This window comes from Cordyceps javanica, chromosome 2 (assembly GCF_051103115.1).
Source record: "Cordyceps javanica chromosome 2, complete sequence".
Taxonomy (NCBI): Eukaryota; Fungi; Ascomycota; class Sordariomycetes; order Hypocreales; family Cordycipitaceae; genus Cordyceps; species Cordyceps javanica.
Window position 1 is genome coordinate 4,686,432 of NC_139296.1, and position 117,295 is coordinate 4,803,726.

The 117,295-nt window shown below is 53.1% G+C and overlaps 31 protein-coding genes across 31 annotated transcripts; 12 read left to right on the plus strand and 19 right to left on the minus strand.

The window, feature by feature from the left end:
* Positions 1–644: 644 nt before the first annotated feature.
* On the minus strand, positions 645–2,426 carry V2A60_003895 (uncharacterized protein; the record flags this gene model as incomplete). Its single annotated transcript, XM_083255220.1, has 1 exon — positions 645–2,426. One exon carries the CDS (start codon positions 2,424–2,426, stop codon positions 645–647), a length of 1,782 nt encoding a protein of 593 aa, XP_083111346.1.
* Positions 2,427–3,013: 587 nt separating this feature from the next.
* Positions 3,014–4,767, minus strand: V2A60_003896 (tryptophan RNA-binding attenuator protein-like domain-containing protein; the record flags this gene model as incomplete). Its single annotated transcript, XM_083255221.1, has 5 exons — positions 3,014–3,061; positions 3,111–3,284; positions 3,342–4,558; positions 4,642–4,659; positions 4,737–4,767. 5 exons carry the CDS (start codon positions 4,765–4,767, stop codon positions 3,014–3,016), a joined length of 1,488 nt encoding a protein of 495 aa, XP_083111347.1.
* A 4,029-nt stretch (positions 4,768–8,796) lies between these two features.
* Positions 8,797–10,032, plus strand: V2A60_003897 (uncharacterized protein; the record flags this gene model as incomplete). The annotated part of the gene is made up of 1 exon (XM_083255222.1): positions 8,797–10,032. One exon carries the CDS (start codon positions 8,797–8,799, stop codon positions 10,030–10,032), a length of 1,236 nt encoding a protein of 411 aa, XP_083111348.1.
* Positions 10,033–17,632: 7,600 nt separating this feature from the next.
* V2A60_003898 (uncharacterized protein) lies at positions 17,633–19,702 on the plus strand (the record flags this gene model as incomplete). Its single annotated transcript, XM_083255223.1, has 1 exon — positions 17,633–19,702. One exon carries the CDS (start codon positions 17,633–17,635, stop codon positions 19,700–19,702), a length of 2,070 nt encoding a protein of 689 aa, XP_083111349.1.
* A 2,185-nt stretch (positions 19,703–21,887) lies between these two features.
* On the minus strand, positions 21,888–23,566 carry V2A60_003899 (Zn(II)2Cys6 transcription factor; the record flags this gene model as incomplete). Its single annotated transcript, XM_083255224.1, has 4 exons — positions 21,888–22,605; positions 22,680–23,124; positions 23,205–23,401; positions 23,484–23,566. The coding sequence occupies 4 exons, from the start codon at positions 23,564–23,566 to the stop codon at positions 21,888–21,890; spliced, it is 1,443 nt and encodes a 480-aa protein (XP_083111350.1).
* A 2,978-nt stretch (positions 23,567–26,544) lies between these two features.
* Positions 26,545–28,044, plus strand: V2A60_003900 (flavin-containing monooxygenase; the record flags this gene model as incomplete). The annotated part of the gene is made up of 1 exon (XM_083255225.1): positions 26,545–28,044. The coding sequence occupies one exon, from the start codon at positions 26,545–26,547 to the stop codon at positions 28,042–28,044; it is 1,500 nt and encodes a 499-aa protein (XP_083111351.1).
* Positions 28,045–28,704: 660 nt separating this feature from the next.
* Positions 28,705–31,167, minus strand: V2A60_003901 (uncharacterized protein; the record flags this gene model as incomplete). Its single annotated transcript, XM_083255226.1, has 2 exons — positions 28,705–28,738; positions 28,790–31,167. 2 exons carry the CDS (start codon positions 31,165–31,167, stop codon positions 28,705–28,707), a joined length of 2,412 nt encoding a protein of 803 aa, XP_083111352.1.
* A 3,101-nt stretch (positions 31,168–34,268) lies between these two features.
* V2A60_003902 (DUF3433 domain-containing protein) lies at positions 34,269–36,953 on the minus strand (the record flags this gene model as incomplete). The annotated part of the gene is made up of 1 exon (XM_083255227.1): positions 34,269–36,953. The coding sequence occupies one exon, from the start codon at positions 36,951–36,953 to the stop codon at positions 34,269–34,271; it is 2,685 nt and encodes an 894-aa protein (XP_083111353.1).
* Positions 36,954–38,028: 1,075 nt separating this feature from the next.
* On the minus strand, positions 38,029–39,285 carry V2A60_003903 (PLC-like phosphodiesterase; the record flags this gene model as incomplete). Its single annotated transcript, XM_083255228.1, has 1 exon — positions 38,029–39,285. One exon carries the CDS (start codon positions 39,283–39,285, stop codon positions 38,029–38,031), a length of 1,257 nt encoding a protein of 418 aa, XP_083111354.1.
* Positions 39,286–41,744: 2,459 nt separating this feature from the next.
* V2A60_003904 (SUR7/PalI family-domain-containing protein) lies at positions 41,745–42,666 on the plus strand (the record flags this gene model as incomplete). Its single annotated transcript, XM_083255229.1, has 2 exons — positions 41,745–42,013; positions 42,078–42,666. 2 exons carry the CDS (start codon positions 41,745–41,747, stop codon positions 42,664–42,666), a joined length of 858 nt encoding a protein of 285 aa, XP_083111355.1.
* A 763-nt stretch (positions 42,667–43,429) lies between these two features.
* Positions 43,430–45,518, minus strand: V2A60_003905 (uncharacterized protein; the record flags this gene model as incomplete). The annotated part of the gene is made up of 2 exons (XM_083255230.1): positions 43,430–45,141; positions 45,221–45,518. 2 exons carry the CDS (start codon positions 45,516–45,518, stop codon positions 43,430–43,432), a joined length of 2,010 nt encoding a protein of 669 aa, XP_083111356.1.
* An 823-nt stretch (positions 45,519–46,341) lies between these two features.
* V2A60_003906 (uncharacterized protein) lies at positions 46,342–47,943 on the minus strand (the record flags this gene model as incomplete). Its single annotated transcript, XM_083255231.1, has 3 exons — positions 46,342–47,454; positions 47,506–47,715; positions 47,782–47,943. 3 exons carry the CDS (start codon positions 47,941–47,943, stop codon positions 46,342–46,344), a joined length of 1,485 nt encoding a protein of 494 aa, XP_083111357.1.
* A 511-nt stretch (positions 47,944–48,454) lies between these two features.
* V2A60_003907 (uncharacterized protein) lies at positions 48,455–48,811 on the minus strand (the record flags this gene model as incomplete). The annotated part of the gene is made up of 1 exon (XM_083255232.1): positions 48,455–48,811. One exon carries the CDS (start codon positions 48,809–48,811, stop codon positions 48,455–48,457), a length of 357 nt encoding a protein of 118 aa, XP_083111358.1.
* Positions 48,812–50,174: 1,363 nt separating this feature from the next.
* V2A60_003908 (uncharacterized protein) lies at positions 50,175–55,588 on the minus strand (the record flags this gene model as incomplete). Its single annotated transcript, XM_083255233.1, has 5 exons — positions 50,175–50,644; positions 50,749–50,878; positions 50,928–52,550; positions 52,601–54,553; positions 54,830–55,588. The coding sequence occupies 5 exons, from the start codon at positions 55,586–55,588 to the stop codon at positions 50,175–50,177; spliced, it is 4,935 nt and encodes a 1,644-aa protein (XP_083111359.1).
* Positions 55,589–56,204: 616 nt separating this feature from the next.
* On the plus strand, positions 56,205–57,803 carry V2A60_003909 (TrmH family RNA methyltransferase; the record flags this gene model as incomplete). The annotated part of the gene is made up of 1 exon (XM_083255234.1): positions 56,205–57,803. The coding sequence occupies one exon, from the start codon at positions 56,205–56,207 to the stop codon at positions 57,801–57,803; it is 1,599 nt and encodes a 532-aa protein (XP_083111360.1).
* Positions 57,804–58,519: 716 nt separating this feature from the next.
* On the plus strand, positions 58,520–59,811 carry V2A60_003910 (uncharacterized protein; the record flags this gene model as incomplete). The annotated part of the gene is made up of 2 exons (XM_083255235.1): positions 58,520–59,619; positions 59,703–59,811. 2 exons carry the CDS (start codon positions 58,520–58,522, stop codon positions 59,809–59,811), a joined length of 1,209 nt encoding a protein of 402 aa, XP_083111361.1.
* Positions 59,812–60,158: 347 nt separating this feature from the next.
* Positions 60,159–60,833, minus strand: V2A60_003911 (uncharacterized protein; the record flags this gene model as incomplete). Its single annotated transcript, XM_083255236.1, has 1 exon — positions 60,159–60,833. The coding sequence occupies one exon, from the start codon at positions 60,831–60,833 to the stop codon at positions 60,159–60,161; it is 675 nt and encodes a 224-aa protein (XP_083111362.1).
* Positions 60,834–61,470: 637 nt separating this feature from the next.
* V2A60_003912 (uncharacterized protein) lies at positions 61,471–64,484 on the minus strand (the record flags this gene model as incomplete). The annotated part of the gene is made up of 3 exons (XM_083255237.1): positions 61,471–62,526; positions 62,577–62,708; positions 62,760–64,484. The coding sequence occupies 3 exons, from the start codon at positions 64,482–64,484 to the stop codon at positions 61,471–61,473; spliced, it is 2,913 nt and encodes a 970-aa protein (XP_083111363.1).
* An 8,930-nt stretch (positions 64,485–73,414) lies between these two features.
* V2A60_003913 (choline-phosphate cytidylyltransferase) lies at positions 73,415–74,733 on the minus strand (the record flags this gene model as incomplete). The annotated part of the gene is made up of 3 exons (XM_083255238.1): positions 73,415–74,258; positions 74,316–74,457; positions 74,541–74,733. The coding sequence occupies 3 exons, from the start codon at positions 74,731–74,733 to the stop codon at positions 73,415–73,417; spliced, it is 1,179 nt and encodes a 392-aa protein (XP_083111364.1).
* Positions 74,734–78,507: 3,774 nt separating this feature from the next.
* On the plus strand, positions 78,508–82,000 carry V2A60_003914 (phosphatidylserine decarboxylase-domain-containing protein; the record flags this gene model as incomplete). The annotated part of the gene is made up of 5 exons (XM_083255239.1): positions 78,508–78,588; positions 78,671–78,715; positions 78,817–80,935; positions 80,983–81,734; positions 81,782–82,000. The coding sequence occupies 5 exons, from the start codon at positions 78,508–78,510 to the stop codon at positions 81,998–82,000; spliced, it is 3,216 nt and encodes a 1,071-aa protein (XP_083111365.1).
* Positions 82,001–83,908: 1,908 nt separating this feature from the next.
* V2A60_003915 (protein phosphatase regulator GIP3) lies at positions 83,909–87,653 on the minus strand (the record flags this gene model as incomplete). The annotated part of the gene is made up of 3 exons (XM_083255240.1): positions 83,909–85,301; positions 85,353–87,465; positions 87,599–87,653. 3 exons carry the CDS (start codon positions 87,651–87,653, stop codon positions 83,909–83,911), a joined length of 3,561 nt encoding a protein of 1,186 aa, XP_083111366.1.
* A 1,619-nt stretch (positions 87,654–89,272) lies between these two features.
* On the minus strand, positions 89,273–90,448 carry V2A60_003916 (60S ribosomal protein uL18; the record flags this gene model as incomplete). The annotated part of the gene is made up of 3 exons (XM_083255241.1): positions 89,273–90,140; positions 90,206–90,243; positions 90,446–90,448. 3 exons carry the CDS (start codon positions 90,446–90,448, stop codon positions 89,273–89,275), a joined length of 909 nt encoding a protein of 302 aa, XP_083111367.1.
* A 236-nt stretch (positions 90,449–90,684) lies between these two features.
* Positions 90,685–91,851, plus strand: V2A60_003917 (HAD-like domain-containing protein; the record flags this gene model as incomplete). The annotated part of the gene is made up of 3 exons (XM_083255242.1): positions 90,685–90,788; positions 90,843–90,981; positions 91,045–91,851. The coding sequence occupies 3 exons, from the start codon at positions 90,685–90,687 to the stop codon at positions 91,849–91,851; spliced, it is 1,050 nt and encodes a 349-aa protein (XP_083111368.1).
* Positions 91,852–93,457: 1,606 nt separating this feature from the next.
* On the plus strand, positions 93,458–93,859 carry V2A60_003918 (GNAT family N-acetyltransferase; the record flags this gene model as incomplete). The annotated part of the gene is made up of 1 exon (XM_083255243.1): positions 93,458–93,859. One exon carries the CDS (start codon positions 93,458–93,460, stop codon positions 93,857–93,859), a length of 402 nt encoding a protein of 133 aa, XP_083111369.1.
* A 1,704-nt stretch (positions 93,860–95,563) lies between these two features.
* V2A60_003919 (uncharacterized protein) lies at positions 95,564–95,950 on the plus strand (the record flags this gene model as incomplete). The annotated part of the gene is made up of 2 exons (XM_083255244.1): positions 95,564–95,761; positions 95,819–95,950. 2 exons carry the CDS (start codon positions 95,564–95,566, stop codon positions 95,948–95,950), a joined length of 330 nt encoding a protein of 109 aa, XP_083111370.1.
* Positions 95,951–97,608: 1,658 nt separating this feature from the next.
* V2A60_003920 (uncharacterized protein) lies at positions 97,609–99,773 on the minus strand (the record flags this gene model as incomplete). Its single annotated transcript, XM_083255245.1, has 5 exons — positions 97,609–98,635; positions 98,728–98,907; positions 98,958–99,515; positions 99,582–99,645; positions 99,710–99,773. The coding sequence occupies 5 exons, from the start codon at positions 99,771–99,773 to the stop codon at positions 97,609–97,611; spliced, it is 1,893 nt and encodes a 630-aa protein (XP_083111371.1).
* Positions 99,774–100,368: 595 nt separating this feature from the next.
* V2A60_003921 (uncharacterized protein) lies at positions 100,369–102,882 on the minus strand (the record flags this gene model as incomplete). Its single annotated transcript, XM_083255246.1, has 2 exons — positions 100,369–101,927; positions 101,976–102,882. 2 exons carry the CDS (start codon positions 102,880–102,882, stop codon positions 100,369–100,371), a joined length of 2,466 nt encoding a protein of 821 aa, XP_083111372.1.
* A 2,381-nt stretch (positions 102,883–105,263) lies between these two features.
* On the plus strand, positions 105,264–108,196 carry V2A60_003922 (uncharacterized protein; the record flags this gene model as incomplete). Its single annotated transcript, XM_083255247.1, has 3 exons — positions 105,264–105,339; positions 105,405–105,548; positions 105,597–108,196. The coding sequence occupies 3 exons, from the start codon at positions 105,264–105,266 to the stop codon at positions 108,194–108,196; spliced, it is 2,820 nt and encodes a 939-aa protein (XP_083111373.1).
* An 871-nt stretch (positions 108,197–109,067) lies between these two features.
* V2A60_003923 (uncharacterized protein) lies at positions 109,068–112,433 on the minus strand (the record flags this gene model as incomplete). Its single annotated transcript, XM_083255248.1, has 1 exon — positions 109,068–112,433. The coding sequence occupies one exon, from the start codon at positions 112,431–112,433 to the stop codon at positions 109,068–109,070; it is 3,366 nt and encodes a 1,121-aa protein (XP_083111374.1).
* A 1,478-nt stretch (positions 112,434–113,911) lies between these two features.
* V2A60_003924 (uncharacterized protein) lies at positions 113,912–114,589 on the plus strand (the record flags this gene model as incomplete). Its single annotated transcript, XM_083255249.1, has 1 exon — positions 113,912–114,589. One exon carries the CDS (start codon positions 113,912–113,914, stop codon positions 114,587–114,589), a length of 678 nt encoding a protein of 225 aa, XP_083111375.1.
* Positions 114,590–114,709: 120 nt separating this feature from the next.
* On the minus strand, positions 114,710–116,112 carry V2A60_003925 (putative sulfate/molybdate transporter; the record flags this gene model as incomplete). Its single annotated transcript, XM_083255250.1, has 2 exons — positions 114,710–115,813; positions 115,873–116,112. The coding sequence occupies 2 exons, from the start codon at positions 116,110–116,112 to the stop codon at positions 114,710–114,712; spliced, it is 1,344 nt and encodes a 447-aa protein (XP_083111376.1).
* Between the last annotated feature and the right edge of the window lie 1,183 nt (positions 116,113–117,295).

Here is a 117,295-nt window from a genome sequence, read left to right on the forward strand (position 1 = left end):
CCTGCGACCGTGCACCGTCAGCTGAGGCGTTCTACCTATGCCTTTGCTTGACGTCCGGTGGGAGGGCAAGGGGCGTCGGGGTTTCTCGCTTGTTGCTCGGGTATGAGGGGCATTACAAGGCACCGAAACAGAGCCCGAAGGATTCGAGCACGTTTTTCGGTTTCATTTTTGGCGTCGGGGGCTGGGGCGATGAGAGGACCCGAAGGGCGGTAGTTGGATCCAGGGATTGCATGGATGGGCTCTTACTCACCCAACAAACGGCATCCTTCCGTAACCTTGGCTGCCCAAAAACAGAAAAGGGGACATCTCGCCACCGGTAGGCTGACTTGAATATTATCTTTTAATTTCTTAAAAAAACGGCCCCTAAGAACACTATATAATGTTCGAGGCAACATTGATAATCCAATTGGTAATGTCTGTGCTATCAGATACATTCACACCCTTATTTCACTTTCCCCATAAAATCAACCAAGAAGACTATTCATATCATGCATAAGAGGAGGCATAGGTAACGCAATATACCGTTCGTCTAGACTAACAGGGTGCACCCGCTCAAATGCACAAATGCACCTGGGAGATGGTGGTGCCAGAACCGTCAACGTTCACACGCAGACGAACGCCCCCAGTGGCAGAGTATATATAGATTATGCAGCAGCCACTGCCCTGGCTGGTGCGACGGACTCTGCGGGCTTATCGCCGCCACCGTCTTTAGGACCCTTGCTTCTTTGCGATCTCCGTTGCTGTCGGGCCTTGCATTCCACGGCATACCCCGGCTCATGAGCTTTTCGCCATTCAATCCATTCTTCATATGCCAGCTGAGCACCGGCATTAGGTAAAGTAGGCTTGGGGACGGGAGGCCTGCGACTATTGGCTGCAAATTGAGGCTTCTCCAGTCCGTTCAAGAGCGGGAGAGGGCCGAGCGATGCGAGCGAGGCTAGGTATGGGATAGCTGCAATTTGCTGTGCGGCGAGTTGCTGTGCGGCGAGTTGCTGTGCGGCGAGTTGATGCGCTGCCAGGTTTCCGAAGGGCATCATTGGAGCTTGAACACCAGGTAGCGGTGGAACTGCAAAGAATGGTGGCTGTGGAGCCGCGTTGCCAGGAAGATATTGAGAAGTACCAAAAGTCTCCGAGCCAAGTGCAAGGTTGAAGCCTGGGCTTAGTGGCACAACTTGTGGATTGAATGAACAAGTGGGAATAGAAGCTTGGTCTTGAGGAGGTAGGTAGGGGTTCAAAGAGAGTGTGTTGTCTTTCAGCCAGGCTGCGGTGGTAGGTTGGGGCAATGAATTGAGATTGTGTGAAACCTTCTCTGGCATAACCGGAACACTAGTATCCCATGGAAGTGGACGTCGAGGGTTCTGTTGATGTCCTAAGGATAAGAATTCTCTCGCTTTCGGGTTCCACGCGTTTTGCTTGGTCAGAGCCTGGACGGCATTCTCGGAGCCTTCGCAACTGTTTATACTGGACTGACTTTTGCCCCAATAGTCCACCTTGAAGTCGGATATAGTTTGGTTTCGTCGACCTTGACCTGCCACTGGCCTTCGAAAAGATTCCATCGACTTATTTATGGCTTCAGGCCCAGGCGGTTTATGTCTAGTCTGATTCTTCAGTGGAGATTGCGGTGCCCGGGTTACGGCGGAGTGATTATCACGGTTGAGACGTTGGATCAATCTTCGAAAGGCTTGATCGCGGCTATGACGAATAGCCGTCTGAGGAGACTGTGTTTCATCAACCTGTAGCCGATCTTGAACAACCGGGACAGTTTGTTCAACTGGGTTGCTGGAATCTTTATCTCTCTCGTAGATGCTACGCGATTCGTGCAGCGGGGTGTGCGCTGAATTGGAAGATGACGACTGGCGACAGAGTCTGTCTAAAGTCACGACCTGGAACAGGTCAGGCGTGTGTGCTTTCCCAGAGTTTGCCGAAGGCTCGCTCACTTCTGAGGCTGAGCTAGAGTCTCGTTGATGACTTGATGAATTTCGAGAGACTTTGACATACCGGCGATCGTCGCCTGCAATGGTAGGAGTGGGGGTCTCTTGGTGTATGTCGAGTTCGAAAATGCTCATTTTTCGGCCTTGTATGGGCTTCAGATCGATCTTTTTGACTATCTTGACAAAGTTCTCGGAAGTTGATGACGACTCAGAAGAAGATCTGTCCAGGAGTGAAAATTCAGAGCTGCTTCGGTCGTGTTGGGATGTATGATTGCTCTGGAATTCAGCAGCCTGCGGGTAGATTTTGCTGTTGAAGTGCTCCGCAGGCGGCATGATATTCTCAATGTCTGTCGAGGATCCCGTGTCTTGACGAGTCCTCCAGTTGGGGTCCTTCATTGCTTTTGGAGTGGTGGCATCAGACGGTGTGCGGTCCTGGCAAATGCGTTTTGGTCCACTGACCGTCTTCAGAGAGCCGGTCTTGGTCTTTGCAGTACGCATTGTGCATGGCTTTGCAATGATTGGAACGATCATGATGCTCTTTAATATGAAACACCTGGTGATGCTATGTATTTTTCAGCTGACAATGGTTTCGGGTTAGTCGTGGGCAATGAGACGATAAACCCCTTTGTGTTCGTTTCGCTATTGGGCAGCTCTTGTACTGCTTGCGCTAGAATTGATAGATTGAAGTAGAAAGCTATCCGGTGCGCCAAAGGATCAGGGAAATTATATCGAGCTTGATTCTAGAAATCGCTGAACTGGAAAAGTGTGGACGCAGGCTGGGGTGTTTGGTTGATGGTCAAGTGAAGAGCATTTGGGGAAGAGGAAATTCCTATGGCAAATTTGTTTTCATTCGGTAGGGGGGGTTTCCTGCTCAGCAACGGAAGGGCGAAAGTGCAAGGCGGTTGTTACATCAAATGAAGGAAGGCACGACATGTACATCGCATGACATTGTCACTGCGTAGTCTCAGAGGGAAAACAAAAGCGGCTCATATTCAATGCAACGCTCGGAATTGTTTGATATGCTATACCCAAAAATGACGGAACAAAACGATTGACTAAAGACCAACCGGCAACGATCTTGGCGGCTAGACACCGGAGTACGATTGACCACCCATAAAGGCAGAAAAAGCGCGCTAATGAGATCAGAAATGAGCAATCGACAGAGTTGCAAAGAGTACTTACTCCGTTTCGTGTTTGCATGTATACGGTGCCTGGACCGGTAAACTTGCACACAAGTCCTTCTGCGGAGGCAAGGTTGGAAATGATACCACCTGAGGCAACTCTCTCCAGAATGTACTTTGTGTTCCAGGCGACCAGATGACCGTTATCAATGATGTACTTTTCGCCATCCGCAAGCTAATCCGTGTTGTTAGTAGTTGACATGAGAGGCAGGCGGGGTGGGGGCAAACTCGCATCTTTGCGGATAATAGCGCCAAAGCTGGAAACCCAGAGGATACCGGTGCCGCTCATCTTGTAAACGAAGAGGCCCTCTCCGCTAAACATGGCCTTGCCGAGACCCTGGCGCTTGTGGTCCTTGGTGACGCCCTGGGTGGAGGCAAGGTAGGCGTCGTGGCCGCAGGTCCACTGGGCGCTGCCGTCGAGACGGATGGTGGTGATGTCGCCGAGCATGGGAGGCGCGAGCAGCAGCTCGCCGGGGCCTATGTAGTGGGACTGGCCGAGCTCGGCGCCGGCAATCATCTTCTTGACGCTGAACTTGAACTCGCCGCGCAAGGTCATGGTGGGCGACATGGCGATCATGGCACCGGGCTTGGCACCGAGCGGGCAGCCCATGGCCAGCTGGATGGTCAGGATGGTGTTGCAGTCGCGGTGGCTGATGCGGTAGCTGCCGCCATTGAAAGTGCCAACATCGTCGCTGGTGGCCACGGCGCCGACAAAGGCCGAGGACGGGCCAGCCGAGGCAGCAGCCTGCGCCGACGCGGCCGTCTGGCTAGACAGCTGGCTGACCGGGCGGTTACCGGCCTGCTGGTAGTGCTGCTGCTGCTGCTGGGCAACCGCTGCCGTCTTCTCAGCGGGATATCCGGCGTCCGGGTTCGGATAAGTGGGAGGAGCAGCAAACTGGGGCTGCTGCGGCTGAGGTTGTCGGAGCTGGTGGGCGTCGGCCTTTTCAGGTGGGTAGGAGGCGCTGGGGCTGGAAAAAGCAGGCGGGGGCTCGGCGTACTGTTGCGAGTTGTGAGGTGAATGGTGTGCCTGGCCGGTGCCGGCTCTCATGGCGAGGTTGGCATACTGAGGCGGCGGCTGCTGCTGTTGCTGCTGCTGCTGCTGTTCATGAGAAGGCGGGCTGGATGGCGGCGGCGCATAGTGAGGGGAGGGTGTCTGTTGCGGGGGAGGGGCATACTGCTTGGCAGGACCGGTCGACGAGGGCGGCGGAGGATAAAATTGCGCCTGGCCGCTGGGAGTCGCGGATGGCGGAGCGGGATACTGTTGAATGGGCGGCGAAGAGGTCGGGGGCGGTGCGTATTGCTGGTGGGATGGTGTCGACGAGGCAGGCGGGGGTGCGTACTGGCTTGTTGGTGGTGACGATGTTGGAGGCGGCGCGTAATGTTGGGCTGGAGGGGAGGTGGTGGGAGGCGGCGAGTAGATTCGCTGCTTGTCGGGCGTTTGCTGCGAAGCTATGCAGTATGCGATGTTAGAAAAGAAATCAAAACGACGATATATAGCTCTTGCTGTGAAGGCTGGACGGGGGCAAACGTACGAGCGGCACCTGGAGGAGCTGTGCGCGTGGTGGTTGCGGTGGTTAGCGTAATGACCGACGGGTGGATGAGGTGACACTGGACGGGGGGTTCTCACGCGGATAGTAATTCTGAGGTTGTGCAGACATGTTGAGAGTATTCGCAAGATGCAGTAGTCAGGTCTTTTGAAAGGGGCACAGAGTCCAGCTGCGAAATGGGAAGATGGGGGATATTGCGCTGTTGAGCGTTTGCTGCGTGATTCCCCGCTTCGGGGCTGCGCTGCACGAAGCGGTGCAGCTCGGTACCTATAGGATAGGGTTGTCACAATGGATAGAATCTATAGTCCTGATGGAGGCATTCAAACAGGCAGAGCAGTTGCGTTCGAATACTGATATGACTTGAATATAAAAAGGGAAAGTGAAAAACAGAAGCCTGTGAGCGAACGCAGAAAAAAAAGGACAAGTTGGAGAATAGCTAGCTACGTGTCTGTCTGCAGCGAGGCCACCCAGCCTGGGTCGGTACTATTAACATGTTGGAGAAGCTCCCCCCCCCCGCCAAGACAGTTCGATCAAACCAGCGAGCTTCAGCCAATCATTATCACGGGCCTGGTTTGCAGAGAGCAGATTGGCCAATGGTTCCTGGAGGAGGAGTGAGTTAGCGCCCGCGTGGAGATGGCTGAGGGGACGGGCGCTTACAGAAGAGACGGGAGTGGACAGGTGCGGCGGTGCAGCGCCGGCAGGCTGGGATGGATGGTTTATTGGGCGTCATGTTTAGAAAACGCCATCTCATAAAAGAGGAGGGAGGAGAGGAGGAGGCGAATATAGGAAGCGGGAAATGCAGATCTCGAGAGGTGTTTATGAGGCGGCGCTGGAGGGCGCATTGCGAATGTGCATATGATGAAGCTTTTGCCAAGAGTGATGGGCAGATATAGACGGCAGCGTTGCAAATTGTGGACTTGCTTGTCGCTTTATTTTTTTCCTTCTTTTCTAGCCAGCCATGGTTCAGAAAAAAAAAATAGAATGCATGTCATCACGAAAGCGTCTCGGCAACGCATCAATCACCGCTGGTCTCTGCTCACTGCGGCCTGTGCCGTGTTGCCTACTCAGTACTTACCATGCCAAAGTTTTGACATGCCAAGACCGGGGGACCCACGTCACTTGGCTGTAATGTACCAGTATGGGGTCCTTCCTCAGAACCTCGCCGCAGGTTCGTCGATCGCAGGGGTTTGAGAGAGGGGGAAAAAAGGACGAAAGAAACCTGTTTGGGATCGGGCCAAGTTCTGCAGCTTGGTGGCGGGCCGTGTCGGATATGGAGGTCGGCGACGTCGTTTCCCTTCAGCCTCGGCGGTGCCCACTTGATGTTGCGGATAGAGGTGAACCGGTATTGATTCGTTGAGGACGGGCGATTCGGAGACGGAGACGGAGAGCGAAAATCTCTGGTCCGCAGTAATGATTTGCTGCTCTGCTGGGTATGAATGAGAAGTCGGGACAAGACATTGATTGGTTGGGCGAGTTGTGCTGTGTGTGTGTATGACGGATAGATAGGTGGCATGCCGCTGCTGGTGGGCGGGTTTACATAACAGCCAACCAAGGTGGTGGCAAGGTAGGAACGCCTTGGCTGTGAGCCTCGTCATGTACGGAGTACGTATGAGACGGAAAGAGGCGAGAACATGCAGGCGGCCATTGATGTATTGATGTGGTGTCATGGTGAGCAGTGCACACGGCAGGTCGATTAGGTTTGAAAAATGGGACAGGCATGCATTGATTAAACGGCTTGCTGGAGGTACTTACTGGTACAAAGCTTATTGTTGTCCGGCTCCGTAACAATATCAAAGTGGTCGCTCTACTGGGCAATAAATTAATTAATAGAGAAATGACGGACGGGACAGGGGGCTTGGCGACAGGTTGGGAGTTGGGGGCTGTTCGTTGACCTGCTGCCCTTGCTGATACAAAGCATCGAGTCCAACTAATAACAACGGATCTAGGTACTCCGGACTTGGACAGCAGCTTGGATTGTACCAGTAACTTGGTCAAGTACCAAGTACGGAGTATTAGTACGGATAGATCGTTCATAATTGACCTGGAGGGGGGCGGCGCAGAGCCGGCATGGTATTCTTGCCCGTCGTCGATCGGGCTGGTTGGTGCAAGCGCCCGTCGAGGCGGGACCCCAGGATGCAGTGTGACGGAGAAGGGGGGGTGGACAGAAGCAGATGACGTGTGGGAGGGAGGAGGAACAAACGTCGGTAGCAGAATGTGAAGAATAAGCAGTCATCCGCTGACCCAGAGGGAAAAGGAAAGAAAACCACTTGAGACAGTACAGCTAACCAGTACGCCAACCTCGAACCCGAGTCAAAACCTCACTCACTCTGTCACTCACTTACTTACTCACTCACTCACCCACTCACTCAACTCACAGTCCTGAAAACCCACACCAAACCCGCCCGCGCGCATCAAGGCGAAAGGCCAAGGTCCTGAACCCCTGCAAGCCACTGAAAAATGGTTGATGGGCTTGCCCCCCAGTTGCCAGCGAGCCGGTACCACGCACCGGGAAGTCGGGCCAGCCACAGCCATACCCAAACATCCAAAACACCCCTCTCAAATTTCATCACGTCTCTGGTCTGGTCATCTCGGACAACTGGAGTTGCCGGGCTCACCAGAAAGATCCTGTCCACTCACCCTCATCCCACCAGAATTTTTCTGTTTTCTTTTTCCTTTTTTTTTTCACTGTAATATGTTGGGCAAGGGGCCTCTTTTCGTTGCTCATCCCTCTCCTTGGATCACTTGACTACTTGACAGGACTTTGCAAACCCAGTGGTCACTCGAAGGAGGGACAAGGAAAAGAAAAAAAAAAAGGCAAACCGCGCAAAACGCCTTGCATATGCGCAGTATCTGCACTTACCATGGACCATGTGCAGCGTGTTCTCTGCACCTCTTTGTCGCAGACTGGACTTGGAGTTGAGACTGGGTGTGCTCTGCGCATCCGCCTCGGACCCTTGTCTGCCGTGTGGTCCTCTGCTGGCCCCGCGAGGTAATATCGGTAAGTACCCGGGGTACTTATTTCTAGTATCTGTTTGGGTACGTAACCAAGGTACTTGGGCAATCGGTAAGTAGAGCTAGGTGCCTATCAGTACATAGATATTGAGCCCCTTGCACCTTGCTGGTTCCCTTCCTCTTTTCTCCTACCCGTTGCCAGCTCGGGATAATTCACTATTTCACACTCAAAATGAAAGAAACCTACCCGGTCTTTGCACCCGTCGATGCTTGCTTCCGAACGAGAAAAGATGATGATGATGACGAAAAGTGGAAAAGAAGAGAGAAGAACAGAATGCAAAGACAAATATGTGATGCGAACCCCGCGACCTGGCATGTCTCCTTCCCCTTTCATTACATCCTGCAGCATGGCCCAACCCGTCGGGCTCTGCGCCACGCCACGCGTGACGATCCCCATTCTCAACTGCGGCGCTACTTATCCATGGAGAAAGGCAAGAGAAAAAAAACAAAAAAATTATTAATAAAGGAAAACAAAAAGCAAACCACACTAAAAAATTGACTACTGGGATCCCATTGCTTTTTTTTCCCCTTCTTCTTCTTTCCTGCAGCCATTCCTTACTTACTACCAGTACAAATTAGGTACCTAATAGATGACCCTGGGCCGGGGCTGAACCTCGTAGCCCCCTGCTCGTCGGCCCTTGGTGGGTTTCCAGTGTGGGTTGTCCTTCCCTGCCTGTCAAATGCCCCCGCTGCCCACCCAGCGACCACTGAACCACTATACCGGGTTGACCAGGCCCCGAATAATCTCGTCTCCCACGTTTTCCTCTTCTGATCTCTTTTCTTTTTTTCTCCTCCTCTCCGACGTTTTATCGTATTTCTTTGTTTTCCAACTCTCTTTCGTTGTTTCTCCCATAAATCTTCAACACATACCAAAAAAAACAAAAAGGAAACGTGACTTGTATCGTCACTCGGTGGCACGTCTTGGTCGATTAATCGCAGCTTCGTTGACGGCACTGCATCGCTCAAACTTTCCTGCTCGACAAGGGAACTCAACCCCCCCTCCCCTCCAAACTACGACATCTTCACCCATGCGTTGCACAGCCTTGGACTCCATGTATCATCCTGTACGCTGTCGATAATAGCAGATTTGGGTGACCCCAGTTTCCCCAGCGCTGGGCGAGGATCATTATGGCGTCCGATCCTGGTGGCCGTGGTGCCGACGCCCGTCCGCAGCCTGCCGCCGGCCTGCCCGAAGACGTCGCACGCACGCCGCATCCGCCTCATCAGCATCATGCGGCGGGTGCCGGATCGAACACAAGTCGCCCCACGGTCGCGGAGCCTCGACTTTTGCCTGCCGCTCCTTTGCCCCGGATATCGAGCGGCGACACGATGCTTGCGCCGCGCTCAAGGCCTGGAGAGCTGACCCGTCGCCGTAGCCAGATCCTGCAGCCGGGAACTGGCGGCGAGCCACCCGCCCGGGGCACAGGCGTACAAAAGTCAACGTCCCGCCCCTCGGAGCAGGCGGCCGCGATGCGAAGACATGGCAACGGCGGCAACGGCGGCGGCGGCAGCGGAAGCGGCCCGGCAGGCCCGTACCGGCCTGGGGCAACGGCGGCGGCGACACGAGAGAGGATGCTCCGGATGCTGGAAGCAACTGCCAGCGCAGAAGACTTGGCCACGTTGTCCGCGCCGCCTTCTCGTACCGATGAGGATGATGCGCCAATAAAACCCATGTCGACAGCCCGACCAATAGCAGTACCGCGGACACGGCGTACTGTTGATGTGGACATGCTCGACGCCAGCATGCCGCCTCCGCCTCTACCAGCGCCAGCGCCAGCGCCTCTGCAACCACCGGGACCGAACAGGGCGACGGATCCCGGCATGGGGGCAGGCGGCATGGGTATCCTGTCCAGCAGCCTGCCACTCCAAGCGCGCGACGACCCAGTCACGGCGAGTAGCAGCGCGAACGGTGGTGGCGTCGGCGTCGGCGGCGGCGGCGGCCTCGATGGCGGCCGCGGCAGTCTGAAGCGCAGCGCGAGCAGCGGCAGCAACAGCTCTCACACGGTGACAATCATCGAATGCCCGATCCTCGAAGTGGACGAACGGTGCGGCAACGGGGACGAGGACCTGTCGTGGCTCAGCAACGACCGGGAGCTGGAGCAGATGCTGGCCATGACAGCGGCGGCGCCGACCTCGTCGTCGTCGGCGTCGTCGTCGTCGCACGTGCGGCCGGGGCGGTCCAGCCTGACGTTTCGGCGGTCGCAGGAGGCGGCCATGCAGTGCTCCCAGGTGGTGCGCAACGTGCCGCGGATGCGCAAGCGACGAGGCAGGAAGCTGGACCGCCGGAGGCAGTCTCTGACCTTGTCGGAGAGCACCATTTGCTTGTCGGCGTCGCCCTCGCCGACGGCCACGCCCGTGAGATGAAATGATGCCCCAGTATATAAACATGGATATACATACATACATTTCTGTGCATGTCAATTTTGCACGGTGTCGGTGGCAGACGCATCCACAGATGCGCCATTGTATATTTTCACCGTGTCGGGGGGGTTTTGTCTTTCCTTTCTTTTTTTTGTTCCTTTTTCTCTTCTGCCTAGAATGGGTGTTTTTGCTTTTCGACATGACGGCACGGCGTTTTCTTGCCTTTCACGAGAAACGGACGAAACGGGAAAGACCGGCATGACAGAGCCGATGGGAAGAAGAATACGGATATACCCTCTCTCCTGTACTCATTTTTTTTTCCGATTGCTTTGTTTCATTTTCTTCCCTTTTGGCCGGGTAATGATCTAACCAGCCTCAAGGTTGGGAGTCGGTGTACTCTTTTTACGATCTATGGAATTTGGCAAAAAAAGCTCCAATTTTCTATTATTTTTATTATTTTTTGTCTATTTGTTCTTTACCTGCTCATAGACTTTTATTTCCATCGCCAAGTAGGGAGGGTAAGAAGGGGAAAACTGGGCGGGGTATATTATTACCATGATACCACACTATGAGCATTTTGCAAAGACGTTTTTTCATTTTTTTTTTTTCTTTTTTCAATGCCCTCTTTTTGCCTCTCCTCTTTCATGCAGTGACATGGTCGACCGTTTTACGTTTTACGGATCTAGTGGTTTTGCTGCACCTCTCTCCCAGCTGATTGGTACTGGTAAAGGTTTATTTTTAAAGGCCGCGCAGAAATTGCATGCAGGCGCGCGTGCCCTTGCAGGATAGATCTGGCGTCCGGCGGCACGCTAGGACACTGACTACTTAGGGGGGGGGGGACCAAGGAGACGGGATGGATCTTGGGAGCAACGAGAGCGGAGACTACCAGTATGGTGACCTCGGAGGAGGAGCAGGCGGGAGCAGGAGGAGCCGCAGCAGCATCGGCAGGCTCCGATGCGACGGGTGACGGATGCCATCCCTCTCCTTTGTCCGCGATTTTGGTTCGTTGACTGTTTGTTCTAGCATCGAGGCTGACAGAAAACGAAGCAGAAAGGCAAGGCGGGAAAAGAGAAAAGCAAAAAAAAAAAAAAAAAAAAAAAGAAAAAGAAAAAAAAAGAACGAGGAGGAGGAAAGAGCGCGAAAAAGAGGAGCGCTGAAAGCTGAGCCTGCAAAACCTGTCACCTGGCTACGCAAGCGAAGTGGTGTGGTGTGCACTGTATGTAGGAAAACTGGGTAAACTCGGCAGCCTTGTTCTTTTCCCTCCGTTGAGGAGTGTTTGGGGTAGGGACGCAACTTGACCCCAGAGATGTAATGCCGAGCTTTTTGTTGCATCGCGTGATGTTGGGATGGAGAATCATGCAGCATGGGAAGGGGGCTTGGCGATGGTAGCCCTGTCGATTTGCTTTTTTGCCGCTCGAGTTTTGAAACGGTTCGATGACGATCGGGTAGAAGAGGGAGTTGGTTCAGAGGATAAGTACCGATTGGAGGGCTGCTACTCTCCCCTCCTGCTTCCGTTTGTTGTTATTTTACGTTATTTTACTCTTGACTTGTCGTCACTTGCATAAATCTTCTTTTCTGGGTTTTCCTTAGATTTACCGGTGGCAAATTTCCTGTTTCTTTGTGCGTCTGATGTCCGACGGTGACGGCGACGGGAGGGAGTATAGTATTCATCCTTGGATCATAAGAGGCAGAGAGGAACGAGGAAGAGGAAAGGAGGGATAGCGCGAGGTAGAGAAGAGGCGGAGGCGGAGCAAAAAGGAGGGGGGAAATGACCAGAAAATCGAAAGTGCAAAACCAAAATTCACCAATGGATTCGAGTTCCCAGGCCGGTGAAAGAGGTGACAGGCAATTTGGAGTCTGGTGAGGGGGGAAGGCTCCTCTTTCTGCAATATAATCGGAGCAGCACCCGTCGGCCCCACGGCCGGCTGTTGATGCGATGGGAGGGGAAAGGATGTGATGGCCTACTGCGGGGGGCGAGAGAGCGAGAGAGCGAGAGAGCGAGAGAGAAAGACAGGGAGAGAGAGAGGGAGGGAGCGTCGCATCGAGGACGGAGTCTTGCGCAGAGCTAGCTCATTGGTGGGTGATCTGCCTCTTTTAGGTCTGCCTACGACGAATAGATCGATAGGTCGCTGGGCGTTTTTGCCGTCTTTTTTTTTTTCATTTTAGGACCGAATATCGTTTTTGTGGTGCAGCAAAAAAGTGATGAAGAAGAATAGAGTTTACAATCACCGTCGAGCACCGTGGAACTTGTCCCGAACGGATCTAGCAGCAGAGGGCTGGGGAGGTAATGATCGCTGGGGCGAGGGCCGAGACGGCTCGGCCGGCTAAAGGAGGGCTTTCAATCATGCGATGGATGGATGGGGATGCCGCAAAAAGTGTGCAGTACTGCGAGGTCAAGCGGTGGCTTTTTTTTTTCGTTCTCTCATCGTCCGTGTGCTACTAATAAAGGATTGACAGACGTCAGCCGAACCAGGGTCACTCGCCCCCCCCCGTAGTTGATCACGACCGACCAATACCACACACACTTGGAAGTTTGTAATGCTGGGCGGGAGCGTGAGCGGGGTTGGCGTAACCTCTGCATTGGTTCCAGGCCAAAGGTCATGGTTTGAAAGGAAGAGATGGGAGGGAGGGGAAACGGGGGAATTAAGAGGAAGAAGTATTTAAGGAGAATCTGAAGAAGAATTCGACGGGACAAAAACAAATACATGGTGGTTGACTTGGCAATAGGGTGTGGAAAATGCCAACGGGCAGCAGGGGGGGGATCAGGATGTCTCACATTTGATGCGAGAAATGGTGGATGGGTCGCAAGCCACCATTTCGACGGAGTATGTATCAGTAAGACTGACATGGATGGAGAGGACGAGTGCGTGAGAAAGGGACTGTGAAAGAGGGCGTGAGAGAGAGAGAGTGGGAGAGAGTGTGTGGGAGAGAGCGAGAAAGAGAGCGAGAAAGCCAGAAACAGAATAGTAGGGAGAGGCTGTAAACGAGAAAACGACCGAGACGGGATAGAGGCAAAGAGCAGAAGCCGATGGAGAAAGACGATAGACGGACAAAGAGAAGAGACAGAAGACGGATTGACAGAGTAATAAGTGAATGAGTGGCATGACGGAGAGACAAAGTGATAGATTGACACACAGACCACAGACACAGACCGGGACAAGCGGCTCAGCCCAACTGGTTGTGTGGCTTGCGGATGGGACCTGAGAGTGATGGAGTTGTACTCGAATCGAGAAGAGCAGAGAGAGAGAGAGAGAGAGAAACTATTAATATACTTATCCCTTGTACGAGGTGGGTAGTGGGGGGGCGTTGATGGATGAACTGATGGAGGTTGATGAACTTGACAGTTTTGAACTGGTGGGATTGCTTGATTGGTTCGACGGCCGTTCTTGACGCCCATATGCACAGACGAGGAGGAGAGAGCTTGTCCAGCACACAAGCCAAAGGAAGAAAAGGCTGGAATTGAGTGGGGGTCGGCTAGGAGTGGTGGAATAGGATAGGAAAAGGTCCGTGATAAGTATGGCGTTGCTCGGAACCAGGTGGCTTTGGCTGTTGGTATGTGTGTGCTGTGTCTCTGTCCATCTGTCTATCCTGTTCCACAAGTAGGTACCAATCACCAAACAAGCCAAGGTTATAATTGTCTGCTAGCTGTAAACTGCTTCCTTGGCTTCCTTCTACTCCGTGCACAGAGGACCGTTTTTGTGCTTCCTTTTTTTAAGTTCCGTCTTGCTCTTCCGCTCCTTGTATCAGACACGTTGTTGATGATACGTTGCGGCTCGGAGAAAATACATGGGGGCTCTCTCTCTCGCAAGATTCTTTGTAGGGTAACTTAATCCTTGTGAACCTTGTCAGCTCTTCTTTGTGAGCTGGAATATAGTGGGTTCCGGCGGGCGACAGCGACGGCCCCCCCCCCCCCCCCCCCCCGCCCATACTTGGACCAAGTACCTTGTCCTGGCCGACTTGTCGGGATTGGATCTCGTTGCATGTCTCAACGTCTCCACGTTTGAACGTCTGAATGTCTGGTTGTCTAGATGCCTGTATGTCTGGATGCCTGTATGTCTGGCCGTCTGGCCGACTGCTGGTGGTCTTGTTTGGTAGCCTAGCTTTGCTCGCCCAGGTGCCCAGCTGGGCCGGTACTCACTACTTACTTGGGTGGCCATGATGGTGGGTGGAGGAGCGAGTATATTGGCTTGGCTTTTGGCTCAACCATCCGCTACTGGTAGTTACCCACTGCAAGCCTACCTATTACACCAAAAGACTGATGAGTGACTGGTCAGTGACTGGTCAGTGGTGACTGGCAAGGCGACCTATAAGCTACTTATTACTATACCTACAACTACTAATTTGGTATCTTACGCCTTACTATTAGTACGCCGCCGTCTCGGTACCCACACACAGAACCGTCTCTTTACCATCCGTTGCGGCTGCGCCACTAGTTGGTGTTTTTTTTTTTGGTTCCTTTGAAAAGAATTGTGACGGAGACTTTTCCTCGTACCCATTTATGCTTTTCTTTGACTCGGTTTGGTGACCTTTTCTTTCTGGTACGGTTCCCCCCTCTCGCCTTGGCCCTGAGGAAACCGCCGCCCCCCCACCACTGACCGGCGGCGCGCCGAGAAGCGTCGTCTCCGGGTCCAGGGTGCCGGGTGTGCCGGGCGCTCTTCTCTGTACCTTGTTACATCGGCAAGGCCAAGGGGCAGACAAGGAGAAAGGCATGCTGGAAACGGGCAAATAAAAAAAAAACATGCAAGGGACAATGACTCGCTTTTTGCGGTATACTCAGTACCATGGGCAAAGGAAAAAGGGGAGAGAAATTCGAGAAATCCATCAAGACAAACATTTTACGAGTCGCATTACGAAAAGGAAAAGGCGTAGGGGGAAAAGAAAAAAGAGGCGTTTCTCATCACAGTTACATTGTCTTGACTGGCTGTCATCTAATCAGAGGCGCAGGCGCGCCCGTTGCCATTATCCACGGCAACCCGGCTATCCATACCAGCCCCAGAGACACCAGATGACTACTGAGTAGAAGTGAGAGAGAGGGAGAGTGAGAGAGGAAGTGACAGGTCTGCCGGCTTTATCGCCTTTGCTATTGTTCCCGTGCGGAAGAAAAGCAACCGTGACGGCCTGTATACAGCAAACCTAGTGGCATTAGTACACCCAATACCGATTACATCAACCGCAACTACTTACTACGCCAGCACACATGCGTGACACCCCAAATTACATCCCACCAGTCACTGGCCAGAATCTGACCTCCCGTGATTTTTAGTCCTCGTAAATTAATCAATTCTCCTTGTTTCTCTCTCCTCTTTCTTTGACACGAACAAAATATTCCCCCTTTGCTATACGGATACCGGCGTGATCATGGTGGCGAGGCCAGCCAATCGGCATCAACGCCAATATTCTCCCCCCCCTCCCCTCCCCCTCTCCACTTCCAACGTAGCATCATGGCTTTTTGCTTGTTTCCCGATCACTGCCTGCCTGCCTGCCTGCCCATCCATCCATCCATCCATCCACAGACCATCATCCATCATGAAGAAGAGAAGGAAAATCAACCCATGCGGGGGGCCGACGCCAAGCTTGTCTTTGCTCGCAACATGGCGTGGTCTGCCCCCCGTAATGCCCCGCCGTCGAACCTGCTGCAGCACAAAGAAGGACGAAATGGGAAGAAGGGGAAAAGAAAAAAGAAGAAAAAAAAAGAAGTAAAAGAGAGAAGAAAATGATTCGACGGAAGGACGACATCACGCAAGTCGCCGCAAATCGAGCTGTCAGTTTTGGCTTCATCTAGTTGCAATTCCCTTTTGTAGTTTAGTTTTGTTACTTTATCTTTCGGATTCTTCTTTTACTACTCTCTCTCTCTGCGCCCCCCCCCTCCCTCTCCCCGGTTCTGATCGGGAAAAAAAGTGTCCAGAAAAAAAAAATGCACACCTTTTGCCTCCTTCCCCAGTCTTTAAGATTTCATTGCCTTTCTCTACTATACCAATCCAGTCCATGTCGACTTCTTATCCCGCCACCCAAACCGCCAAAACGGGCTTTATACTTTGTTACTTTTTTTTTTCTTTTTCCATTTTCTTCATCTGTGCCCGTTCACCAAAGGGAGATGACATGCTCTTGGTCACCTACTAGAGAGACTTGCTTGTTCCATCTCTTCTTTGCCCCTCCCCTCTCCTCTCTCTCCCCACCATCAAAGCCCATCACAAGTTACAACCACACAACTCATACACACTCACTCACACTCACTCACTTCACACACACACACACACACACACGACACACTCTCACCACCTCTCCACAACTACAACCACCTCCGCCGCCGCCGCCACCACTACCACCGCCCAAAAAAGACACCATCTTATTCCTTCCCCCCCCCCCTCGACTCTTTCAGGTTCTAGCCCCGGCGGGGCCCCCATCTTATCGAAGCTCGCTCGTCGCCCCTACAGCCTATCCAGCAGAAACTACCAAAAACGTGAGGCCATCCATCTCGCCCAAACAAGTCAAGCTTGGTTGTCGATATCGGCAGATAGTGGAGCACTTTGACAGAAACCTGTCGATTCGGCTCTATTTCGTTGCTTTCTTTACCCTCTTTTTCTCCTCTCTCTCTCTCTCTCTCTCTCTCGTTTCGCTCTCTCTCTACTCAGTATACTCTGTCCCTCTCCTTCTCTCTGCCTTCTTGGCTTTTACCACTAGTGTGGTCATTCCCATGCCCACCAGGGCCACCACACACGGACACAAACACACTGCTGGAATGCATCTCCATTTCCCGTGCCTAGCATTCCTCCCCCCATTGTCTGCTTTGCCTCCCTCAACCCTGCCAGTCTCCCATAGTAAAATAAGTAAAACAAGGAAAAAAAAAAAAAAAACCTCGAGCTACCTCTAATGGTAAAACCCATAGAAATTTAATGCCCCGTTGCCGGGGGTGACCGAGAAAAAACCGCAACCGACTCTGGTCCACCTCAAACCCGACGTGACATGCTTTGAACGGTTCAGGTCCTGCGCTATACAACCATCTCGCGATTTCCAATTGGGAAGAGGGAGGGGAGGGGAGGGGGGCCGGCCACAGGAACTTGTATCAATTCGTCGTTCGCTGCCCCAGCTACCGCCCGCTCACCCGTCCTGCCCGTCCGTCTGCCTTTTCTTCTCTCATCTTGGTTGGCTTCCTCCCCCACAAATACCCGATATACACACCCATTTGCCCACTGCTCTTCTACCCTCTCCTCTCTCTTCCACCTCTCTTTCTTTTCCTTTTATTGAACAGAGGCTTCCTTTCCTTTCACCTTTTTTCTTGTATGCTTTTCGCTTCAAACAGGAGCCTCTCTTCCTTAAAGCCCTTGCCACTTCACAGAGAGGTAGTTGGGGGCGCGCCTTCCTGACTTACACCTCCCTATCAACTCACCAACAACAATAACAACAACAACAAAAGCATAAAGGCTCCTTCTTTTGCTTTTACACTCCCTCAATAATAACAAACACGTCATCCTTTGCATACTCATAGAGCTGTGCTTTGTCGCAATCGCAGCACGACTTCGACAGCATCCGACGCATACGCGGTCCTGTTGCTGCTCCTCTTGTCCCAAACAACCTTGATCGCCTCCCTCCTCCCACCAGAGCCATGGCTCTCTGGACGTCATCCTATCCGGTTGATACCGGCGATCGGGACCCCAGCTTCGCCTGGCACGACACCGACGTCGCCAGCGCCGGCCTCGAAGAGTCCCAACATGACATTTTTGCCCAGTTTCTCGATTTTGAAGCCGGCCATGGCGGCGCACCCTCGACAGCAGCCGCCGCCGTCGAGCCCTTCTACCTGGCTCCGAGTCAGCAGAGCAGCAGCGGCCACGGCCACAACCACTTCCAGCACGAGAGCAGCACGGCCTCATCCGGTGTCTCCAACGCCGACGAGTTTGACTTTCTCTCCTCCTCCGACCCCAACCCTGCCGGTTACGACGTGGACCCCAGCGCCCTCGCCATGTTTGCCCAGGACCCGGCCGCCATGTACAACGTCACCGCCGCCGTCTCCGACACGGAGCTCGAGCGTCTCGAGGGCATCTCTCTGCACTCGCCCAAGAGGGAGGGAGCGGCCTGTCTAGATCGCACAACCTCGCCGCCGCCGCCAGACCAGCAAAACGCTGCTGCTCTGGTTGGTACCACTGCGTCTACTGCTTCTGCTGCTGCTGCCGGCGCACCTGCCACGTCCACCACAACCACAACTAACGGTCGCAGGAGTAAAAAGATTGTCGAGGCCCTGTCTTCCACCCTCCGCAGGGCCACCATGCGCAAGCCGCGCAAGGCCAGCCAGGTCATGCAGCGCGCCGTCTCTCCGAGCCTGGAGAACCCGCCCATGGCCCTCCGGCCCGGGAGCGCCCAAGCTCCGGCCTCGGTCCCGCGCGGCCGCCGCATCCACCGCGCACACACACAGCACGTCCTGCAGCACCAGCAACAGCAGCACCAGCAACAACACCAGCCGTTCCCCGAGTCACCCCCCATGCTGCAGGTCGATACCGGCCTCGCCAATGCTGGCGGCGGCGGCTTCGTAGCGGGCCATTTTGAAGACCCGTTTGGCGGGGAAGTCTCGCCGACGCACGCGCCGCTACAGCATCAGCAGCAGCAGCAACAACAACAACAGCAGCAGCAGCAGATGCGGTACTACAGCCAGGGCGGCCTCGGCACGCCCATGGACTCGCCCACGCGCAACTCGGCAATGTTGCAACAGCAGCAGCAAGGTGTCCAGCACTGGCAACAACAGCAACTACAGCAACAGCAACAGCAACAGCAAAACAACGGCGCGGCCCAGTGGTCTGCAGCCAGCAGCCAACAGGATCTTTGGTGGGCGGGCGCCGGCGGCGCTCCCGGGCCCGGCGGCATCGACGCCAAGAATATAGACGCCAATATGGCCATGCACTCGCAGCACGGGGAGCTGCCGTACGACGTCGGCAGCGACGCCCGCATGGCCCACCAGGGGGCGCTCATGATTCACATGCCGCAGCCGCGCCAGGGCGTCAACGAGCTGGCGCTCAACGCGCACACCTACCTTCCCCCGCCGCCACCGGTGCCGGCCGAGAACAGCACGCGCTCGGCGCGCCCGCCCCGGGCCCCGTCCTCGGGCGCCCGCCACCACCACCGCACCATGTCGTCGAGCCCCATGCGCAAGCAGCGCGGGTCGGCGTCGCCCTCCCCCGGCGGCGGCAACCGCCAGTCGCGCCACAGCTCCGGCGGCTCGGCCGCGTCGTCGTCGCAGCGCAGCGCCTCGGGTCGGGTCAGCGTCCCCGGCACGCCCAGCGGCGGCATTAAGAAGCGGAGGTCGCGCGACGCCGGGAGCGGGAGCTTCTCCGCGGATGACGGCAGTGCCCTGGCTATGGCGTTGGGCGTTGTTGGCGGCGGCGGCGGGGCAGGCGGAGCCATGGGAGGAGGCGCTTTAGTAGCAGCAGCGGCAGTAGGAGGAGGAGGAGGAGGAGGCGGCGGTGGTGTTGGTGGTGGTGGCGGTATCGGGTTTGTCAACTTCACGCCAAACGACGGCTCGGTGCTCATGACGGGCGTGGCGCCCAGCGGCAGCTCCAAGACAAAAGCCCGCCGCGAGAAGGAGGCCCAGGAGCGCCGGCGCCGGCTCAGCGAGGCGGCCATGAAGGCGGTTGCCGCCGCCGGGGGCGACATTGAGAAACTCCGCGAGCAGGGTTTTGAGCTTTGACAAACCGCCGGCTTACAGCCGCCGGCGCCGCCACTGCCTTGAGCGGCGTGCCAAGAGAACGAAGAGCATGGCCGCTGTTCTTCTCCGTCTCGGCGCACAGCGAATCTTTACGAAGAAGAAGAAGAAGGAGAGTTTTGGGCCCAGCGCATTGACGCCCCAGGATGCCCAATTAACGTGCTGTGCGCCTGACGTCAGTCAGCCAGTTTGACTCCGCCCCCGCCCCATCTCCTTCACGGAGCCACGAGCCGGCCTGAGCGGCGCCGGACCTTGGTGGTATCAGACCGATGCTCGGGTCGCCAACAGGTTTTCGCTCCTCGTGGACAATACAGCAAACACTACGAGCATTATATCCACTTGACCTTTTTTTTTTTGGTTCTTCATTCGATTCTCGTCAGTCCTTTTCTTGAAGCAATTTCAAGCCTTTTTTTTTTCACCAGTGGCACATGAAAGGCCTGCCACGCTCATATGTACAACAAGCAAGATCAACGAGCGGACACAATTCGTTTCTTCTTCCTTTTCGACTTTGATTCTCTCAAACACTCCTTCTCTTTTCCTTTACTCCTCTTTTTGTTCTCTCTGTTTTTTTCTTCAGGTCACGGAGCTTTCTTCTTTTATTCGTTTTCGCGTCGATTTTTTTGAGCTGTAATTTACTTTTTTGGGGGGGTTAGTAGACCGGCAAAACAGTGTTTCTTTTATACTGGACAAACCTTGTATACTATACGGGGCGGATCGTCAGGGCGTGGACTAGATCTGGGAAAGAGGCTGAGGCTGAGACGAATATATATCCCCGCTGCGATATGCGATGGGTCAGATAGTTGGCAACGACGGGCACGGGCAATAGTTGGCGCATGGGAACTCTGAAGCTAAAAGGGATTTCCTTTGCTGTCTTTTAACTTAATCTTCGAAATGCAAATCATATTTCATTGATTGCCAATGCCGTAAATCGAGTGTGTGCACGTGCCCGGAAATGGAGGCTTCCCCACGGGCAGAGCGGCCGCAGCAGAGTCGTCTCTGTCGACTGGCGAGGCGACCAAAGACGCCATGTTTCGCATGTTTTGGCTTGAACAAGTCAAAGTTTTGTTAGCTGCAGGCATTGGGCGCTTCCATGCGAAGACGACCACCATCCACTCCATTGTGCCACTTACACGCCTTAGCCCTCCAACTCAAACCTTTCACGGCCATGTATAGCAAAATACACGTTAGCACTGCCGTGTTGGTGCAATAGTGGCCCGGCTAGACTGACAACGCAGCGATGATGCCCACGTTAGCAGGCCGCGAAAACCGGCTCGGCCAAAGTAGAGGGGTCGTGCCCGTTCTGGCAGATCTTGCTTCAATTTTGAGACTCGAGGGCCTGATCACTTGATTGTTTTCTGGACTTCAGACCCTGTTCACATGGGCACGAATGGAACTTTCTAGCGCGTGAAAACCCACATAAATATTGCCAAGCTGGTGTAATGGTTACCTATATCTGACACGGACGTCAGTTCTACTCAGCTGCCCATGCAGATCTGTTGCCGAGTGAAGAACAGTAAAGCCCAGATTCGAGCTCAAAATAATTGGGTATCCTTCATGATATTTATTTATGATTTCTTTCTGCAATTTTCTCTATACCTACAAAGTTGCCACATCTCCCCTTTAGCTACAATATCGATGCTATAGGGTAGCTCCCGCCGCCTCGCGATAATCAACACCAACCAGCTGAATGAAAAATGCTATGCGCAGGTAGTTTCGTAAATGGATTGGCAGATCATGACAGGAAATATAATATTGGTAGATGTACGAACAACACACACAATTCAAATTCCACTGGGTATATTCCAACTTCTGCACTCTTCATCAGCTTGTTCCTACCGATGCGTGCAATCACGAGCGTCAGCGACAGTGGAGAAGAGCGGAAATGAAAGGCATATATTTAAAAATGCTTTTTTGTATCCATCAGTTCACATAGTAATCTTGGAACCCATCTCCCTAGTACTTAGCTGAAGCCCTACTCACACGACAACTTTGAGGTGTTCTGCTGTGCGCACTTGTGTTCTATAGAAACCCGGCCAGAAGTGTCCAGATCACTTACTCTTTTTTTTTTTTGAAAAAAAAAAAAACGGTCAACTCCAAGAGACATGGATCTTCGAGCTGTTGCGTACACTTATTCATCTTCTGCACTCTGCGGTAATCATCACCGATTGCTTTACCGTGGAACAGGCTCATCAAAACAGTCCTCCCAGCCGCGTTTGCCAGATTTCCAAAACTGTTGCAGCTTTTCCAAGCCCATCAGAGGGGAAATATCTCCCATTGGCTGTTTCCAGATCCTGTCCATGCAGTCCGCCACAAAATCACGGTCTTCCCAAGAACCGTCCGCCAAGGCCACACCCGCCACGAGCAACGGCCACGACATGTTGCTTATCTGGGGCATGAGCGGCCAAGTGTCCCTGAGACACTCGACCAACTGGGTCCGCTGCGAAACGCGCAAGCTGTCGTATGCACTGCCCGGGCCGCTGGCGCTGGCGACGCCGGGATACGCGGCTGCGAGGGCCGGCGCAGTTACCGATACGGGCAGCGCGAGGATGCCGTAGAGGCGCGTCGCAATCTGGAAAATCTGTCCAATAGCCGAGGTAGCGTCTTCGCTATAGTATTCAAGCTCTTTAGCCCAAGCATCCGGATCAAACATGTCTATCCGTTGGAGCACAAGTTGCATGCGATGCTGTAGTGCTCGGAGATTCCCAGTCTGGAAAGTGGCTTGTACGCGTATATCCGTTATGTGTTTGACAACCACGACCAGATCTACCGGAAAAGGCCGTGTGCTCTCCTCGTCCGTCAGCACGGTCTTGATCTCCTCGTCAGTGTAGCCGCCGTGGCCCTTGATCTGCTGCGCCACGGGACTGGTGGCATTGCTCACGATGGCTTGGCTGAGGGGGTTGGTCAGCTATGCATTTGCGTGACATGATTGGATCGACAGTCCAGATTAGAACAAAAAACCTACAGAACCATCTGCCTGAAGAAAATAGGTGGCCCGGGCAGGCTCAGTGCGGCTTTGGGACCACCCAGAAGCTGTGCGTAGGCGAGGGCACCGCTGACATGCACTGGCCACAGTTTCTCCTTGAGCGATAGGTCAAAAGAAAGCAGGATCCATAGGTGATGAAATGCCTTGGCCGTGCCTCCACCCGAAATCCCACTTCGGAGGCAGCTGTTCACGATGTTGAGGAACTCGATGAAGTAGCGCGAGTAGTTTCTCCGCATGGATGCAAACTGGCGCTCTTCCCAGAACGATATAGCGCTGCCCCGTCTCCTGGATAAGGTCAAGGCCTGATGGCCGATGATTTGGCAGATGAACCTCGCCGAAATGACGTCTCCGGTGTGGAACGGAGGGTCAGGGATGTCGTGGGTGCCCTCCTGGGCCACTCGTATCGGCCGAACGAAAGCACAGTCTGCACCAGCGGCAGGTTAGCCGACATGTAGTGGAGGGTTAAGGGGAGGCGTAAAAGCTCTCAACTTGGCCCTGGCGTACAGTACCGAATGGCCTCCATGAAATGCCACATCGGTGGCTCGGCCTGAGCGAGTGGTGCTTGTGCTTGTGTCGGTGCGGGTGCTAGCGGCCGGTCGCGGGCCACTGGTCGAAAGCGCAGCGTGTACTGGCACGAGAGGCCTCTCTTGACGCACTTGGTACAATGAGGCTGCGTCTCGTCACATTTGATGCGACGAGCCCTGTCAAGGGAAGCGGCACAGGAAAATGTCAGTGGCCAAGCTACGTAATCGTACGGGCAGGTTGGAAAGGCTGGGCACCCACCGGCAAGTCTGGCATCCCGTTCGAACCTTGGGCGCCCATTGCTTTTGCCGCGTCGAGTCGCTCTTGTTCGGACGCGTGGTCATGATACGGTCGCCTGTGGAGGTTGTAAATGTTGTAAATGTTGAGATTTGGTAGAGGTGGTTTCGTAAACGAACCGAAAGACGATCGTAGAAGACAGGGCCGTGGTCTATATTTAGCTGCCGCCATGAGCCAGATAGCCCTACCATTCATGCTAGCTCCGGCTTTTACTGCGGCTGTATTTGTGCTTGACCAATTCAGCCTGGCTGAAAAAAGCGCACTATCTATTTCAAGGCGGCATCGCACAGGAGTGGGTTGTGGCAGGCGGTATCATCATGAGTAGTAGATTTAGGTTTCGTAAAGTCGAGCCTATCTATCCTTTTCTGCACGATCTGCCGCCGGCGTCAGGCAGGAACCTAAGTAGATACAGGAACACGTATCTGCCAAAGTACACGCCTTCATGTATTCTGGCCTGTCCATGTTACTCCATCACATGCAGGGTCTGAGTGAGCGCCCACGCACTAACAGAGCTTACTCAGTACCACTCATTACAAGGTAGAACAACAGCTCAAATTATTACGCTTGGAAGTAATTATGTTACCTGAAGGCCGACTGATCTGCGACTTCTTGATCGACGTGTAGGTCTCACAACATTTCCAGGCTAGTCTATACATTCTTTTTTCGAATTTGAAAATCAACGAGGCACAGAAAAAAAAATAATCATAGCCTAGCAGTTATAATTAAAAACCGTATTCGTTTCTTGCCCCTAAAATTGCCTCCTGACCGCCGAGACAGATCTAAATGCCTCCCAAGCACCGAAAGTTGCCCTGGTGCCTAACCCAACGCAGGCCCAGACGGACTAAAACAGGTACGACTATCAACATCGCATCTCATCTGCCGGAAAGCATAAGATCTTAACAGCCGTCGAAAATTTTGCGCGATGCGCTTGTTTACGTTCAGCTTGGGTTGGCATTGGCTGCCGCTCTCATCACGGTGGCAGTTTGATGATGGCCAAGGCGAAAAAGACTAGGGATTTAGAAGAAAAAAAAAAGAGAGAGAGAGAGAGAGAGAAAAGGAGAATACGTAAAGCTTTGTCCCAACTATAGGAATACATTGGCCTGTCATACGACAGCGACGATACTCAACCCTACCGTGTATACCTACTTTGTCAAGAGATTGAGCAAGAGAGCATCCGTCCAAGTTATAACAAGGAGGGCTATTTTGAATCAGTGACAGACCTGACCGCCGGTGCTTGTTCGAGCCGCTGTTGATTCTTCACTAGGCCGACTCTGTTTCGGACATGACGTCACCTTCATTTTCTCCGGCCCTGTACCGGGGTTTTCAATTTACTTAACCAACTGGTCAGATAACTACTGGGAACTTTATGACAATGATCGTTCTGGAGGCCTAGAATAGTAACAGAACTGCCCACTGAACCATTTCGGCTTGTACTTGCTGCTCTCGGCGGCAAAGCTGGGCAATTTTCGCCGACGGATCGGCTAGATTCGCCGGCTGTCACCATCGTATGGTTTCACTCAAAGAAAGGACCGCAGCTACTCTTTGTATTTGAAAGTAGGTGGAATGATTCTCATTTGCTTGTGGTGGAGGCAAAGCTAGGAAAGCGTTGCCAAAGGGGGACTCAAAAATCTCAAAAATCCAGGCAATGCTGCTCACTCAAGGTTCTAGTACCGGCTTCGTCGCGATCCGGATTGTACTCAACTATGGCAGTTTCTACTTCAAGATACATGAAGCAGAGGATCAAGAGCGACAATGTAAATCGATCTGTGGCTCCTCCAGTCAAGTCTATTTGGGCTAGACTTGAACCAGGGTTCACATCAACCGTGCTGTGTACTGGGGCAAGACGCTACATACGAAATGATGCTTACGTTTGTGATATCGCTCAGGTAAAAAAAAAAAACCAGAATTCATAACTGATTCTGTAGTCTCTGTTCGCGACGGCATACATGGCGCATTGTTCATTGGCCAGCCTCGCCCCTGCTTTCACGATATGGGAGGTGTAGTCACATGCTCGATGCAGAATATAGATTTCTGCAAAGCTATGCATGGGAGCTCATACGTAACTGGCCCATATATTTCAACCTCGGCGTTGACATCTGATGCGAATACGTTTCGAGCATATCTAAACCCAGGAAAGCAATGGTCGGCTGGTGTGTGGTGCCTGGCTCCGGCGGCCATGACGATGCGAGCTCCCACTGTCCTGTGCCCCTCGTCTATAGCTCTGCTGCCGTCAGGAGTAAAATGCGCCCTGTCATCGTGCTTATTCGACGGTACAGTGACTCCCACAAAGCCCAGCGTGACCATTGCAAGAGTCCGTAAGAACGGAGTTCGCGCGTCCCGAACTGCGCAGTAACCAAGTCGGCATGGCCGGGTACGTTGCAGAGGCTACGGTTGGCTCGACGTCCGGGACCGGCCAGACTTGAGATCAGCGTGTCTATCAGCTCGAAGGAGGGGCAATGCACACCATATTCATGGAATAAGGTCCCTGATGGCTGCAACCATCCCTAGCGCGCTGAACGTCCAACATATATAGACCATGTAAACGAACGACAGAGCATACCTGGGGGAGAAGCAAGGCCAGGAAGTGGGAAAGTCGGAATAGAGTAAGTCCTGGCGTGTTACTAACTTCTATTGATGTTTGTTGTACTAAAATAAAACAAGATCGGGGTCTCAAATTCTTGCAGGGCCCAGGAGCGTCGTCACAATATTACATATGGTGTTGTGGCTCTATGTTGTGGCATGCAGGCGTCGTTGCCCTGCCGTCCTTGCCACTGTATGTCTTTGCCACATGGTGCATTTACCACAGTTTTTCGACTCACTTGGTGCCAGCTGACATTCTCAGCCTCTGGAGCATTGGCAGCTGAGCTTTATACCGAGGCGCCGTTGTAAAAGCGGAACGGAGCTCCAACTTAGATGCTCTTCCCCGCAACTGGTAATAAGATCCTCCCCGCGGCCGATACCTTGCCTTCTTGGCCTGTGGTTCTTTCCGTATCCCTTTGGTTTTTGCCCTTTAAAAAAAGCAACCATGGACTCCAAAGAAACTCAGCATGGTTGTGCAGCTGAAGAGCAAGATTTTGATGTCATCATCATTGGCGCCGGCGTGGCTGGAGTCAATGCCAGCTACCGGCTACATACGCAGGCGCCGCCTGGCACTCGGTTCACTGTTCTGGAGACTCGGGACTCCATGGGTGGCACCTGGGACCTATTTCGCTATCCGGGCGTCCGATCAGACTCGGACATCTTCAGCTTCGGATTTGCGTGGAGTCCGTGGCATCGTCAAGAATTACTCGCCCACGGCGGCGACATCAAGGAATACATGATTGCCGCAGCGAAAAGGGCCGGCATCGATGGGCACTTCAGATACCGCCACAAGGTCGTCGCCGCAAACTGGATATCCGAGGAGCGGCGCTGGGAGCTGCTGGTGCAGGAGGCTGGCCGGCAGACGCCCACCGTGTACCGCAGCCGCTTCATCTTTCTCGGCACGGGATACTACAACTACGAGCAGCCGCGGCAGACGGAGATACCCGGCATCGCCGATTTTCGAGGCAAAGTCATACACCCGCAGTTTTGGCCCGAGGACTACGACTACACCGGCAAAGAGATGGTCGTCATCGGCAGCGGCGCTACGGCGGTCACCATTGTGCCGTCGGTGGCGGACAAGGTCAAGAAGGTCACGATGCTTCAGAGGAGCCCGACGTACATCATCAGCCTTCCTAACCGCAGCAAGGTCAGAGACCTCTTGTTCGCGCTCTTGCCGAGCACAGTCGCGCACAAGATCAGCAGGGTCTGGTGGATCATGTTCACCTACCTGGTGGCCACCATTTGCGATCGATTCCCCGCGGCGGTCCGGGAGCGCATCCGTCGCGACAACATCCGCCAGCTGCCCGAGGGCTACGCCTGGGATCCCCACTTCAAGCCGCGGTACAAGCCGTGGGAGCAGCGGCTGTGCGCGTGCCCGGACGGCGACTTCTTCGCGGCGGTCCGCTCCTCCAAGGCGGCCGTGGAGACGGACACGATCGACACCGTCACGCGGGACGCGGTCCGGCTCGCGTCGGGCAGGAGCCTGCCGGCCGACGTCATCGTGACCGCCACGGGCATCCAGCTTCTCTTCGCGGGCGGCATCCGCTTCAGCGTCGACGGCGGCGCGCCGTTTGACGTCGCCAGCAAGTTTGTCTGGAACGCCGCCATGATCCAGGACCTGCCCAACGTCGTCTTCGCGCTCGGCTACCTCAAGTCGGGCTCGTGGACCCTCGGCGTGGACTGCGCGGCGCGGCTGCTGCTACGTCTGATGAGGGAGCTCCGGGCGAGAGGCGCTGCCGTCGTCACGCCCCGCGTCGACGGCGACGGCGACCGGGAGATGGAGTCGATACCGTTTTGGGCGGTGCTCAACTCGACGTATCTCAAGGGCTCCGAGGATCGGTTCCCGCAGACGAGCACGGGTATATGGCGTAATAGGGATAATTATATAAAAGATATGTATGCTGCGAAATGGGGAACCTTGGGGACTGGCCTGTGCTTCGAGTAGGCCTGACTGAGCACTGCACGGTGCCAATAACCGTGTGCACGAGGAGGGGAGGAGTGCTTGGTAAACTTCAACACCCATCTTCTTCAGGTTCGGAGTTGCTTCTTGAGTCTCTACAGGAAATTGCCGCCAATATCCAAAGTCGATTGTCTTTGACCAGTCCGGGTAGGCTAATGAGTGCGCATCGGCCGGGCATGGGCCAACTGTATCGGCAGTTTGTCTTACACGTAGACGACCTGAGACTGTTCGACCAGAAAGCTCGCACCTCACGGCAATATAAACGCCAACTTTACAGACGAATCACCCTGGTTGATCTTTACGGTCCATGCAGCTAGATTACTCGAAAGCCAAGCGTGCAGTCAACATTATTCTTGTCCGTAGACGGCTAGCATGAAGAAAAAGAACCGTGGCTTCTACCATGCCAATATGAAAGTTTGCGTATGTACAAGGCACTGCTAGTAGAAAATAGCTCCTCGCAAAGCGCCCCTGAAAAAGGAAATATATATAATCCCAACGCCAGTTTTCGGAACCAAAAAAATTACAAATTGGCGGCTCGTCCAACGATGAATCAAATATGGCTACGCTTGAGGCCTAAATTGCAAGGCGCCCAGTGCAACTATGCAATTGAATACATGACAAGGAAACTCGTGTCGAAAGAGTCGCTTAGTGGTCGTATCCGGCGCCACGCTGCCAGGGACTGTACCTTGTTAGTATGTCATCTTTATAGAGTGCCAGAAGTGGTAATTACCTGGCTGAGTTTTGCTGTCTATAATTGCCCTGGCCAGGAGGCGGAGGACCCTGTTGTGGAGGAGGTCCACGGCTCTGCATTTGAGGCGAGGGCCCGCGGTTCTGCATTTGCGGAGACGGTCCGCGATTCATCTGCGGTGAAGGTGCGCGACCATACTGGGGAGACGGTCCACGGTTGGGAATTGGGCCTCTTTGGGGCACAGGACCTAGATTTGCCTGACTGCCGAATGGGTTGGACTGGCCGGAGCTGGGCGACGGTGAGCGGAAGGGGCTCTCAGATCGACCGCCTGGGAACAGAGGCATTGAAGGATTGACTGGCGATCTGGGGCCTTGACCACCCTGGTGGAATGAGGTTTGCGAATGGTTGTTAGACGAGAAAGGATCCTTGCGGCCAGCGTCAAGAAGAGAATCGTGGTCGTCATCGAGATCAATCGGGGCCTTATAGCCTCCCATCTTGTCGCCACGCGCTGTCGCGCCGAGAGCATCTAGTTCAGTGGTGGCGTTGAGCTGTGTCTGAGATTTCATAAAGGAAGCACGGTCATCGGCCATGTACTGGTAACGGGCATCGGGGTTCTTGCGGACAAAGCTGACGGTAGTGGACACAATGACCATGAGGAGCAGGATAAGAGAGAAGGCGGCGTTGAGGACGAAGAGAACAACGCCGACAACACCAATCATCAGCGGGGGGGCGCCAAAGACGTTCGAAAAGATGAGAAGGAAAATAGAATTGAGGAAGTTGACGACGCAGATGGCAATGTTGAACGAGTTGGTGGGCTTGTCCATCCAGGGTCTCATGACTGAGGCAGCAATTAGAGCGGCGACTTCGACAACGATGAGGCAAACGGCCTGCGCAATGGCGTTGCCTTGACCAAAAGCAACCACCATGGACTTGACGAGGGCGTAGGCAAGGACAGGAGCAATGAAGTAGTAAGCCGAGGCACGGAACTGCATGTAGAGGAAGCCCCAGCGGTTCAGAGCCTGAGGGTCGGAGAAGAGAATGTAGGCCGGGTTCTTGTGCATGATGACGGAGCGACGGGCAATGCGAATGACCTTGCTGGCACCCCAACCGAGAGTGATGATGAGGCCAAAGAGAAAAACAACAGCCAAAACGACCTCGGCGGGCGAATCAGTCTGGGTGAACTCCCAAAGGCAGAGAAGAGTGACGCCAGGAAAACCAAGAAGCGCAACACGATAGAGAATACCCTTGAGAACGGTGAGCCAGCCGTTGCGGAAGTCCAGAAAGCGGTCTTTCTTCATGACTTGGTTCTTGGCAAGCAGCTCGCAAATACCCTTGAAAGCGGCAACGCCGAGAACGGTGAAGAGGGCAAAAAGGACGAAGAAGATGAGGCCCGTCATGAAGAGATTGGTCGTCTCAATCTTGGCACGGAAAGCAACACGCTGGATACCGTAGACAATGTACGTGCCCTGACTCGTCTCGATGTTGGCGCGCTTGGCGATGGAGTTGACGACCTTGGGCGCCATGGCGACAGCGCGATTGAACAGGTCAACACCAGTGTTGACGGTAGCCTCAGCCATGTCGAGACCTCTCTTTTGTACTTGGACGGATCGAGTAAGCATGTTGTCAAAGATGGTAGAGGGCTTGCCGCCGGTGGCGCGCTGATACCAAGTGGTGAAATCCTGGAGGAAACCGACGCGAATGATGCCAAGCGACCACTGGAAATTCTGGGTCCAGGCCATGACAATGGGAGGCATCTTGACGCTGGTCAGACCAACAATGGCCTGCGACTGAAAGTAGCCAAAGAGCGAGAGAGAGTTGGCGGCGACGTGGGCGGCGGTGTTGTACTGGCCGAGGCCGTTGACAATGGCAGAGGAGATGAGGGCGAGGCCAGCAATGATGGCAGTGGCCCATTTGACTCCAGCCAAGTCGACCGTCTTTCCGTTGGAGATGTCGGCCTCGACGCAGGCAACGGCGCCAGAACCGTCGGTGCTGTTGATGAGAACTCGAACCTTGGCGTCGAGATCGGGGATGGCGTAGGCGATTCCGGGAATCTGGGAAGCGGCGCCGTCGCCTAGGTTGAGGTTGAAGTCGAGTGGAATCTTGCCGGCGACCATGGGGCAGAGACCGGACAGGGCAGTCTTGCAAGGATCGACGGACTGGCGGATAATCTGGTAACCATAGGCAGTGACGGTCACGTCAAAGTTGACGTAGCCGTGAATGGAGGAGGTGGCAACCATGGAAACGAAGGCGGTGTTGTTATTAGGGGTGAAGACGACGTTGAAGAGGGACGCAGAGAAGCCTGAGTTGTCCTGACAAGTGCTCAGGGCTAGCGACTGCAGCTTTTTGTCGGCGTGGGCGGGCGAGAGGAGAGTGGCGGCCGCTGCCAGCAGCAGTAGCGGCGCCTTGAAAAAGGGCCGCATTGTGTCGGGTTCACGGACGAGACGAGCGAGCGTGACTGTAGCGTTGAGAAAACGAGATGAATCGAGTCGGCTGCCTGTATTTGCTGGTCGGGAAGTCGAGGGGCTGTCGTAGAGGTTATCCGAGAGAATATTTCAGGGAGCGATACGCAGGCTGGCGGATAAGAAGACAAAATGTTTTCTACCAGAGAAGACAAGACGCAGGACGTAGATTTAATTGAAGGCGTAAATGGAGACGAAAGTAATAAAGGAGAAGACTGGAATAGCGAGTGTGGCAAACGGTGGGAGCAGGATGCGAACAAAGAACGTGCCTCTCACTGCTCTGTTCCGCCCTTGTTTATCGAAGAATCAGACAAGGTGTAAGAAAGAAGTAAGAAAGAAGAATTGAGGTTGGCCCGTGAGATGGCCGATGATGAGGGAAGAGAAGAGGCAGTCCCTAAAGGCGACTAGAGAAGTAAGGGGGGGGGTTCTATGCTGGGGGTCGAATTGGCTGCGCCGCCTGACTGAGGAACGACCCGGACCCGTTCTGGGCCTTGGATACGGGGAGGGGAAGGGTGAAAGCTGCGCCAACCTTGGCGAGTGTACTAAAAAGCTGAGGTGGGTGTACGGAGTACTAACTGAGTAGTGGTCATTGTCAGCCAAAATTGGCTAGGATTGGCCATGACGGGACCAGGTTAGGGGGCTGGGACTGGGGCGTTGGCTCCAGGCACAGGCGGCTTTGCGCTCAGGTACAGAGGCGGACAGCCACTGAAATGCGCTGGAGGGGAGGCTATCAGTGGGCATTCTGCAACAAGCCTCATACTGGTATTGCTAGATCAAGCTTTGTTAGGCCTGTGGGCGCTAATCCTTGGTAAGTGTGCAGCAAATCGCACAACACAGACAGCGGGTGGGGCGCGCGGGCGGATGGTCCATTGAGCCAGCGTGCCAGATGGGTGGGCCAGGTTGGGCTGTGCAGTACTGAGTACATAGTATTCGCATGCGTCGAGGCTCGGTTCAAGATGTACACGCTACAGGGGAGCATCTAAGTATGTACCCACCATATCTCACAGCGGCGCTAACTGTACCTTCGCTTGATAACGATATACTTGAAGACATGTGCAGTTGACGGCCTCGCTCAGCAATCGGGATAGAAGCTTTGAAAGACTAGCAAAGGGGGGGGGGGGGTTAAGTGGGGGATGAAGAGAGAAGTAGAAAGAGACAATAAAAAATCCGAAGAGCAGGAGAAGGTGAAGAAGAAAAGTTCTAAAAATAACAATGAGGGAAGGCCGAGTAAGTAGGACGAGAAATTTTGTCCAAGCTGCAGGACGGATGCTACCTTTACTGACCACACAGGCCGTCGCGGCACCAGACCGGTGCAAGAGCGACAGTGCCTATGCTGATATGCAGGTATCTATTCGTCATCATTTTTTATTTCACAACATCATTCGGAAGTCTGTGAACCCCACGTTTCCCGATCACACGCGCTCCGGTGCCAGTCACTTCTTGCAACTGACATTTTCGTACCTTGGCTCCTTCCCATATCCCCAGCTCCACCAAGAGCATAGCTGCTCCCCGCAAAAAAAAAAAAACCATCGCAAGCCCCCATGATGTATCGAGGCTCGCAAAAATACCGGGCCCCAATGGGAATGCGGGTGGTCATGGAAACAATGAAAGTCAAAGACGGAGAGGAGATCAGTGTGTTAGTGTGGCCGTAGCCTCTTTCTCTGATTATTGCTGCCTTGGTTTGGGTCTACTAAGTAACCACCCCCGCCCGCTTGTCAAAACAACCAGCATCGATATTAAAATATTAGTAGTGCCACTGTAAAGAGTAAAAACTCTCTATCCGAATTTGATTAATTGATTCCAGTCCTATCCACTGTTTTAACGTGAGTAAAAAATACTGGGTAACATTGGCGCTACTGTCAGGGGTAATTGCGCAAGGGGGGCTTTGTTTGCCTGGCCAATCAGACGGTACCAAGTACTCGGTTGTCGTACACGATGAGATGACTTTGCATTTGGAAAAATTCAACATTGGAAGGAGAAGAAGAAGAGGATAGAACAGAGAAGGAGCTGCAAAAGGATGACGATAAACACTGGTCATGTTTTCAACTGCCCGAAACTTATCTCCCTCTCTGTCATGCATAGCCCTCTCGCCAAGTGCACCTAATCCCCAACCACCGGAAAACGCCCAGCCGCCCAGCCCTTGTGGCCAAGCTTCATCCTGTTATGTTCTTGGCAGAAGAAAGAATGCACTCTGGCGAGCCCTCAATGGCCTCCATTTTAGCCTCTGAGCCGTTCCAGATGCCCAGCCTTTGGCTTTAGTTGGCAAAAAAAAAAAAAAAATAAGAAAAGGAAGAAGAAGAAAACTTAAAAGCTCGTCATGGCTGCTGCGGTTCCCCTTGGCGGCGCCCGTGGCGGGGGGGGCTCTTACTGTGGGAGATCTTCATCAATCTCCCTCTCTCTGTTCTCCAAACGTCACATTGACGCGCACGCAGTTGGAGAACTAATTCCCATTTCCTTCCCGAAAACAAGAAAGAGAAAAAAAAACGTCTCGACCTACCTACGACACGGTCGGAACACTGTACTCCCGGTCCCCCGCCACTGTACTGGTAACTAACTAGTGTGCCATCCCACTCGGGGTGATATTACAGGCACGCCAAACGATCTGGTTTTCATGCAGTTACCTGCAGAGAAAATCGGAGGGGAAGGGGAAGCGTTGCATAGACCGATCTGCTTCGGCATTTGGTGCCGGCTTCGCCACTCGGTATTCATCTTTTCTCTCTCTCTCCATCTCTTCTTCTTCACCCTGTTGCTGACCTGAAACGGCTCATCCTGTCGCGGCCCGCCCTAGCATGGGAGTGGCATGCCATGTGGCCGCGGCTGTCATCGTTTCATCCCAGCTTCAGCTTGCGCTAGACGAAGGGAAGAAGGATACACACACAAGTTTGTTGGCTACAAAACATGTCGCAGGTCTCTATAAAAGCAGGGAAGAAAGGCAAGGTATATGTAAAGCGCTCACTCATTACTTAGGTCTCGTATGATGCCGTCGAGATTCCGATTGGAAATATGTACATTACATGCAGTGTGACATTGCCGCGGATATAGTAAGGGTTGATAACAACCCATCACAGCACATCCCACTGTGTATTCCACGGCTTATTGCCCTTGGAGTAATCCACGCCGTGCTTGTATGTGCTCATCAGCTCCTCCTGGTCCACACCGCAGTGCGTCTGCCCGTCTCTTCCCTCGAACCATCCAAGCCCATACGTCACATGCGCACCCGCGCCATCGCGCAGCCGCCGCGCCATCTCCGCGCTGTTGAGCTTGGACGTGCCCACAAAGTTGTACAGCATCTTGCTCTGGTGGATAAAAGCTAGCACCGACGCAATGGTGTTGGGCTGCCGGGGCAGGAACGGGTGCCGCCGGCGCGCAAACACCACCGTCGCGACAACGGTCATGTAGAGCAGCACGAACATGGCGAGGCCGAAGCTTACGGAAAAGGACACGAGCGTGTCCTGCCCCGCGTAGATGCTCTTGGCGTCGGTCGCACCTGTGGTGTTCGGGGGGTGGTCGCTGTCGCCCCAACCGTAGGCCTTGAGGAAGCCCTGTCCATCGGACGTTGTCAGCCCCGTGACGAAGACGGTCAAGAACTCGGCGAGGATGCTGCCGAAGCCTACGAAGAACATGATGAGGTGCCCATTAGCCAGCGCCCGCAATGGGAGGTAGCCAAACGGCAGTGCCGTGTAGTCGAGCGTGAGCGTCTTGGACGGCGCGTGCCGCTTAGATAATATGTAGTAGGGCTCCATCATACGCACCGCCGTCTCCATGCCGTGCCACGAGAGCTTTAGACACACCGCCCACGCTGTTGCAAACCACGGCGCCTTGTCTGTCACGACACCAGCGTCAGTGAAGACGAATGCAGGCACGAACCCCATGAAAGCTACCAGCGCGACGATGAATGACACGCACCCCGCCGGCCGTAGCATCAGCGGGTGCGGATTGTCCGACATGTGGCCAAACGGATCGTCGTCGTCGTAATACTTTTCCCGGTCCTGACCCGACGTCGGGTTCTCATCGTCAGGCGCGAGCGACGAATTCTTGAGCATGTAGCGGTGGTACTTGAGCTTGTGATGGATGTCATGATGCTTGGCTGTGTCCATGTCCTTGAAGTCCATGAGGATATGACTCACCACCGCCATGGACGCGAGGCCCGCGATGCCGCGCACGTCCGAATTAAGCCCCGAGCGCCGTTTCTGGAGTAGTATGAACAAAACGCTGGCAAGCACAGCACAGATAGCCAGTGTAGATGTCAATAGCCGCGACCATGTCGGCGAAAAGGTGAGCGTCTTTTCGGCGTCAGGGTGCGCGTTGCGCTCGTGCAGGCTCGGCGTCAAGATAACTGTCGCTGCCGCACAAGTTGGCCCCAGAGAGCCCGCCAGAAGCGTGCCGAGCGACGACACCGCTACCGTGTAGTGCCCCAGCTTGAGCGCGCGAAAAGGGCGGAAAAGGTTGAAGCTCGTCACGTAGTCGACGTTGATAGACTCGGAGGCCAGCGCGCCACCATCCTTGGACAGCTGGTAAAACGCCTCAAGGCGACGGACCTCAAAGTCGGTAAACTGCCATAGCACGCCGTACACGACCGCCGCGAGCGTCGGCAGGAACTTGACCGCAAAGTAGATGAGCGGCTTAACCTCCTTGGGTGAGTGGAACGTTAGGATGGGCGAGTTGTGGAAACGCCGGAACAGCACTTCTTGCATGACGGCCAGGCCAATGGAGATGAGTATCAGCATCGTCAGGTGTGGCCAGCGCATCGACCACGGCTTCCAATTGGGTTTGGGAAAGAAGATTTGCCGCTTCGGCGCAGTACTGGGGAACGTGGAGCGCCGCAGCTGGTCCGGCTCGTTGTGTATGGAGATGTGGCTGCCTTCGATGCTGCTCAGATCCGCGCTCGGCTCCTCGATGATGACCTCGATCACGCGCCCCTGGCGATCTGCTTCGTCCTGACCACGCGTCTTGATGGTCTCCGCGCGAGTCGGCATCCGCGTGGCACGGCGAAAAGTGAAGGATCGCGACAGGCTTCGGGCGCTGGTCGGCGTGGACAGCAACTCGGCGTCGCGGAGCGTCGAGTCGGCGCGAAATCCTTGGCCCAGGCCGCCAGACAACACGCCCTGCGCCTCCTGCTGCTGCCACTGCGAGATGTATTCGTTTTCGTGGGCGGACAGAGGACCCAATGCTGACCCGACATCGAAGCCCACGGGTGACATCGGTGTCATCTCGTCCGAGACTTGGCGTGTGTACTGATGAGACATGGGCGTCATGCCCATCGGCGCCGGGTGGGAGAGCAGCGTCATAGCATACGATTCGTTGTCGCCATTCTCGGGAATCGCGCCGCTCAGGGACGGAGCATAGCTGCTCCGAGAGCGGAAGCTCGTCGCTGAAGACCGTCGCCCGGGCGTGGGCCTCGAGGCATCGCTGCCACCCGCCAGTGGTGCATACCGTTGCGAGCCAGTGTATGAGAGTGTCCCGCGCCACGAGGTTCGTCGAGATTGTTGTTGCAGGCGCGCCCCGTCCCCGAACGTGCCACCGCCACTGTACAGCGACGTCGGGGAGGCCACGGCACGGATCGGGCTGGTTACGACGGACTCGCTGACAGCGGATGCCTCGTACGGGCTGATGCCAATGTCTGTGACGTCGGAGATGCTCGAGTTTCGGTGGGAGAGCTGGTGTTCGGGAAAGGGACGAGGCGGGGGAGACGGGGAAGCGTAGCCTTGGCGCAGAGGCTCTTTGCCTCGTTCGCTATGATGGTCCATGCTCTGGGAGCCAAAACATGGTCGGGCGCGGGGAGGACGGTGTAGGGAGTTGCAAGTCTCGTGGCAGCAAGCAGCCTTCGTTCTTGGCGCTTATAACTATACTCGGTCGCGGCGGGGTGAAAACACGGGTGATAACGCCGCTGGAGAGAGCGGGGATTGAAGTTGCGTGCTGCAGACCAAAGAATACGGAATTGAAATAGGCAGAGATACTTGAGGGGAGATGGGATGAAGAAAGGAATGGGTTGAAACTGAACGATGCTGGAAAAGAGGTGTCTTCTGGCTGGCCATTCAGCTGGTGTTGGGCGCTATGAGCTGAAGTTGAGCAAGTGGGCAGGCAACCGGCCACCATTGGCTGCGCGGAGGATCTCTATTCTTGGCTTGGGGCACCCGTTGGAGAAGGCCATTCCACTTATTATTTATAAGCTTCAAGCCTCGCCGCTACGAACAAAGGAGGGGGAGGGCTGCCTAGCGCTGGAATTACGGCCAAACGTGGTTTCGTTTATTCTTAGTACGGTCGACCAAGATGGTGTCAAGGTGCGAATGAATTAGACTCGAGGTCAGGGAAGCCGCCCGAGTATTGTTTGCTCGTGTGCTCTTTGAAATGGATCATCTAGCGGCCCGGTCTTCGCATCTGAGGCCACCCATCCTGCCGGGTATGCTTGTCTGCCACCAGAAGGGCTAGTGCCAGCGGCCTCCCACCGCTATTGATGAGGCTGAACGCCGCATTGCCATTCTCGTATTCCCGCCTCGAGTATGCTAGTATCTTATTGGCCTAAGCACGATTCGTCGTTTACAGTTGATGCTGTAGTCATAGCGATCATCACGGGCTAACCAAAACAGTTTATCAAACGTCCACCCGAAATGGTTGAATATAGGCAAACATTGGTGAGAGAGAAAAGAGAGCCTGTCTATAGTCAAAGAGAAAAAATTTCTAATAATCATGTACCCGAAGCTCCAAACAGCCCGTTCAAACGCCATGCTGATGCAGGTAGATGCCAAAACAAAGCGCCTGCGTATAAACAACTGCTAGGAAATAATTACAGGCCACCGCGCCATCGAAAGTCTATGAATAAGTCTACAAGTTCAAGAATAAGGTCAATGCTAGCACTGAGGCACCGATCCAGTAGGTAGGGCCAGTCACTCCCGGCGCGGCAGATACCTTGCCGCAGCACGTGCGATTGTAGGTGACATTGTTTAGACGAGCGGCAGCGAGGAAGACGGAGCCGTTGACCTCGTTGGAACCATAGTTGTAGTAATCGACGTTCAAGAAGTTCGGAGCGCGTCCCCAATCGGCGCGACAGTTGTTGGCTGCCATACCTAGACTGCCTGGCCCGTCGGCAGCGTTGGTCTGGTTGAGAAGCGAGACGGCGGGAACCAGGAGCTGTATGTCAAAGACGTTGAACTCGGCATTGAGATTATGATTCATGAGATACATGCGATCCTTGGCGTCCTCAGGTTTCAGATCGGGCGGGCGCTGGACGGTGCATGGGAACTTTGTGTCGGTGGGGTCAAAAGGCGTCTCCCAAACCTGAGAGAACTCGTCGAGCAACCAGGGTGCGGCGGTGTGGTTGGCATTGTAATCGAGAAACATTATGACGCGCTTGCCGCGGAGGATGAGCTCCTCGAGGGTGGGCCAGTCGTTGAGCTTCATGGGCAGGAGCGGCGGGGTGTATGCATACTTTTGAATACCGCTCTTCTCGATGAAGGGCTTGTAGAGCGAGGCGTCAGAATAATTGCCGTTACCGAGAAGGATGGTGACGACGTCGTAGGGGTGGTCATCGACCCATTCGCGGACCTCAGTCAGCCACTCGTAGATGGGACCTGCGTCGAGGAGGTCGCATGAGGTATGGCAAAAGTGCGGCTCGGTGCCGTTGGTCGGCCACTGCATCTGGCCCTGGACGAGGCGAATTCCGTCACTGAGCTGGACCTTGACGGGCAGGGCCTGGTTAGAGGCTGTGTTGCCGGGGCGGACAAAGGGTGAGTTGTGAGCGGCGACGAAGCTGATGTTGCTGTACTTGCGGGTACAGAACTCGACATAGTCGTTACAGGGCTGGATGTTTGTAGGCGTGGCTGAGGTACTGCTGTTGCTGTTTGTGCTGGTAGGCGTCGTCATGCTGGTCGAGGTGGCTGTCGTGGTGTCGTTGCTGCCCGTGAGGGTGATTTGCGTACCATAGCTCGAGTAGGCACCGCTGGGGGGGCCCGTAGACGAGGCCGGCGGGTTGGTGCGCGAGCCGGTGAAGAATGTGAGGCCGGAGGAGTCACTGTAGGAGACGACCTGTGCGAGGGCGGCCGGAGCGAGGACGGCGCCGACGGCCACAAGTGACAGTCTCATGGCGACCAAGGCAGTGACGGAGATGTGTTGGCAAAGACGATGATGATGACGATGATAGAATTGAAGGGGTGCTCTACGGCCAAGGCGTTGAGATTATAGGTCGAAACAAACAAAAAGAAAAATTGGTATATGATGTGGAGGTGAGAAAGGGGAACGGATTCAACGACTGCCGATGAAGCGTGGCTGTCGAGGATTCGACAGGAAAAAAGATGGTGTTGGAATATTTGAACCGGCCGAGACGCGCAGGCACGACGTTTGTCTGGCAGTGGTCTGGGTACGCTAAAAGTGGCGCTCCTGTGCACTGTAAGTACGGACCGAGTATCCGTAATCTACTAATACAGGTACTGAGTAGTGACGTCGACCAGGGTGGGCTCCTTCGGTGCGGCACCAATGGCATACGATGGTCGTAGCTTTGTCAATGCTCGATTCTAGGATGAAACTATTTGCTTGTGTGATTGCCAAACTCTAGTTTGTCTCGAGAACTCGAGAAGCTGAATCAGCTAACAATAGGCCAAGAATTTTGCTTGATTTTGTTGTTCTTGTTGTTCTTGTTGTCCTTCTGTCCTTCTTTCGTGGAGTCGCGAACTGCGGGTGCACGGAACAGCGGCGAGCGGTTGAAGATTGGAAATGGGGGCACTAGGTGGCGGTGCGCTGCCTGCCAATGGCTGGGGCCAATAAGTAACAATTGAGCTATTTTTGAATCAAGTATGGGCGTAATGTAAGCGCAGAGTGACTCTTTCGACAAAAGATGCTGCTCAAGTAGCCGATACAAATCATTCGAGTGCTGGTCGTGAACTGGCAGCGCGCTGACAACGCATCCCGGGTGGCTGAGCGGCACTGCAGCGGGGCTTTGCCAGTACTATCAGTAACGAAGCGGGACGCTGGCTTATAGGGAGGTACCTCCTACCTACAAGTAGGCTTCAAGGTTCCAATAGTAAGGTGGCTAGCCGCCTTGGCTTCAGCGCCTAGGCCAGGCGTGGCAGGCCGCTAAGCCGTTTCAGTCAAGTCATGACCTCATGTATCCTTGCCCTGGAGAATGGGAGACGAAGCTGCACGTTTGCGACAGAATGAAGAAAACGGCAGAGAAATATTCTTGCTCATCAATTTTTGTTTTTTTTTTTTTCGCGTCGTGTACGGAGTGCTCCGTACATCAATGGAAATCTTTGACAGGGTTTGTTAGGATGATCCTTGTGGACATCGACCAGAGGGAAGAAAGGGAAGAGAGCGCTAAGTAATCTAATTATCCCTGGCAGGCGGCGAGGCTAGACCCTGCTTAATCAATCTATCGTGAGCCTGATCAACAGCCAGACGCGTAATCACAGTCTAAGTACTTATTACGGAGTACGGATCAGTTATATGCTACCTAAGTATGGAGTAGATACCCACGCAACCACGTAGTAAGTAAAGATGACCTCTGACTTGTAAAAGCTAAGTAGCTTGGCTGTACTCCGTACGCTGCAGATTTCTATTATTGGTGAAGCCGGTGCCGGACCCGAAACGGTCAACGATACGTTCTGAGCCTATCGGTTAGTGCGGCACATGATGAATCTCCAGGCTTGTTTCCGCCGCTGCGTTACTATTTATCCAACTATCCAGGTAACCAGGTACAAGCTGCCGCAGAGTATTTGTGATTCCCAAGCAGCTACTCAAGGAGTACTATTGGTACAACTATCCAAAATTGTTCCCCCTTCCCCGTGTGCCAGACGTGTTTATCATGCAGCGACCTTAGCATAAGTCTAATAATGAGCTTCCTTGCTTTGAACCCTGGTCACTGGGGAAAGTAAAATTCTAATGGTCCCCATCATGTGTAATTCCATGGCAGTCAATGTCTCACAAGGTACTGATACCAGCAGGTTGATGCACTGAGCGGCCCAGACTCGTTCAGCACTCAAGCCTACTGTGGATTACTTATTGCTGCATTATTCGGAAGCTTGGTACGGGGGCCTGAAAAGTTTCCATGTAGTGGAACCGCCTCCCGGCCCCCCGCCCCCCTTCCCTACTAACTAACCTGCCAACCTGCCATCCTGCCACTGCCTACCAAACCTACTGGTACCTACCTGGATGCCTGGCTGGTTGGCGTGCTTGGCTACTGGGTACCTGCGTGCGCTAGAATACTCGGGCAATTGAAGTACCTTGCTTTAGCCTCTGCCAAAGGAAGCTCTAAGCAAGGCTCCTCCCAGCTTCGCCGCGATGACGGCACGGCCACGTTATTTTCTTTCCTCCTCCACTCTTCCTTCCCACGTTAACCCATCATCTACTCTCGTTTTGTGAAGCTCTATTGTCAATTGAGGCTTCCTATCGCCGCCATACTAGCCAGAATCCCATGGCCATGCATTGAAGCTGAGCAGTACCATACTTGCCTCCAACGAACGCCTCTCACGGTACGGGCGGCGAGCCTGAGGTCTTACAGAGCCGCGCACACATCATCAACATCGACGACACGCAGCAAACCATTAACCATGGCCCCCCCCAACGCCCGCCGCAACACAACCTTTATCGCTGCTCTGTGTTACCTCATCACCCTTCCATTTCTCATTCTCGTCGTCATCGGCAACACCCACATCAACAGCGCCCTCAACGACATTTACTTCTTCAAGCTCGATGTCTCCCACATCATCCCGATCGCCGTCGAGAACTCCCAGCTGCTCAACTCGGTCGCCCGCAGCTTGGGTCTGCATGACTTTTACTCTGTTGGTCTCTGGAACTTTTGTGAAGGCTATATCGACGAGTATGTCCCAGCCACACCTTCGTCTTGCTCACGCCTGCCAGTACTAACGAAGCTGTCTTTCCAGAGGCGTCACCTTTTGCTCCAAGCCCAAGCAGTTTTATTGGTTCAATCCTGTCGAGGTTCTCGTCAGCGAGCTGCTTTCTGGTGCCAAGATAGCCCTGCCCTCGCAGGTCATCACCATCCTCAATCTCCTGCGCATTGGCTCCCAGGTGATGTACGGCTGCTTCATGGCTGGCACCGTTGTCAACGCCGTCCTTCTCTTCCTGACGCCCCTCGCTACCCGCCGTCGCCTATTTTCGCTCCTTATTTCCATCATCGGTTTGCTGTCCGCCATTGTTCTCATCGTCGCCTCTGTCATCGCCACCGTCATCAGCGTCGCCGCAAGGATCGCCCTTACTGCACAGGACCAACTCAATATTAACGCCGAAATCGGTGTCAAGATGTTTGCGTTTATGTGGATTGGCAGTCTGGTCACATTGCTGGCCTTTTTACTGCACTCGGCCATGGGCTGCTTCTGCCGGCCACAGCGACACAGGCGGTCCTCGTCGGTAAAATCTTCCTCGAATGCCGGCATGGCCGAGACAAGCAGCGGTGCCAACCGCTACGGCTCGCTTCCTCGCTTTGTGAAACGATCTAAGACAAGTCGCTCCTAAGAATATTCGACAAAACAGAGAAAAATAGAGTTTGGAATAACATATCGGTACTGACCTCGTGCATTCACAGCTTGGCGTTCAGGTAAGGTAGACAGATCACTACATGGGACACAGCGATTTTTTTTCTGGATTTCAGCTTTTAGAACTGGACATTTGTGTAAATGAAATAATAAGTACAATCTGTATGTCTTATTTCTTTTTCTTTTCATTGTGAAGTCACGCGCCTCGAGGATGGTCTGCTCCTCTAGGCAGAGCGTTCCTATCGTGTATCACCAGAGTTATGGACCTAGTGGCGGGAGATACTTCGCGTTCGTAAACGAACACGATCTACTAAGCAGATATCACGGAAATCAACATGGACCCCTACCCCTTTTTTTCTCTCTCTGTTTATTTGTAGTAGCATTTCTGTTCACTGTATCAAGTCTCGCTTTGGATATAATCCGAAAATGTTAACCCCCCCCCCCCCCCCCCTACCCCATCAAATAGCAATAGATGTACACAAAGCCCTCCTCCAACTCCGATTTGGTGACAGATTTTTCGAATATTGCGAAAAGAGAAGTCTCTGATAATAAATCCAGAGTGCAAGATGAATGATTTAAATAAAAAGCCCAATCCAAAAAGTCACACAAAGCAATTACAAAAGAGATGTCTGTGTCGCTTCGTATGAGACCTGCCCATCCCATCCGGCTTTGACGAGTACCAGATTCCGTCCCTATATCATTTTCTTCATTCTCTTATGATATTTTCCAGCTTGTTAGTTTCACTAGCTGTCTGCCTGAGGGGTGTTGTCAACGACATCAAAGGCAGACTCGCCGGGGGAAGCCTCGCTAAGGGCAACCGCCGGAGCGTCGGGGACGCGGCCGTTGAGCGTGTCGCAGCGTTTGGCGACAAAACACTGGTTGACAGTCATGGCGATGCCGCGAAGCTCGGACCCGCGAATGGCGTCCATGGCGAGCCAGTTCGGATAGTACTGTCCGCGGAAGTTAGGCCAGAGGGCGGCAACGAGCAGGACCCAGGTGTCGCGGTTGAGGTCGGTGACGCGGCTCCCCGAGATAAGGTCAAGGCCCTGTTGTGTGAGGATGAATTCGGTTATATACACAGCGCTGGCGTTGCCATCCTCGCGCTCGCGTTTCAAGGTGTCGATCTGGTCCTGGGCCATTCGGTTGGCGTTGCGCTCATCGGACCAATGCTTGCGGTAAGGAAGCTCGACGGCCGTGATGAAACCCTCGGCGGCGCCGGGCCACGACTCGACGTCACGGATGTTGTACTCCTCCATGCGGACGACGACGGCGGACTGCCCGTCGCGTAGAATGCGGTCGAGGGCCACCTTGGACATGTCTTCGCCCGCGACGAGCACGGCGCGGTGCTTGAGCCTCTTGAAGCTCTCGACAATTGTCGCGAAGCCGGCGGCGCCCAGCCGGTTGAACTTGGTGCCGTCGAGCGTCTCCTGGCCGTTGACGTCGATGATGATGAGCTCGCCGGGGTAGTCATCGTTGAACTGGTTAATCTGCGCAATCATGGAGGTGTGGGAGACGCCGAGCGCGCCGTGGTACACGCCAGAGATCTTGGTACCATGAGCCTCGTAAATGCCACCGTTGCTCTCGACCACGGGCCGGCAGTCAAGGACGCGCACGCCCCCGACCTTGAGCTGGTCGTAGACGCTGTAGTCCTGCGTTATGGTGTTGGCGCCGCTGCCCAGGCCCTCCGACTTGCGCAGCGTGTACATGCCGCTGTGGTGCGAGCGTGGGAGCATCACGTCGCGGAGGGTGTAGCTGCCAATGTCCTGCATCATCGAGCTCATCCAGTTGGGCGGCGCGTCGTTGGCGTAGAATCGACCCTCCACGCCGGCGAGCGCAAAGGTCGGGATGGAGACGCCGCGGTCCACGCCGAGATCGACGACGCTGCCGCGGCTGCCCTCGTCGCCGCGACCGACCGTCTCGAGAGCGCCGCCATATTCAACGGTGACTTGGTGCGGGTAGCCGGTGGAAATCTTGAGAACGAACCACATCTCCTCCGTGGTGCCGAGGAGGCGGTAGCGGACCTCGGCATAGGTCAGTTCCCGCTGCGTGTCGGCGTGGACGGTCACGGATAGACCTGGTTCGATGATTCGAGGGAGCTTCTGGACGAAAAGGGAGTCCATGTATCCGCCGGATACACCCATAAGTTGCCAGCGGTAGGGGGTGCCGTTGACCAGGCCGACCAAAACCTTTTTCTTGTCTTGAGTCTTCCTCATCCTTTTCTCAGTATCCTGCTCATATCTAGTCTTTTTGAAGATGTCGACATCCTCCGTGTCGCCTGGGCTGAACTTTATGGGGTGAACGGCGCTAATGCCAAGATCACTGTTACTTTCGCCAGGAAGTTCAATTTCGATTCCAGCGGGAAGAGCAATGTTGGCTCCGGCGGGGCTACTGCCATTATCCGGGCCAGAGAGCTCGGGGTCAGTACTGCCAAACTTGAGTCTGGTCATTTGCTCCGCTACCCATGTGTTAGTAAACAAAGAAAAGAAAAGATAGAACAATTACAAAGTGGCAATGCTGTGTTTCTTTTTACGTACCTGTAATACCGAGAAGGCCGGCGATATGTTCGAGATCCTTCTTGGCCTCTTCCCCAGTCACTTCACTGTCTTCAAACGTAATCCAGGCAGGCGATTTGGCGGTTGGAAAGTGGGAAGCCCCCTCATGTGTAGTGGTGAGATCAGAGGGTAAAGTCGCAGCAGTAGCGGTAGTCTTGGTGGCACTCTGCGTGGTGACGCTGTGGTCAGGTTGAGCGGCCGGGGCGGAATAGACGACACTAGAAAGTCCAAATGCAAGGAAAGCAAGGGTTTCAGAGGCGAGCAACTTGGTGGACACCATGATTGCTTGCAATGATAGTTGACCGGCAGGTGTAAGATGGAGAGTCAGTCGCTGTTGACTGATGAGGTACCAGCTATTCAGACACTGGATGGAGGAGGAAAAAGTGCAGTAAGAGATTAAAAGAGTCGCGCGAGAGGAGTTTTGTGGTTGAAGAATCGGGAGAAAACAGACCGAACAGTCGGGAGACTCGACGGTATTTATGGGAGATGGAGAGGCCTTGGATCGCGGCTGTGTAGCGATTTCACTATAAGGTTCGCAAGTGTCGCGTAGCGGATAGTCATCTAGGCAGATTTGTACACAAGCACTGAGCACTTGAACCAAAGTTCGAAAAGTAAATTTTCTGGCGCTTCGGAAAGGATTTTTTGGCGGCGTGCTTGTGGCTTTAGCATCGGAAAGGTAGATATCATATTAGCATCGTGGGGGTTCAAATAGATAACGCCTCCCCGCGGACTTTGTTAAGGATCCCGCAAAAAAAGTAAGATTTCAACTACTGCTGGCAAGGTAGAACATGAGCGGATGTAATTCCGGAGACGGAAGAAGTTCGCCGTGCGTCTCGAAGCTTGCCTCGCAAACGAAAAGCCAAAGTGTAGAGAAACAGCCAAGTTCACAAAAGCGCGGAGTAACGTAGGCTGATGCTATTTTGGTAGCAGAAAAGCTTGCTTGATACCTAGAAATGTTCATAAAGCCAAGTTGCAGAAACAATTGCCCTTGTGCCAAGGTTCACAAGCATAAGCGACGGCTGCACAAAAAGTTTTCGTCATCATTTCTCATTATGCAGCTAGAGTTCACCCACCAATTGTACTGTGTAGAAACTTCTGCATGTCTACCCATGCGCCATGATACCGGTCATCAAATCTTCATCCTCGATCTGGCTGTCAAATCCAACACCAGCATCAGGGCCTTCCTTCTCGGCCCTCTTTTGTTCATATACCAGGTACTTGACATATTCTCTCTTCTCGCTCAATCGGGTATTGACATCCTTGTACTGCTTGTTGAGAGCGGTAATGCGGGCATGGCTGGTTGCAATTTCGCGAGCAAAATCTTCTTCTGTGAGCATCGACGAAGGGCCGCCAAATTTGAGAAAGCTTCCAACAGCACCATCAACATCCAAGGCTCCCTTGAGCATGCCGGATGCAAGCATCCCTTGGACCAGAGAAATAACGTCCTCATCAGTGTCCAATAGCTCCCCTGTTTGAGCGCTGCAGGTTAATCGTCTGATTTCCGGGATGGAGATTTCGGTAAAGATTTTTCGCAGATTAATAATTTGCCATTTTTGGTATGCAGACAAGACTTCAGCAACCAAGCTTGCAGTGCCATCTTCATGCCATACTCCTTCACGTTTCTCTACCCACTCCTTCAAATCTTTTGCTCTCGTCGAGACAAATAGACTTGCAAGTTCTTTGTAGTCGGCGCTCAGTGAGTTGTATGTTGTCGTAGGGTGTACAGCTGTGTATGAAGGTAGCGTAGGTACCTTGCCAGATTTCAAAAGTCCGACTAATATCCATCTTTTATGACACTCTGACATGATCTTGCTCACACCACGGTCCTTGACAGGATGTGTAATGACTTGCTCTAGAGCAGCAAATGCTTTGTCCCAGTCTCGCAAGCTGGAATACGCGAGTGATCTGAGAAAGTTGTACTCCAACACGGAGCCACTCTTAAAGTTGTCGGTCAGACCCGTCGCAGTGGAAATGTATGCAGCGGGATTAAGGTGAGGGTCGCAGAGTGGTCGCGAGTCTCGCGCCTCTCGCGCCTCTCGGTTGGATGACATGACCGGATAACGAGTAATTTCTTTATCGAAGATGACAATAGCAGGCTCGAAGATATTTGACTCGACAGCCAACTTGGCTAAGAGAAAATGCGTTGATGTGAACAAGCTTCCAGTCGGATCGATGCGGAGGATGGCAGTCGCTAACAGCTCGAGAGTAACAACGGGCTGCATTCGAGTCAGAATGAAATTCCGCGTATATTTGACCAAAAAACATACTGGAAAGAGTCCCCCAGAAACAATAACTTCTAGAAGATGTCGAAAAGTAGCACCAACGTATCGAATCTGAGCAGGGTCGAAGCGCACCAAGAATTGCACAATCTTGTCCAGGAATGCACGCTTGTTGATTTTGTTTGATGCCGTGCCAGCGCTTAATATCATGTCGATGAGGTAAAGACACCCGATCGAGTTTTGAGATGGGTCGATAACCTGAAGTGTAAAGGGCACGTTTAGCTAGGCACGATGTTGGACAGCCACAGTGGTTACAGAGCCTACTTCCAATGCCCGTCGCGGGTCCTCGAGCAACGCCGCCTTGGACGCCTGAGAGACAGTATTGGCACTAGCAATATATCCTCTGATCTCAGCATCTTGTTTCTTGACATTTTCGCTGGGCCCAGGGTCGGCCAGGTTGTTGAGAATCGCAAGGGCCTGGTCCATGCTGGCGGGTAGTCTTGTGTTCGGAAAAGGGCGAGCTGCCCGCCAATCAATTTGGCCCTGCCACGGTCGCTTTCACCGATTCGAGATAGAAGAACAAGGTGGATTCAATCAAGCTGAAATTCGTACTTCAAATGGGTCGTCTAGTTCTGGTTGGATGTTGGAACAACGTCGATGTGTTTGGTGGGGTGGCGAGATCTAGGAGCTGACCGACGTTAAACCGGAGTTCCAGGCAACAAGTTACCCCGCCAGCGTGCAGTACTGAGCATTCGTGCCTTAACGTATACTGAACTTGCCATGCGCGTTCACAGATCCTGCATGATAGCCGATCACGAAATTAAATGCCTAATGAATAGGAAAGATATATCAAAGCGCCAAGTCCGCCGATAGTATACAGTTAATCTAATACGTCCCATCTTTAACCTTTCATACGTATTCCCCTCGTCTACATGTTTCCTGAACATATTATTCCGTCTCCGAATGCAAAAACAAATATAACCCCTACCGCGCCAGCCTAATAAGCACGTCTAGGTCCTCGAACAAATGGTACGATTCCATTTTGCATCCATTGTGAGCCTGAAGTCTTCCAGTTCTTATGCGCCGGGGCGAAAACAGCTTGCGCGTACAACGGATCTCTTGATGGCAAGCCACGCTGCTGCTCAAAGGCAACTGGCTGATAAATGCGACCTTCCAAAGCTTCACTGTTGCCTAGATGTGGCGTTGTAGAGCCCAGTCGTGCTGAGGACGTAGACTGCGCTGGCGCGCCGAGGCCTCGACGTGGCGAATTTTGCTCTTCAGTACGCTTCTTCCACCAGGCCGGAAATCCATGAAAGAGGCCGAGAGATCGTTGTGTAGCCTCATCTTGAGGCATCTCGTGCTTGAACTTGCATCCCTGCTGTGTGAAAGCACATACGCCTTCGTGAATCCACTTGTCGCAATAGATTTTGACCTTTCTGTTCGGTTTGGGACTCGTCGCAACGATACAATCGATTTGTTTCTAGATTCCAATATCTTAGTGCTCAGTAATTCTTACTAGGACATGACGCACGGTACCTGCAGGTTGTCTGGTAGAGGCAGGGCCGGCTGCTATCAACATCAGATGATGACGCCTACTTGTTTTCAAAACACAACTCACCTTTGATGCGGAGACTTGATTATGTTCCTTCGAGTTCTGAAGATGTAGCCTTTCCAGCGGTTCGAGTATAATCATGCCCTCACGTTCTTCTTCTCGTGGTGGCACCCCCTTCAGCGGAGGTAATATATCTGCCGGGATTAACCTCGTAAATTGTCCATTGCCACGATTTAGGTAATAACTGTAGGCACTCGGGGCATTCGCTTCGAGAGAGTAGTTAACGAAACCCGAACTCCCTTGCAGAGAGTCGAAGTTCGAAGCAACGCTCGCTCGCGATGAGCACGACATGTGCTGGCTTGTAGTAGCCGAGCTACCAACGCAATCCATGTGCATGCTTCCGTGAGAACTCAAGGACGCCGTATCTACTGGTGAGCTCTGCGATGAGTGCTGAACATCCCAGATCCTATTCATGATGTAGTTGCCGTGCTGTTCACTTGGCTGCGCTAGTGTCGTGAATGGTTGTTGTCCGGGCAGCGAAGCAGACGGAGCATCGCAAAACGCCATATCGTAAGCGGTCTCGTGACAACAGGGAGACGGCGATAAAAGAAACGCGTTTGATGCAATTTTAAATACAATGCGAGAGGTTGGATCTTTGGGACGGCGTTTGAGCTGGTCTTTGCGCTGGTACTTCCGCTCGCACTGGCCTGAGAGCTAGCAAAGCGTGACACAAGCCGGAAAGCGCCCGCAATGGGATGTTATATAAGAAACGCCGAGACGAAAGCACCCTGTGTAGAGGTAGATTTGAATGAGTCCAAGTACAGGAAACAGAGAAACTTTCAGCTCCTGTCAACATCAAGTAGTCACCGCATGACGAGACATGCATGTTCGCTGGGCACTTGACCGTGACAAGGCTCGCCACGCATGGCTGCCTAGGCTGGCTGGCTGCAGGCGGACCGCTGTGAGGCAAACGTCAGGCCGGGCAATGTCACTTCTCAAAGACAAGGTCGTTGGATGATTCTTCTGGGCTATAATGAAGCAAAGTCTATAGTATTAGCTAGAACAGCAAAACGCCCTCTTTCTCATCTTGCAGTCACAGCCTCATCAGCTATCCATGCGCCGCCGAGGAATTTATGCAGCAAGACAATCATTGCGCAAGCAATCGTTAAATAGCACGATTTCTATGAGAAGACACCTGGCGTAACTTTTCATGCAAGGCATATAGCCGCATTTGCTTCGTCATGCGTTGCTCCTTGCTATGGGCCACTTCATCGATGGCAACCCTAATTTCCACTTCGGATCCTAGACGAGATATGTAGTGCCAAAATTCATCCGGTACAAGTTTCGTCTGTGAGGGCGCCGCCTCTTTGCCAGTCACTCGCTTCTTTACGCCGGAGATGTGGTCATTCCGCGGCTTCCAGTGGTCTGCTTCACCACGGGCGGCGTTTGTGCCCTCTGGGACCTTGCCGTCTGGTTGGGCTCCAATGTCACCGAGCGGGACTCGGACATATTTTTCTTTGATTGGCCCTTTCCACCTGGAGGCGATCGCTGTGGTTTGGACACGTTCGGATTGGGCGGGGCGCTGGGTCGTTTTTGTTTGCTTTGTGAGCTCGCGGAGGGTGGCTTCCTCGTCTTCTGTACGGGGCTACTATTAACTTCTCTTCCCGCGGTCGTATTTCTCTTGGTTGGGGTCGGTGAAGGGGTGGGTAACTGTGCCCAGTTTCTTCGGCGGCTTTTACCTTTTGTAAGTGGAGGCTCATCATCGGATTCACTAGAGCCATCGCCCTTAGAGAACTCATCGCTATCGCTAGAAGCTTCTTTTTCTGCATCGTCTTGTTGGGCGTCAACCTTTGAGGTGTAGTCAATTTTCTGAATCGGGTCAGTCATTGCTCCCAAATCAATCTGGCTGCAAGCATACCATGCGGCGTCGTCCACCTCTGCCAAGTATTTCACGGTTCGCTATTGCTTTGCGCCGAGCCTCTTCTTCTCTCTGCGCAATAATCTTGTCCCACACACCTGAGTCGAGGGGTAAAGGGGCCTCAGCTTCAACCATAGGTAAGCTGTCAAATCCAACTTTGTCAGAGTCCCAAACGCGGGGCTGGGCGAATGGTGTCTCCCCGGACGAGTTCTCTTCCACATTCGCCTGTTCTATCTGCGATCGATCAAGCAAGCTATCTACCATTGCGGACGTGTACTGAATTTTGGTTTTTTGGTAATCGTCATTGAACAATGCAGAGGCACCGTGCTTGAGGATCGACTCGAGGTCAGCACCTTCCAGCTCGTCGTCGTCCATACTTTCGATTAGAGCATGATCCAATGCCATTTTACTTCTGCCGACCTGTACAATTCGTTCTTCGACAGAATCTTTGGTCATAAACTGAAAGCAAAGAACTTTGTTTTTCTGTCCAATCCGATGGGCTCGAGAAAGAGCTTGCAGATCTTGATGCGGGTTAAAGTCTGGATCCATGATTATCACAGTATCCGCAGTTGCCAAATTGATGCCAACGCCGCCAGCGCGCGTGGACAGCAGGAACGCAAATAGGGGCGAATTCGGTTCATTGAAAGCATCGATTCGCTTCTGTTTCTCGAGACTGGACATTCCGCCATCGAGCCTCCTATATTCACATCCAATGCCAATCAGGAAATCTTCTATGATATCCAACTGTTGTAGAAATTGGCTAAAGATGAGTACTCGATGGCCGCGCTCTTTTAGCTTTGGAAGCATAATCTCGAGTAGAAGAAGCTTTGCGGAAGCTTCGATGAGATTGCGAAACATAACAACCGGGTCATGATGTTTCTCTTCGATGTTTTCAGAATACATAAAGGGATGGCAAAGACACTTGCGTAGTTGCATCAGAATATTGTTGAGACTGCCTCGGTCGGTCCTCCTGAGCTTGGTGTCTGCAAATATGGCCTTGATGAGTTCGGGATTCTTGGACATGATGCTCTTCGCTAGCTTTTCCTGAACAACAGTCATGGTAACTGGCACGATGATTTGTGCCATCGGCGGGAGAAACTTGAGCACGCCTGCTTTGGTACGCCGAAGGAAATATGGTCTAATCTTGTCATGCAATTTGGGCAAAGTCTCTTTGTCCAGAACTTCAAACTCCAAATCAAGTTTGGTAGCATCCTGACTCGTATCGATGAATTGAACCAGGTTGAATAGTTCACGTTTGTTGTTCTGTAAGGGCGTGCCGGTAAGCAGAAGGCGAAAAGGTATTTTCATGCCGCTCAAAGCTTGATAAAGGAGATTCTGGTCATTCTTCAGGCGCTGACCCTCATCTACAACCAAGCCAGCCCATTTGACAGACTTAAATAATGCTGCAGTTCTAGGATCTTGGGCCGAATCATATGACATGATGACAACATGGGCGCGCATGCTGCCTGTGTGCTCGGGGAAGAGTTCGTAGCGATACGTGAGTTCCTGTGGCTCTTTTCCTCCGTGATACGCAATGACTCTTACGTCCGGTGCCCATTGCCTAAACTCGCGGCGCCAGTTGGGACACGTAGCGTTGGGTACAACTATAAGAAAAGGCCAGCACTGGAGCGAAATTATCAGCTACACCATCTTCAAAGAAGAGAGAATCTTACCTTGGGGTTATCCTGCACCAAGCTCGTAACCAGACTGACAACCTGCACTGTTTTCCCGAGACCCATCTCGTCAGCGAGGACAACGCTGCGGCCATGGTGGTAGTTTCCAAGTAGCCAGTTCAGGCCTTCTAATTGATAGCCCATCAATTTCCCACGGCGGATTCCCTTAGGCTGGGCATCTAGCTTTCGAAAGTCTTCGTGCTTGAACCCATCGATACGGTCTCGAATTGCTGTTTGCGTCTCATGCTCGAAATACTTGCCATTCACGTACTCGCCGTATGCCTCAACAAATGCTGAATAAAGAGTGTTCATGTCTGGTGTTGGAGGCGCATCCCAAACGACATCCTCATATCCCAGACCCTGAAATTTAACAAATATACGACGAACATATGAGATGTTGCCGAGCATTTCTTCTTTGGAACGATGCGTAGGTGCTGTTGAGTCCATCTTGGCGACAAGAATGATATCTGGGGCCAGAAACTCATCCGGAATCGCGTCTTTCTCATTCATCCTCAGCAGACTTTGTTCCAGATCACGCTTTCTGAATGCCTTTCGCGAGAGAGGCGCGGCAACGCCGAAGACCCAGGCACCGGGAAGCCAGGTGCAATGGGCATATGATTTGGTCTCCCACTTGACAAGATATTCCTTTTCGTCGTCTGAGACATCTTGGCAGAGAGGGTGTTGCTGCCCTTTGACAGGCGAGTAGGGTTTGATTGGCCGCCATGCGACCAGGCGATGAATCTTGTGTGTGGCACCAAGGCAGTCTGGACAGCGCCATTTGCTAGTTTGGCTGCTAATATCTGACTGTACGCCTTCTTGCAATGGTAAATGGTTCTTGTGCCATGCTCTGTGGCATGATTGACAGCGGAAGAGAACGTTCTCACTGTTGTTGATCAACTCAGGTGCCACAGCCGTGATTGGGTCAACTCCATTGTTCTCCTCGCGCATCTTTTCCTCTTGACGGCCGGTGCGTTTTGGGGCAAAGGCTGAGCATGAAAGGCCAGGACATTTGCATTGCTGGCACATGTCATACTTAGGAGCAATTGAATCTCTGGAGGTGTATATTCCGATGCAGAATTTACATTGTAAAACAAACGAATCTTCACCGACCTTGATAGCCATGTGCTCGCGAGCGCTGCGAATACCAATGCATGCTTTGTGGAAGGTAAGGCTGCATCCTTGGCAATAAATGAGCTGACCTCGTTGTTTAGAGCCAGCGCAGACTTGGCACTTCTGCATATGGGCGAGAGCGAATGGAGACCCTGCCTCGATGGGCTGAAATATCTCTTTGACCGAGATAACCTTAGGTGCGCCACGCTCCTTCACCACGGCCATAGATTCAAAATCGTCGTCCGAGTCGAACTCATCGTTCATGCCTTGCACGTTTTTTGTTGCTCGCGACGATCTCCTGAGCGGCTCAAATTCGATATCGGAGCCTCTATCAGATGGTCGTCTCCGTGTGGTAACAGATTTCTTTTGACGCCCACGTCCAAGCCCTCTGATTTTCTTTGCTGGTGCTAGGTCAGAAATCACGGGCAGAAAGTCGTCATCACTAGCACTATCTCTAAGTTGCAGTGCCTCACGACCATGCTCCGGGCCATAGTATGAAGGTTTACTGGCCCGAGGACGTAATGACCTGGCTGGACGAGATGGCCGGACTCGATCTTCGTCAGCTTGTTCAGACTCGCCACGCCGTCTTGTGACAATTTTTGACTTTTGTGCTGCTCGTCGCGAGGAACGACGAGTCAGTTGCTGTATTGATTCGTCACTATTGTCACTGTCTAATTCCATAGCATCGGACTGGTGTTGCTCTGGCTCTGATTCGAAGTCAGAGTCCCAATTAGTGTCTTCATTTTTGCGCTTTCTGGCAATTCCCGCCATGCCGGAACTGTTGAGAAACTCGGCTAAAGTTGATTGGCCGTTTTCTAATTTGTAAATCTGATCGCGTGTTACCTGGAATCTGTCAGATGACTATGTAGCAAATGGAAAAGTGAAGGAATATGGAAGTGACTCTAGCGGCCAAGAGATGATGATACTGAAGGGAGGACGCATTGTATGCCGAGGCGATGTTGAGGAAGGAGGGGAGGGATAGCGGTGATTAGCAGCATTTTTTCTTCTGCCAAAATGCTGAAGGTGAGGTCTTTGTGAACAGAATCGTAACAGTTTAGGACAGCAGCGCTGTAGCGGTGTGTTGCTGAGGTGCGCCAAAGATGATCAGAATATACTCACAGTTTCGACACGTCCATCAGTAAACTCGACGTGGTAGGCGTCGGCGGACTTCGCACTGCCGCGGATATGATCTACTACTTCTGAAACGACAGGAGAATAGTCCTCGCGCAGATATTCAGGCAAAGATGGTATTCGGATTTCAATTTGTACAGGATGTGCTGAAAAGGCGGCATCGCTGTTGGAATTGTCTTGAGATCCGTCACGCGTGCAGCTAGTCAGCATTTCCTCGTTGCTTGCGTGCTCAACAGCGTCTTCCAGCAAAGGATCATCAGTGTTATAGTCTCTTAGAACTGCACTTTTGGCACTCGTAGCGAAATCATCGCCAGAGTCCTCCTGCTGGGCGATTTGCTCAATAGCGTCCTCCCAGGGATTGCTCGTATTGGCGACAGAGATCTCAGTCGGAGAATTGATAGCTGCCGCTTCATATACCCCGTCAATGAAGCCCTTTTCGCTTTTTTCCTGGGCATTATCCTCCTTGGGATCATGAAAATCTGCAGCAGTATGCTGGGGTTGAGCACTCAAGGCCACAGAATGAGAATTGTCTTCGCCACTCAGCGCGTCTTCAATATCGTTTCCAACATTGCTTCCCGAAATTCCCGTAACAACATCATCTTCGATGTCCCCATCAATAACGCCAGTCATTCCGATATCCGCCAAAATAGCGCCGTTCATGCCGGCGTGGCCTGGGGAATTACGCGTCGCGTAGTCAGAGGTATCGATGGCGGTATCCAGACCGTTCGGGCCATCCTGATTGTCCATCGCTGCATGGTCTCCTTAGGTCATGCCTTGTCCGATGGATCTGAGCGAAGAGAAAATGAATGTAGCAAGTGACTTGCAGCAATGTTGAATCGATGTGAGGACAGGTTGACGCGCTTCACATAACGCTCCACCTGAGGGCCGACCGTACTAACTTGCACTAGTTATTGGTCTATCGGGTGGTGAGGTGGTGTTTCTTTTTAGGTAGGCAAGTCTACTAAGTTAATAAATCAGTAACTAGGTACTGGGCGCTGTGCAAGTAACGGCTCCACCGGAGCAAGCCCAGCCAAAGGGGAGGAATTCCGATCTGACCGCCCAGGTCCGGCCCCTGCACTAGACGCGGAAAAGTTTCACCCATCGCCGGACCCTAGTTGCACTCAACTAGAATGAAATACTGGTGTCAATCTAATCGCATTATGCAATGAATCACGCATTCTTCAGCGGTTATCCCGCTCGCATTCAACTAGCCCTCCGTCGCACGACCCAATTTGCAGTATGCGCTCCCCTAATAACGGTTCGACACGCCAGCCTGTCAGCCATTCATCGAGGCTTGCGCAGGTCCGAGAGGATACAGTATGGCTCTGCCCGGCAGCGAGAAGATTCATCTCTCGAGACGAGAATGAAAGCAAGCAGGCGAGATGACACCAGCCGAAATGACAGGACGGCCCGCGCAATTGCTGGTGCCGCCTCTCCTCGCCAGCAGGCCAAGCTGCGCAAGAAGCTGACACGTAAGGAGCGTGAGCGACAGAATGAGCAAGAGGAAGAAGGGTCAGACAGACAGACACGCCGGAAGCGATTTCTTAACCCGGACAAGGATTTCGGGAAAAGCAGCCTTGTATATCAGCTCAAACACGGAGTCCTCAAGAACGAGGTGCCCGTCGAAAGCCTCCAGCAACCTGTACAAGCCCGACTACGAGGCCACAATCACGCGGATCGACCAAGTCATCGAAGTGGCTCGCGGGACAATGAATGGGAAACACAACAAATGCGGAATAAACAATCATCCGGCTCGAGCCAGGCGCGTGACAGTGAGAGGGTACCTTCTCGACGGCGGTGGGACAGGCAAGCATCTACTGGCAATCGACCACGCGATAGACAGCCGCCGCAGCGATCAGGGGAAGACCTACCCACGAAACGACCCGAAGGATACAGAGATTCGCCGGAATACTCAAGCGCCGCTCGAAAGATGATGCCCATGGCAATCAAGTACACCACAGCCGCCTCTCAGTTTCTCTACGGGCGATCGGTGGTCAAGGCTGCGTTGGAGCAGTCCCGACGAAAAATATACAACCTCTACGTCTACGGCGGCGAAAACCGTGTAGATTCCCACTACAACCAATCCATGATTCGACTGGCGGAGAGCAAGAGCATACCCGTCACGATTGTCCCCAATGATCAGCAGCGACTCATGGACAAGATGAGCGTGGGACGACCGCACAACGGCTTCATATTGGAGACGTCGCCACTCCCGCAGATTCCTGTAACGGCGCTGGGTGAGCTGGAGGAAGAGTCAGACTCGGACCGACGCGGCTTTCACGTAGCGCGCGGTCATCAGACGCGTGAGGAAGAGGCCGTCAACGGTACCAAAACCTTTATCAGCCGCACAAGCGGGAGCCGTACACCCAAGCCACTGGTGCTTCTTCTTCACGAAATCCTGGACCCGGGCAATCTCGGCGCGCTCCTGCGCACGGCCAGCTACCTAGGCGTCGACGCCGTCGGCATCACCCAACGCGGCTCGTCGGCGCTGACGCCCGTGGTGCTCAAGTCGGCCGCCGGTGCCGTCGAGGAAATCACGCTCTTTTCCGTCGACTCCCCGGCCGACTTCCTAGACAAGTCAAGGAGCGCAGGGTGGACGGCGTACGCGGCCGTCGCGCCGCCCGAAGAAAAGCTTGCGCGCATGCACGGCGGCAAGTTCGTGTCGATCGACGATGTCGAACAGCGCAACCCCCTGCTCGACACCCCCTGCATCCTCGTCCTCGGCAACGAGGGCCACGGTCTACCGCGCCAGGTCAAGGTTGCGGCCGACTACGAGCTGTCCATCCCGCGCGTAATGCCGGACAGCTGCATCGATAGCTTGAATGTGAGCGTCGCTGGCGCGCTGCTGATGCATGCCTTTGTCAAAGGCGCTCTGCCAAAGAAGTCGGCGAGCCCGTTTGACAGCGCGGTGGCGGTGGCGCGCGGAGAGGGAACGGGAGAGGAATCAGAGGTGCTCTTTTGATCGCTGTGTATACCATTGTATTATCAAACATGTACTATAGATTGAATGACGATTTTGCATACTTCTGATACAATAAAGATCCAACAGAAGAAACCGGCCTTTTGCAACCCCACAGCCACAGCCGAGACTAATCCGTCGTAGACGTACCTGTCTAAAAATGGAACATTCCAACACATGGTCTAACTGGAGCAGCGACTGCACGCTACACCAAAGACAGAATCTCATGCTGTTCTGAACCTCAAATCTTATCTTCAATTATTATTCAATCCGCAATTTTCAAGTTTTTCCAACAGCAAAAGCGCACTTTGCACCATCTCGAAATGGGCATCTATTTTGGCCATGTTCATGGTGGGGGACGCTAAATCACCCCAGCCACCAGCATTTGTTGACTTTGATGCCCGAAAGACGGGCGAAGCTCTCTTGTCGCCAGCGTTTTGTCTCTTATTTTATATATAACCAATTATTCTTCCGGTCTGATCGCATACTTTAAGTCCATATTGGCGACTTCTTCCTGCACGAACTCACAAAAACCGGTTCCTTAACCCTTAATTTGCAGGCTAGGAGCTGTATGTGGTGGTGCTTCTTCCTTGGCTCAGACAGCTAGCTCTGTTGCGCAGTGCAAACAAAATCTACAATACACCACATCAACCGGGTCTCCCGGATCGCAAAAATCGACAAAAGGAGAAGGAGAGTCATCAAGGCACGGCTTCCACACAATGCTGCTTCTCCTACCCGCGTCTTTCATCTCGCTCGCGCTGCAGGCATCATCCTCAGCCGCGGAGCGCTCGCCCACCGCCCTTCGCAAAGTCGCCCCCGACGCCGGTGAGAAGATCTTTCCAGAACATCTCGCCTTTGCGACGATTAGCTTTGAAGACGCCTCCATCGCCGCAAGGCAGTTTCTCGAAGCACAGGATGCTCTCCCTCGCACGGCGCGGCAGCGAGCCCAAGCCTACCGGCCGGCCTTTGCGCGCCACCACGCCGACGAGAGCAGCAGCAGCCGCGGCGGTGTCCTGCGATGGCGCGCTGCCAACAAGGCCTTTGGGCTGTTGCAGTCGCAGCGCCGCGCGGCGTCTTGCCCGCGCGGCATGAGCGGGTGCGACGCCATCGGGCAGCCCAACAAGTGCTGCCAGGACGGCACCGTGTGCACGGCCGTCGAGGACGACGCCGTCGGAGGTATCGCGTGCTGTCCGCAGGGCTCCTCGTGTGGCGGGCGCGTCGGCACCTGCCCATCCGATGCCGTGAGCTGTCCGGCCGCGCTGGGCGGCGGGTGCTGCATCCCGGGTTACGTGTGCGAGGGGGTGGGCTGCGTGCCAAGCGCTTCGGCGACGGATAGCACGACGGCGACGAAGACGACAGCGACGACCATCGTGGCCACGAGCCCGGCAACAACAATCACCGTGACCAGCACGCGCACGACTTGGGTCGACGGCGCGCCCTCCACCGTCGTCGTCACCGAGGTCGTCACGCAGACGGCGTCGCGCGCGCCCTCCACCACCACCACGACCGTGACCGTAACGGAAAGCGGCAGCACCGTCACTGGCGGCGCGCCCTGGCGGCCGACGGATACTACGACGACGACGACGATGAAAGGGGGGTCTAGCAGCAGCGGCGGCGGCGGCAAAACAACGACGGGGACGCAAGAGGGTTGCCCGACAGGCTTTTACGGGTGCCTCGCCACCCACGGCGGCGGGTGCTGCCAGACGGACCGCGATTGCCGGACAAGCTCATGCCCGCCGCAAGCATCGACGACCATCGTCTCGGATGGGAGGACCGTCGTGGTGCCCGCGTCGGACGTGCTCTCGACGGCCGCGTCGAAGTGCGCCTCGGGCTGGTTTCTATGCGGCACAGACGCCGGCACACGTCCAGGGTGCTGCCCCAGTGGCTATGACTGCGGTACAGCGAGCTGCTTTACCGCGTCGGCTTCGCAGACGGCTTCGGTGCAAAAAGAGCAGCCAAAAGGGAATTTGGCGGTGGCCAATGCTGCCAGTATGTTAAGGAGCTTTTGTAGTTTTGTGGCAGTGGCTGCCTGGATTTTTTGGGTGTAATGGTTCAGGAAAGTGTCATTTCAATGAATATATATGACGATAGACAAATGTAAATAGATACGAATGCTTCAATTGCAAAGTGAGGAGAATTGTACCCGGTAAACAGTGTCAAGATAGAGTAAAAGTCACGGATCACAACCGTCCAGAGTATCCTTTATAGCAGAGTCGAAACGCAGCTGTATTTTAACCCGGTATTGACTAACAATAGTCTATTGCCCATTTCCCATCATCCAGCATCCATAACCTTGCTTTCTAAGTATGTTCTTTGTTCCCCCCAACTATTGTCTTTGTGGTATTGCATCGCTTGCAGTTACATGAGAAGGAAAAGGCCAGCAATAACAGTTGCGGTAAGCACACCGCCAGCATCCATGCGGTTTGCAACATTCTGCACGGTGCTATGAGTAGGGGTCGCAGAAGTGGTCATCTTGGTCACCTTGGAGGTCACCTTGGAGGTAACAGTGGTGGTCTTGTGGGTTGTCGTGGTGCGGATTATGCCAGTGTACTGGTAGGGATGGCTTGAAGTGGTGCAGTCAGAAGTCTCGGATACCTTGATAGTGACATGGGTTGAGCTGGGAGTGTACTCCATGGGGGTGAGGTTGGGGGTGGCATAAGAAGCAGAAGGAGAGCCGTACTGCGAGGCAGAAGCAGAGCCGTAATGTGAGGCAGAAGCAGAGCCGTAATGCGAGGCAGAAGCAGAGCCGTACTGCGAGGCAGAAGTAGAGCCGTAATGCGAGGCAGAAGTAGAGCCGTGCTGCGAAACGGAAGGAGAGCCGTACTGCGAGGCAGAAGTAGAGCCGTAATGCGAAGCAGAAGGAGAGCCATACTGCTCAAAGCTCATGGTTGACATGACACTCGGTTTGGCATACGCCGGGGTCGTGTAAGCAACAGCAGCAGGTGTGCAGTCCGCAGGGATGCTGTGCGAGTTGAGAGCGGCGGCTACGAGGCCCGAGCCGAGAAGGCTGATGAGAGTCGAGCTGATCTGCATGGCGAAGTCTTGGATGTTGAATAATGGGGCAGTGCAAGCGGTAAAATGGAGATATAAAGCTGTGAAGAAGCTAAGACGATGGCAAAACAATGTGGATAATGAAGCACGAGAATGGATGTTGTACAATGGAAGAAGACAGGAAAAAGTCGGGACAGGGGCGAGCTGTTTAAATTCTCATTGCCCTCAGTTCCTTCCTGACAGACCACGCGGAGTTGCCAGTTGTTACAACAGTAGACACGAAGTACCTTCCCACGACAATCCCCTCGGCTATTGGTCAAGTCGGCTACCGAAGCAGCAAACGGGCAATCACAACGCTACCAGCACCATCCCTCTCTGATTATGGGTCTTCCAACGGGTTCCCTGGTTCTGCATACAGAGTTAAGTCATCATTAAATCATACTAGTCGTGTCTCAGATCTCGTAGCCCAGAAACATGAAGCTGTATGCTTTCCATGGCTGTCTATCAACGTTGTGCTGTGAATTCCACCAGAAAAGTGCATGCTGTGGAAAATTTTGTGATGCGTCGCCAGATGGTGGATTGCAAATCCAGAAAATCAAAAGAACATGAACAAATACATCAGTGTTGCGAAAAATCGAAGAGCCTCCCATTGTAGATCATCGCGCACCCCTTTTTGTCTTCAAAATCGTTTGCACCCATCACCGTCTTCCAGCTTCCTCAAGACACCAACTGCATCCGCGATGAGAATGCTGCGACCACCAAAGTGCTCGCGCTCCAAAGCCTCACGCGCCAGTCCCACTACCGCTTGTGCGTTGCGTCTACCAGCAAGACGCTGAACTTGCGCCGGTTGCAGTTTGGCGGCGCTTTGCAGCCACTGCAGAGCGGCGGGCCGGGAGCTCCCGTCGTTCCACGCACCGCTCCCATCCCGGCCAACATGGCCGAAAGCCCAACAAATAAGAGCGCATACGTAAATGCCCCAAAAATCAGATATGTCGCTGCACGAGGAACCCGGTGCAGTTGGGATTCCCCTGTCATCGGACCCGAGTCCCAGGAACGCAACAAGAGCTCTAGCAGCAAATGCAGCGGCTGCTGCCGAGCTTCCAGAGTCGCGCCACCGGGAGAGCTGACTCTGATGCTGTGTAAATGCCGCCAGGCGAAGAACCTTTTTATTGAACACCCAGCTGTCGCCCGATACAGAAAGGGCAACATGTAAAGGGGTGAAATGAAGAGCGAGGTAGGTGTTAGCGACAGCCGAGTGTGTAAACAAGTTCAACACGTTGATCTGACTCATGTCGACTCCAGAGAGGTCTTGAATCAAGTCGAGGCGAGTTGGATTTTGTCGCGATGGAAACTGTAGAGAGTATGCTGCCAAAAGAACTGATGCGTCGAACGGCGAGGACTCTTGCATATCCAGCGGCTTGTATCCTTGAGAAATTGCTACTCCAACAGTGAGTCGGGGACACTGCGGTTCAAGCTTGGACCATGAATCTAGAGTGGAGGCTTCCCAAAGCTCCGTGGTATTGGCACTGAGTGGAATAGCTAAAGTGCTGGGTGAGGAATAGTCCAGCCCCGGAACTGCCACGGGGGCACGTTCAAAGTAACGCATGCAGTGAATATCGAGCAAGAAGCAAGAAGCAAGTAGACGTCGATGCGCTTCGTCCTCAACCCATGCTTCCCATTTATCCGGTCGACCAAAGACTGTAGTTTCTGAGAGCAAACTGACCTGCTGATTAGCCTGCTCGAATGTTAGCAGAGTCATAGACAAGATGTTTGTTTCCGCCGTACCTTTCCATATAGAAGCTTGAAAAGGTCAGATGTTTGGAATGCGTCCTTGTCGCGTCCACGAAAGCGCATATAATACTCTGAAAGTAGTACAGCTTGCATTGTTTCAATAGGCCAGAGATCGGCTCCAGTGGCCTGACGCATCTTAGTATTTGTCATCATGCTTTACTTAATCTTGTTACTCACCACCTTCAATTTGCAGGCCGCATGGAAGTGAAGCTGGCTCCCATTGATTCTGTGATCTTCGTGCCCAAGGAACTGGGTCGCAACCGCGGCCATCACACACTGCAGAATATCCATCACATCAGAAGTACTATCGAGTGACTTTTCGAATGTTGATCGATGAATAATCGGATACATCGGATGGACCTTGTTCCAGTAGACTTCGAGGTAGACTGGCACGGCGTCACGAACGCTCTGGCTCAGTGCTAAAATCGGCATACTTTGTGTTGAAAAGTGATCAACGAGTGCCATTCCAGGAGGGGAAACGGAAATTTGCGGCGAAATGATGCGATCCTGGAAAGCCGTTGGTGGTGCAGCCATGAGAAGGTCGGTAGATCTGCCCGCACCAAATGGCATGGGCAAGGTTCGCATGGCTGCGTTTGCGAAAAGAGGCCTACCAGTCCTCATGGACTCATCCACGGAGCCAGAAATAGGAAGGATGGAACTTATGCTCTGTTTTAGCCTCGAAAATCCTGTAGAAGCCGTCGTAAAATCCAGCCCGTAGCCAGCAGCGGCCACTCTCCCAATGGAGGAGGTAGTAGTACATTGCGCCGCGGTAGAACTCCAGTCGTTGCTGGAAGATCGTGCGCGTTTGTAGCGGTCGTTAGAGCTATCAGATGGCGAAGAATAAGAACTTCCTGTTGCAGACGATGGCATGCCTGTACTGTTAGACTGATCGCCATCCGACATGTAGAAATCGTGCCCTGCTTCCGGTGTCTTGAGGCCAACACTATCTTGGTCGTTGACTACATTGCGAATGGCATTATTCGGGGAGGAAGCTCCTTGCGATCGAGGAGTTGAGCCAGCGGAATATCGGCTTTGAGGACTCTGTGCATAGTATTGCTGGGGGCTGGCAGCTATTCGGGGTGGTGGCAGTGTGTGGCCGAAGGGCCGACTAGCAGAAGCAGAGCTCCAGGGGCTGCTTCCCGATGCTTCATGTCTGGGGGTGCTCGACATGGGACTATGGGACGAATCTGGCGCGCCGTAGGACCCCATTTGCATTGTTCTGGGCGGCGAGGAACTGCTAAAGCTCTGGTCTCGCCGTCGGGGGGAAGTGCCGTGAAGTCGAGGATCTTCCGATGCTAGCCGTTCATCCTGCTCATGCCGCTGTTGGTGCCTCTCGAGTAAGTCCTTCCGGTGGAAGACCTTGTTACAGCCGGCGACACTGCAAGCCAAGTCGGGCGGTTGGTGGCTGAGTTGATGTCGTCGCAAGTGCTCGGCGCGGGTAAAGGTTTTTGGCGGACGGCACATTTCACAAATATGCACGGGTATGCCCTTTTTGGCTCGACTGACCCTTCCAGTAATGGGGGTTAGCTTGACGCCAGGCTCACCTATGGTGCTTCCTGGCATCATTGGGCGCATGTCGTGGCCAGCCCCGTACAGCTGACCGTGGGAATACGAATAGCCGATGGGTTCGTTGCTCCCACTTTGCCGGCGACCCTGAGGCGGGGAGAGGTGCTGCTGGAGATGGCGAGATGCAGAAGACTCGGAGGTGTGCGAGTAGGTGCTGTGCGGGGAAGCACCTCGAGAGTAGTCAGATGGTGATGTGTGGTTATGCATAGATAGGTCAGACGAGGCGGGATAGCTCGAACTGGGGAGAGGAGAGGAGTGCGGAACCGGCCTGGACGACGAGCTGCGAGGCTGCGAGTCGTCATCGACGCTGTTCATGATATTCCTGAGGCTAGCCATGGTGAGCGAGTCGACAGAGCGCAATATCAACAACCCTCGGCGGCAACGGCGACTGAGATGGCCCCAAACGGCTGCCAACAACGATATGTATATGGGCCTAACGGCCAGGCACCGCACCAGATGGTTTGTCTAGGTATATTTGATAGAATGAACAGAAAGTTGGCGCCCTTACTTTGAAAAGAAAGGAGGGAAAAAAGGTCTTGCGTTGGTTGGTCCTGTTTAGTAGGCAACTCAGGGCGCTTCCAAGGTTGGCTCGTGCCGAAGTAGCGTTGGTTACACAGACAAGTTGGGTCAGGCGCGTGTTAGTAGAAGAAGCAGTGGCAAAACAGAACCGACGTCGTACACAAATGCCATCAGAGTAGAGCACTTGGGGGAAGGGAGTCGCAGCAGAGGAGGATTGCGACGCGTTAAAAAAAATATACAAGTAACGGACGAAGTACTTAGACGTTATCCCAAGCCGAATACACAAGAAGGAGGAAAAGTTACGGTGTTAGCTAGAATTCGCAGCGAAGGCGTATGGAACTTGTCGTGCCCCACGTCGATTAGGACCACATTGGCGGGAGCTGAGGCACTGGGCTGCATGTACAGGATACATCGGCGACGCCAGGCAAACCCCAGAAGGCTTGGGGCGGGCCACCAGGGTTGACGTATGAAAAGTGTCAGCGCGGATAGCCACATGCCACAACAAGCGGTAGTGGGCAGCGGGGTGAAGGGCAGGCAACGGCGCAGCGGCCGAGGCGGCCAGCCAACGACCATGGCTGTGTACTAGTTACAAAGAATGGGCAAGTGAACAGGGATGGCTTTTGGCAAAGCTGAGTGGGGGAGAGGCACCTCGGACACGAAACACGTCCAGAGGGTCAGGGTGACAGGGTGTGGTGTGGCTGGAGTGGACTTTGCAAACCGAAAGCTGGAAGCCTCGTCTGAAGAGAGCCCACCACGTGTTGACTAGCCCTACCAACAAGGTCATAGGACTAAAGAGAGTTCGTGAGCACGGGTCGTGGTGGATGGAGCATGGCATCACATTGCTATCAACGTACGGAGTACAAGGGCTGGAGGGAGCGTTCGGGAGAACAGGCATGGCCTGCTTGTCGCTTAGTGACATTTCGGGCCGCGCGACGTGCAGAGGGGTGTGTGATGATGGATGATGCCTCCTCCGTCCATGTTGAAGGCATCTAAAACAGCGAGATAAGTTGGCCCGAAAAGGGTACATTGACGCGCGCGCTGGGCGCACGCCCACGCCGGCCTTGGTTCACTAACTACCAGTAGTGGGCAGAGCCCGCAATCGCCTGCGAGCTTGTCATGGTGGTGGTGGCGGTGGTTGCGCCAGGTTAGCTGGTTCAGGTCAGCCTTCTATGCCAGCGTCACCAGCCGGATTGTGTCCGGGCAACCTGGTGGTTTGCTGGCAACCGGAGGGGGTGGTCGCGGCAACAACCCAAAAGAGATAAGTAGTGTGGCTCGCAGGTGATGAGCGCTGCGTGCTGGGGAGAGAGTGCTGGCGTGCTGGCGTGCTGGCGTGCTGGCGTCCAAGAGCTAACAGGGGGCGCGGGAGGTGGGTGGCATGTAGTTGCTTGTGCTGGCGGGATTGGCGTTCGCCGTAGGTCAAGAAGGAGTGAGCATGACGGATATCTGGCGCGCCATGCTGGGTCCTGGACGAGTCAGGATGGTGCCGTGAAGTAACTAAACCGACCTGCGTTATTGTTGGATGCGCACTACAAGATTGTTGGTCGGTCGCGGGCAACTTGCGGACAGGGACAGTGTGGGTTTTGCTTGTAGAACGCATCCCCCCCTGCGGCGAAGAATGCGAGATGAGACAACGAGCGGCCGGGTGCTCCAATAAGAACTACGGCAAAGCGAATACTCCTGTGTGTCGGGCTGGCTCGATGTCTGCCTACAGAATCATTCAGTAAGTAGCCAATGTCGGTCTGTTTTAGTACTGGCTGGCTCACGGTCTGGTGTAGTAGTAGTGTCGTGGCTAATGCTGCGGATCTACCTAGCACGCAGGGTTGGGAGGATCTATGGGCGTACATACGTGGATCATATAACTAGGGAATTATCGCTGATGATCCTTGTGATAATGGTAGGTCTCGTTGTAGGCCGAAACATTAGGTTAGGCGTCGGAACTCAGGAGTCGGCGATGAATGAAGGAAGCGGCGGATGCATATGTAAACGCAAACGATGGCATGATGAAGGTATTCGGGGCTGCCAGTACCAGCAGCTACTAACTTATTGGGTACCTCCTACCTCTACATACCCGAAGTTACCTACCTGGTACCCTACCTACACCTACGTAGGTTCCTTGAGCACTCACTTGGCATCAAGAAGAGCTTCATTATTTCCGGGCAGGCCGCCCGCGGCAGGCAACATTCTTCCCAGGCCAGGTCGCCGAAAGTAGTGATATCGCCCGCTTTCTGCCAGGCTGCCAATAAACGAGCACATATCAGCCTGCTCCGTCTACATACTTACACCAGAAACAAACATACGGCAGACGAGGAGTGCCAGTCAGCGGAGCTCAAGGTGGAAGATACCCCACCAACCAGCACAACGAACTGGGCAGCTGGGTAAGCTAACGGGGCTGAACAGGTGTCGATGCATTGATGGGTTTGACGGACTGGGACAAGTAGTAATGAGGTCGCATCGACCGTCAAAGCCACCTACCAGTATTAACCGAGTGCAAACGGGCTGAGGTGATCAGCGACTAGGGCCAAACGGCAGATTTGCAATAAAACTGACTTGGCCGTTGAATTTCATGCTAGGTATGATGCTTACTGATAGAAAGTGCTACGTCTATATATGCCTAGGTACCTACCTATAGACAGTTGACGGAGCAACTAACCATACCCACGCATTATGTATCTCCGGTAGATACCTACCTACCTACCTACCTAGGTAGGTAAGAAAGACGAGTGTTTACCTAAGTACTGAGTAAAGACGAAGCGTCAACCCTCCCGTCGGAGAACAGTAAGTAAGAACCCCTGGGGAAGGGGGCAATTAATTCCCTTGAGGGGGGCGGCCTGGACAGACCTGTGGGGTCTTGGCGCTGCAGAGCTCAAGCCTCGTTGCAAGTGAAGGGGGGGGTTCAATTTCCCACAGGCCAAAGCCAGACAGAGAGAGCTACTAATAACACTTGACACTCTACGGAGTACGGAGTACCTTACTCAACTAGTAGAGTACCTAGCGACAACGGCTCGCTGTGGAGGCATGGCTTACGAGGCTCCCAACCCACTCCAGACGACGTCAAGAGTACATATTGCCTCGCCCCCCTTTCTAGCGTTGAGACAGTCTCACCAAGTACAGGGCCTGCCAAACTGCCAAACTGCGTGGTTTGCCCTGGCTGTCTCTCTCTCCCACCCACTTTCGGTGGGGAGTTGGGAGGCATGGAGGACATTGGATGACTGGCAACTGGGGACACCTTGTATCGTATCAAACACTGACAGGCAAACAGGGTCTGCCAGGTATCTTAGCACTGAGTACTCCGTACTCCGTACGGAGTACTTAGGTATCTACTTGATACCTCCCTCCTGTTATTCAATAACCTACTTACTTCTTTACTGGTAGTACTCAGTAAATCACTACTCTTACTTATGGTGCTCGCCGTCAAAGCGGTCATGGCCGGCCTTTTCCCCCATCCATCACACCGCCAAGCTATAGCCAACTCCATGGCGCACCACAATTAACCGGGCTTGTCATGACCAGGGATCCTATCGCTGTTAACAAGCCACTGTTAACAAGCTTCTTGTTCAAATGGCGTGCTGCACTCGTTGGCTCGATTGCTAGCCTGGAACAATGGCGTACCGAGCATCTACCGACTTACTGAGAGGTAGCAAACAGAGCATCGCTCTTTATTATCAACCTATCAACCCTTGGCCATCTTGAAGCCTCGACCAGCTCGTTTCTTTGCCCTTGTGCCCTTGTGCCCTCGGAACAAATGCAAGTCAGAGATCGGCAGCCGAATCAAGATGAAGCACGCACCGCAGCGGCCAGCACGCATAAGCCCGCCGCCCCCAATCCTCTGTGCTGCCCTAAGTACTCGACTCCCGCCTGCCCTGTTCGTGCCTTGTGGCGCAACGTTGTTCGAGTGCAAAGTGTTCCGTAGACGAGTCGCATACTAGAAGTTGCCCCCAGCACTTCAGCTCGTTCTACAGCTCACTTTGTCAGTGCGGGGGCCGTAAAATCCGTCTCTTGGCCACAAGCCTCCAATGGTGCGGCAATGCGCGCCCTTCCCCTCAGGAGGAGCCACTACATCTGCCAAAACCGAGTCACTCCCTCTCCCTCTACACAGAATACCTGACGTCCGCGCAGCGCGCGCTCCGTATCAAGCCAGTCCCTCTTTCTTTTCGACTCGCCAAACTGCCCAAAATGGGTTTGCCGTCACACAGTGCGGGTGCGACGGCGCTGACCGCCACTCTTGCTTGGTGCTCCAAGGGTCCGGTCCGCCCTGATCATGGAGCTCATTTGACCACTGCTCGCTGCAGCATACCGGGTCTTCAGTTTTGCTGGCTGCACAGGAATACGTCAGTTTCTCGTTGCGGAGTCGTCAGCGCACCAAGCAGCATGCGTCTCCAATGCAAAGATGCAGCCATGGAGTTCTCGGACATGAGGAGAGCCCTCTTATTTTCCGCCAGCCACTATCTCGCCGGCTGGGCTGCTTTGGGGAAAGTGTCCGCCTGTATTCGCAAAAGCGATTGCCTCGCTCTTGCATGTTAGTCCTTGTCCGCCAGACGGCGCCCATACTCGTCCGTGAAAGGATTCATAAGCCAAACATGCTGATACGTCGAGTCTTCCTCGTTGGCTCGAGCCCCAGCACCGGACTGTCGGGATCCGCACACCAAGCAAACCACACTGCAGCAACGTCTCCGCCCGTATAAACGACATTTCTGAGCTGTAATAAAAAAGATGCGCCGACGCCACAGCAAGAGTGGACAAACGCAAATCGAATCGGCAACGGCGTACTTATGGTGACTGCTTTGTATGGAACCACCTCCCCCCTTTGTGAGCGCCCGCTTCAGCCCATGCATCCGGCCTGGAGCAGCTAGGGCCAAACTTACAAAGGCTCGCACGAGACTTTGCTGGCACTCCGTGTCCAGAGAGGCCCAACAGGTAAGTAATGACATCGCCCTTACTAGCAGTACCTACGTACTCCGTACTTACTCAGTACAACTCGCCCCACGCCGTATCTGCCTAGCTCCAGTTGGCCGCCAACCGGCTTGCAGCTCGTCATTTGTCACACACGGTTAGCTTACTGCAGCCTCTTGACTTGGGACAATCAATATTTGTGAATTATTGTCAAGCTGCAGCCGGCCAAAAATCCATACCAACACAGGCTGCCGCCGACACCGTCTTCGCGAGCCACTCAGGCAACGGCGCGATGACATGCTTGACATGGTCAAAAAGCCTGGACCATGCGGTTGACCCTAACTCGGCTGCATGAGTAACATTTCATGCTGTCCCTTCTCGCTCTTGTCTTGGCGGGCAGCCTTCCTGGTCTGCCACCTGCTACGGGAGGCACTATTATAACGGCTCAGTCCATCGAAGGGCCTCTGTTGCGATCGCCATTCTCTACCAGCACTCGTCAACAGGCTGCTCACGAATAGAAGTGTCCCCGACAGTTTGTTCCCGGTCCTTTGATCCAGCCAAAGGCCCTCCGCCCCGCCCATACCTGCTCATGCCTGCTTGGGGAGACGGGCGCGTATGTCGGACTCGGCGGGTATCGACCCAACGACGCTACACACATCATGTTTGTGGAGATGAAGACCCGCGTGCCAATGCTGGTCGTCACTATGTAGCTGCATGGCCTACTGCGGTCCCCAACTCGCAGGCCTGCCTCAGTAAACGCCCGTGGATTTCAGTTGCAGCTCGGTGTCGCTTATTAGAGCTTGGCCGGAGCCGGAGCCGCCTGGCAATGTTTTCCGTCAGCGGGGTGCATGGCTTGAAAGGATGGTTAATGGCATCCCACATCGTGCAGGATGCAATCACGCCGCACAGATTGATGTACTTCGGTAGTATGGGCCGTCAATTCGTGACCTGCCTCCTATGTATGGATGTGACAACAGCGCCCATTACAGCCCTTTTCGGTTCGTTGCCGGGCGTATCAGCCACCAAGGCGTATCCAATACCAAGTTCTGTTGCCTTGGCGTTCCATATCAGGCTCTGCTACCCATTGAACGCCGCTTTTGCTCTCCCACGCAGCGGCTCACGAAATAGTCGTGCTTGTTAAATGGCATGCTGCTTTCTATTCTCCCGCCAGTTTTGGAATTTAGCTAAGCAACGGGATGTAACCCTCCAATCTAGCGATGTGAGAAAGCCTAGGAGCCCCCAAGGGATGACCAACGGGCGCTACACAAGTTGTGCTCTGCATCTTATACCGTTCGATGAACAGTGAACTAATATATGACGCCCGTGCCCGTCGAAATAGTTGCTGTTGCCCCCGCTTTACAGAAATATCCCACAATACCACCGGCTGTCGTCCGTAAGGATTACAGGAGTGAGGTGCAATCAGCTCCGTAAATCTTCGTCTTGCGCTCTCATGTACTCTCCGTCTCGGTCTCCAGAGTGGTGGCTGAAAACCCAAATACAGAAAGTCTCCGAATCCGAACAGCCGCAAGAAATGAGGCCCAGAGACGCCCACTCGGATGAGGACAGGTCCGCGACGTTCATCCACAAACTAGTACACGGTACACGGCTGTCACGAAAAGAAGCTAGAGTAAAAAAGTCGCGAGTGGAGAGGATGATATTTGTCGCATTCTATTGCTTGTTTTTATCACTCAATCGTTAGGGTATGTGTGTGTGTGTGTGGAAAGGCGCTTATTCATAGCTGAAGCCGACCACACACACTTCACGCCCCTCCATTACCTGTGATGGATGGCCAGCCTCGATGTTCTCCAGCCATCTCGTGTCACATCATCTACCCGAGCCTTCTCTATGCTTTCAATGTGCTTGATTGTTTGCCAGATTTGAAAATTGATGCTCTTTTGAGAGGACAATGCAAACCACTGAGATGAAACAGAAGCGAGCGTAACGCGGGGATGTGGATGATGTACAGTCACATGAGTGGTACTGCAGGCAAGGCTGAACCCTCGAGCGGAGCGCGACTAGCCTTGTACAGCGGATGATTTCTTCGCTGATCGGTTCAAAGTCTTTGTTTTTTCTAAACTTTTACCTTCTCGCACCTCAAAAACACCCCGACACCAGCGGAAAAGGCTCGTTCATTCCACGCAAGGCAGGTGGTATTTTCGCGACACACAGACACACAGACACGCAAGCCCAGCTGGAACTTGGCTGATGCGGCTGAAAGACCAAGGACCGTCTTTTAGCTTTGTTTTTAGAGCAAGCCATCTGAACAGGGGGGGAGAGGGTCACCAAACGTCATGAGGGCAGTTTGCGTCTGTGCTCGGCTAGGTATTAGCAAGAAGCGATGGCCAATTTATATTAATTACTATATCATTATTGTATTTTTCGCCCCCCCTCCCGCGATTGAGGGCTGGGAACGGTGAGCCAGCGCTGGCAGATGGTGGGACACAAGGACATTTGCCGACGATGAGGACCGCATTGTCGGCAATGGAGGGGTCTCATTAGTAGCCGGTTTCCCTGTCACAATTAGTCTTCTTAATTAGACAGATTCTTTCAGAAAGAAAACTCGGGCTAGAAAATGGCATCAGAGAATGTCATTGTTGCAAGAGACGAACTCGGCCCCGTTGTGGGTTCGTCCGCGGCGGCGTACTTGGCAGGGCCAGCCAAGAACTTACACCACATACCCAGACCTTGCCCCCTTCCGACGGGCTGATCTTGCGAGTCAGTTTCTATCAAGACCTGCGCCATTTCCGCCTGCCTTCTCTCTCCAGAAAGAGCTTTGCCACGAGGCTGAGAGACTAGAATGGGAAAGAGAGAGAACGCTGCGGCAGCAACCGCCGAAAGGGGGGGGGCGGGGGCCAAGTGCGGTTGAGGCTCAGTTAGAACGAGAATCTCGTAGGCCTAACTTGGCTGAAACGGCGACTGCGTGCTGTATATTCTATTCGCACAGAGGTCCTCCTCCCAGCACTGGGAAACCGCAGCAGCCCCTCATCCCCGTTTCCCGAGATACGGGTCGTAGATGGACGGGATCGTCGCCGGCAAATTCACGGCGAAGTTGTTGCAGGGTGGAATAGTGGGATACAGCTGCGTGAGGAACCAGGGCCAGGCTGGTTGTCAACCCATCAGCGACCTCACCGAGGGAAGCAAGACAGTAACAGCACGCTGGTGTATAGATGTATATATGTATCCTGAACGTTGTGTTTCATCTATGGAACGACGTACAAGAGTAAAAGAAAAGTATTGGTCCAGACTCGGGCGAAAAGAGTAAATCAACATCAACAAAAAGAGAGTGGAAGGGACTCCTGCAGTTGGATTTCCCCTGTAAAGACACTCCAGAACAAAAAGAAATTGACAAGGAAAATTATCGAGAAACGTTGGCGCCTCAAAACTCCGTAGAACAACCAATGAGAATCTCTTCAGTGTAAAAGAGCGTCTTTTCCGATGACCTTTTCCCCCATATGAATTAAAACAGAATAGAAATAGCGAACGTGCCTCATCCCATTCCTGGAGCGTTCAAAAAAGGAAAAGAAATAAAGAGGAAGGCGGAGCAAATCCACCTCGACGACAGTCGCATTTGTGGAAAGCGAGGTCGCAAAAAGCGTGCCATCAAACTGGACGCGCATGTGGTAGCTTAACTAGCTACCGGGTAGGCAGGCGATGCGATGCAAAGAGTTTCTCACACTGAGTTTCGCGCCAGCACAAGAAAGGAATGCAATCATCATGGACACCCGGGAAAAAGGCAAAAGATCGAACATGATAGCAGTAGCAAAGAGCTGAGGGAGCTGTCCGACAAGAAAATTCATGGTCCTCATCTCACAAGGGTGAGCTTATACCGGCATCAGCCTTTTCTGGAGCTTAATGGTCTACGCCTTGGAGGCAGCAACCTTAGTTGGTGTAGGGGAGACAATGTGGCTCTGAGAAGCCTTGCGGCTGCGGTCAGCAGCTTGCTCATCGCTCTCCTCCGAGTCGTCATCGCTGGGTGGTCTGGCATCACGCACGGTACGGCGGTTCTTGGTCATCCACGAACGGACACCGCCGACGAGGCCGAGTGCGTATCCAGTGACAAACTCCTTGGAGTTGGAACCGCCAGGGGTCGTTGGGGATCGGGCCAGATCGCTGGAGCTCTGTGTGAAGCGAGCAGGACTCTGAGGGCGGCTGGTAGGCCAGAACTGGCGCAGCTCGCGGCTAAGCTCCTGGCCGGTGCTGGTCCAGTTATTGGTAATATTATCGCGGAGCTCCTGGACATGGCGTTTGATATCAAGCTCGTTCTTCTTGAGCCAACTGACGTTAAGCTCTTGACGCGAGGTACCGCGCTTGAACTGGCGGCTGATGTACTTCTCGTAGTCGCGAACGATTCGGGTAATGAGGCCGGTGGTGCTGACGCCTTCGGTGCGCTGGGTGACGAGGAACTTGCCAGCCTCCTTTATGGGCTGGTAGATGTCGTCACCCTCGTCGGCGCCGTAGGGCAAGTCATCGTGGGCCACGTAATCGAGGCGGTGCTCCTCGAGAAATTCGCGCGTGACGATCCACGGGCAGTCCTCAATTACCTCGTCAACCCATTTGCAGTGGCGCAGGGACTCGGCGCGCTCCTTGGCAGACATGACGGTGAGGCCCTTGCGATTATGCGTCTCGACGTCGCCAGTGACGCCGACGACGAGGGTCGTGTTGGGGAAGGCATTCTTGGCCTGTTCGAGCTGGCGCATGTGACTGTGGGCGCATTAGTAGGCTGCAATTTGAGCTTGGAGAAAAGAATATTGATCGTACCCAAGGTGGAAGAGATCAAAAACGCCATCCGCGTAGACACGCACAGCTCGGCCAACAGGTGGCGAATTGGTTCGGTAACCACCGGCTGGGTGAACGATTTCGCCGATGGGGGGAGGGGCCATCACTACAACCTCTTCGTCATCTATGATATAACACCAGTCAGCCACGCATTCTCATATCGCACCGATCATTGATCAATCGATTACGCTATCCAAGTGAACCTACCAGAGTCGGCATTCTCCTCGTCGGTCGGGGGGGAGTCGAAAGCTCGTCCGGAATTGGCCCGCTGCCGCTTAGGGTGAGGGCCACCGTTCTGAGTCTTGGGGGTTTCTTCGGCAGCAACAGCCTGGACCGTGCTCTCGGGAGAGGCCAGACCAGCCCTCTTGCGCTTGCTAGCCGCGGATGAAGAAGAAGCCATTGTGACAGGCGGTCGTGTGATGTGTCGAAGTGACAAAAATAAATGGTTTGCTGAGGGCGGGTTCTCGGCTACGAGGACAGAATTGGATTGCAGATGCGCGGCGACTTAGATCCGGGAAGAGCGAATCAACACTTGTAAGGCCGCACAACAAGATAGGAAAAGATGAAAAGAGCGGGAGGATGCAGGAGTGTCGCGTGACCGGGTCGAACCAAGGTGTTAAGAAACCGATAATCAGGAGAGGGAACAAGACCAATCTAGCAAGGTGCAGGTAGGTGGACAACGGTGCTGAGCATGTGGAAACTAGCAGGGCCGCGAGCCAGAAAAAAAAGTGGCGCTATTCGAGGTGAAAGGGGGCGCGTCATTTTAAGTACTTAGGGAGCCCGTGACGGCGCGCGCTACAGACATCGGGTACCTTTATGCACGGCAGGTTTCAGTGGAGGGACAAGTATCCAGCGACGGCGAGCTACTAAGTAAGTACTCCAACTACTTATCATTGTCTCGCGGGTGGAGCCTACTCTGACGAACGCGGACGCTGCAGAACTGCAAAAGGGCATTTTTAATGAGTATTTGGCCGAGGAAAGGGCCAATCATCCGTGGGCAGCATTGAATAAGTATAAAATCGTACGCTGGAACAGGCATATGGAACAACGACGTGTCCTCAGGTTCCCAGTGCGGCCCCCCACCGTAGCCATAAACTTGATTTTCTTGCCGCTAATGACCTTGGAGGAAGCCTTCAGGCTTTTCGCATCTGGTCTGCCATCGACTAATTCGAAGAACCAAGCGTGAAATAGCTGAGCGCATGGTTGATACTCGGTATATTCGCTCGCTTGAAACATACAGCTTATGTCTCGGGTTTCCATGGCACAATAAGGTGCAACAAGTCGTGACCATGGCTACTGGCAGCCCTCGAGGTTTGCATTGATTCTGCCAATCCGCGCCCATCTTCCGCATCTTTAGCGCGAGTCTTCTTATTGCTAGTGGATGTTCGCCACATATGGAGTGCCATTAAGAAGTCAGTCGTTGACAATGGGAAAGGCAAGCAAGCAAGCTACTCAGTACTAAGTAGAGTTGCTGTCTTGCACATCACACCCACAACAGTCCAGGCAACCAGGGTCGGGTCCCCCCCGGGCTAATTAACGTATTAACATGCCGAATGCCTGTTCCCGGTTCGCTCTAATGAAACGCCTTGAAGATTAAGCACGCGAGCAGCACCGCTACCGTCTTTTTTTCAAAGTCAGGGGTGCTGATCGTCTTGATCAGCCCATTTTCGGGTACACAATCTGTGTTTAGGAATGTGACAGGGCGGTGCATCACCCTATCGGTGCCCTCGGACACAAGACGTAGGCGCGGGTGGCGGGACCGGGTTTGAAAAGGATGTTGAAGGCTTACCGTTCCCCCCGTGTCCGTGTCCTCGGATCTGAATTTGTAAATTGCAGTCATCTGCAGATTAGTCGGTAGTTATGCTCAACTTGCGTGCTGGAATAGGCAATGTTTTATATGCAAGTAGATGCCTGAATCTTCTGGAACTACGGTTGGTGACAACGTCTAGGGGAGTCGGCAATTGATGCTGACAGAAGCTAAAGGTCAAAGTCTAAGTATGCAAGACGCGATAATTTGAGTCGGTGATTTCCCGTAGCACAGGGCTGTCTCATCACAAGGCTTCCAGCCACAGCTTCAAGTAAGTGCGACACTGTTAGCCTCTCAACTGCCACTGAGAAAAAGGGCCTGAGTAATACTTAGGTTACAGCGCCGTTTCTTTAGTATCTGGCGCGGGCTATCGGGGACCTCGACAAGTGTTCCCCAGGCATCCTTGAGCTTGGCTGTGATGGACCTCCGAAATATATCGAACCTGACCCATGCGCTCCTATCCTTCCTGGGTAGGGGTCGGCTCTCTACTTACTTACGGACCTGAATGCTGAAAAACTCCAATAAGTACAGACTTTACTAGTTGTGTGATGCGCTCCTTGTCAGATCATGCCTCGCACCGAGGCTGAGAATAAGTAGCCAGCCATCCCGGACGTCAGCTAGATCCAGGTCCCCCGGATCAGTTCATTTCCCCGAGGTACCTGGATACGCCACATACTCAGTACTACCAGTACTGGTACTGGGTTTAATGGTCTGGACCTGCTAGAGATGCGCTGATTGCTCGCCTGCAACCTGATTGAGCCTAGTCGCTGTCGTGCATGGACTTGTTAGACAAGATGAAGATGAATCAAGCTGGGGCAGTCATCGTCCTAAGCCGTGGGCGGTCGCGTGCTGATTTGCCTATTCCTACTCAAGAGAAAACGCTGGCTCATGGTACAGCGGGACAAGGAAGGGGTCAAATTTGCAGTGGCTTAATTAAATGCAGCCACAGAATCAATGTACAAATTACAAACGGCTAATCACTTCAAGACTAGCGTGTTATAAGTGTGTTGCTGCTCAATTAGGAGTAAAAGGGGGAGGCTGTGGTTTTAATCAATATATGCATGCATGGAACAGACGCGTGCTGGACGCGCCGCCTGCCCAAACACACTGGTGAGTCTGACTGAGGGCAAATGATGCTTAGTAAGGGACCTAAGTAAAATCTACCGGTACTTACCAGTACTCAGTACTCCATAACAGTACCAGTAAGTACTTAGGCCAGTGCCTAGGTCCCTATTTCGTCGGCGTGGGGCCACTGTGTTTTCTATAGTGCAGCCTCAGCCCTGTATCACTTTTTAAGCAACAAAAAAAAAGGCCGCATCAGTTCATAGCCCCAAGCTAGGTACTTACTGTTTTACCTCGTGGCAGTGTCTAAGTACTGAGTACCCGGTTGCAATGGCGAACAAGGCAAAGCCGACCCCTCATGGGGCAGTCTCGGCTGCCACGCGGCCGGTCGCCAAAGCCTCCTTCTTGTTCGCACTGTGATGCCGAAGAGCCCGGCGGTAAATGTGTCGCAATCTTGGCGTGCATCCAATCCAACGCCAGCGGTGCCTGGAGGTGCGCGATAAAATCTGATTGATGCGCTGTACTGTGGGCGGCAGACATGGAACTGCCTGTTATGGTGAAAGCCCGTCCCTGCCAGTTGTCAGTGGGCTGTGAGTGTCTGCAGGAATATAGGTAGGTAGTTCTGCAGCAGACACTTTATTGGGGGCAGTGCCACTCCTGTGCCTCTGCTGAGCCTCAACCCTAATCATCTTTGATCCCACTCTGACGGTTTGTGCAATCTGCACATAGGCAACAGATTACTGCCTCGACAATTGAGGGACACCATCTCCTACTCGCTGTGACCGTCTGCTACGGAAATTCTTGTTCCGTCATGTCGCTCCATCCAACATGCCGTGCAGACTACCTAGCAACTATGTAGATTTCTCCAGTGAGGGGTTCTTCGTATTCCGTAATCCGTACAGAGTATCCGTACTGTGCACGTATCTAATAGTGAAAGCCAACTTGCCAGCCAGCCAAGCTTTACCACTGCCACTGAAAAAACCCCGCCTCGCTAATGTGATGGGAGGAAGATCCCACTACACACTGTGCAAATCATTCCCGAACACGGTACGCCATGGTGGCATGTGTCGTCACCGACTCTCTCCCGAGCTGATGGCTCAACTCATTATCGCTTATCCTCGCATAGCCCTCAACGTCTCTTCTCATCTCCGCGCTCTCTCTTCTATTTTCGACATGCGCCTTGGGACGTCTTTATTCTAACTTCACCTTCTTATTGTTGCCTCGCCAGGGTGTATGTCACAGTAGTTCCGGCACAGCTGTTATCCCACCTTTTGACTAGCAAGCTCTGGTCCAGTTCTGGTAGTGATGGGTCGTTTTAAGAGTGATAATGGTAGTACGACCGCCGAAATCACCACCGGGCTGGCTCTCAAAGTTGTCATATTGAAGGTATGTGTCACGGTGCCTGCTTTAGGCATTCCACACGCTTCTCCTGTTTATCCAATTTCACGTATGCTAACCAGGTCTACAGGCTAGAGACCTGGCAGCCAAGGATCGCAATGGCATGTCAGACCCGGTAAGTCTGAGGCTGATAGGAAATCTGCACGAACTCCTAGGACCCGACAGCTTCGTGCACTTGCCAATGTTGCGTCGCTAATGTATGCTCTGTTGGTGCAGTACCTCGTCCTCAGACTTGGTGATGCTCGCGCTGTCACGCACGCCGTCCCAAAAACGCTGAACCCGGAGTGGAACATCATCGAGCAACTACCAATCAACGGCATAAACAGTCTCGTCCTCGATGTCATTTGCTGGGACAAAGATCGGTTTGGCAAGGATTATCTCGGTGAATTTGACCTAGCTCTCGAAGAAATATTCCAAAACGAAAAAAATGCACAGGAGCCCACGTGGTACCCTCTCCGCAGCAAGCGACCTGGTAAAAAAACCAGCATCGTGTCTGGCGAGGTCATGCTACAATTTACCCTTTTAGACGCTGCCAATCCTGCTTCTCCGCACCAGCAAACTATGGAAAAGCTCCAATCTCTCATCCGCTCCGTTCCTGTCGCCTCTGGCAGCCAGGCTGGCAGTACCAGGCCTGTTGCCGCCGCTGCCCCACAGACCGATCCTCTCGCCGAGTTTGTAGAGGATGATGAGGAGGAAATTTCCGATTTCGAGGAGGACAGCAACGATGAAGGAGAAGGTGACGGTGAGGGCGAAGACGAAGGCGAAGATTCCTCGAAACCCGAGGCTGCCGAGAAGCGTCGGCGCCGGCTCAGAATTCGTGGACTCAAGCGCAAGAACCGACGAGCTGCATACGCCTTCACCAACGGCGACAGCGACGTTGTCGGCGTCATTTATCTTGAAATTTGTCGGGTTACAGATCTGCCACCTGAGCACAACCTCACCCGTACCAGCTTTGATATGGATCCCTTCGTCGTAGCTTCCCTCGGCCGAAAGACATACAGAACCCGCCGTGTCCGACACAACCTCAATCCAGTATTCAACGAAAAAATGATTTTTCAGCTGCTCGGACATGAGAAATCCTACAGCTTCTCGTTCACGGTAATCGACCACGACAAGTATTCTGGCAATGACTTTATTGCGTCTTGCACGCTCCCTGTCCAAGATTTAGTCAGGATGGCGCCTCAGGCCGACCCCGCGACTGGACTATACGAAATCCGTGAACCTCCAGAACACCGAGAGGCCGCACCACCGCCGCACAAGTCCCGTCTGCAGAGAATGGGACTCTCACGCACCTCCTCATCCCAGAGCCTGAATAAAAAGTCAACCAAGGCCGCCTCTGTCACCAGCACCACATCCCCGCCACCTTCGTTGGAGGCTAGCCAGGCTACGAGCAACCCGAGTCTACTGGTTCCACCAGAGATACCATCCACGACACCAGCGGATCCGGAGATCAATACAGAGGATGACGACCCTGAGTTCCATGAATTCTCTGTACCTCTGACGCTTAAGAATATCGAAAAGTGGGAGTCCAAACACAGTCCTGTCATGTATCTGAGGGCTAAGTATGTTCCATACCCTGCACTTCGTCAGCAGTTCTGGCGTGCCATGCTTCGACAGTACGACACCGACGAGAGTGGTCGTATCAGCCGCATCGAGCTCACCACTATGCTCGACACGCTTGGTTCGACACTCAAAGACTCCACCATAGACAGCTTCTTCCAGCGCTTCCCTCACAAAGCTGCCGACAATGAAGACAGCTGGGATCTCACTTTCGATGAGGTTGTTATTTGCCTTGAAGATCAGCTGGAAGCCAAGTCCAAACCCGATAGCAGCGTAGCCGACAAGGTTAAGAATGTCGCCTCGGAGATGAAGAACTTCACCCTCGGAGGCAATGCCGAGCTAGGCACCCCAGTCTCAGGCTTATCAACACCCAGTGACGGTGGCCACGACTCGACGGAAAAGGAAGACTCTGGTGATGAACACGTTGTTGAGATACGCGAGTGCCCCATTTGCCATCAACCTCGCCTCAACAAGCGCAAGGACGCCGACATTATTACCCATATTGCAACTTGCGCAAGCCAAGACTGGCGACAGGTAAAGACTGTTCTGATGGGCGGTTTTGTGACGGCCAGCCAAGCCCAGCGCAAGTGGTACTCCAAGGTCATTACGAAGATTTCCTACGGAGGATATAAGCTCGGTGCCAACTCGGCCAATATTCTTGTCCAGGACCGCCTCACTGGTCAGATCAACGAGGAGAAGATGAGCGTTTACGTCCGACTTGGAATCCGGATGCTGTACAAGGGATTGAAATCGCGTGACATGGAAAACAAGCAGAGTAAGTGACTCGATCATGACGGGGTGATTCTGACTGACAAGAGGTAGTTCGCAAAATGCTGAAGAACCTGAGCATCAAGCAGGGTAGGAAGTTCGACGACCCGGCATCCAAAGATGAAATCGAGAAGTTTATCCACTTCCATCGTCTAAACATGGATGAGGTGCTCTTGCCGCTTGATCAATTCCAAAACTTCAACGAATTCTTCTACCGTGCCTTGAAGCCTGGCGCTCGTCCCTGCTCGGCCCCCGACAACCCAGCCATCATCGTGTCGCCAGCAGATTGCCGCAGTGTTGTTTTCAACCAGCTTACCCAAGCTACCAAAATCTGGGTCAAGGGTCGTGAGTTTAGCATGCAGAGGCTGCTAGGGGACGCGTACCCAGACGATGTAGCACGGTTCGACAATGGAGCGCTGGGCATCTTCCGTCTCGCACCACAGGATTATCACCGCTTCCATATTCCTGTCGACGGTGTTATGGGTGAGCCTAGGACGATTGCCGGCGAATACTACACAGTCAATCCTATGGCTATCCGGTCAGCACTTGATGTCTATGGAGAGAACGTCCGTGTGGTGGTGCCCATCGACAGCGATGTGCATGGTCGTGTCATGGTCATCTGTGTTGGTGCCATGATGGTCGGCAGCACAGTCATCACACGCACGGCTGGTGAAAGGGTCCAGCGTGCCGAGGAGTTGGGCTATTTTAAGTTTGGTGGCAGCACTATCCTGCTACTCTTCGAGCCGGGAAAGATGCGTTTCGATTCTGATTTGGTTGAGAACGCCAGTGGTGCTCTGGAGACCTTGGTAAGACCCTAGACGCGTTCTTGCCGAATGCAGCTAATGTGCCATAGATCCGTGTTGGCATGTCTGTCGGCCACTCGCCTGACGAGCCGCAGTGGACACCCGACATGCGTGTCAGCGACGAAAACATCACCGAAGAGCAGAAGAAGGATGCCAAGCGAAGAATCCAGGGAAGCTTGGCCCAGGATTCGCCCAGTGATAGTAATGACGATGAGCGGCTGCACAGTCTGCCACCGACCATGAATACTCTTGCAGCCTCTTCTCTGTAAGAGACTAGTTTGAACTATTCTATTTGTTTTTCACATGAGTCTGCATTTGGCATAAAGCAATTCGAACTTCAACATGCGAAACGTATAAATACAGAAAACGAGGAAGCGTAAAAACAACGAAATCTTCAACGAATTGATGCAGGATATTGAGCGGGAAAGCGACTCTAGAAAATGTAATGGCAACCCATATTAGGTCAAGGCAAGCGGGTGCTTGCGTACAGCTAGTTTCGTATCTCCTTTGGCAAGGACCAATTAAGTAAGCATTGAGCATTGATTTCTGTAACCATGATGGCTGACATGTAAAAGCCAAATCAAGTTTGAAGTACAAGATGGCGGACGCTTTTCAATATATACGCCTCTCCCCACCATCCCCTCTATATTCCGCCCCAGTTTGAGGCAGCGGTGAAAATCGCCTGCGTGGTTGGCTAGACCCTCTACCGTTCGCCGGATGATGAAGATGATGGCCGTGTCCAGCCTGACGACTCGCTGCTGATGGAGCTGAAGCTGGATCTCGGCGAGGAATGCGAGGGCAGTGCGGAGTTGCTCTTGACGGTTGCGAGGGCGGCCATGTCTGGTGGAGTGGTATTGGTGGAGGTGGTGTTGCTGCCACGACGAGTATCACGCCATGACGAGTATACTTGTCTGCAAAAGTGCGCGGACATGGTGTATGTCGGTGACATTTCTGCTTCTCTGTGTGTTTGTGTGTTGCGTATATCCTGCCCTGTTTTGTTTCCTCTCTCCTTCTTTCTGTGGTCCACCTTCAACTCGTTCCGACGAAGAGTGACCTTGAAGGTTTATTGTATGTCTTGTGTGTTCTTGTACTTTTGTTTTTCTTTCGTCAAGGAAGATCGGTAAGTGCTGAATTGCCTGGATACGTGTGGTGGGTACGTATAAGTGTATATTGAGTATTCTGCGTGTGTATGTATGCGTATGTTTGTGTGTGTGTATGTGTGAGAGAGAGAGAATCGACGACTTATATTGTAGAAAGCTTCTTCTGGTGCGGGTTGTTTCTCCTGTATAAGCCAGCCCAGAACACCAGAAAAACATGCGAGAAGTTCGGATGGAAGGACGGAATGCCAAGGAGGGAAGAAGAGAGAGGGAAGGGGGAGGGGGAGGGGGAGAACATGCGTCGACTTTGATAAGTGATCAAGCGGCTCGCCGATCTGCGTCATGCTGCGAATCCTACAAGAAAGCACGACAGACAAAGCCCTTTGAAGCGAAAACAAGGGTCGGGCGGCAACCTTGGTCAGACTGAGGTGGCGTGAGATGCGGGGGGGAATGGTACGGCTCGCGAGGCGACCGCTGGACGTGGCGCCGAACGCCATGCACGAGGCCCCAAAGGGATGGCCTGACATTTCTAGCCTGCTTGAGTCGGGTCTTGATTTTTTCTTTGCTCCTTGCCCTTCGCGCTGATGATTATACATGGCTTTCAGGTTAGGAAACGCGTGGTCTTTTTGCCCAAAAGGGGAGTGGATTTCCGGGGCCGTCTGTAACTCGAATGTACTTAGCAGTTGTTTGTTTTTTTCCATTATGCAGACACGAGCGTAGTTTGTCAATAATATTGGTTAGATTTTTAGAAATGTGCCCAAGAAACAGACGTGACTTTGAGTTGCTCTGGCGCACAGTCGAGGAGTAAAAGTAAAGGTAATTAAACAGTTGGCGAATTATAATAGTATCATGATAAATGTACGCTCCTACATCCCAGATTCACGTGTGAATCCTTCAATGCCCATCCATGACGCCAGGCGTGAAATCGAATTAGAAAAGGGGGGTAATACAAGTGATGTGGTTTGTGCTTGCTTGCTTTGAAAAAAAAAAGACAAAGAGACAAAACTGAAAACAAACATCATTCAATAAGAGCGTTTCGATGCAAAGAGCGGACGGGCCAACAAAGTCTGAGCACCACGCTCAGTCAGCAATCGCAACCTCATCCGCCACCCGCGCCGCTTCCCGAAGCGACTTTTCTTGCTCACTGGGAACAGTACGGTTGGCCAGTGCCTTCTTCTGCGACTCGACAAAGCGCTCCCACTGCGCGCCGTCTGGATCGCTCGCCTTCATCGTCGACAGGAGCGACTCGCGATTGTCCTTGTACGCCTGGATCACGCCTTTGGCCTGAACCTCCTCCCAGAAGTCGCCGCCTACGTCCTCGGCCAGCTCTGTCAGCATGCGTACGTGGCGCGGGTCCGCACCAATATCGTCGATCGAGGCCACTAGATCCCTCATCTGCATCTGCGACACCATACCGACACGGAAGCGGTGGCCCGCGCGGTGCACGCGCCCTTCTTCCTCGGCCAGTACCTTGGACAGCGTGGAGTTACTGCGGGACAGACGCGGCGCATGGATTTCAGCATCGTCTTCACCATCAGAGACCACCGGCTCTTCCGCTGGTGCCGGTCCGTTGACGGATTCGGCAGAGGCGCTTCTGCTCCGTTTTGAGTCGGTTTTGCTGAGCTCTGAGGTTTCCCGAGTATCGGGGTATTCGTCTTCGAATCGATTAATGATGCCCTGCAAGGTTTCGTCCAGGAATGTGAGCTTTCTTAAGGTCATCTCGTCGCCAGGATTCGCCTTGGCCTTGATAAGGGCAGGTTGTAAGCGCAACCGGATCTTGCGCGCGCCGGCTAGTAAATGCTTTGACATGTCTTTTGCCTTGCCGCCTGTCGGAAGCTTGCGGCTTGTAAGAGACTCATCAGGCTCGGCTTCGCGAGTGAATTCGCCAGACTGGCGGCGCGACTCGTCTCCGCGATTCTCGAGACAGCACTTGAGCGCTTTCACCACACCAGTACCCCCAATAACGTAGTCTTCGTCAGGAGCCGAGCTATTGTCTTCATCGTCCGTGTCTTGCATCACGTCGTGGCCGACAAGATGCATAATGACGTCAGAGTAAGCCGCAGGCTTAGAGTCGTCGGCGCCATTAGTCTCTGACAAAGTGGCAGCCATGGCGGCGCCGATGCCCGTGTCCGGCATCTGCTCCATGTTACGTAGACAGTAAGCAACGACTTGTTTTGCCATAGCCTTGACGATCTCGCCAGCTTCATCATGAGGAACGTCAATGTCAATAGCGATTATGCTTTTAGAGACTCGTGCTGCTGCCATGAGCGAGGCATAAAGCGCGCAGGCCTCCTCTTGCGCCTCCTCGCTCTTTGCGTGAGCCAGTTTGACAAGCTCCTCGTTTTCCAGCAAATTGATGTGCGCGAGCTGTCCAATTTCAGGGAGTACCTCTACCAAGGCGATGGCTTGCTCCGAATTCATGCTGACGTCGGACAAGTGAATGCGCTTCAACCCAGTGCATTTCGGCAGGTATCTATGATGAATCAGTATACTGACTGTAGAAAAAATGAGGATGCGATCCTACCTTCTTAAAAGACCGACAGCACTTGGCCGCGATTGGAATAACTCCTTATTATGGGAAAGATCGATGAATCGAATATCAGGCATGTTTGCGAGGACCGGTAAAAATTTTGAAAGAGAAGAGGGGCCAAGTTCGCAGCCAGCCAAGCTAAGAGCCCAGAGACTGCCATTTGCTTCTAACGCCGATGCAACTTTCTCCTCGTAGCCGCGGAGGTCATTACCGGCCAGGTCGAGGCCTTCGCAGATGCCGGAAGATATATATCTTGTAACGTGGCCGATGCCCTGTTCGTCCAAGTAATTATGCGCCAGCCCGAGGCGCTTTACTTTGCATTTCACCATGCCGTCGAGAATGAGACCCAGCTGTTCCATGCTGGGCTCTGTTTCGCCGATATTGATCATCTCCAGAGTCGAGCCGCCGAGACGATCACTAAGCGATGTGGCGAAGATATCGGCAATGCTGCGAGGGATATGTTGGCCATTTGGCAGTGTAGTGTTGACTTGAGAGATGGCCTGGCGTGGGAAGGGTATGTGGGCGAGGTCCAGACTCTTGATCGATTTGCAGAGGTAGAGGAAGAGAGACAGGTGCTTCCATCCGTCCGGACCGATTTTATTATTTTTCAAGACCAAGCGCTCGACCACGCCGCCCTGGGGCTCTTGTTCGTGCTTTGGCTTCTTGCGACTCAAGGTAGGTGGCTTGGCAGCCAAGAGGCCAGCCAAGACCACACGGAGACCTTCATCCGTCAGGCCAATGTTCTCCAGCAAGACTTCTCGGACAGCTACGACCGCAAGAAAGTCACCGAGTGTCACTAAATCGGCTAGCTGTAGCCAGTAGCCTGTCAAGTCTAGCTTACTGACCACTCCGAGGGATAGGTTGGTTGAGTCAGTCAGCTGCTCTGTGATCTTCTTCAAGATGGGCGTCTCCCGAAGTTGGCAACATCTTCGGTAAATTCTGGCTGGATTGGTAGTCGGTAGAGATCTTGTCTTGGGTGTGCCAGAGCTTGTCGAATCGGATGAATCGGGGCTATCATAATGAATTTCGACAGGGATGGTACCATTGTCTTCCGCCAACTTTCTGCGCTTTTCTTTTCGTGCCTTGCGTTCTTCTTCGCTGCGCTTCTTTTTCTCTTTCTTCTTGGACATTTCCTTCTCTGTTACTGGAACATCCGCTTCGGGGCTGTCATTCTCATCAGTAGTGCCGCTCGGTGGTTTCTCAAGCTCCTCGGCAGTGCCTTGTGCGTGGCCATTTCTTTCAGCCTCAGCTGCCGAATCTGGCCTGCCATTTTCGAAATTTTCCTCTTTCATGACAATACTATCGCTCTTTAAAGCCTCGCCTTCACCCTTTTCAGTGAGCTTCTTCTTTGCCGCCTTATCGATTGGTTGCGTAGCGGCTTCAGCATCCGCGTACTTGGGCATCGGAGCAATTTCTACATCGACACAGAATGCGACGCGACGTAACTTAGCCGCCTTCAGCTCGTTGATAGTACATCGTTCTCTGTTTTTGTCCCGGTTCAGAATTGTACGCTCGACGAGACCATGTGCCAGGCGATTGTGGCTTGCGCCGTTGGCAGACGAAGAGGAGGATAAGCGACGGAAAACATTCAGTATGCCGGCTTGCCCTGACTTGGGCGGTGCAGGTGTATAGGGACCACTGCCCTCGGGCTTGGCACCGTGTTGTAGAACAGCATTTCTGGAGGGCGATAATTTGGGGACAGGGGGCTCGGGCGTTGGTTGCGATGCTGGTCCTGTGTCTTCATGCGACGTCGTGCGATGCGGCAGGCTCAAGTGATGATGAGGTGACGACGGTTCTGTCGGCGACTGGGGTACGTTGACGACAGGTGAGGAACCCGAGAATTTGGCAGAAATATTGGAAAACCACGTGTTGCGACGTCCCGGTGGTGTGCCATTGGGTCCAGGTTGCTTATCGACTGAACCAGATCGCGACAATCGCTTGGTGAGGCTGGAGCCGCCATTGAGAGGTGTACTGGGCTGGACGTTAGCCTCAGCTCCAGACTTCGAGTCTCTTCTGTGATGCGACGATGCGCCGTTGGACGGTGTTGGTATTTGGCGTGGGTTGGCGGCATTCGACTTGGGCGGCGAAGAGGATTTATTAAGCTTGTCTGTAGGCAAGAGGTCAGCGCAAGTGCCGCCAGGAGCAATCGCAAGGCATAAAGCCAAGTCGCAGTGATTATTGTCCCGAAAGTCGCGCTGGCAGTGAATTGAACCGGCGCATATAGGAGGCTATTGACTTGCCTTTGGCGGACCCTGGAGTCATCCAGCTGACGTCGACGCCATGAACTTGCTCCATGATGCCCGGGCAGCGCACAGCAGCGCTCGTATGTGAGTGGCACAATGACGGCACTTGGCGCCTTCAAGCTATCGCAACGTGGCCCAGATTTGTTATTGTCCCATGAACAGGAAAAATACGGGGGCTTGACTTGGTGAGCGATGACGGAAGAGGGGGTTGGCGTCGGAGTGCCAGCTGAGCAAAGGTAGGCGTACTGAGGCCACAGGCAATGGGAAAGCACCTGAACAGTAAAATAAGTGGTTTGTACAGTAATACAATGCGCTCGATTTCAACAGAGAGCCAACAGAACAAGCCGTTGTCGTTGTCGTCCTTTTTGCCTCGCGCAAGTGCAGTTCTGGCACGGGTTGGCCTCGCCAGGTGGTGGTGCACAGCAGCGAAAACGTAAATCGCGGGGAGCAAGGCAACAAGGTTTACTAGTACTGGTGGCAAAGCCTGGGGGATGTGCGGATGCAGTCACCAAATCGCCTACGAGGCTGACCAAGTGTTGTTAGCATTTGGTGGGCTTCTGGGCCTTAGGGTGGTCAGAGTGGTAATGACCACCCAGGTATTGGGTCTGCTAGGCCACTTTAAGAAGCTGACCTCCGGCGTTCCCAGCGTTTGCCACTCATGGATGCACTGGTGCATGCGAACTTAACCCACGGGCGTTGGTGCATCTGTACGTAGATGCTTAGCGGGTGCTGAGTGAGCCGATTCTTGCAGGCGCATAGTACCTAGCTGCCTAGTTAGTTACCTAGGAAGGGGTGCCTGATATTAAGAGAGAGAAAAAAAGAAACATCGTGTCGTTGTATCTATTTTTCAATTACACTAGGTGAGCTGCCGCAAGGCCATCGGCATTGTCCTCGGTTTTTGGGTGTAGCCGTGCCCGGCAGTCACGCATCTTCCATGTTTCAACCAGGAAACTCTAATCGAATGAATCAAATGAATCAACATATTCCTCTTGACTACCGGTGCCGACGTCAAATCTCATAATGCCATCTGCTGGTCTAGGGGATGCTATCCTTTGTGCTGGCTGACAAAAACCGCGCAACGCAGCCAGCCACCAAGGAGTTCTAGACCTGCCGCAAGCCTGCAGCACTACTGGTGCCGTCAGTGACCACCGCCACCCAGACCAATCTAGGGGAAGCAGGCAAGCCTCGTCACTGTTGGGACCCTTCAAATCATCCCTTTCTCATTTGCCTATGCATTGACACACTCGAGCCCATGCATGCTGGCACCATCGCCAGAGCTAAGCCATTCACACGTCTTCTACGATTCCCCGCTTGTCGAGGTTCTGAGCTGCATGGAAAGCCAGTGGTTGCGGTAAATCGCCCGAGTAGTACTCCGTAGGGTTACCAAGACTAGGTACTCCGTCCTCACGTAGCTAAAGATAATCGGCCCTATACGGAGTACCTAGGTACTAGTGAAGAAGTATCCCAACACGGCCATCTTCTATTAATAATTATTGCGTGTGGCAGCGACCTCTTCATTATGAACAAGCAACGTCACGGCATTCGGTGCACTCCGGGTGTAAACTTCTTGAAAAAAATCATGGAAAGCCTCGTGGTATTTTTTATTCGTCACTGCCCTCCTGAAAACTCCAGAACCAAGCATTACCAAAAAGTCATATCTATGGCAACTTTTTACTCCTGCGCAAGGAGCTGAGCAATCTTCTTCTGCACGTTGGCCTCCTTCTCGGCCTTGGTCAGGCGCTTGTTCTTGTACTTGAGAGAAATGGCCTTCCACTCCTCCTTAGACTTCTTGGGACCAGCACCCTCAACCTTCTTGAAGGGATCCTCGCGGATGGCCTTGTGGGCATCGGCATAAAGCTCCTCCAGGGACTCGGCCTCAATATCATCCTCGATGTACTTGACGAACTGGCTGCGGTAGCGCTCCTCATCGTCATCGGCGAGGGTCTCCATGTACTCGGCAACGTGGCCACCGTAGATGTAGTTGCGGAGGGTGTCGGCGTCGAGCTCCTTGGTCTCCATGTCGTAACCGGGGAAGCGCTTCTCCGAGTGGGGGACGAGGATACCACCGTCCGAGGCACCCTTGAGGGCACCAAAGACACGGGCACCGGTGGAAGTACGGGCAAGGCCGACATCGAGGAAGGCCTTGAAGGGGCGGCGCTCGCCGTCGTCGGTCTCGGCAGCCTCGGTGAGGGTGAACTCACCGTCGGCCTCCTCGACACCAACGAAGTCCTCGTCGAGACCAAGCTTCTTGAGGGCGCGGCGGGCGATCAGCAGACCGGTGGCGTAGGCAGCGGCCCAGTTGGTCAGACCGTGCTCGATGCCATAGGCCTTGAGCTCGTGAGCGTAGGCGGCGCAGAAGACCTTGTCGCCAGAGATCTCAGAGGTCACCAACTGCATGATGATGTCCTTGTTGGTGAAGCGGACGACCAGGCGGTACTTGGGGGCATTGTACTTGTTCTTGGCCTGGGTGATGAGACGCTTGCGGGCGTAGTAGTCGGTCTTGCCTTGACGACGGCGCTTGAACTTCGTCTGGTAGCGGCTGCAACAAGATTAGCTAGAGTGTTTCAACACCACGGTCGATGCTTCTTCAAATTTTAGACTCACCTGTAGTAGGCGCTGCTCTTAACCAACTTGTTAAAGGCCTAGTATTCATGACCCCCGAGTCAGCAATTTGCGCTTCAGATTTGCTCGTCCTCCTTCCGAAGCAACTTGCGGCGACTCTTCATCTCGAGCAAATGCATGGCCATTGGCGTTTCTGCCACGCGGCCATGATGGAACAAATAATAGATCGGAAACCGCAGATTTTCAATGGCTTGAAAACCTAGGAGATAGGCCTTGACTTACCATTTTGACGGTATTGGTGGTCAACAATAGACTTGGTCTGGTAGTTGTGAGTGGGAGTCCGTGATAAGAAACACAACCAGCAAAATTTGGTGGGGGATAAATTCAAGCCCTAAGCGAATGCACCCTTTCAATTGTGCGGCCCACCACGCGAAACCATGGTCGGTGACGAGGGTGTTTCGAACCAAAAAAAAAAAAACGTCGTTGGAGTCACGTGCTCTTTACTTATGTAATCTACCATTATGGCCCTCCCGGACTTCCATGCGACCGGTCTTGAGAATCCGGCAGATATGGGGCACTACCGAGGCAAGGAGCGCTTTAACCGGGGTAGCTCTACGTCCATCGTGTCGGTCAAATATATACAGCTATCAACGCAGCAGAAGAATTGACTCTTTTACAGCGTGTTGGACGACAAATGCGTCATTATGTCTGAATTTGGTGAAGAGCCGCCCGCAGACCTCATCATTGAGGCCATCGATGGTGAGCTGTACGGCCCCAAGCAGCCCAAGGTCATTCTATTTGACATTGGTGGCGTTTGTGTAGGTTGCTTTAAAGCTAAACTCCTGATCAGCCATAGTGACATGTCTAACATATTTCTCTAGGTTGTTTCTCCTTTTCAAGCAATTTTAGACCATGAATTAAGTCTCGGCATACCGCCAGGATGGATCAATTATTCCATCTCCAAATCAGCTCCCCATGGTTTTTGGCATCGTCTCGAGCGAGGCGATATTGCCATGGATGCGGCTTTTTTTGAAGGATTTAATCGTGATTTGCACCAGGAGTCGTTGTGGGAGGTCTTCTACCAGCGGGAAAGGGCAAAAAACCCAAAGCTCGACGATAAAACTCCTTCGCTCCCTAAACTTGATGGCAAATGGCTTTTTAACGAAATGATGTCTTCGTCAATAAATCACGATCCCTGGATGTTCCCCGCATTGCAATCACTCAAGGCGACAAACAAGTATATAATCGCTGCTCTTAGCAACACTGTCATCTTCCCTCCAGGCCACAAGCTTCATCAACCCGACTTCTTCTCCGGCCCACTAAGAGGGCTCTTTGACGTTTTCATATCGTCTGCGCACGTTGGTCATCGCAAGCCAGAGCCCAGTATTTACAAGCTTGCCACGAAGAAGCTCGATGCATTTGCCAAAGACAACGCAAGCTCACCTCGAAACCGCAATTTGGGATGGGAGTCTGGTGTCAAGCCAACGGAGGTCCTTTTCTTGGACGACATCGGAGAGAATCTCAAGGCTGCGAGCAAGGAAGGTTTTAAGACACTGAAGGTAAATCTTGGGAGGGCATATGAAGCTGTGGATGAGTTGGAAAAGATAACAGGCCTGGAGTTGGAGGGAGACCATCCCAAGGTTCCAGTCAAACCCAGATTCTCGCGTGCGAAGGCCTCAAAGATATAGATGGCATCGAACTAGCACCCCTTCGCTTGGATAACTATATGCATCCGCTTCTATTTTAACCAGCCATTGATAGTATGGAGCCCTTTTCTCAGCGACATACACGTATAGGCTCCCACACACCTTGGCCCTGTGGTCAACACAACGAAGAGCAGTCTCACTCTAGCAGAGAAGTCGGCTGGAACTATTCTACTTGTAGTCGCTGCCCGTGCAAGCTCGTCGAACTGGCTCGCGGGCTGTAATCTGTCCACAAACTTGACATCATTACCGAGGCGTTTCTCGACTACCGTCGCAATTTTGATGGACAGGCCCTGCGAATCCAAAATCATGTAGAAGAAGTCTATCACGCGAATCCAGGAGCGGTCGGATGCGCATTGAAAGCCTAACTTCTTGCAAATATTCTCCATGATGTATTCTTCCGTAATACTCTACTCGCTCGGTATGTCGATCACCATCCTCCCGTGGGGCTTGAGGTACTCTACCTATTTCATCACAGCGGCTCTCTTTTCTTCGAGAAGAACACAGGCGTTGGAGCATCATTAGATCAAAATTGTTTCTTTTTTCTCTAGTGCTAAGCAAGACTCTAGATCAGCACTGCCCTGCTGGATGAGTTGAACGTGCTGCTGCAGTTGAGAAACTGCGTCCAGTTAATGCTGAGCAGCGTCTAGCATGACCCTGGTAGCATCAACTCAGATAATGGTGCCATCATCGGCAATGGTAGGGGCGGCATAGGATATTCCAAGTACACTACCCCACGCTGGTGTTAGGATCCTCACTCAAACGCATACCGACAAGATTGATCAATCTTCAAGTGTAACCAGCGTTCCCAAAAGTCATCTTCTCCAACAGCGAGCGCTTGGCCGATATGATGCGCTTACTAATCCATATTGACTATTATTTTGGTGACCGCCATCTTTCGCAAAATATGAGGAGATGCACATCGCATTTGCGTTTGAGAAGCCTACCCTAGATCTCCCCACTGCGGGTTGTCTTTGTGAGGTGGACAAAACTCCACTGAGATGGATCAAAGAGGAGAAAAGCTTAGATTCATGTGCCAAGAAAGAATTTAAATATTATGAAATAAATGTTGGCTCATTGGATAGTCCTGTGTGGCTTAGTTTTACGCGCATTGTGTGGGGTGGTCGAATTGTGAGGGGAACAGTGCTAATTCTTACCGGGCTCTACAAACTCCTCGCCAGGAGTGCGAGCCTTGCGGGCTCGTAAAACCTCGTGAATCACATATCAACCGCCTACAGATTATAGACTTATCACTGCAGAAGATGGATTTTATGCACAGTGACATCTCTACCGCCCGTCTTTTATTGCGACCAGTCAAGCCGATTGAAGAGGACCCTATTGCTCTGGAAAGATTTAACACGCTCTGGAGCAGTGAGCAAGCTACAAGATGGAGGTCTGGGCACTGCCCTCTTGAATTAAGGAGCCTGGCCACTGACGTGTTTTCAGCCAACGTGGACCGTGCAAAACTCTGGAGGAGAGCAAAGCCTGGATGGAAGGCATCATTCCAATACCAATGCCGACCAATAGAATCCGGGTTTCGTACTTTGTACTGTACATTCATGGCGACGAAGGTTTGATCCATCCTACAAAGATGGATGAGACACACTGGAGAATGGCAGGAGTTGTTACACTGCTGGCCACCAACTTCACGCTGGAAGGTGAAGTTGATAACTGCGAGCGCGGATTCGACGAACCGTGCAAGGCCGTAGAACTTGGGTATCTGTTCATGCCCGAGGTCTGGGGCAAAGGATTTGCAACTGAGAGCGTCCGTGCTGTTCTTGACGTCTACAGGCAGGACATTGAGACCACCAACTCGTTGTTTCCACACGAGATCCAGGCCAATGCGCATGACAAAAACGCAGCAAGTCGGCGAGTGCTCGAAAAGACTGGCTTCAAGGAGGTTGGCCGTTTTGAGAGCGAAACCTACCTGCCACTGGCGGGCAGTGTGCAGAATTCCACGATCGTGCATTTCCGGTGGAGTAACGATTGTTGATCACCGTCCGTGCCCAAATGTGAGATCTTTTCCCACTTTAAAAACTAGCAAGTTTTCCAACTCGATGCGAAAAGCGAAGGAGTCTACGGAGTACGGACTACGGAGTGCTCAGGAGTCAGTAGCAATCTAGCTCACAGTACGCGAACATGTGCAGCAGGGTGCACTAGCTCACACAGCGACTGTCATTAACTAATGTCAAGACAACGATTCGTACTAGTTGGAGGTGGTGTGACACTGATCTGTATGTGTCCGGCCATTTTGCCTGATTTCTTCACCACGGGAAGTTACAGCACTGACCTTCAACTTCAGATGACGAAAAATACCTGTCCCAATGCAGGTTCACCAAGACCCCGGTGAGTCAGAGGTGCTTCTCGCAAGGGCGAAGGCTTCATTGTGGTGGGTTACATTTCACCCAGAATGAGCAGCCATCGCGAGTCAGATCTTGAGGCGGCGGCGGCAACGTCAAGCTAAATAGACATGTTTCACACACACGGCTCGGAGTATTTTAGCCGGAAACAATTGATGGTGCTTCAATAGGGACAGCGAGCCATCCATTGCCAGCATCCCAGTGCACCACCCAACACAATATCTTACCCTAATCTCCTTCACTTTTCAGCCACCTGCCACCCTACGCTGCGCGGTATGACCCCTGACCCTTCACCGAAAAAAGTCCCCACAGGCACGGGCCGGACAACTCTGACGTATCTACGGAGTACTGGTACGGCTATCACTGCAGGATGTGTCCAGTATGCCAATGTCTCGCCGCCGCAGTGGCGCTGCCAAACAAGGATGGACGGGCTTGCCTTCGATCGGCGGCCTCGTTACCTGACCGCTCTGCGCGTTCTTGAGAGCAACTGCGCGAGGAACGAGCATATGCGCTACCATTTCTCATTTCACTTTAGCAGAAGAAAGACGTCAACTTCACTGTCCGATGTGATTTACAGAAAGAAATGCATACGAACAATGCACAGAATGCAGGTGTCGAGACTTGAATCGACCGCGTTGCAGCCATGCTACTAAGTACTGCTATCAATCAGTTGTGAGACATTTAGCCAAGTGGCCTGAGCGAGCCTACTGTGATAGTCTATCCTGACAGATGCCAGCCAAGTGTGAGCTGTTTTTGGCTCTGCACACAAAACCACTAAGTACACGGCCAGGTTACATCTGTCTATAGCTAGAACCTGTTAGTCGTGGTTACTACCCTCTTTGCCTCTGTTACCGTCACAAGACGAATATGGCCAACCGGGCTCGCCAAGAGGCTGCGACTGTCTTTTAGCTCATTCATCTCGCTGGCTGGGCTATAATGAGACTCTAGCCATTGTCTTATCTTCTCAAAATCACAGACGATTGAGTCTCCAGCGACCCAAAGGGTAATACGAGTTGGCCCGCTTCCACGCGACTCATTCTCATAAAACTCGTGTCCATTCGCTACTCAAAGTGCTGGCTACACTCCGTATATTGCCTGACTGGTAGCCTGATCTGGCCCTCCAATCTACCCACCCACCCGCTGCTGCCGCCGATTTATTAACAATAGTCAGGAGAAGTGCATGAGGATACCATCCTGCAACTTCCTCCTGATCCTCTCTGCTCGTCTTTGTACGCCTTCTTCTCGAACTGAAGGGGAGCGGTCCGCCATGGACTACGGCTCATAGTAGGACGAAACGGAAGCCTCTCTCTTTCTCCCCGCACTTTCTTGGCCGCGCCATGTCTGCGCAGCCGACGCCCGATCAGGCGGCTGCGACCGCGGCAGCGGCCGAAGCCGCTTTCCGCAAGTTTACCACTGAGCTGTGGACATTGTACACAGTTGGGCTGTCGGCGACGGTGCTGCGGACCTACGCGCGTATACGAGCGGTTGGGCTATGGGGCCTGCGAGCTGATGACTACTTCGTCTGGGTCGGTATAGTATGTTTTTGTGTGTGCGCGTGCTGGCGCGTAGACTCTGGGCTAACAACCGAGTAGCTCTTTTACACAGCACAGTCAACACTCGGCTACAACATTGGCCACGCGGCAGATGGACTCGCCAACAATGGCATGACTGACGCGCAACGCGCGGCCCTCGATCCAGACAGCGACGAATACATGAAGCGGTAAAGGCTTCTCTCGCTTACCCCTCTCAGATGGCCGATGCTAACGACAATTACCAGCGTCGTTGGTTCCAAAATTCAGGTTGCAGGCTGGTCTACTTATGTATGTCTCATGACCAGCCTGAAAATATCGATGCTATCCTTTCTGGCGCGTCTCATGTTTGGGCTGGGACGTTCCTTTCAAATTCGCGTCTTTGTCGGCTTTATTCTCGTTATTGCTACATTTGTTACGTGCATTGTTAGCATTTTCGCATCTTGCCGTCCATTTCAACACTACTGGGCCATCAACCCCGACCCGGGCAGTAAGCAACTTCGAGCGAATATCCCTTCGACAAAGCAAAGTACCTAATATGTTCACCCCCAGGGTCATGCCAGGCTGCGATTTCGCTCCAGATCGTGTGGTCAACTTTTGCAACCAATGTTTGCACTGATATATATTTAATTATGATTCCCCTCCCCATTCTGTGGCAGTCCTCGCTGGCATTGCCGAAAAAGATTGCCTCAACAATCGTGCTGTGCGCAGGAATATTCGTTCTCGTTTGCGCGACTTTGAAGAGCGCTTTTGTATTGGCGGTAAGTCTTATCATTGTGCTTCTCCTATCCAAGCTAATTGGCTTTAGGATCCCGTCAATGGTGCTCAACTGGCTGGTTCATGGGGCATTCGTGAGGCCTTTGTTGCTGTCATCACTACTAACCTCCCTATGATCTTTCCATTGATCAAGCGCTGGCTTCAACCCTTGCTGCCAAAGCTACTGCTATCATCGCAAAAGGTGGAAAAGTCACCGACAGGCTTTCGAACCATTGGTGGTGGCGGTGGGCCAGGCGTTGAGCTTCGACGCAGGCCTTCAAGTGTCAATGCACTCACAGACTTTACATGCAATGCATCAGAAGAACGCGTTGGTGGGGAGTCGAAGAAAGGAAAAGAGCATCTGGTCGTATCTTCTCCGGGATCGACTGATGTAGAAGCCTGCGCGGCTAGTCAGGGTAATTCGTCAGTGCCGAGTACAGGCGATGCAGCACAGGACGATTGGACGCAGTTGCAGCATGTCCCGCAAAAATCTTGCGATAAGGGGAGTGCAGATACTGTAAAAAGCTAATGCCATGATGAGGCCGTCTGTTCGCGGATGCGCACCTATCTGTAAGAAATGAAACGTAAGTTCAAGGCTGTAATTTAGGATGATACCACGGGAAGGCGTCTGGAAATTGGTCACATTAATGCAACCTGCAATATACTATGTCAAAGTCTTGTTCAAATTGCATGTTTAATCTAGGCAAGCTACGACTGGGAGAACAGTAACCTACCGGGTCTGAACTTGCTGCGCGATACCCTGAAGGGAGATGGCTTTTACCCTTGCCTCGATGCCTCCCCTTACAGTAATCATTGTTGTTGTCCTGAATGTTACTGTAGCTAAAAATGGACGGGCCCTCAACTGAGAGCTTTGGCGTGGTACCGAGTCAAAGGTTCGAAGGCGTGTTTCAGTCATCTGCCCAGTGCCTACGAAAGGAATTGGTTGAGAAGCTATTCCTTCGACAACTCCAAAATTACCAATGAATGCTACGTTCTATTAGATGCTTGGCGTGCATGAAGGCTGCCCCTCCACTCCTTGGACACGAATCAGCTACAAACATTGCATATTTCGTCCTATATCGTACACTCTGTGGCGCTCATTGGCCTGCGTTGTTCATCTGCACATCGTCAAAATTCCACGCGGAGCCCTCCAAGAGACCCACGAACCAGCGCGGACCGGCATTTCTTGAGAGCCTGTACCATGGACGGCCCAAGAGTGTCTCCTCGACGTACATTGGCTCCGAAGGCTCGGGAGCGGCGGCTGGCGCGCCCGTCACGGCCGCCTCGTCCATCTGCCGTAGGCGGTTCTCGTACCACCCTTTGATGTACGACGTCTTTTGCGACGTGCCCGCATACCGGCCGGGCTCATTCATTTCCTCCTGCGTGACGCCGAGCACGCGCGTTTCTCGAACAAAGTGCTCCACATTGACCCTACGGCGCTCTTCGGCGACTTGGAGACGGCCGATGATCTTGCTCAGGAAACCAGAGAAGTCGAGGAGGCGCCGCGCCGCCGCGGCGTCCCAGTCAGGTGCGTCGACAACCAGCAGCCGGGAGCAAATCACCATGACGAAGCCCGTCTGGCCCGGGGCGGCCAAAGCTTGGAAGCGGGCACTGGTGGCAGGCACGTTGGTGACCGTCTCGAAGAACGCCTTGGCGGCTAGGAGGCAATTGTGAAGGGCCGTGGCTCGGTAGCGGTGATGTCCCGCTTGGTCGGCGGCGCCAGTCTCGGGAAGATCGCCGAGATAGGTGGCGGGCTCGTACAGGCGAACGAGGAGGTACTGCCGCGTCAGCTCAAAGTAGCGCGCAAAATGGTCAATCTGGTCTGGGGAGCAGTGTGGCATGCGCTTGGTCAGCTCCGTGTAGTTGAGGGATTCCAAGATGCTGTCGAGCTCCGCGCGCAGCGTTGTGACGTTTTCGTCGACAAGGAAGAGAAAGGGGCGCCCACGCGCCGTATCATTGGCCGAGCCAAAAAACTCAGAGATACGGTCCTCGATCTGCATCAGACGCACGACTTGCTGGAGGAGAAAGTCACTAGGATATTCGCCGGCCTGGCCAAGCGCGTCGGCGCAGAAATCGACGTACTGACAACGCATAGTTGTGCTGCGACCAAACTGACTCGAGTTGCTGAGCTGTTAGCTATATTTCGGCTGATTTGACATGATACGCACATGGATAATAAGTAATAAACGCCAAGAAAAGCTCGCATTTCATCTGACGATGGCGCCTTGGGAACATTGATGTCCTTTGCCGCTCTTACATCGTCTGGAGCGTTATCCATTCCGATTTGCTTCAGAAGCTCGCGAGGTATTTTGGTGATCCCCAAGTTATGTGCATAGCCTGTTGCCAAATATGTGAGATTCGTGATCTGCTGGTCATATAAGCTCTGCAAATCCGCCCTGATTTTTGTCAATGATGATCAGACCATGATGTGCCAGGCGGGGCGTACCAGGCAATGACAATCAACAAGCCCTGCAGGACGTCAAGACTTCGTTCCTCTTCCACTAGCATATGCTGGCTAATGTACGCAATGACGTTGCGCTTCATCTTTTTCAATTTCGCGACAGGCAAGGGAGCCGAGGAGAGCATTACTGCCCGGAATAGACAGGGCTTGGACTCGCACAGCTCTTGCGCCGTCATGTAGCCGGGAATCCATACAAACGGGAAATTGTAAAGACAGGTGTCGCGGTAAATGGCTAAAATCCTCTCTGCTTGCGGCCAGGTAAGGCCGAGGGGGGGTGGCTGGGTGGACGACCAGCTGGTTGAGCCCTGGCGCGGAGCTGCTGGCGACAGCCTAGACGCCGAGATAGAGCTTGCTGGTGATGATATTTGAGGGACCACGGGGCCCTGGGTATGATTTTGGCTTGGCATTTGGCTTGGTCCTTGGCTTGGCGTCTCAGTGGTACTGGACGAGCTGCCAAAAGCCAGGCTACGTGATGTGAGGGCATTTTGCGTCTCGATAGCTGTTGTCAAGGCATCTAGACGCTCTTCCAGAGATGCTACGCGGCTGCAACCGAGTCAGTCTTGTCTTGGTAATGGCCATCGCGAAAGCTTACTTATTGAGTGGTTTTACGAGTCGTGGTTTCCGGAGACTTTTTGTAGTTTTCGCAGTGCATCTGATTCCAATTCTCTCACATCTACAATTGCCAGTCAGCGGCAGTAGCGCCACCCATGTTGCACCAAGTGTAGATGACAACATACCTTTCGCAGACGGCATCGTCAGCGCTGCCGTTGGTGTCGGTGAAATTACAACGTGCTTTGGCATTTGTGCATGGAATACAAGCCCTGCGCCTACGCGGTGGGCTTGAAGACCGCCGTTCAGGTGGCGTAAGACCCTGCATCATAGTTTGTCTTCCTTTGGCCACTAGTATGTGTAACAGGAAGTTCCCGAATGATTGAGATATGATCAAGGCTTCGCCGGGTTAGGCGGTCTCACGTCCTAAGCCGGTTTTGCGGGGTGGAATGATGTGAGGTGAGAACACAGGGGGGGGAAACCGTGGGATTCATGGGGATATAGGCATGATGACACCTCAGAACGGCTTTGGATGCCCTTTCGCAGGAGCGTCCGCGGTGGTGACCGGCATACGGATGGTTAGATGAGCTGACCCCAACGGGTTAGTGCTTAGGCGGAGCTAGGTCAAACGGGATAAAAGCTACTTAATTTTGCTCAGTGATTACTAGCCTCTTTCCAGTGCATACTAATAATTCGTCTGACCTTGATCAACAATGCTAGCGTATGGAAATATCTGCCCCTAAGGTGGGCTAAGCCTAGTATCTCGTTACAGAGCATCACAGTGGCGTGTTTTTTGCATGATCTCTCTCGTGAGACAAACAGTTTTGGCATCCTTTTTCTGTGAGTACTAATCGTCCACAATCTCAATGACTTCTACATTTCTCGGTGCTGAGTGGAGCCGGTGTGTCGACCCTCCTGGTTGCGATGCGCTTTCATGTTTTTGGTGACTAGATGTTTGACATAGCGGCTGCCACTCGCCATCTTCACTGATGGAAATAGCTCTCATCTCGGAAAGACCCGATTGGCGCAGATGCTCTATGACGGTGGTGAAATAGTCGCAAATGCGCAGTCGGTTCGGTCTGGCATCGCCGCCGCAAATGGGGCAGGCCCAACAGTCGACGAGGCATGGCTCGGTTTGGGCTGCGCCGGGTTTGGTTGGGCGAGACTGCAGCCAGTTTTCGAGATCAAAGCACTCCAGGTGTTTACAGTTGATGCTGCGTACAGGGGTGTCGCACATTTTGGAACTGATGGGATCGCAGATCGAGACGTTCGAGGTTCTACCAAGCAAAGCAACCTCGCTGCAGCCACGCAGCCCATGATAGTGTTTGATTGTGTTTCTCGTCATATCAGCGGAAATGTGAGGGCTACCATTGATACTTCTCCACACTGCGGCATACTTTTGAGTTATGATTTGCTCGACTGCAATGAAGTAGTCGTAGCCGTTTTCGTTTGCAGACAGTGAAGGTAAGCTAATGCGAAGCTCATTATACCCGGGCTTCACATCAGTTGAAATCTCCGCGGGCAAGTCCGTATGGAAGTGTTGCTTACGACTCAAGAGGCACGGCATAGAGTTTATGGTGAGATGCATCTGCTCTGGCCAAAACGTGCTGACCTGAGCCCATTTGCACTCGTTCATCTCAGTACACACCGACGCAAGCCGACAGGCACGCACTCTGAATCGAAGAGCGCTGTCTTTGAACCTTACAACGGGCAGACTATAAATGTCGAACTCGGTCTGCCGTACAGGGAGTTTTCCAAGTTGGTCTTCCGAGAGCGAAAACTTAATCTCTGTTAATTTGATGCTCACGCCTAGCTTTGTCGGCTGAACGACGAAATCTTCGACGTATTGGAAATATCTAGTTGCCTCCGCGTGAATGGGCACCCGCCTGGGGCTGCGCTGCCGCGCCAGATGCAATCCAACTTTGAGAGACGACAACCCGTAGGCATTTTGTGGATATTCTGATTCGGGTATTCGTCTGGTAGCCTTATCTGGTGTCGGATTCAAGAGTGGTGCTAGACTTGGAGTTGAAGCCGTGCTATGAGACACGGCTGGTCGACCATGCTGAGCCACCAATGTTGACATGTCCCAAGGCGGAACCTTGGGGAGACTGGGGGGTGCCGGATACACACCTGGCTGGTTAAGGTGCTGATTGATGGAGGCAGGTATTGACGGACCCAACTGGCGTTTTGACTGGTTTGTTGATGGCACAATTGCGCTGGTCATTGTGGAGAACCGAGGGAGCTGATTCTGCGAGGGCCACTCGACCACACGTTGCTCCAAGCCGGCAAAGCGTGACACCTCCGTATTCGTTTGGGTTCGTCTACGTTGTAGCTCTCTGGTTTCCCATGCAGATGATGCTCTAGCTATGGGGTCTCCCAAAGCTGGTGATGCGTAGGATAGCGGGGCTACGTAGCATTAGCAAACGTTCGTAATTACTCAGAACTAGTACTCACATGTGCTTTGTGTTTGCGAGCGAAACTGCCGGGTCAAACTAAGATAACTCCTGACTAGTGCATCTCTACATTGCTTAACAAAGTCCGGAGAAAGAGTGTTCGCCAAGATGGTCGACTCAAAGACTCGGTCGCGGTTGAGGAGCTCCGCGAAAGCATTTGCGAATGGGCCATCCGGGCACCCTAAAAGGCGGCGGCTAAGGGTGAAGATGAGGTCCTGAACGATACATGAGGAGCATCGGAGTGATTTTGCCATTTCCCAGACGAGGGCGGGAAAGCCGCGGTGTATGATGCGGGCTTGAAACTCTTCCCATTGCGTAGCGAAGATTGCGAGGAAGTCAAAAATTTGCTTGATTATGGAATTTAAAATTGATGAAGGAATGAAAGAGTCTAAAGTTGAGGCGGGGAACTCGGAAAACCACTCCAGCTGTGGGTGTGAGAGGACATCGTTATTCTTGAGAAGCACTGAGAGTGCAGTAAATCCGCTGTCTATGACATCCGGAGCGAAAGGCTGCATGAGATGGTGAGCGGCTCGTTTGCTGCGCGACCAAATGCAATATCTTTGATGCATGACAATGTAGACAATGTCGCGTCGCTTGCAGGCTGCAGACAACAATACGCAACGAGGCAATCCGACTTCATTAGCTTCTGGGCTATGAGAGCCGGCGTTGATGGACCGCTCTATCCTGGTAGACCATTCTAAAAACACCCGAACGGCATCCTTTGAATAGCCCCCATCTGTACGGAAAATGAAGCTGGGTCGCGGCAAGGGTGACGGAATGTCCAGGACAGTTCGTTGCGGCAGGGAGGCTGGAGATGTATTGGACACGGCGCCGGGGAAGGGCTGCTGAAAGGGCAACGACGGAGAGGAGGCCGCAGCCGGAGGCACGCGTGGCGCGCTGGAAGCCATCGTGAACAAATATGTTCTTGCAAAGGTGATAATATGGTGTGGGAAGAAGTTTCAACATGCTGGAAAGGGGATTGGGTGAAAGACCGTTTGCGACGTCGCAAGCAACGGCTCACGTTTGGCAGACAAACAGCGGTGCTGGTTGGGTCGTTTTCAGGTCTCCAAACAGGCCTGAGATGGAAAAAGCGGGCAGCGACTTAATCGGCTGTCGAGAACTTTTGTGAGCTGATCGATGAGCTGCGGATGGCTGGCCGATGGGCACGCAGAATGCATACGACGTCGTGTTTGCTTGGGCGCCCGAGCTGGCTCTCGTGAATTATGGGCTGAAAGTCGTTCAAACTGGTCGCGGTCGAGCTGGTACATTTTACCTTGTTTGCTCACTAGTTTTAATCGCTAGATTATATAGTGCAAAGGAATACACAGCCCAAGTTCAGTATGGAATGCTACCTTATAGACGTTGCCGCCATGCGCAAAGCCGGCCAATCACCTGTTCGAACACCGGCTCATCGGGCCGCTCAACCCTCGACTGCAGAAGCACTTGACTCTTCGGCGGTATCGTGCGAGAAAGCGACTGTGAGAGATGATTTCGAGGCGAGACTCTGGAGCCAAATATGTATCAGCAACAAACTGACAACAAGGGCGAAATTTTAGCTGCTCGAGCGGGGTCGAGAAGCAGTTTTGAGGAGGGCAGCAAGCTACAAATCTGTCTAATTTCTTCTCTACACAGTTGCTAGAATGAACTGAGTTGATTCCTTGATAGCAAAACTAGACGTCTGGCCGAGCCGTGAGAACGTCAACGTCTTTACTCGGCAAGTTCCGCCGAAGCGAGTAACCCACTACCTAGTTAGCGTTTGGCCAAAGTTTCGACAGTGTAGTGTGCCGTGGAAGACTACACTATGACTACCTACCCATACGCTATGGTGGTGCTCACATGTGGTGCAGCACTTCTGAGGGCCAGAATGACAAGTAAGACGTGTAGCAGATAGAAAACAGCTGGAGACAAGGGCTATTCGGTATTTTCCGTGCGCGAGGAGCAATTTACCACCAGTTTAGGTACTAGGTACATGCATAACTACAAGCATCTCGCAAAGAAGCATAGCACAGTGTTGAAGGACCTGTCGCTATCCGAGTGATAAACATAAGTGACTGCCACCTACGGTGAATGGAGTTACTAGGTGAATGCTTCTACCATTAACTAAAGGCATAGAGAGAGAAAGTAACTCGAGAAGATCCTTCTATGAGAAAGGAACCTTCTCTCGTAGCTAGAGATTACTAAGAGTATATAAAGACATCTTCCTTCTATCATACTAACTCATAGCACGGCGTAGCCCATTGCGGCATGGCACGGAGCGGCAACCGCATCGCAGCCAGAAGGTAACCATGTAACGCGTAGATCGAAGTAGCCAGTTCTTGACACCTAATAAAAAAGCTGATACATGCCTGGCAGGTCCAAAGGACGTCTCCGTCCAAATCAAAATTAAAGGCCTGACCCGCAATTACTACCTCATCAAATGTAGAATGATAAGGTAACCTAGCTCGGTGGCATCATACTGGTAGTTGTAACAGTCTGTACTTGGAGTTGGAGCAACCTGAGTAGCCTCAGCACCTGGGTACCGCCATTATCAGGGTCTTCTCGTCATCCAGCCTCTCGCCCCCCATCAGACAACAAGCATGTAAGTATCTACATACCTCGCGCCCAACCTCATCCGACCTGCATGTCAATAAAGACAGGGAACAGTAAGTACCTTCACCTCGTGCGTCACCATCCGCCCACCGTGAGGACCCCTGTATCCAGCCCCCACAAGCGTCCCGCCACCACCTACTACCTGAGTAGTAGTATGTACTTATTGCGTAGGACCCGACGTGCCAGAGTACTAAAGTAACAGACTAAGTACTTACCAACTACTTATTTACCAGTCAGGACCAGCCAGTCAGTGCACCTCACAAGAATTTACCCGTAGCCAGTTCGCCAATCCCCACCCTGAACCACCCAGTAGCACTCATGCTGTCTTGGTCCCACCAAAAGCTGCCTCCTCAGCACAATTGCACCCTCTCGTCCCGTCTTGCCGATGCCATCCTCCAATACAGAAGCTCTCGAAGACATTCCCATCGCGCCCTCTTCCTTTTTCGCCAAACGTCACTGGCACACTGGGTTTTCCCTCTTTGGCTTGCCGCCGCCGCTAAAATCTCCTGCGAGCCCCTCCGTATCTTGCTACTGGCGCATGGCGCTCGCTTGCTGCGTCGCCCTCTCGCCCTACCCGCCACCTCGACCCTGCCTGCATGCCACCTTTGCCACCCCGACATCAACATAATCTTTCGCTGCCTGGTTGCGGCATCCTGGCAGTGCTCAATTTTATCTAGGGATCCCACTGCCAGCGTCAACCATGTCTGGCCCAATCCCCGCCAGAGGCCCCAGCGATGGCCCTCGCCCAGACGTTGGCGACACTCTCATTGTTATCCGTACGTTCTCGCCGCAGCGGCCCAAGACGTCCCACATCACCTCGCAATCACTCACAGCAAGCCAGATGACTTTCATGCGCGGAGCTCGGATGAGCTTAGTCTCGGGAAGGGCGACAGAGTCGAGCTAATCGAGCGCGACGATGAATTTGGCGATGGTTGGTTCCTTGGCCGCCACCTCCTCAATGGCAACACAGGATTGTTTCCCGAAGGTTTGCATCCCCGACCCAATATCATGGAGCCATACTGACCATGCTCAGTGTATACGCGGCCTGCCCCCAAGAATATTCCCGCATCTTCACTTGCTGCACCCACCGAAGTGCCGGCCCTATCTTCCGCCGCCGTGGATGTTCCGACTCCTCCTCCGCCAACGACGAATGGTGCCATCGATACCCCTGCACACTCTAGTACAAAAGAAACGGACGCTTCGTCAATCTCACTATCAATTCCTACCTTGTCAGAAGTCTCACTCACACAAAGTGCACCAAGCCAGACAGGAGACGCCTCGCCCGCTGTGCTTCCACCTCCCTTGCCAGCTCCTCAACAAGTGTCTGGACACGACAGCCGCGTCCTCAGCGACACTCTGAACGTGATTGACGAACACATCACGCGATTGAGGTCTCCCATTAGTACTGGCAGTAACCTAAGAAATCATGGGAACGACTCAGGCTCCGAATATAGTGCGCCATTGGACCATCGCATGTCTTACATTCGTGGTGAGGAAACTGACGAGGAGGAGGATATCTCCCACACGAGGCAAGAGGTGCAGGCTTGGTCTGCTGACCAGGTTGCCGAATACCTCTTTGAAGCCGGTGTTGAAAAGCAGCATTGCGAGGTTTTCCGTGACCAGGAGATTAGCGGCGAGGTTTTACTGGGCATGGATCAGAGTTCCCTCTTCATCAAGGCATTTGACCTCGGCTCTGTTGGTCGCAGACTTAAGACTTGGCACAAAATCAAGGCCCTCCAAGATGAAGTTGTCAACAACGACACCGCCACCAAGCGAGGCACCCGACATGGCAGCGAAGCCGGCTCCGAAGGAACCAGAAGTCGAAGGAGCCGTACCAACACGATCACGACAAGCGGCTCTAACAGACCCTCGTCTCTTTCAACTAGACACCTGTCTCAGGCCCCCAAGGCTTCTCCTACTACCCAGGTGACGCCTGCGTCGCCGCAAAAACTGGTTGATAATAGACCGGGTCATGCAAAGCGGCCATCAGCCGCCTCGATTCGAGAACTGCATCACTCTAGACGTCACTCATCAACTGATTTTCGTATTGCACCAACCGTTGCACCTTCACCGTCTCTACAACCATCCCTGCAACCGCTCTCCCCCGTAGAAGGCCACAGAAAACAACCTTCATTCGATCGTAACTGGACGCTTGGCAATGCTTTTGCGCAGCCTGGAGCACGCCCGCTCTCATCTGCCGGTCTGCAAGATCGGATCCCGTTGGAGAGGGGTCAAGATTCAGCCGTGGACCTCGACAGGGGATACTTTTCTGGCACTGATGCGGAGGGCAGACGACGAAACGTGCTTAAGAAGCGTGAGAGCGTCGCTCACTCCCGTCAGTCCAGCTACGCCGAGGAACAGAGAGTCCGCAGCGCGACTGCTCTCTCCAGACACTCTCGTTTTGGCAGCGTCGATTCATATCGCGATGCGCCGCCTACTGCTGCTCAAAAGTATTATGGTGTTCAACCGACTGGCCATGGTAGAAGTGCGTCGACAAACACGACCGAATCTATACGCCCTCTACCCCCTCTGAAAGATAACATTCCACCGCCCGTTACGAAATTGGAATCGAATCGTGCACAGCCCGCACCAAAGCAGCAAGCATTCAGTCCGGACTGGTTATCGAATGTCGTGAGCCGTTCAAGCCAAAAACAAGGTCGTAGCGGCATGCGCGCCATTTCTGAAAAGCTCACCTTGGAGCGCCGTGCATCGCCATCTGACTCATCTACTAAAGATAGTGCATCTTTTTCGCCCACAACTGGTCAGAGTACCCCTTCTGTTGCGCCAAGTCTCGAGAAAGAATCGCCTGAAGTCGCCGGCCAAAACAATAGCGCCGCCACCGCCCCGGTCAAGGGAAAAAAGAAGGGCAAAAAGGGAACGAGTGCGTATACTCGTGGACTACTGAAGATTAGTCCTGCGGAGGCGAAAGAAGGTGCAGAGTATTTTGGATGGATGAGAAAGAAGAGCTCGCATCTAATGACCACTTGGAAGCCGCGATTTTTTGTTTTGAAGGGTCGCCGCCTATCATACTACTACTCAGAAGATGACACGGAAGAAAAGGGCCTCATTGATATCTCCTTTCACCGTGTGCTGCCTGCCGACAGCGATCGACTTACTGGACTCCACGCCACCATCACCAATGTTGTCGGCGGCCCTTCCATCCCCAACTCATCGCTGTCACCAGAGGTAGAAAAGTCCAATGAGCCCGCTTTCATCTTCAAATTGATGCCACCGCGCGCGGGACTCTCGCGCGCTGTCAACTTCACGAAGCCGATGGTGCACTACTTTGCTGTGCCTAACGTCAAGCAAGGCCGTCTCTGGATGGCTGCCATGATGAAAGCCACGATCGACCGTGATGACGCGGCCCCCATTACAACAACGTACCAACAAAAGACAATTTCGCTCAACAAGGCCAAGCAGATGCGCCACCGGCCACCCGCGCTCATGAATCTCGACGAGATGGCCGATGAGGAGAAGCGCGCAGAAAGTACGGCGGTCGGCGGCCACAACAGCCTCGGCATCTTTGCGGAGACGGATAGCGGCGTATCGGGCTTGGCTACGTCCCGGTTGAACGGCATGTCGGTCGACAAGGATGGCGCGGGTAATGGCGGTGCCGTCCCGCAGAGCGCATAGGCTGCGCTGTGCTGTCGCAGCCAGACCTTGAAACGTGGTAAGAGAGTTATGATGATGGTATAATGTACACAAACACATGGCTGCAAGGGCGTCAAAGGAAGCGAATGAAGGGTTTCCTGCTGGGATGAACAACGGGAGAAATGATGCCGCTTTTTGTGCTTGTTCCTTTTTTTTTTTCTTGCGTCTTGTATTCCTTGCTCTGGCCTTCTTATACTATATTGGTGCCCTGAAATTTCTTCTAACATTTCTTCTTGTTTCTATATTTCTTCCCATGCCTTTCTCAATTCCCATTGTTGTCCTTGGACCTCTTTTCTGTTTTTTTCCCTTCTTCGGTATATATTGTATCCCTGGCCAGCAAATTCAAACTACTTGACGATGATGGATGGATGATGAAGGAGGAGGGAGAATTTGAAGTACTAAAAGAATATGTATTCCTATCCCATCTAATTCGCCATATTTCTGTTTCCAATATTGTTTGTGGCTGTGATGGTTTCCGACGCCACTGCATGTCAAAGTGTGCCTGCTACATTCAGAACCTGGATCGCCGTCACGAAACCATAACGAAAGGTCTGGTTATGAACAATTCGAGACATGTCAGTTGATTTGAATTGTACGAAGTGTATTCGTAGCTACATAATATCTAGCTATTTATGCGCTCTCTTACGCGTCGTGCAAATCGGCCAAGCGTACCTGGCAGACGTCCAATAGACTGCTCACCATCTTGTCACTAACTTTCCTCTTGTCTCGTAAACAACATTTCATGGCTGATTAAAGACAAAACGCAAAGCACGCTAACCGACTAAATTCAAAACACCAAAAACGCCGAGAAATGCTGCCCGTTTCGAACAGCCTTTTCGAGACATCAGGAGAGCTAGCCTAACTTCTGGTTCATGCCCAAAAGGAGCTGTTTGATGGACTTCATCAAATGTTGCTCAACTCCTTCGAAATTGCCGCTTGTCTCGCCCTCGCCACTGGGGGGAATGATGCTGGCATCGACGAAGCCGAGCACTCGATCAATCGCGGAAAGCGTCACGGCTTCAGCCTTTGCTTCTCCGAGTCGACCTTTGAGTGCCTTGATGGAAACATCCTTGAAACCGTTGAGTGAGCCGAGCACTTTGGTCTCAAGAATGGGTGGAGGATCATTTGGAGTCGTGCCGCCGGGGGTAGGACTCTTGTTCTTCGTGAAGCCCTCAATGACTTGGCGGATGCCCTTGATACAAATGGCTTCCATTTTGTCGTTTTCGGTAGCCTCCTTCTTCAAGCCAACACAGCGGTTGAGTGCCGACATGACGATAGCCTCGGCCTTGGGATTTCGAGCCTTTTTGAGATTGTCAACAAGGCCATTTTTGAGGCCAACAACCGCTTGCAGTAATCTTGGCTCGATGACAGGTCGTGTGGCAGTGGGAGTCGCGGATGATGAGGCCGGCGCTTTGCCTGCAGTAGCGGACTGTGACTGCGGAGCGCCCACGGGACCAAGTGATGGCTTCGCGGCAGCTGGAGGACCAGGAGCGATTGGCCGTGCTGGCGCCTCAGTCTTGATGGGGCTGGCAGGCGGAGGCGGCCGCGCAGCATACGGTGAGCTGTAGGAGCCAGGCTGCGGTGCTCCCATCTGTGGTCTTGCCGGCGCCGGCGGAGGGCCGTATCCGCTAAGCTGCGTGGGCGCTGGTGGATGAGCTGCAATCGGAGCAGGCGGCTGATGTGTTTGCGGTTGCGCCTGGTGTTGATGTTGATGCTGGTGCTGATGTTGTGGTGGTTGCGGCTGCTGCGGCTGCGGCTGTGGCTGTGGCTGGTGGTGGTGCTGTATCTGCTGCTGGCGTTGTTGTTGAGGCTGCACCTGTTGCTGAACAGGAGCTGCATATTGCACTGGTCGCTGTTGGCCTGGTTGTGCAGCATATGCTTGCACCTGATAGCCAGGAACTTGACCTTGCCCATAGCCGGGTGGTCCGGGCATGTTCGGCTGGTGCGAATTATACGGATATGAATATGGCCCATACCCCTGTGCAGCCATTGCCCTGTCCGGCGATGAGGCTTTGCGCTTCTTTCCAGCGTCTAGTTCTACACCAGGAACTCGCGACCACAAATTGGTCGTTTCATCCTTTTTGAATGCCTCGTTTCCAATGAGATTATGTCGAACACTGCTCTCCCATCCTTTCGTTTCGGTATGGAAATAAAACCATGGGTATCTTTGGCAGATTCTTTTGTAGATCTGCTTCAATGTAAGGCCGTCTGGGCCAGCGGCGGTAAGCGTCTCGTCGATTAGTACGCCGTAATTCTTGTTGGGCTTCTGCAGCTGCTCCTCGGTGTAGTCTTCGATCTTGAGCTCCAGTGGTGGTGACTTGGGGCGAGCTTTCTTCTCCTTCTTCTCCCGTGCTCTTCGCTCGGCATCAGAGCCTTCTGCACCGTCCTCACGTGGTTTGCGAGGCTTGTACTTGCGCTTCTCAGGCTGGTCTCCCGCATTTTCAGGCAAGGGGTGCTTGCGTGGCCGGCCAACTTTGCGCTTGATAGGTGGCTCGACGGGGGGTGGTTGTGGTAGGGTCTTCTTCGCCATCTCCTGCTGCTGCTTTTTGAGCAGTCGCTGCTCACGTTTCGACATGATACCATTCTTTGGCGGTCTCCCAGGTCCTCTTTTTTTAGGTATCTCCGGCATGAGGAGATCCGGCTGGTCTGCGAAGGCTTCGTTCTTGATTGCCTCATCACCTTCGAGAATGTCTTCTTCGCCGATCTCTTCGTCGCCATCGGCATCTTCACCGAGGTCTGACAATTCAGGCAGTGAGCCCTCAACATCCGATAACTCATCGCTGGTATCTTGAATCTGGCCGTTGCCATGGGCCTGTTCAAATTCAAAGCTCATCTCCTTACCACCGTGGGTTTGTCGTTTTTTGGCAGGCTTCTTCTCCTCCTCGAGATATTCTTCGGCACCGGTCCGGCCTTTTTCGACACCGTTGATGATGAAGCGAAAATCAATGTCCTTGATCTGCAGGCGATCGCCACACTTGAGCACTACTTTGTCACTTTTATAATGGACGTCCTCACAAAAGAAGCCGTTCTTGTGCATCGGAATCGCTTCAAAAACACCTTCTTGTTGGTTGTACGCAATCTTTAGATGTTCGCGGGAGATAGCCTTGGTCTTACTCGCAATGTTGGGACCTGGAGAATGTATACCGATAAACGGTACATGCCAGGGTGAGGGCCGTAAAGATGTGAGGTCGACGGCAGCGGCGCCGGGGGTATGCGATACGTATTGGCGATCGGAGATGATGTTTTCGGAGTTCTCTTCGTTTTCTTGCTGAGATGATCCCGCGGTGCTCGTTTTGCGACGCTTCGCTGGCCGTCCGCTCTCCTCGCTGTCCGATTCGGGGCCGAGCATACCACCTTCTTCGGACACGTATGACTTGCTAAACTTGCTACGATCGTGCATCATAGGCGATGGCGGGGGTAAACCCATACTGGCATTCTCCTCGGCGCGGCGTTTATGAACAACTGCGCGTTTTTCGTCGCGACGGGCCTGCACCATGGCACGCTGGTCACGGCCAATAATGACAGCATATGTGGTCATTTGAAAGACGGAATCGGCAAACTCTATTCGCGCAAAAGATTCAAGGCCCTTTTCAGCGCCGGGCTGACGGGCGCTATTGCTAGGAGCCATGCCATTCATGCCGGCATCCATGGGGTTAGGCAGCGTCACCTGGGATGGAGTGACGGTGGGCGGGGGCGACATTGCCGAAGGCGCGTTTGATATGGAAGCGAGAGCCATCATCATATATGCGTGGTGATCGATTCCGGTACCGACGGGCGTGAACGGCGTCGAGGGAGCATAGTGCTCAGTGTTGGTCATGACGGCGTCTTGGGTCTGCTGAGATGTGTCGAGTTGGCTGCCGTTAGCCGTACGGGTCGCGGTTTGGGTTGCGCTGGGGCGGTTGGTGACTGGCGTGTGGACTGCAACTACTCCATCCGACGCACTACCTTTGCGTGCATCGCTTGCGCCGGCATCGTTCACGGTAGGGGTGGTTGGTCGCTTTGTCGTGGTTGAGGATCCATTTGTAGGGTCATTCTGAGCTGCCACAGGGGCGGTCGGCGCGGTGGAGGCCTCGGCGGGATGGACTGCATCGGGGGCAACGGGAAGTGTCGATCCCACGATCGTAGGTACCGCCTCAGACTGAAGCGGCAGCTGGGGAGGAGCGGCGGAAGCGGCGACCTCGTCGGGGGGGCCCTGATGACCTGCGCTCGACGAAGTCATCGCTGCTACCTGCGAACAGCTCCTTCGCCCTCTGTGCCGGGGATTGGGATGTAGATCTGCACTCGCGCGTAGCGATAGTCGGAAAAAAGGGAAAAAAATGGGTTGCAGGAGAACTCGCAGAGAGGCGATGCAACCCACGCGGGTGGTTGGGTGATTGTCAGTCGACGGGACTCGTCTTCGTCGTCGTTTTGTTGACTACGGCCTTGGGCAAAAGAATTTGGCAGGCGCGGGCGATGCGTCGGGATCTGGTTCTACGGCGGCAGCGCAGGCTCAAGCAGCAGCGGGGGTACAGTAGCAGCAACGGCGCGCTATGATTGGTCGGCTAGTTTGACTCCCTCATTGTTGGGGGGCGCAAGTGTCCACTGAGCCGAACCATGGCCTGTTGTCTAACTATTAGTAGTGTAAGCCTGCTAAAAAAGGTAGCTGGATGACTCGACTACTTGCTTCGTAAAGCCGCAACGGCAGGCCCAAATATTCTCAGTGGGCCAGCGGCGGCGCGGGCGCGGGCACGGCCATAGCGGGGGAAACACGATCGGCTGCGGCCGCAATGGCGTTTTGGGTGCGGCTTGTGCTTGTACTTGTGCTTGCGCTCGACCTTGATGCCATGTTGAAGCCTGTGGCGTCTCGTGAAGAGTTTATTGCATATACAACTAAAGCAGATTCCTTCCTCCTCAAGCTACTTTGCCCCATGTCCCGTGCTTTACCAGCAAACAGCTACTGGTAGTTGAGGGTAGACTCAAGCGTCAGATTATCCATCGACTCGGTCACTATGAAGTAAGAAGGCCTGCAAAAATTGCAGAAGAGGAAAATGCAAGTTTGCAAATAGAATAGAATAGACAAAGTGCCTAGAATCGTCACACCGATGCTGCATGCCAGAAAGCAAGACAAGTGACAGCACCCCCTCCGATGTACAGTCAGCACCCACTGCTGGACAAGCGAATGAAGACTCTCAATTCGTGTGACCCATTCGTTCGATCAAAAATAACTTTACCTTGAAAGCACAACTACGCAGCCCCTGTGGCGGGTGCAGTTGTTTGACGGCCGGGGTCGCTCCACGGTGTTCGGCGCTTAATGCAACACCGCATGGAGCTCCCTCATCCACTCATGTTCACCAGCACATCAACACGGCATGGTACAATTTTTTGCCTCTTTGCCGCGCAAGGAAATGAATCCGGCCAATTTTAGAACATAACTATGGCCCAGCTAGCTTGAAAGGAAGTGGAACAGACGCCTTGTTTGTATCAAATAGCCTCGTAGCCCGTTCACTGCACTTTCGTTTTCCTTACGCCTTCATTGTTCGACGAAACACCACTTCATATTTTCCTTTGTCACTTTGTATCCTTTTCTCTTCGGCCCTTGTATTGTTTTATTCTACCTCCTGTCGCATTTAATACTTTTGTTCGCCCCCTCCCCGAGCCTCCCATTGACTACGCATTCCCACACTCCTCACATCGACAGTCTGACCCAGCGACCTCATCATGAAGCGTCTTTTCGATCGCATCCGCCCAACAGGCCCTTCCAACCAGAATTGGAACTTCTTTCCCAATCACCATGGCTTCGCCGACTCGTTTAGACCCAAGCCGCTGGGCCGTGTTGATACCTTCCACTCGCGCTACGTGCAGATGCTACTCGACCAGGACAACGTCGCCAAGACGCATAACGTCCTCGCCGCCTTCTTCGTATGGCTGCTGCTGGCCAGCTTTATCGTTTTCCCTGGTACCTTCACCTCTATACAAAAGTCTATAGAGGACAATGACAATGGGAAATTTCCCAGCAAAGCCGCCGAATCCATCTTCAAGAGCGTCAGGAACGTGCCGCTTCTGGCGTTAGCCGCCATCATGTGCTCCATATCTGTCATTGGAATGACCAGCCTTGCTCTCCGCCACATGAACAACTATGTATGGATTCTGAACAAGCTTTTCCTTCCCGGCGTGGCCAACTGCACCGCTGGTCTTATCTCGACCTTGATTGGCGTCTACACGCAACAAAAGGGTGTCTGGAGCATTTCAGCCAAGGTCACAGCGATTGTGGAGGGCTGCGGTGTGGCAATCTGCGGCACCGTTTGGTACGTGGTCGACCACTACTTTCTCTGTAAAGTCAAGGAGACACACGGTACGCATTACGATGAGTGGCCTAAGCAGCGCAGCAACCAGTAAGAGCTGTCGTATAAATATCACGGCCAGATAATCTGAATAAATATGGAAAAAGGTTCATAGGTGGGTACACGAGCAATCGCTCAGGCAGCATTTGCTTCATAGATTCAGATAGTAAATGCATCACCGCAAAAGCGGATCACGTTCACTCGCCCCGGCCACTTCATTTGCCTTGCGAATAAATCTGTCGGACAAACGAAATGCCCAGTGGCATAGCATCCCGGCTATAAACCCAACTGCATCGTTCTTGAACGCAAGAATACCTGCCGTGGTCGTAAGCATGACGGTCCAACGCTCCATCCGCTCTTCTTCAGACGGGCTACGCAACCTGCGTGTAATGGTAGACGAGATTTCGCCCTGGTCGGAAGACTCCTGCCAAAGATCGCGGGCTCCTTGGTTGAGTGAATGTCCAACCTTGGCAAGCTCCAAGCCGGCAGCAAGAACCATGATGCCTAGTAAGCTCTTAGGATACTGGCCCAGGAGACTGATAAGAGTGCTTCCGAAGAAGAGGCCCAGTGCCATCTTGACAACTCCTAGGAATATGACGCTCGCGCCACTGCGCGCACCAAATCGAAACTGAGCCGCCAAACCTCCTGATCCATGGCAGACAGGCATGGCACCAAACCACGTGCATGTAAGGTTCATCATAGCCACACTGAGCCCGACAGCTGTCACTGATGGAGTAGGAATATCGGGAAGCAAGTCGGCAGCCAGTGCTGTCACTGCAATAATAGAATTGAGAGTTGTAAGTGGCAGCTGGCCGATGGCCATGTAGATGGGGGAGGCGTTCTTGTGGCCGATCATGGTAGGCAGATGAAACTCGGGCTGCCATATGCTCAACCAAGGCAGCTTCTGGTGGGTTCGAATAACCTGAATGAGAGCAAAGAGTAGTCCAAGGAGGAAGAATGCCAGTGCGTAAGGGAAACGTTGGAGGCGTTGGGTCGCGATGAGGACGAGAAAGGCAAAAATGGCCCAAAGACGATTATCTAGAATAGGGTATAACCATCCAAGGGGCTGCAGTTGCGAAGAGCCGGCTCCGATTATGAGTGAGAGGCCGGCTCCGAGCTGAATGCCTTTCACGACGGGGATTGGGACAGCCTTGACAGCCCAGCGTAGCAAGCCTGTGATGCACATCACAAAGATCGCCGCGCCGACCCAAAGACCGGCGCCGGCCACACCCTCCATAGACGGGTCGCCGCGGCCAGCGATGGCTGCCGAGGCGATCGCCTGCAATAGTTAGTGAAGGAACAGAAACTGGAACGTGCCATGGTGTTCAGTGTACGTACCTTCATGGGCTGCACAGGCAGCGGGATACCGAAGACGACACCGGAGATGACATTGAAGGCACCGGAGAATACTAGCGTCGAGTCCAGGTGGATTGAGCCTTGGATGGCGAGGGCAATCATGAGCGGCAGCAGCGTGCCTAAGTCGCCGAGCGATCCCGATATCTCCGCAAGAGGGGCATTGCGAAATGTGTTGATGTTGTGGCGGTTGCGCTTCTTAAGATGGGACAGGATGGAGTTCATTCTTAAAAAGAGCCGCGCGGTCACTCTGAGCATCTGAATTTGGGAAGAATATGGAGGCGCCGCGGTGTCCTTTCAAATGGGTTGTTGTCGCTCTAACGATGCATGAGGAGAGAATCAACTTGCAGCTTGGTCGAGTTGACAGCTCTCAGAGGTGCTACAGCCCCCACGTGAGCTACAGTCGAACGTCACTTTGGGGGACGCCGCCGATGGCCGCTTCAGCTAGCGAAGCAGCCAGGGAAGCAGGACCAGGCCAAATATGGAAGCTGTTTGGCCATCAACGGGCAGCAGAGCATGAAAAAAAAAACGTGTTGATGATGTATCGCGAAGAATGTATTTCCAGGGAAATCGCGTGAACTGTATGATCGCTCATTAGCGATAAGTGGCCCGCAAGAACCTGAACCTCTGTCGCCAGCACAACAGGCCGATCGGGACGCGTTTAGAGGGGGTTCGTTTCCCGGAACAGTCCCGCATTCTTGACCGTTTGGCCCGAGCCGGAATCGTATACATTGTGTTGGAGACCCGAAAGCTTGGCTATGCACAACTCTAGGTTAGGCGTCAGCGACGCAGGGAAAAGACCGAAGCGACTAGGCCTAGCTAAAGGGGTTCTGCGTCGTGGAGTGATGGGCCATTGAAGCAGGAAACGGCCTGTCGGAGCATTCTCTGAGCTACGCAGTAGAGATGATGATGAACCGGGCGACAAGGCAAGGCATGGCAATTAAAATCAAGAAACTGAACGAAGCCGCCGGAGCCGGTCTTGTGGCGGATCAGTGGGAGCACCATCCAGGCACTGATACGGTGTATGCCACGGGTGAGAGCGCCTAATAAGCAAGTATCAGTACTTATTACCAGTATAAGTTACACAGGACCGCCGTAATAAAAAAATGGATCTGGCTATCTCCAGGATTTCCGTCGCGCCTTGCGGTCTTTGATTACTTTGTCGGCCATTGTATGGGCTACTGAGCAAGGGTATTGTCCATACCTTCCCCACTTGTATTGTTGTTTACATCCATCCGTAGTAATATACGGATACTAATAACTTATAAGTAAGTCGCCGACTTGTCCAGGCCAGGTCACGCCGCTTTGGGATATCCGTGTGGAGACAGGTGTGGAAAGAGAGAAAGAGAAAGACTGGAACGCGCCTTTTGCGTCCTGGGCCATTCGGGCTTTTGTCCATGGACAATTT